The 144,179-nt window shown below is 41.2% G+C and overlaps 6 protein-coding genes, 1 non-coding gene and 1 pseudogene across 11 annotated transcripts; 3 read left to right on the top strand and 5 right to left on the bottom strand.

The window, feature by feature from the left end:
• The first annotated feature begins 67,405 nt into the window (after window positions 1–67,405).
• LOC136119287 (PRELI domain containing protein 3B pseudogene) lies at window positions 67,406–68,040 on the top strand (annotated as a pseudogene).
• A 3,820-nt stretch (window positions 68,041–71,860) lies between these two features.
• On the bottom strand, window positions 71,861–72,148 carry LOC136118798 (small ubiquitin-related modifier 2-like). The gene is made up of 2 exons (XM_065872101.1): window positions 71,995–72,148; window positions 71,861–71,937 (listed from the first exon to the last, which is right to left on the bottom strand). Exons 1-2 carry the CDS (start codon window positions 72,146–72,148, stop codon window positions 71,861–71,863), a joined length of 231 nt encoding a protein of 76 aa, XP_065728173.1.
• A 4,493-nt stretch (window positions 72,149–76,641) lies between these two features.
• On the top strand, window positions 76,642–88,938 carry LRR1 (leucine rich repeat protein 1). The gene is made up of 3 exons (XM_065872650.1): window positions 76,642–76,854; window positions 80,197–80,295; window positions 88,780–88,938. The coding sequence occupies exons 1-3, from the start codon at window positions 76,642–76,644 to the stop codon at window positions 88,936–88,938; spliced, it is 471 nt and encodes a 156-aa protein (XP_065728722.1).
• Window positions 88,939–91,227: 2,289 nt separating this feature from the next.
• On the bottom strand, window positions 91,228–91,666 carry RPL36AL (ribosomal protein L36a like). The gene has a single exon (XM_065872229.1). It carries the CDS (start codon window positions 91,639–91,641, stop codon window positions 91,321–91,323), a length of 321 nt encoding a protein of 106 aa, XP_065728301.1. The 5' UTR covers window positions 91,642–91,666; the 3' UTR covers window positions 91,228–91,320.
• Window positions 91,667–92,825: 1,159 nt separating this feature from the next.
• MGAT2 (alpha-1,6-mannosyl-glycoprotein 2-beta-N-acetylglucosaminyltransferase) lies at window positions 92,826–94,450 on the top strand. The gene is made up of 2 exons (XM_065872348.1): window positions 92,826–92,840; window positions 93,107–94,450. Exons 1-2 carry the CDS (start codon window positions 92,826–92,828, stop codon window positions 94,448–94,450), a joined length of 1,359 nt encoding a protein of 452 aa, XP_065728420.1.
• Window positions 94,451–96,656: 2,206 nt separating this feature from the next.
• DNAAF2 (dynein axonemal assembly factor 2) lies at window positions 96,657–102,250 on the bottom strand. Of its 2 annotated transcripts, XM_065872336.1 has the most exons (3): window positions 100,192–102,250; window positions 98,261–98,404; window positions 96,657–97,466 (listed from the first exon to the last, which is right to left on the bottom strand). In XM_065872336.1, the coding sequence occupies exons 1-3, from the start codon at window positions 102,184–102,186 to the stop codon at window positions 96,963–96,965; spliced, it is 2,643 nt and encodes an 880-aa protein (XP_065728408.1). In that variant the 5' UTR covers window positions 102,187–102,250; the 3' UTR covers window positions 96,657–96,962. The 2 variants fall into 2 exon arrangements, with proteins under 2 accessions (XP_065728408.1, XP_065728409.1); XM_065872337.1 differs by lacking the exon at window positions 98,261–98,404 and having other exon boundaries at window positions 96,963–97,466; window positions 100,192–102,088.
• Window positions 102,251–104,832: 2,582 nt separating this feature from the next.
• Window positions 104,833–104,905, bottom strand: TRNAG-GCC (transfer RNA glycine (anticodon GCC)). The gene has a single exon. It is a non-coding gene; the product is annotated as a tRNA-Gly (tRNA).
• A 63-nt stretch (window positions 104,906–104,968) lies between these two features.
• On the bottom strand, window positions 104,969–131,796 carry POLE2 (DNA polymerase epsilon 2, accessory subunit). Of its 4 annotated transcripts, none has more exons than XM_065871360.1 (19): window positions 131,729–131,796; window positions 128,822–128,922; window positions 127,531–127,606; window positions 125,449–125,526; window positions 125,222–125,315; window positions 121,217–121,291; window positions 118,614–118,697; window positions 117,956–118,012; window positions 117,486–117,534; window positions 116,653–116,725; window positions 115,054–115,226; window positions 114,418–114,507; window positions 114,190–114,244; window positions 113,414–113,473; window positions 113,249–113,326; window positions 111,459–111,567; window positions 110,419–110,595; window positions 108,322–108,389; window positions 104,969–105,084 (listed from the first exon to the last, which is right to left on the bottom strand). In XM_065871360.1, exons 1-19 carry the CDS (start codon window positions 131,794–131,796, stop codon window positions 105,066–105,068), a joined length of 1,584 nt encoding a protein of 527 aa, XP_065727432.1. In that variant the 3' UTR covers window positions 104,969–105,065. The 4 variants fall into 4 exon arrangements, with proteins under 4 accessions (XP_065727432.1, XP_065727433.1, XP_065727434.1 ...); XM_065871361.1 differs by having other exon boundaries at window positions 113,414–113,470; XM_065871362.1 differs by lacking the exon at window positions 125,449–125,526.
• Between the last annotated feature and the right edge of the window lie 12,383 nt (window positions 131,797–144,179).

Raw genomic sequence — 144,179 nt, 5'->3', positions numbered from 1 at the left:
GCCAAGTGATACCGATTGCAGACTTCCGGCCTCCAGAACTGAGACAGAATTAATTTCTGATTTCTTTTCTTTTTGCATTTTATTTTTGTTTTTTAACATCTTTCTTGGAGTATAATGGCTTTACAATGGTGTATTCGTTTCTGCTGCATAACAGTGAATCAGCTATACATATACATATATCCCCATATCTGCTCCCTCTTGCATCTCCCTCCCACACTCCCTATAATCTCTGATATTTTAAGCCACCAAATTTGTGGTAACTTTGTTATAGTGGCAATATGTAATAACCAGCCAAGTTATGTAACGGGATCTTTCACAACATAAAACTTAACTGAAGGTTATTTTAGGCTCAGAAAATCACTTCTTAATGAGTTAGCTACTATGTGTCTGCAAAAGGGAAAGAACTAAGACTACATCCATGACCAAACACTCTCGCCCCCCAAGTGGCTCTTGAAGTCTATTTATGGACCTGCTAAAACAAGACTAGCCCAGAGAATCTGCCTGTCACAGGATACAAATGTCCAACTTGCTTTTAACAGGAAATCTCACTTTGTTTGTCTTCCTGTTTGCTGTATTTAGAAGAAGTCATTCTGCCCATTCTGGGGGATAAAGCATCCTTTCCAAGAATGGGCTGCAAGCATCTCTGTTCCCTTTTTCTATGGCCTACAACAGTTCTAAAGGCTAAAGCCTTCTTCCAGAGAAAATGGCTGTGCCTTTTGTGGTCCCAGGGTCCAGGCCTAACTGGAAGAAAACTCCAGAGCCTCCTGATGAACCAATAGCCCCACTCTGAAAGAAATCATTATTGGGGGAAAGGGTAAACATTTTGCTGAACTGAAAAAGAAGGTAGTGAATAAGGAAAGGGGTAATTACCCTAAGAAGGGGAGAGGAAATCAGAAATTGCAGATGGAGACCAACCACTTTGCTTAAGAGTAATTGCCCAGGGATATCAAGACCTCATTATGAGAATGGACAGCGAACGTCTCAGGGGTGACCAGGATGGACTTAGCGCCATGGAATTACTCCACCCCAAGTGCAGGGAGGTGGCCATGAAAAATGACATTTTGAAACCTAGCGCTCTTGATGGGAAGGAGGGGTCTGGAAAGGCCAAGATCCCAGGGGCACCACTAGAAGGAGAGGCCTAAACGGAACTTGATTAGGACCAGGCAATGGTTTTAATGGGAGGCAAAAAGGAACATGACATCTAGGAGGGAAACTCTCAAGGAGGTAAAGTGCTTACAACCAATGGCATCAAATTCACTATTTTGCTTCCCTGCTCCAAAATTCAGGTAATAGTGGATATATGCAAGAAACTCTTTCCTGATTGTTTCAGGTTAGATTCGGAAAACCTTTTGTCATAGGTTGAATTGTATCCCCCAAAAGAGATATATTGAAGTCCTCACCCCTAAGTACCTCATCATGAAACCTGTTTTGGAAATAGAGCCTTTACAGAGGTAATCAAATCAAAATGAGGTCCTAATGTGTGGGGCTCTAATCCAATATGACTGGTGTTTTTATAAAAGGGTGGATTTGGACACAGAGACCGACACGCATGGAGGGAAGACAACATGAAGAGACACAGGAGAATGCTACTCGAAGACAGGAGTGGAGTGACACAGCTATAAGCTGAGGTACACCAGAGATTGCCGGCCACCATCAGAAGCAAGGCAGAGCCCAGGAAGGATTCTCCTACAGGCTTTAGAGGGAACGTGACCCTATCGACACCTTGGTTTTGGTCTTCTAGTTTCCAGAACCGTGAGACAATTCATGTCTGTGGTTTTAAGCCACCCAGTCTGTGTGTTATAGCAGCCCTAGGAAACTAATACTCCAAATGTATAATATATACCAAACTTTCTCATACATGTTCAATTCCCACCCCATCCTCCAGCAATTCCCTCCCCACCCAGACACACTCACACCCTTCTCTCAGTGACTCGGGAAGGTAATGGCTCCAGCGGATCAATCCCTTTAACTCACGCTATCAAGAGCTTTCAAACTTTTTTTTTTTAATGAAAGCAAACTCACTCCATCAACAAAGTGAAAAAGATGTTTCTCCCACGTGCTTTTACTCTGATGAAATGTTTATTTAAAACATTACTTTATTACTGTTCCACAGCCCCTCCCTCCGACCCCACCCCGCCGCCGCCTTCAAACCTGGCACCAGGAGGAAATCATCTACTCTATATGCTCTAAAGACAACAACCTGGGGCTTCCCTGGTGGCACAGTGGTTAAGAATCCGCCTGCCAATGCAGGGGACACAGGTTTGAGCCCTGGTCCAGGAAGATCCCACATGTCGCAGAGCAACTAAGCCTGTGCGCCACAACTACTAAGCCTGCACTCTAGAGCCTGCGAGCCACAACTACTGAGCCCGTGTGCCACAAGTACTGAAGCCTGCGTGCCTAGAGCCCGTGCTCTACACGAAACAAGAGAAGCTACTGCAATGAGAAGCCCGTGTGCCGCAACAAAGAGTAGCCCCCCACTCGCCGCAACTAGAGAAAGCCCACTCACAGCAACGAAGACCCAATGCAGCCGAAAATAAATAAATTAAATTTTTTAAAAAAAAGACAACAACCTGACAACAGTGCTCAGGATGACACTGCCTTCCTCCTGGGTTTCTTAGGGAAAGATGCCTCACATATTAGAAGTTTTAAATTCATTTTCTCATGAAACAGACAGCCGATGCCAAAGACAAAGAACAAAAAAAAAAATCTACTAAACAAGCACAAATTTTTGTCACAATCCTCAAGATATTTTTTAATTTTTGCATAATAGTTCAAAAAATAATTACATTAGAGATATACAGATATATAGTTATATGTAAAGCAATAAATTAGAATACTTTGCTAGAAAAAAAAACCTTAAGTCTTTGACATGGAACATAGAGTTTTGAAGGTCAGAGATAGGAATCTTTAGAAAATTCACTCAGTGGGGCTGAGTTATGTTTGTTCAGTAACTAAGATAAGACTCTGTTTGGATTGTGTTAAGCCGCATGCAGCAGGAACTGACGTGATTGCCTTTACAAATTAGGGTTTATTTATCTTATGGAAGCAGAAATCAGAGGCAGGCCAACCATGGCTGGACCAGGTGCTCAAAGAAATCACCAACAATGCAGGCATCTTGTAACTTCCTGCTCCTCCATCTTTAGCATGTGGCTCTTGTCCTCATGGTCACAGAGACATCGAAACTTCCTTCTAGGAAGCAACAGAAAGGAAAGAGGAAAGGCAAAAGGCTAGAAGTAAAAGATGTGTGCCTACTGAATCTGTTCATTTGTCAGGAAAAGAATAGTTTTCCTGGACTTGTATCTCACTGGTCAGAACTGTGTCACTCCATTTCTAAGAAAGCCTGGGAAATCTAGTTTTACACTGCTCCATTATTGTCCCGAACCAAATGTTAGTAAGCAACATGGAGGAGAATGATATTAAGGAGAGGGAAATTTACCAGAATCTGCCATGAAGTATGAGGAAGAAAAACCAAAAATGCTATCTCTCTCTTAAATCATAAAATCTCTCCTAGTCTTCAGATATAGTTGAAGTAGTATGTACCGTCATTTAATCTTATTATGCAAGGTAAAACCACCCAACCTGCAAGATAAATGGGCTTAAACTGTTTTAAAAAAAATTTTTAACAGTTCCAGGCTGGAAATAAGCAAGAATTTGACAGAAGAAAACTAAGAAACACTAACTCAATCAGCAATGAAGACTCCTAGGTGGGATAAGAACCATATCCTACAGAAATTCTTGTACATGTACATGAGGATGCATATACAATGATATTAAATTCAGTACTGTCTGTAAAGGTTCGAAGTTTCAAAGTTCAAACAACTTTAGATAACCATCAATAAGAGAGTAATTTTTTTAAATATGGTACACCCACATGCTGGGAAATCTAAGCAGCTGTTTAAAAACAAGGTGGAGCTGGGAATTCCCTGGCAGTCCAGGGGTTACGACTCTGAGCTTCCACTGCAGGACTGCAGGGGGCACAGTTTGATCCCTGGTTCCTGGTTGAGGAACTAAGATCCCACATGCCGAGAAGTGCAGGGGTGGGATTCAAAAAATGAGGTGGAGTTAAGTGTCTGACACAGATGAAGTTCCAAAATTGACTGTGAAGTGATAAAACAAACCAGATTCCATTTAGATGAACAAATGTTGGTTAAAGTTTCCTCTTAAGAGAGTTAGTCAGACCTGTCTTCTGAACTTCACCTAGTCACTCCCAAAAGTCAGTCCCAGAAACGGGAGCCAGGGATGAGCAAAGCAGGGCCCTAAGCAGAGTGAGCTACAAAGGAGTCGGCTTGACCTTTGCCATGAACACATGAATACACATGCCATTGCATAAAAGGGGGAATATAAAATACATACCACATTGTTGAGTCTAGTTGAATAGTGGGGAGAACTAGGAATGGTGTTTGCAGAACAAGAGAACTTACATTTTGCTCTTTTTACTCCTGTATTACTCAATATTTTAAAATGAAAGTTCATTTATCTATTACTTGTATAACTCTTTAATAAAAAACAGAAAATCCGGAGCCTGTGCTCCGCAACGGGAGAGGCCACAACAGTGAGAGGGCCGCGTACCCCCCCAAAAAAAAAAAAAAATGGGGCTTCCCTGGTGGTGCAGTGGTTGAGAGTCCGCCTGCCGATGCAGGGGACACGGGTTCGAGCCCCGGTCCGGGAAGATCTCACATGCCGCGGAGCGGCTAGGCCCGTGAGCCATGGCCGCTGAGCCTGCGCGTCCGGAGCCTGTGCTCAGAGGCCACAACAGTGAGAGGCCAGTGTACCGCAAAAAAAAAAAAAAAAACAGAAAAGACTACATTTATGATGTTTTGTACAACATGAAACCTCAGTGTTCCAGACTAGGAGAACTAGTCTCACTTCTGTCACAATTTTTGAATATCAATTCCTTCATCAGAAACAGGAACAGGAGAGATTCTGTACCCAATTTATAGTACTGTTCTGAGGAAAAACTGAGATGAAGAAAACAAAAGTTCTTTGAGGACGTCCCTAGTGGTCCAGTGGTTAAGAATCTGCCTGCCAATGCAGGGGAAACGGGTTCAAGCCCTGGTCTGGGAAGATCCCACATGCCGCGGAGTAACTAAGGCTGTGCGCTACAACTACTGAAGCCCGCGTGCCTACAGCCCGTGCTCCACAACAAGAGAAGCCACCACAATGACAAGCCCGCGCACCACAACAAAGAGTAGGCCCCGCTCACCGCAACTAGAGAAAGCCCGCGTGCAGCTACAAAGACCCAGCGCAGCCAAAATAAATAATAAATAAGTTCTTTGGGAAAAAAAAAAAAAAAGGAACACCCTTGATAGATGTAAGATATCATTATTATACCCTAAAACTTTCCAGAATTCATTTATTCATTCAATAAATCTTTTCTTTTTTAGGGAATGCCACTGTTCTATGCACTGGGGTAAGATTTCATCACTGCTCTCAAGGAGGAACTCAGAGGCCATAACCACGGGGCATGATGATAGGAAAACAATCAAAAGACTTGCACTCTTCCCTGAAAATTTTGTGATGGAAATCAACTATATTAAGGATTTTTACCTAGTCTAACCAGAGAGAGCGTCAACAAGACCACAAAAGGCTACCATGTTTATTGAGCCAAATTAAAAAATGGAAACTTTGATAAGAACAGGCATAGAATCAAATATCAGCCTTTCTTAAGACAAAATTAAGTAAAGCTTGTCTGATTGCCATAAAATGGTTACAGAAGGATACCTCTGTGATAAATGACACTTGGGACAGAATAAGTTATTATCTTGAGCTACCATCAAATTCACACTCTCTGGGTGAGTGGTAGTGGATTGGACACCTTCATTTTCTTAAAATTATTTGTTAAGTAACTGACACGATAATGAGGCAAAGTATGATCCAAAAACTATAGAACAAGATATCAAACTATGGAGAGATGATGGAGGAGGGGGGAACCTTTATTTTTTTACTAGACATACTTTTGTATATTAATTTTTATGAGCATTTAATTAAATAAAACTACAACAAAGAAAAACATGAGTTAAAATCAAGAAGATAGATAGATAGATAGATAGATCTCCAATAGGTGACTTTTCCTAATTAACCTAAATCCCTAAACCTCAACCCAAGGACAAAACATTTTCTCTCTGGGCTTACAATCAACAACTCACCCGTAGCCAAGCAAAACAAATGTCTAAGACAGTATTGGTTAGTTTCCTCTTCAGAGAGCTAGTCAACCTGTCTTCTGAACTTCACCTAGTCCCAAAAATGGGAGTCACGGATGAGCAAAGCAGGACCCCCAAACAGAATGAGACACAGAGGAGTCAGCTTGACCTCTGCCGTCAGCAACCTTAACTTGCCATGGCCAGGCAGGTCAGAGGAGGGCTTAGAGTCCTTGAGTCCACAAGAATCACAGACTGTGGGCAGGAGCGGTTTTAGAAAAGCCAAGCAGAGGAGAGTGAGGGCGGACCGCCCCCCATGCATTCACTCCCGCCACCGCAAACATCACCAAAGAATGAAGGGGTGTATGATGATTTGTTTGTCCTTGCAACTGCCTCACATTTTCCCCCTGAAAGAGATGCATAATGGTTAAAAGCAAAGTGGGAAAGAATGGGAACAATCTGATAGAACACATACTTCTCTCCCTACTTTGTTTCATCTCTAGCCCCCAACTACTAGATGAGTGCTGGGACTGGGGAGTGAGGGGCAGCCCCATCTGCAGCTATTCTCAGCTGCCTAACCCACTGGCAGTCCCAGCTGGGTATAATCCAAGTCACCTAGTTTATTTCTTCTCCCTCTTTGTCTATTCCACATTCTCCTGATTTGTTATCCTCATTTTTCTCCCATAATGTCCTTGCACTTAGAAGAAGTGTTGACGAATTTATGGTTGCCAAAGGGGATACTGTGGTGGGAGGGATAAATTAGGAGTTTGGGACTAACGTATACACACTGCTATTTGTAAAATAGATAAACAAAAGGGACCTACTGTATAGCACAGGGAACTATATTCCATATATTGTAATGACCTATAATGGAAAAGAATCTGAAAAAGTCTGAATCACTTTGCTATACACCTGAAACACAACATTGTAAATTAACCATACTTCAATTTTTTTAATGGTTTTTAAAAAAAGAAAAAGTGTTGGAGAAAGAAGACTTTGAGGAAAGAATGGTGGAGAGAAGAAGAGTCATGAGATTCACAGGGTTGAGGTTAGCCTCTTCCTATCTTCTGGTTTATTTTCCCACTTCAACAGACCTTACCTTGGGGTAAGTATCCCCTTACTCCCAATGTGAGGCTCACAGAATGCAGTGGGGAGGCGTGGGGGGCTGGTTAGGACATCTAGAATCAACCTTCTAAGCTGCCTTCCTGGCAAGTGTGTGCCTTTTTGCTCCAGACTGGCTATCTTCCCAACAAGTTCACTGCTTCAACAGTGGGACCAAGACAGGGCACTTTCTGACTGGATGGGGGCATGTGTTTGGGGAGAGAGGGTGTTGAGTGTAACCCTGGAAAACTGAGGCCCTCACCTGTTTCAAAAACAATAAAATAGTGCTCCTTGAGACCACAACAACAAAGTAATTGGCACACCCAGAAAGAGAGAAAGCATTAAAAGTCCCTCTCAGCCTTGGGACTCAGCAATCAGAATCAGAGAACCATAGATGAGAGAGCCAAAGAGGATCTCGAGGTCATTATTCAGTGCCCACGCTGCCCTGGGCACCGCCTTCACAGGTGAGGACACCAAGGCTTCCCACTGAGACCTTCAGAGTCCTGAAAACACTCATCTGCGCCGAAGCCAAACAAGCGAGTAGTTGCGTCCATCCATCCAAGTGTCAATGATCCTTTACAGGCATCGGTGAGGTTTCCAGATCTAGTCCCTTGGAACCTTCAATACAGTGAATAAAACCGCGAGGCACTACATCACTTTGTTTATTGCTTTTTTCACAGCTCATACTGGCATCTGTTCAGCCCACGATTATTTAAGGCCTAATGTTCATGGAGCTGGAGTGTACAGTGAAAGAAATGGGGTTTCAGCTAATTAAGTGCTGGCGCAAAGCTGAAGTGTTCGAAAAACCTCAAAATCCATCTATTACCAGCCAGTCCCAGAGCCAAGAGCTGCTGCTGTTATATGACACAATAAAAGAGATGCTGTGTGAATTTTAAATATTATATTGAACATAAGTAATTAGAATATCTAGCTATTTTCTAAGGCAGAAATATCTAGCAGCTACTGTGCAGAAAGCTTTGCAGATGTTCGCAAACTGCAGAAATGTCAATTTGCTTTTAAGTTCCTTTCAGGCAATTTTTTACTCTAAAGAAGTAAACGTTTATAACTGTGAATAAATCGTTTGTGGTTTGGGCAAATGTTTAGGAATATTCAACAAACCATCCATATAAATATTCAGTTATGGAGATAATTTGATTTAAATAGATGGTATTTTCAATAAATAAACATTGTTCAACATGAATAAACATTTTAAACAACCAGCAAGCATCAAAACCCAGCTGATGTTTCATGCAAATCTTTGGAAAACATTTTATTTAGCAGTTCTTCTTAGATACACCACACATCGTCGATGATTCTTTCAGACTCATTATCTGGACCATTTGCATGAAAGCAGAACCTTCTCTTTTACAGCACCATCATTTTATTATGATCTTTTCTTCTTTGCAAAATCACCGTGTCACACAGCTGGTGTGTTGTGTGGTGTGGTGATGTCCAAGGTTATGAGCACGACAACAAGAACCAGAGTGAATTCAAACTCTCTCCTCCATTTACAACTCTGTGACCTTGAATGGTTTAATCTTGCTCACCCTCCATATCATCTTTTTGTTTGTTTGTTTGTTTTTTGTTTTTTGCAGTACGAGGGCCTCTCACTGTTGTGGCCTCTCCCATCACAGAGCACAGGCTCCGGACGCGCAGGCTCAGCGGCCATGGCTCTCGGGCCCAGCTGCTCCGCAGCATGTGGGATCTTCCCGGACCGGGGCACGAACCCGTGTTCTCTGCATCGGCAGGCGGACTCCCAACCACTGCGCCACCAGGGAAGCCCCATATCATCATTTGTTAAATGGAAATAATACCCTCCTCGGAGGAATGAGGATTAAGTAAGTTCATATTAAGTAAAATGCCCAACAAACACTCTATAAACTTACATCCTATCACTTTATATGATCTTATAGAAATTGAATATTCCCTCCGGATCATTTAAAACAGACTTTGCGCGCCCATCATTTGAGCCTGCCACTACTTTCCTACGCTGCTGAGAATGCAGATCAGTGCAACATTCTTAGAGGCCAATAGGGCAATAGCTATCGAAATTTGAAATGCACATTTCCTTTGAGCCAGCAGCCCTGCTCCTGGAAATTTACGAGTCACTAGTTAATTAGCAAATGTATTACCAGGAGGATGTCCCAGGATGTTCACTGCTGCATTTTTGTAAGAACAAAATAAGGGAGCAACTGTAATGTCCATCAATAAATAAGTTACCAGGAATGCCCACTTATGTCACAATGAAAATTTTACCTTTGTACATTTGATTATTGGATTATCATTGTCTTTCCTCCTGTGAGGAGAGAACACTTGTTCCGCCTTTTAAAGTTTCCTTCCAGGGACTGCCCTGGCAGTCCAGTGGTTAAGACTCTGCACTTCCACTGCAGGGGGCATGGGTTCCATCCATGGTCAGGGAACTAAGATCCCACATGCCACCCAGTACAGCCAAAAAACTAAAGTTTCCTTCCATAGGAGAGAGCCCCGTGAGTGATACACTGGTGACCTCTCTCTGCCCAATTATGCACTCAGCCCAAGGAGGTAGAGTAACACATGCGATTGGTAAACCTGGGGAGAATAACCAGACGTGCTCTGCTCAGCATCTCCCTTTTACCACGTGGAACAGGAACTCGCTTCTGTTCCTTCCCAGTGTTGTACCAGACTGTCCTCCCAACACGGGAAGCCTACTCCAGACCAGACCTGCCTATGACTGGATGCGTACAGCTGGGTTTAGCATGGATTTTGCCAACCCCTACAATTTTTTTTTAATAAATTTATTTATTTATTTTTGGCTGCATTGGGTCTTCGTTGCTGCACGCACCTTCTCTAGCTGCAGCGAGCAGGGGCTACTCTTTGTTGCGGCGTGCGGACTTCTTATTGCAGTGGCCTCTCCCATTGCGGAGCATGGGTTCTAGGTGCACGGGCTCAGTAATTGTGGCACGTGGGCTTCAGTAGTTGTGGCGCACGAGCTTAGTTGCTCCGCGGCACGTGGGATCTTCCCGGACCAGGGCTCAAACCCGTGTCCCCTGCATTGGCAGGCGGATTCTTGACCACTGCGCCACCAGGGAAGCCCCATGCTCTTCCCTCTAATCAGGATGACTCCCCGCCTCCCCAGTCACCAATTTTGCCATATGACTCTGGACAGATCACATAACTGCTTGGAGCTTCAGTCTTCATACCTAGAAAATGAAGATTAGATGATCCTTCAGGTCTCTTTGAGATATAAAACTCATATCTTTCTATCTTATCCCATTCATTTGATGACTTCCAACAACGCTGCCAAAATCCATCAGCTCAGGTGAAGGCACTAACACAGATGCCCTCAGGTTTTTACCTTACAACTGAGCCACTTAAGATGCAGCCTCTGGAAACACACTGAATCTAAAAGTGAAGCCTCCTACACTCAATAAATCCTTGTTGAACTTCAGCATGAGACCAGAGAGAGAGGTACTGATGCTGGAGCTGTAAAGTACCTAAAAAAAGACAGATCTAGCCCATTATGTGCCCTCTTGTTCACATCTTCTTTTAGCTGTCACCCAGCCCCGTCAGATAAATATATCTCTTTTTAACTTTCCAAATACATCAATCCCTTTCTTTCCTGAATCATTTTTGTTGCTTTCCTCAGAGCTTTCCCCATTCTGTCTCTGCCTTTCCAATACTTAATGTCAGGGCCATTCACAGGGTAGGAAGTAGGGGGACCACGGAAGCAATAGAGGGGGTGGGCCCATAGAGACAAGTAGCAGTCAGTGAGGTGGCAACACTCTCTGAGCATTCGCTGTGCCCTGAAGCCTGCAGGACACCCAGGAGTCAGATGGGCAGAGCTGGCAACGGCCGAAGAGATGGATTTGAGGGCCTGAAGTAAGGTCTCCTACTCTCAAATAGCTGGCCCGGGTTCCAATCCCACCTTCATCACGAACTAAGTATGTGTAACGTTGTACAAATTATTCCTTAACCATTCCACTCCTCAGTTTCCTTGTTTAAAGAGTACAAATGATATACTAAGTGAAGTAAGCCAGACAGAGAAAGACAAATGTCATGTGATATCACTTATATGCAGAATCTTAAAAATGATACAAATGAACTTATTTACAAAACAGAAACAGACTCACAGACTTAAGAGAACAAACTATGGTTACCAGCAGGGAAGGGTGGAGTGGGGGGAGGGATAGACTGGGAATTTGGGATTGACGTGTACACACTGCTATATTTAAAATAGATAACCAACAAAGACCTACTGTATAGCACAGGGAAATCCGCTCAATATTCTGTAATGACCTAAATGGGAAAAAAACTGAAAAAGAATAGATATGTGTATACGTGTAACTGAATCACTTTGCTGTGCACCTGAAAGTAATACAACATTGTTAATCAACTAAGCTCCAATACAAAATTTTTTTTAAAAATTTAAATAAGGATAATAATGTAATACATCCTACTTCACAAGGCTGTCGTGAGGCTTAAATGAAATAATACACGTGAAATGCTTTGAACAGTACCTAGCATGTAGAAAGTGCTCAATAAATGTGAGCTGTTATCTATTATCTTCCACAGTGCCTGAAAGTCTACCACTAAAGACTTATTCTTTGGGATTAAGGAGGGAATCTGGCCTGGCTGCTAGTCCTATTCTTTTCATAGTCTCAGGTTAAGAAGTCCAGTTACACTCCTGCTTTATTCTGTGAGGAGTGAGACTCCTGCCTTGGGCCCCTGTCATTGTATCCCTGCCTTCGTAATCTATCCAATGTCCAATTCCTCTGCCACCAATGCCGTATCTTTAGTCACCTTCTCATGACTAAACTCCAGCTCCTGAAATGCAGACCCACGGATAGAGCTCTGCCAGGTATGAAGTAGCCATTCAATTCATGTTAGTTGATTGACTGACCAGCTACCTTCCGCTGGTCCCCTTGAAGCTGACCTGGAGTAGTGCCCTGCGTGCTCTCTCCACCTGCCCTCAGTTGTTGCTTACTCACTCCCCAACCCAGAGCCCTCCTGCCATCCCCCATGAGCAGATTGGTCCAAAACATCAGCCAACCACTACTCTTTTTCCATTTTCTTGGCTGATTAAACCAGATCATTACAGCTCTGAGGGTTCTCCTCCAGAGCACACAGTTCCATGATTGTCCTGCTCTAAAATGCCACCTCCCCCGGCTCAGACAACAAGAATCCACTGGGTACACTTATCAATGTGTACCCAGCTTTCTCCACCCTCTGCACTACCGTCTGCAGAGCTCCGTCCCAGAGAGAGTCCCCCTCATTCCAGCCAGGACCTGGAATCCCAAACCAAGTCTCCTAGAATCACTGTCACATGCAGGAGGAAAGTTAGGACTGTGGGAAAGCAGGCCACCTAGAGCAAAGGGTTCAAGACAAGAAAGGAGGGTAAAATTAGGCTGGAAAAGTAGGATGGGGCCAAATCAAGGAGGGCCTTGAAGGGAGGCAGGCAAGTCTAAACTGGAGACTGGCACGATGTGAATGGCGCTTCAGGAGGGGCCCAGGTACACTTGTGCTAGGATAAGAAAATTTGAAGGTGAGAGGACCAGGGAGGGGAACACAGATCCCTTCGAAAGGAAGCAGAAAGGTAGACCATTGTTCCAAGGCAAAAAAAACCCCACACATATTGAACAATTTGCATAATATTTCAGAGGGTTGCAGACCTTTAAAGACCATCCACGGGACTCTCTGGGGCATCCATGAACTCCAGGTTAAAATCTCTGGAATAGAATCTTACAGCCAATTAGATTCTGGCATACTCACTCAAATAGCGGTGTTTAAGGAAAAAAAAAAAAAATCTTAATTCCTGGTCAGAGAAAACAGGAACCTGGATAAGCATGGTACTAAAGGAAAGGACAACAGAGAGTGAATTCCAGCCCAGTTAAGAAGGGACAAAAATGGTTTTTTTGTTTGTTTTTTAATTTTTGGATTTGGGAAATGAAGAAAAGGGAAGTTTGAACCTTTCTAATCTACGTGATCAGGTGCATGACGGTACATCCAAATGAGAGAGGGTGTCAGTTTTTTGTTGATTTGATTTTTTCCATTGCGGGGGAGGGTATTAAAGTTTGATGTGTTCATTCAACACACGTTAATAAAGTGCCCAGGATGTGCTTGGCCCTGGGAATATCAACAAGAAAAGGCAGAGCCCTGCTCTCATGGAGCTGACGCTGCAACGGGAAGACAGGCCCAGAACAATGGCACCACGGAGGTTGCTGGAGGGCAGGGGCAGCTTGCACAAAGTGAGGGGAGCATGTGAGGCCCACAGTCTGCTTGGGGAAATCAGGTGCTTGAGACGAAACTTGAAGAGAGCTTAGAGCCTTACCTAATTGAATGAGGGCAGGTATTAGACAGCCCTAAAGTTTCAACAGGAAGAACTACACGTGACGCTTTCCCCAGACCCAACAGCCCGCATGTCCTTTCTTTTACCTTCTTGGCCAGGTGCTGCCTATAGGAGATGGGAGGAAAAGAGTCTGATTAAATATAAGAAAGATCACTTTGGCAGCTGAGGGGAGGAGGGGAGAGCAGGAAAAGATTTGAGATACCAAGGGGGTGGGGGGAGGAACAGTAAGGAAGCTGTATTCCTGAACCTACATTCCAAGCTGTTTCCTTCACTGATGAGATAGAGGAAAATAACAAAATCTGCAAATCTGGACTAGCACAGCCAAGCAGGCTCCAAATGGATCTACCTTTGGGGAATAGTAAAATTGCCCTGCAGGGGGCTCAAGGAGCTGGAGCCTTTGAACTGGGTTTAACAGCAATGAAGCCAGATTTTCTTCTGTTCTGCGGCTGTGTTAGCCTCTGTGATCTCCGAATAAATCAAAGAATTTTTCCTCAAGAAGGAAGCCTTCCACGGCTGGTTTCTTGGGAGCCTTGAATGTTGTACTTTGGCAGGTATGTGACAGCCCAGCAGGGAATCCTGGAGCTTTGAGCAGGCCTGATAGCCACTCACGAGGCAGGCCACAGAGCTTTAGAAATCTTCTAGATACGAATGAACTTAGTTACAAAACAGAAATAGACTCACAGACATAGAAAACAAATTTATGGTTATCGAACGGGATAGTGGAGGCCTGGGGAGGGAGGGATAAATTAGGAGTTTGGGATTAACATGTACACACTACTATATATAAAACAGATAAACAAAAAGGACCTACTGTATAGCAAGGGAACTATATTCAATATCTTGTAATAACCTATCTATAATGGAAAAGAATCAGAAAAAGAATAGAATATATATATATATATATATATATATATATATATATATATATACACACACGTACACACATCTCTTTCTAAAGGAGAAAGCAGAGGGGCCTAAACTTAGAGACAAGAGGCAATGGATCTGGACAGGAGGTGATAAGTACCAGACATTTTTAGAAAATAGATAGACTGATTAATTGGGAGTGTAGAAGCAAAGTAAAAGAAAGAATTGAGAACGATGCCCAGATTTCTTGCCCAGGGAACACGGGCTTTGATAGTTCTCTTCACTGACATAACGAGTGGTGGGCATTCCAGGGAGGTGAGGTGGGGATGGGGGTCGCTGGAAGGAGAGAGAATGAGCTCAGTTCTGTTTTGAAGTATTGTTGTTTGTGTACCTTGGGACGACATAACAAAAATACATTGACTGTATAAGCCCAGAGTTCAGGAGAGTAGTTTAGTCTCAACACAGAGGGTTTGGGAATAACAGCACATAAGTGGTAAGCGAAATCATAAGCATAGATGAGACTGCCCAAAAAGAAGATATAGCATAAGAACACAGGAGGCTGAGAGGAGGCCCCTGGGGAAAACCAAAACTGAGGACTAACTGGAGGAGACTGAGTAAGAAGAAGACAGCTAGACTAACCAGGAGAATAGTGCCAAGAAAATTAAGGGAAGGATTTCAAGAATGCAGTGGTCCAAAAGGTCAAATGTCTCATAAAGGTCAAATAAAATGTCAACCAAAATGTGTCTAGTGGATTTAACAACCAGGAAATCATTGGTAACCTTTTCAAGATGGGAGTGGAAAGCAGAGTACTGAGGATTGAAGAGTAACTGAAGGTGAGGCAGTGTAGACAGCCCCTTCATGCGACTTGACCGAGCAGGGAAGGAGAGAGACGGGGGTGGGGAGGGGAATATCTAGAAGTGGAGCTGGGTCATCAGCAGATGTTCTTTTGTTGTCAAAGTTCTCTAATGGGAAAGATTTGAAAGTGGTTTTATTCTGCAGGGAAGAGCAATGAAGAGGAAGCGGACACAAATATGGAAAATAGAAGGTAAATTTGTCCCCTCTGTCTTGGAGGGGATCAGAGAGGTAGCACTTCAGCTCTCAGATGAGCCTTGGATAGGAGCGACTCATCATCAAAGCATGATGACGCGACATAAAGACTGTACCCATGCAGACAAATGTGTACATGGGAGCAATTATTATCTGTCTTTTTCCCGGAACATATTAAATAAGACTGTCCACAGAAAATGAGGGAGCTGGAGTAGAGATGGGCACCTAGGAAGAGTGGGAGAGGGTTGGAGGAAATGTTAAAGGATTGTACACTCCACTGACATTGGATGCTATAAACCTACATCTACACCAGTACCCATGTAGTGTGACCATCTCCAGTATCTTTCAGAAACCCAAGCTCTGGAGAAGGAGCATCTCACAAGTGAAAAAGGTATGAGTTGGTGGTTTGCAGGCAAGTTGTAGTAGATGGACATGGGGACAAAGGAAGCAAGGATGCCAGCAAGAGAGAGACTGAAGGATGAGACACACCATGGAATTTCATCAGGAAGGATAAAGAAATGAAACCATGAAGGGGCTAACAGCTTGCGAGAAGAGTTGGGGAGTAAGCGACTGGAGATTACACAAAAAAAGAAAGCAGGTGGGATTTCATGTCCACATTAAAGGAAATGTGAAAAGGTGGGTCTTACATTTAACGGTATGGGACATTACCAAAGTGTTGCAATTGTGATTATCCTACCTAGCGAAATGGAATAGAAGCAAAGGTCAAGGGTGTCTATGAACTGCAAATACTGCTTTTTTTTTTTTTTTTTTTTTTTTTTTTTTGCGGTACGCGGGCCTCTCACTGTGGCCTTTCCTGTTGCGGAGCACAGACTCCGGATGCGCAGGCTCAGCGGCCATGGCTCATGGGCCCAGCCGCTCCACAGCATGTGGGATCTTCCTGGACCGGGGCACGAACCCGTGTCCCCTGCATCGGCAGGTGGACCCTCAACCACTGCGCCACAAGGGAAGCCCACAAATACTGCTTTAAAAAAGTAAAAGCAACCTTGTATTCATCCAAAACTGCTAACTGCAAGAGATATGCCTTTTACTGGCATTGTTATATAAAAAGCTAGAGGCAGGAAGTGTGTCTGAAGTGACAGTCTGGGGAAGACATATCAATAAGAAGCAAAATCCTGCTTCAGACAAGAGTTGCAACCAAGACCTCTGAGAAAAATTGCAACTTTTGTCAGAGGTCTTGGTTGCAACTCTATAGCAAGACTGGTCAAGGACCATAGCTGCTGAGGTGTAGATCTAGCTCTTCTGGATAACAGGTTGAAACATTACTCAATTCATAATTTCCTCAGTAATAGGCCAAAGTCATGGCCCAAGAAGGGTGATCTCTCAACGCTGCGAGTGTAATCTACTTTGGGACCTCGCTCTCCTCCCTTCCTCCCCTTTCCCACCTGCGCCTCTCACTGGCCAAAAGCAGCCGGAAGCCAAACAGAAAGGCCGTCGAGGAAGGACACACCAGTCAGCCTCCCAGGACAGAGATAAGGAAGGAGAGGCGTGAAGAGTGGATCTGGTGAAGAAACGAAAAACATCCAGCGGATTTAACAAGGATTAGGAGCAGCTGTGGTAATAAGCCAGCATGTGTCTTTAGCTCAAAGACACTGGTTTAAAGAAATAAGTCTGACTTAGCATGCATACTGGGACTAGACTGGAAGCCACAAACCAAACCCACAGGAAATTCAGCATGTAGACAGGTTTTGTTTGGCCAATAAAACATGTGTATATATGTTTTCAAATCAAAGAAAGCACATGGGGGCTTCCCTGGTGGCGCAGTGGTTGAGAGTCCGCCTGCCGATGCAGGGGATGGGGGTTCGTGCCCCGGTCCGGGAAGATCCCACATGCCGCAGAGCAGCTGGGCCCGTGAGCCATGGCCGCTGAGGCTGTGCGTCCGGAGCCTGTGCTCTGCAACGGGAGAGGCCACAATAGTGAGAGGCCCGCATACCAAAAAAAAGAAAGCACATGTTTCCAAGTGTTTTCACATCAGGAGATATCACATAGAAATATAATTTCTGGCTTTTCTTTAAAAATTGGAAGATCCAGCAACATCAGACCCATTTCCTAGAGGGCAACACTCAGCTGGAGCTAACTGCAGCCCCTTTAGACAGGGCATGCCTTGTCTGAATTTCCTCAGGCGTCACCACCTTCTCTTCCATGCCTAACACTGAGGTCAAAGGCAAGTTTTTAGCCTGGAGGTGTCAATCAGCATCAGGCTTGCAGGGGTGTCTTCTTTCTTTGTTTTAACTTTGCAATATTTTTTTCTTCCAGTTTTATTGATACAACTGACATACAAAAAGATAAAAATTAAACTTAAGAGGACTTCCCTGGTAGTGCAGTGGTTAAAAATCCACCTGCCAATGCAGGGGACATAGAGCCCATGCTCAGCAACAAGAGAAGCCACCACAATGAGCAGCCCGTGCACCACAACGAAGAGTAGCCCCCGCTCGCCGCAACTAGAGAAAGCCCGTGTGCAGCAACGAAGACCCAACGCAGCCAAAAATAAATAAATAAATAAATTTAAACTTGAGATATAACTGACGCAGAGCACTATGTAAGTTTAAGGTAAACAGGGGTGTTTACTTATAGTAGAAAAGCACTTTTCTGGATTTACAGGTATCCCCTGCTTTTAAAAAGTTCGCTTTTCACCAATTCACTTTATGAAAGACCTACGTTAGTACCTGTTTTCGCCAACCGAAAGAAATCAGAAAAGGATTTTCGCTTTTACAAAAAAAAAGACAAAAAGCAAAAATAGTGTTCAGCGTTTGTTTTGCAGCAAGCTTTTACAGAGTCAGCGCGCAGCCCAAGCAGCAAGAACGGCCCCACCAAACTCCCTCCCCAGGGACTACGTTCAGAATCTCAGCATCAGGCCACCATAGCTTTGAGCTGTGTCTGTAAGAATCTGTGTTTTCTCTCCATTTATTTTGTGCATCCGTTAGCAAAATGTGTCCTAAGGTAATTGCTTCTTTACATCTTTCAGCTTACAAAAGGTTTCATAGGAACTCTCTACTTTTGGATAGGGGGGAACACCTGTAAGTCTATACCAAAGTAGGAAAACAAAAGATACACCAAGATGGCAGAATTTTTCCTGAAAAATGGGAGAGAACACTTTCCTTATGGAAGGGAAGAGGGTTCCTACAGTGTTTTAATATGCACACAAAGCGTTTCTGCATCAAAAAAAACATAAATCAAGAGACCATTTTTCTTTCATCCTGCCCACTTCACTCAATCGTTACCTGCCTGGAACTCTGTAGGCAATGCAGCTTGAGATTCCGGACTAGAGCCATGCAGGTGGAAAGCAGAAAAATCATCTAAATTTCATGTCACTATCCCACAATATTCTTTATACTTATTGCTATTCCCTACCACTGATGTTCAATCTCCGAATATCTCTGAGCCAATAAGCTTCCCACCATCACCTCTGTCCTCCAAGTAACTTGGGGCATCTCGATCTCAAAGGTTTTGCAGCATTGCGAGGTGGGGACATCCTCTAGGCAGGTAGAAAAATGGTACCGGTGAGGTGAAGATAATGGTTGAAGATACGAGAGTAGATGAGCTCACTTAGTTAAAGCAGTGTGGAAAGAAAAGTGCAGAGGTCAAGATGTAAGAGGCACAAATAATTAAAAAGTGAGGAGAGGCAATTCAAGTAGAGGAAATTCAGTACAAGTAACTGGTTAACCAAGTGATGGAAGAGCTGAGAAGCTAAATGGGCAATGAGGCAACACAGAGATTAGCAATGCCACGAAGTTTTTGCCACCCCTGGGCCTGACAGAACAAAAGAAGGAGATGGTGATGCCAGAAACCTGGACTTCTGGTGGGAAGGAGAACAGTGGCGGAGGCTGCCTTCCCGAGCTGGGACTACAGGAAAAGGGCACAAGTCCACCGAGCCGGAAATGACAGAGACTGAACCACTGCCCGAGAAACCACCTTAGCCTCCTGCCAGTTCCTTTCATGGACCAGATCTACTCAGAAAGGTAGGTTTGATACAGACAGAGCAGGGAAAGAGTAGAGAATGAATCTGGGAGCAACCACAAATAACTAGGCGGAAATCAGACTATGGAGGATTCAAAAGGAATTGAGGAATAAGAAACAGAAGCAGCAAATGTAGACCACACATCTGTCATTTGTGCTGTTTCAGTGTTAACTCTGTCCTGTTTGCATTCTTATATTCCTGAGATGTGGCGGAAACTAAATATTCCTAAAAGCTGACTTTAAAAGCTCCATTTCAAGTTATTTTTCCCCAGATGGAATAGCTTCTCCTCAAGTTTCTCCTTCCTCCTTTTCTGCTGAAACTTATAACCTCTTTATTAACTTGTAATTCCTTTTCTTCAAGAATATTAATGAAGATAATAAATAATTGTAGGATTCTCTCCAGTAACATCCTGAGTTGCCTCCGTGTATAAGCTCTTTTTACACAATTTTTAACTCTTCTGCAATCAAGAATTCAGCAGCACCGGGACCTCCCTGGTGGTTCAGTGGTTAAGAATCCACCTTCCGAAGCAGGGAACATGGGTTCAATCCCTGGTTGGGGAACTAAGATGCCACATGCCGCAGGACAACTAAGCCCAGGTGCTGCTTAGAGAGCCCATGCACTCTGGAGCCTGCGTGCCACAACTCAGACTCGGCGCAGCCATAAATAAATAAATAAATACTTTAAAAAAAAAAAAAAGAATTCAGCAGGAGGATGCAGTTCTTGTTATTACTTTGCAATTACAAAGCAGTAAATCCACTCATCTGAGAGCCAGCCAGCCTGTGACTTAAAATAACATCTCAGTAGAAGCTAGGGCCCCACCCCTATTGGTGAGATGAGGTTTTCCATTTCAATCGTATGAATAGCTTATAGATACTCTATACCCATCAAGTTATATGTTCCTAAATCAGGTGATTACCGTTTTAATCATACGGTCAGTGAAACAAACTCTGGTTGATTTAAGAGAGCAAGACATTACAGGGAGACAGAACAAGACCAGGACCTAGAGCTTTTTAAAAACCTAGATCTGACTTCCGATTTCCTCATCTGAAAATTTAGAATAATCATTGGTGCTCCAACTACCTCTGAGAGCTTTTGGAAAGTCAAATGAGATTAGTTGAGTATTCCTTATAAAGTGCAAAATAAAAATATATCCACAGAGCCAGAATGCCTGGGGTCCTAATACAATCCCACCACTTCCTGGTCATGTGAACTTGAGCAAATTATTCAACTTCTCTGGGCCTCCATTTTCTCATCTATAAAATGGAAAAAGTAGGAGGGCTCTCATCATGGCTTGTAATTAATGACTGGCTGAGGTGAGGGTACAGAAGCTCTGCTCCGTTCCTAACAATGAGACAAGGTACCGTTTACACTCCAGAGCCCCCAGGCATCAGTCTGAGACCACACTTCACCTGAAACCCCATTCTTGTGTAGTACTTTCTCTTTTCTTATTCTGCTTCCCTCTCTCCCTTACCAGTTTTCCTTAGAACATGCTCTTAATAAATCTCATGCACACAAATTGCTTCTGCAGGCTCTGCTTTTATAGAACCCAAACTAAGTCAGTACTACTCACACAGCGTTGTTGATAATACAAGTAGAGCACTTGAAACAGTGCCTGGCATGTAGCAATTTCTCAATAAGACTGAGCAGAAAATGGGCCAGGAAACATGGTGATATGATGATTGCAATAATGATGTTACAAAACCCCTGGCTTGCAATTAACATGTATGGAAATTAAAAGTCATCCCTCTTGCAATAATGCCATTTGAAGCAACATGGGTGGACCTGGAGATTATCATAGTAAGTGAAGTAAGTCAGGAAGAGAAAGACAATTCATATAGGATAGACGTAGAATACAGACTTGTGGCTGTGGGGCAGGGTGCGGAAGGGATGGATTGGGAGTTTGGAAAAGAATATATGAAAAATAATATATATATGTACATATAACTGAACCACTTTGCTGTACAGCAGAAATTAACACAGCATTATAAATCAACTATACTTCAATAAATTTTTTTAAAGACATCCCTCTATCCTAACAACAAATAAAAAGCTGAACAAACTGAAAAAATCAACAATTCAACTAAGATCTGTCAGAAGTGAGGTCACAAGGTAACACCCCTAAAACTGGAGAGATAGACAGATATAGAGAATTACACCTTATTGGAGCAGAAACCCACAAGCAGAAAGCTCCATAGAAAGCAGTACTGAGGTGAGAAAACCTGACCTGTAATTGACAAATTGCTGGAGGCTCAGTGTGAACAAATCTGAGAGATAAAAACTCCAGGAGGACCCAGTCATGGTGGGGGTGGGTGCGAGGGGAGAGGGGAATTTTGTGAGTTTTACCTCCAGGAGCTCTACCAGGTTCTCACAGTGAAGACAGGGGAAAAAAAAAATCCCCAGGTGCGGGGGCTTCCCTGGTGGCGCAGTGGTTGGGAGTCTGCCTGCCGATGCAGAGAACACGGGTTTGTGAGCCAGTCCGGGAAGATCCCACATGCCGCGGAGCGGCTGGGCCCGTGAGCCATGGCCGCTGAGCCTGCGCGTCCGGAGCCTGTGCTCCGCAACGGGAGAGGCCACAACAGGGAGAGGCCCGCATATCGCAAAAAAAAAAAAAAAAAAAAAAAAGTTAAAAAATCCCCTGGTGCTTCCTGCAAGGGGAGGGGAAAAGTAACCATTCTGAAATAACCAGAGCATCCTTATCTTCTTAACAGGGCCTGCCCGCAAGAGAGACTTTTACCGGATCCTAAATTATTGGGGCCTTATCAGAGCCTAACTAACCCAGCAGAAGGGAGATGCCCAACTCTAGTCCCCTCTGGCCATCCCGTCCCACCTAAGGTAGTGAGGGTGGAGGCACTTGTGAAGTTCACAGTCCTGAGGCACAGGCTCACTAAAAACTGATGCCTAGTCAGAGGACTATAGAACACTTCCTCTCCCCTCCCCTCACACCTGACCAACACTTCACTGAAGGACTACTTACTGGAGTTCCTTTTACCCAATACATCACATCCAACTTTAAACAAAAAATTACAAGGCATGGACCTAGAGATTGTCATACTGAGTGAAGTAAGTCAGAGAAAGAGAAATATCATATGATATCACATATGCGGAATTTTTAAAAAATGATACAAATGAACTTATTTACAAAACAGAAACAGACTCAGAGAACAAACTTATGGTTACCTGGGGGGAAGGGTAGGGGGAAGGATAGTTAGGGAGCTTGGGATTGACCAAAAAAAATTGTATATCACTATATTGTACACCTGTGACATATAATATTGTACATCAACTGTACATCAATAAAAAAGAAAGAAAAAAGTTACAAGGCATACTAAAAGGCAAAAAACACAGTTTGAAGAGAGAAAGCAAGCATTAGAACCAAACTCAGATATGGCAAAGATGTTGGAATGATCAAGTGGGAACTTAAAACAACTATGATGGGGAATTCCCTGGCGGTCCAGACTCGGCGCTTTCACTCCTGGGGCCCAGGTTCAATCCCTGGTCAGGGAACTAAGATCCTGCAAGCTGTGCGGCCCCTGGGGGAAAAAAAAACTATTACTATATTAAGGGCTCTAAAGGAGACTGAGTTTAATTTCTCTCTGATTGAGTGTGGACTGGACTTATTTGATCACATCTATTGAATAGATTAAAGCAAAAGTGATAGGATGTCTCTTCCAAGAGTAGGTTATACAAAGACTGGAGTTTCCATCTGGGGTGCTCTCCCTCCCTCTTTGTCCTGGGTCCCTTACTATGGGGGAGGCCCTATGAAAAGGCTCACATGACAAGGAGCTGTAGCTCCTGCCAACAGCCCCAAGACACCTTGGAAGTGGACCCTCCAGCCCTTGCACATGGTTACAGCCCTGGCTGAACACTTAAGTGCAACCTCATGAGAGACCGCAAGCCAGTGTCTGGATTACTGACCCACAGAAACTGTGACCTAAGGAATGTTTCTTGTTTTTTTGTTTGTTTCTTTGTTTGCGGTACGCGGGCCTCTCACTGTTGTGGCCTCTCCCACTGCGGAGCACAGGCTCCGGACGCGCAGGCTCAGCGTCCGTGGCTCATGGGCCCAGCCGCTCCGCGGCATGTGGGATCTTCCCGGACCCGGGCACGAACCCGTGTCCCCTGCATCAGCAGGTGGACTCCCAACCACTGCACCACCAGGGAAGCCCATGTTTGTTGTTTTAAGCTGCCAAATCTAAGGCAATTTGTTATCCAACAATCGACAACAATGTGGAAAGATAATAAAATTCCAGATATCAATGGTTTGGTTTTAGAATAAGGGAGAAATCCCAAGACTATGAACGAAATGGGATGGACTGGAAATGGGGTTACCTGTGTGTATGCAGGGCATCAGACAACAAAACTGCGGAACTCAAATGTCACCATGCTGATATGGAAAAAGCCAAAATAAGTATCATGAAATACAGCAAACTCAGTGGTGAAACCAGATCCCTAAGCTCACTGAGGTGGCTCTGTTCCTGAGGGAGCGTTGCCAGTAGAAACTCAGTCTCTTTAAAACAAATGCAAAGTGCCATGATGAAGGAGAGAGTGAAAACAGAAAGGCCTCTCCTTGGGGAAAGAGAGCAAAGGCAAATAATCAGGCTTTTTTTTTTTTTTCTTTAAAGAATCAAGAATGAATGCTTTACTCTTATGCTAGAACAAGGGGTATCAGATAATTCAAACTCTTTGTATTCAGAGTTGCTTTTTCTGGTCACCTGAATATATATTAATAAGATGTTCCTGTGAATTCAGTCTTAACTGGAAGTATTTCAAAAAAACTTTCCAAAGTCATTATATGTGAATAGAATCCCCAGAAATTTTTCCACAGAGTTCAGCTTTTCCAAGGCAGCTCTGTAGCTTCTTTCCCAAAGTTTCCTTTACTATGTGATGACCCTGCTTGTCCTCCTGACATAAGATGATGCTGAAGGCTAGCAGGGCTGATTTGAGTTCTGCTCTCAGCTCTAGCTAAGCAGTCAGAGGAGCTCAAATAAGACTTTTCTCTTTTGGGGCTTCCCTGGTAGCACAGTGGTTAAGAATCCACCTGCCAATGCAGGGAACACGCGTCTGAGCCCTGGTCCAGGAAGATCCCACACGACGTGGAGCAGCTAAGCCCGTCCGCCACAACTACTGAGCCTGCGCTCTAGAGCCTGCGAGTCACAACTACTGAAGCCCGCGCGCCTAGAGCCCGTGCTCCACAACAAGAGAAGCCACCGCAATGAGAAGCCCGTGCACTGCAACGAAGGGTAGCCCCCGCTCACCGCAACTAGAGAAAGCCCGAGTGCAGCAACAAAGGCCAAACACAGCCAAAAATAATAAACAAATAAAACAAATAAATTTATAAAAAAAAAAAAACCTTTCCGTTTTGAAACTTACTTGCTTATTTGTCACTCAGTGTTGACAATGCCATGCTTCACAGCACTAATGTCAAATAGATTACAGAGGAAAAAGCACTTGGCAAACTGTAAAGTGCTGCACAAATAGAAAAGGGGAATTCCTTTCAGCAGCCACATTTCCCAAAGAAGACTATCAGCCACTGTCAACTCTTCAGTCACATCAGACCTTTTATTAGTAGAAAATGCTTCTCTCCAACATTTGCCATCTCTGATTATAACGATAACAATATCCCCGTGCTTTCAACACACCGGCCCCGCCTCCTTTCCTCACCTGTGGCTTGCATTATTATTTCTGCCTTCGCTCGGGCTGCTCCCAGAGTTTCCTTTTACTCCCTCTCTGCCTCCTTTCACCTGGGAGATATTTCCCCCCAGTAAACGCTTCAGCCATGTTTTTGAGGAAACCACCATGGAGTCATTCTGTTTTCATTTTCCCGAGAATAGCTGCCTGCTGAGTGAGAACTCATCCTCCACTGGGCTGTGGCCCTACAAGTCGGCTCTGAATTGTCTGGGCCAGTGCAGTCCGAGACTACCCGTGGACCAGGGATATGGAAATTCTGAACAACACATTCTCCTTTTCCTAAGGCACCGACTTCCTCAGTTTTCTAAATCCAGGATGTTTTATCTCCCGCCAACCTGGCCTGCACCCCTTTTCCATGGAGGGACTGTTGGTGGTTCAGAACATGGACTTCAGAATCACTTGGGTCACCCGGGGTAAGTAACCCAACCTCTCTCATGAGAGCTTCATTTCTCATAAGGATCATGTTAACTGCCTGCCAAGGTCACAGGTCAGAATGAAATGAGACCACGTACAGAGTGTTTACAAGGGTGACAGGCACACAGCAGGGCTTCAGGAATGCAGACTGTTAAGCTAGGTTTCAATTCCTCTTCCAAGCCATCCTAGACTCTTGCCCCCAACAGCCCTTTCCTCTCCACACCCCCACTTCCTTCCTTCCTGCTGATCCCAGTAGGACCCAGCAGGGCCTCCCTCCTCTGCAAAGTAACCCTGCTACACCGTCCTACGATGCTGTCTTCCTCATTGAGTGCCCACAGCCCTTGTCTCTGCCCCTCGTGGGGGAGTGGTCCTGTGCTTCCTTGCGCTATTCATTACCTTTCTATGTGTGGTGTCATTTAACCCAAGCAGGCTTTATTTGCTGACACGGTGGATTGTTATAAATATTTTACCAGACCTCCAGCCAGGCCCAGTAATGGAGATGCTGAATTTTAAAACAAGGTAAGTAAATACCAATGAATAACACTGCAAAGGGAAAGGTTGGCCAAATTTAGGGTCCAACAGTGAGCCTAGTTTTCCTCACAGCCCCTTTTATACCTTCTAGAGCTGTTCTTATTAATAAAGGTATAGTTCCTATACAGATTTATCAGTAAAATTATCAGTAATAGAAAAAACATAGACCTGTGTTCTGCAAAGGTGGTGAGGATTCTACAGTTAAAAAAAGCGATTAAAGTCATTAGATTCTAATTAAGGTAAGGTCAACTGGCTGGAAATTACAAAATGTACACCTGGGAGTCTCGATCTTTAAAAGCGGAGAAAGATTGGGGTAAAGTTAGTAAAGTTCTTGAAAAAGAGAGCTGTCTATAAACATCAAGGAGGGGTAGCCAGAAAGAGAGAGAGAGAGGCTCCACCATGTAATCTGTGCCCAAGATCCAGGAATGGATTTCCATCAGCCTTTACAATCTGGGGGCACCCTCTAGAAAGGAGACGCATCCCTCTGTCTCTCTTCCTGGTCCTGACCAAAGAGATTAATAAGGGGTGTTCTCAAAGTCAATATTAAAAGGAGACCAAGGGTGATTTCATGGGTCACCCAAGGAAATCTCTCCCCACTTGTTTGCTGATTCCCGAAAAGTCCTTTCTGCTATAAGTAGAGATTGAGGCTGAATATGTGAACACTATTCCACACATTGATGAATAATCCACAAATGCAAACAATGCTAAGCCATGCTTTCTGGGTTTTATTGAGAAGGAAGGAATCATAAAGACCAGTGAGGAATGAGACCCCAAAAGTGAGTCAACTAGCTTTGAACTTCAAACAAAGCCAAAGAGAATTTGTGTACCAGCCTCGTCTCCACCAGGTATACTGGTATGTTTGCAGGAAGCTTTGCTGGCTAAGATACTTTGTGACTCTAGTAAAGTTGTGGACCCATGTGGGCCAGCCCTGGAACTATGCCACCACCAAACAAGTACAGTGTTTAGTAGTAAAAATAAGTTTAAAGAGATTTCCTCCAATTCCTCAAATAGTATTGAAGCGGCGTGTTATGGACTGAATTGTATTGCCCCCACAAAATTCATAGGTCGAAGCCCTGACCCCCAATAGGACTGTATTTGGAGAAAGGAGCTTTAAGGAGGTAATTAAGGTTAAATGATGTCATAAGGGTGGGGCTCCAATCCAACAGGACTGGTGGCCTCATAAGAAGAAAAAGGGACACCAGGAGTGCAGGCACACACAGAGAAAAGGACAGGTGAGGACACAACAGAGAGGCACTGTTTGCAAGCCAGGAGGAGAGACCTCCCGGAAACCAACCCTGCTGGCTCCTTGATCTAGGGATTCCAGCCTCCAGAACTGTGAAAAAATTATTTTTTCTTGTTGAAGCCACCAGTCTGAGGTATTCTGTTATGGCAATCCAAGCAGACGAATACAAGGGTCTAGTTTATAACCAACACACACACACACACACACACACACACACACACACACACACACACACACACACACACACCCCTCCTCAGGGAGGTGGATAGAGAACCCAAGCTGACCCTTGCAGAATTCTTTTGATGGGCTCCAGGACGCAGGATGGAAAGTCCACAGATACTCTCACATTAGTAATTTTTATCCCATCCCAACACAGTCATTAAAATAGAAAGAAGATTTCTTCCTGGGGCATTCATACATACAGGTCAACAAACACTTATTATGCCACACACTAGGACCTGGGCTACAAAGATGGAAGATGTTTGCCTTCAAGGATCTCACAGCAGGCTCACCAAGCACGGGAACTGAGGCCACTGGAACTGGCTGCTCCTTCCTGGTCACCCTCTGCCCACCCTGGCAGAGGGATGCAGACTGTGCCCCGGAACTCTGGTCTTACAGACCCCAGCTCTCTGGATGGATTGGGCCTGGGCAACTTTTCTATCTTGTCTACCCCTAAAATATTTTTACCTCTGGGAGTGTTTAGATTTGCCTATATTTCAAAGGGATCCCCCAGGCTCCTCATTTGCAGTTGTTTTTATTTTCAGAAAACGGAATGGTGACTGGGAAGAGCCCAGTTCCAGGCCCCCCACTTCAAATCGAGGACACTGCCTGTCCCAGTCTCCACTGTAGATAAATGGAGACGACAATGCCTCAACCTTCTGTGAGGATTTAAAGAAATGTGTATATTTAAGTGCAAAGCTATGTAAATAAAAGGCAGTAGTAATAATGTCATGTATGAACTGTTTGCTATGCACCAGAGACTGAGGTCAGTCCTCACAATAACCATAACAATAGCAACTCTGTGACGTGAGTTCTATTGTAATCTTCATTTTTACTAATAAGGAAAGTGAGACTTAATGAAGCTCTATATGTAGGCTAAGGTCATAGGGGTGATGACGGGAAGCTTGGTGACTGAAGAGTTCTAGGCATCCATTACCCTGTTACATTCTCCCATGGTTGCAGAACTTTTAATCAATTGTCTTAGGTATTTAAGTCATTTGCATTTGTAACTTACCATCATAATTTAAAGGAGTTCACGCACACTTTCCAGGTGGGACCATGAGGAGGTGAAGCCTAAGTAACAAGACAACCATTAGAAGGGCTGGGAAGACAATCCTCATCCAGGCTTCTGCCAACTCCGTGCTTCTAATACACCTCCCGCCCTGCATCACTCTTTAGAGACTAATGCGTGAAGTTGGTTACAATAATTGAGTTTCTGGCATAAGGGATATTTTCCTGATTTTTTTAACCTTAAAAATTGTTCCTCTTACAAACTAGTGGTTACCAGTGGGGAGAGGGAAGAGGGGAGGGGCAATATAGGGATGGGGATTAAAAAGCACAAACTGTTACGTATAAAATAAGCTACAAGGATATACTGAACACAGGAAATATACCCAATATTTTATAATAACTATAAATGGAGTATAACCTTCAAAAACTGTGAATCACCATATTGCACACCTGTAACTTATATAATATTGTACAGCAACTCTACTTCAATAAAAGAAAAAAATTGTTCCTCTTAAAAACAGAGTAGACTGGTGGTTACCAGGAAGTGGGAGTGGGAGAAATGGAGAGATATTGGCTAAAGGGTACAAACTCTCAGTTATAATATTAACAAGTTCTAGGGATGGTGATGCATGGATGGTACAGCATGGTGATCATACATTGAATGTTGCTAAGAAAGTAGACCTTAAGTGATCTCACCACCAAAAAACGGGGTAATTACGTGACCAGGTGTTTCTGAGATGGAGGTGTTAGCTCATGCTACAGTGAATGGTAAACATTTTGTATTCATGTCAATACAACAAACGTATCAAACAAACATACACAATGTTATATGTCAATTATATCTCAATGAAGCTGGAAAAAAATTGTTCCTCTTAAACCATCACATTCAACTACCTCTTTTCTACCATTCAGAGAGGTAAACAGGAATTTCACTTTTTTAAAATTGAAGACAGCATTCAGCTTCTCTCTACAACTCCACATAAAGCCTTTTAACTGTGAGATTACTCTGCCATCTAGCTTCCTAAGTCTATACGGCTGTTCGTGATACTCTCCTGGGGCATATTAGGGCTAAACACTGCTTTGTTTTAAAATGCATTGTTTTAGATCACTTAACAAACTGTTCAATCATCACACACACACACACACACACACACACACACAGCAGTAACGGGAAGCATGATATCTCCTCAACAGGAAGAAGTCCTTGTCAGAAAGATCAGTCTACAATGTGGTGAGAGAGAACTGAGACACTTGAGATTTCTGCTTGGAAAAAAAAAAAAAAAAATCAATGGAAGAGCATTCCTTCTTTTCAAGCATCTAGAATGCAGATTTTAAGACTTAAAGTGAGTGAAGTTAACATGAAAGGCCAACATATAAACACCAAGCATCCATCTGTTGACTAAATCTTATAAATTTAGTTGAAAAGAGAATGTGTTTTCTAATAGTCTGTGTATGTTCTATAACAGCATTTTCTATAAACTTGCTACCCATAAGCTACTATAGGGGAACAGAATTTGCCGCCCCAAAATATGTCTCTTTGGAATATTTTAAGCTGGTTATTTTGTAAAAGACAGAAGACGTGGGAAAAACTCTGAAAACCAAGTAGGAGTTAATCTTTTGTAAGAAACATTTACATTTGCAAGGGAAATCTCCAGTTGTAAGGCTATCTCCCTCTCCATATACCTAGTGGAGGAGGAGTGCTGGGCTACACCCCACAGGCCTGCAAGCCTTGTAGTTGCCCAGCCACAAGACCAAAGAAAGAGCCCAAAGGCAGCAGCAGAGACATCAATGGTTTAGTAGATAGGGAATCTTACAAGTCTGAAGCGAAAGGTCCAGGAGCGACACTACTGCAGACAGAAGACAGGACATACCCAGCAATCTTCGCTACTGAGGGGCGAAGGAGGCTACCGTTTATAGGGGATATTGACGTCAGGTTGGTTCATCAGTTACCAGGGAAACCAGTGGCTAGGGCAGGAGACAACCACTGAGGCAGTTATTGATTAAGCTCTGTAATTAAGAGGATTGGACAGTCATGTGAATGAAGCAGGGACTGGTTGAACAGGAGCCGTACAGAGAGCAAGACAACAGCCACCTTGAGCAGCCTGACCATACAAGGAGGATGGCCAAATCTCTAGAAATTCTTATCAGTGGAGAACGCAGTAACTTCAATCTGCATCATAACTTACCCTTGTTTACTGTGCTTTTCCAGGGAACCTCTCGTAACTGACTGTCCCCACCCTCAACATCCTCCTTTGTCTTTAGCTGAGGAAGGTGTTTAAGGTGAGGGCTTCAGCCATTTTGATGAGTTACTCAGTTTTCCTGGGTCTCTCCCAGGTATACATGTTATTAAACTTTTGTTTGATTTCTCCTGTTAATCTGTCCCATGTCAATTTCAATTCTTACACCAGTCAGAAGATCCTGTAAGGGTAGAGGAAAATTTCTTCCTCCCCAGGAAGTTGGCGACTCTGGTGTGATACAACTTTACTGGCTGGACACTACTTGCCCCAAAGCTGTCGCAGATCCAGAGACACCTGACAAAAGCCAGCAGAAGGTGAAAATTCTTACCATGTCTGTCAGTCTCCCAAATCTTTGCCTTAGGGTCTGTTGGAAATGAGAGTGGTAAGAGTTTTTCACTCTTCTAAAATTAGATTAGCAGAAGAAAATATTTGTAGGGCTAGCTCCTTGGACTCAGCAACTCTTGGTTTAAAATTTCGAAGAGTACTCTTGGTTTGTTGTTCTTTTCGTCCCAGAGATGGTCACCGTTTTTCTTCATCTTTGTCTTTTGTGTCATTTGTCATAAGGAGGAAAACCGTTGATCTGATTAGGTTTTTCTTTTACCCCATTCTGTCTTGAGAGCTTGGCTTATTGACCAGTGAGAAAACTCTCTCTCATCTCTGCCATCCTGAAGGTGCACACAGATACCAGTGTGCATTTGGCAGCCAGTTCAATGGACTGGAATTCCAACCATCTCTTTGTCTGGCGATGCCAGCTCTCAGGGAAGTTCGTTACAAGGAGATTCAGTCCATAAGCATCCTTTGTCATCTCAAACTTCATTGCTCTATTAGTGATACAACGAAAATTTTTACTTCTGTAACCAAACCAAACTTTGGTCCACTAGCCCACCACGTAGCAAAGCCAGTTAACTGACCCCAGGTTGGGTGAAGTAAAGTACAGCATTTATTGCAGGGCCCAGAAAGGGGTACAAGCATCTCATGCTCAAAAGACCCAAACTCCCTGATGGCTTTCAGGGAAGGGTTTTTAAAGGCAACATTTGTAGGGAGCGCTGCAGGGTGCATGACTTTCTTCTGATTGGTTAGTGGTGAGGTAACAGGGTGATTTTCAGGAATCTTAATCATCTGGGGACTCCCTGTTTGTATGCTTTTGGTCAGCATGTTGTCACCATCCTCCATCTAGGTGGGGTCTTAGTTCCTGCAGAACAACTCAAAGATATATGTCAGATTGTTACATATACCCTTGAGGGGGAACTAGGATTCTGTTGTATTGCTGAACTATTATCATTACTTTTCTTGTTTAACTTCTCTTCCTTTCTTTCTGCATTCCCTCACTTTCCTAATTAGTAACTACTTATGCCTGCTCTTTAGAACTCAGGGAAGGTCTAGAAGACTAAAGCCTTTTTCTACAAACAAAAAACATGGGACATGGAGAGGTTTTTGGATCTGGGAGGGCCCCGCAGGATCCTCCTCAGTTTCACTTTCTTAGATAACTTTTGGGAGTGAACTATCTGGATCTTGTGAGGGCTACACCCTTTGCACTCTCCTGTGGGGATGCCTCCTGCATCTTACTGGTTTGAGTCCCTATTAAGATCCTACTAGTAGTCAATCTAGTAGCCAATCGTCAGAGGATGGATCCTATAAATTGGAAAAACTTCTAAATTGGTAAAATTTTTAGAGAACTCTCATCATAAACAGCTGTTTTATTGGTACTTAGGGAAAGACCAAGTTAAAAGGTAAATACAAAGAAATATAACAGCTAACCCTAAGAAATCCCTTGGTTTAAAAAAAAAAAGTTTGTGAAGGCTTATTGAATTTGCAGTCTCAGCCTCCCCTCATGGGTCTCACAGATGCTAATAAAAATATTAGGTTAATTAACAAGAGAACAGGAAGAAGCTGAGGGGAAAATCAAGCGACTCTTCCCAACAAGGTGGAATTTTTGTGTGTGTGTGTGTGGTATGCGGGCCTCTCACTGTTGTGGCCTCTCCCGTTGCCGAGCACAGGCTCCGGACGCACAGGCTCAGCGGCCATGGCTCACGGGCCCAGCTGCTCCGCAGCATGTGGGGTCTTCGCAGACTGGGGCACGAACCCGTGTCCCCTGCATCGGCAGGCGGACTCTCAACCACTGCGCCACCAGGGAAGCCCAGGTGGAAATTTTTTAAAAGGATATTAAGAAATAAGATCAGTAAAGCAAATATTAAAAGTGGTGGAATAAAGGGGAATCAGAAAGGGAAGAGTCACAGGACTCATTCAGGAGAGCAGGACTCAAGCAGGATAGCAATCTTTAGATGGTTATTAAGAAATGGAATAAATAAAATGGGCATTGATGGGATTAAAACAAAGGTTTTAATACAGCACTACCTAAGATTGGATGAGCCAAAGGTATGCCATTTTGTCCCCCAACATAAAAGGGCCCCAAACAATTCGACCCTATTTACCCTAGTTTGGAGAAATTTTAAAAGCTGAAGACAAAAATTACTCTAAGAAACCTGACCAGCAATTGCTTGGGACAACAGACCAATTAATCAGGTTAAAGATTGACAAAAGGGACTTCCCTGGTGGCGCAGTGGTTAAGAATCCGCCCGCCAATGCAGGGGACACAGGTTCGCACCCTGGTCCAGTAAGATCCCACATGCCGCGGAGCAACTAAGCCCGTGCGCCACAACTACTAAGCCTGTGCTCTAAAGCCTGTGAGCCACAACTACTAAGCCCACGTGCTGCAACTACTGAAGCCTAGGTTCCTAGAGCCCATGCTCCCCAACAAGAGAAGCCACTGCAATGAGAAGCCCGCGCACCACAACAAAGAGGAGCCCCTGCTCGCCGCAACTAGAGAAAGCCCGCGCACGGCAAAGAAGACGCAACGCAGCCTATAAATAAATAAATTTTAAAAGATGAAGTAAAAAATAAAATTCACTAACACACACACAAAGATTGACAAAAGGGCCTGATCCCTTGGCTTGACCCCTCACTGGGGATCCACAGCCTTTTATACAGATATGGAAAGAATGGCTTGGGGATCAAGAGGAAAAGTTTCTGGGACCCCTTGTAAGACTGAGACTTGTTGATGGGGTCCTAATGGAGGCTATGGTTAGAGGTATAAGAGTTCATGCAACTGAGGTGAAAGTTTATAAGAAAATTAGTGTGTTTGAATGGGCTTCATGTAAGGTGGTTGCATCTCTTTTGCCTGATTGTATTGCGGGAATAGACATTGTGTCTAGCTGGTATTGCCTGGTATTGTAAGACAGGGCATATAAATCCACCCTTCAGGCATTGTTAATTAAACATGCTAAAAGGAGCCAGTAGGGTCACCTGAACCCACAGAATGTGAGGTTGAAACTGGGGCCTGATATTCGGGGACTAATAGAAGCAATAATGGAAGGTTTTTGCCCCTAAGATGGATTGGTCTGGGGTTAATTTATGCACTCAGAAAGAGGCCCTTTGCCAAATGTTCATTTAGGAACTAGACTTACTATAACAATGCTTATGCTGTTTCCGAGAGTAAGTTATCTTTCATTAGAAGATGAAAGAGTGAGTGCATTTTACATTTAATTCTTTATAGCTAAAAGCACAAACTTAACTGGTCTCACTGGTCAGGTTTCCTTAGAAGGTAGTTTTGTGTGACTAAGAATTGGCCAGAGTATTTTCAGGCTGGTATGATTTCGCTCTTTCTTTTAGAACTAAGTATTTTATCTTTAAATTGACATTTTTATTTATTTATGCTAAAGTTGGAAAAACTAACCTATGTGTATGTAATGTTTATTTTTTACTTGAAAAAAGTTTGAAAGGATGAAGACCAAAGCCAATTTATTAGTATTTTTGGCCACTAAAAAAAAAAAAAAAAAAAAAGGCCTTTGTTGAACACCTTGTGCAGGCTTTTGAAAGACATGATAGATTAAACCCTGAAGTTCTAGAACATAGAAATCTTTTTATTTCCATTTAACTTGGAAATCTCCCTGATATAAAGAAGCAAATTAAAGAACATGTAGTTGGACAGATCAGCCTGTTTATACCATTTAGGCGGCAACCCTAAGGAATTAAAAACAGCTGTCCTTGTTTTACTAATCTAGTCTTTACTGGGCCAGAGGTATGGCTCCTAAACCAATTCAAAGCTCACCAATCCTTTCTACCACTCCCAACCTTCCCTATTTATCTTAAGATGCTTGTAAGTACTGAAAAAAAAAATCTGCCCTTACAGGAACAAAGTCCTGGGAGGAACTTGAATTTCTTTCCCCATGCCTTTGAATGTTCTACCTAGTCTTCTCCAGGAACTCTTACCTACACAATCCCTTTAAAATGCAAATTTCAGAAAGATAACTTATCAAAAGGAAAAACACAAAAGGGGAAAAAGTCATTTGGAACTTGGCTTGTCAAGGATACATCTCAAGTGTCTTCCCCACAAATAGTAATAAAAAGGGTGTTAGCTATCTGAACAGGTGACCTTGTTTTGTTCTATCTGCCAGAAACCCAATTTGAATCCAACCTCTTTTGTAACTGCTAGGTTTGGTGTTATCGGCAAAGTGTTAGAATGGGAGCTATGGTGTCTCTGTGTCTGTGTGTTTGTATGTGTCTATGTATTGTGTCTATATATTGTGTCCAACATATGTATGTGTTGTGGATGTGTGGTATTGCTAAAATTAATTTGTAAAAGAGCTGTATCTAATTGGCTTAAAGAAAATTAAGCACTTATATAAATTCTCAGTAATATAATAGAAACTGACCCAAATGAATTTCAGATTCACTTGATCTGAGAAAAGGTATTAAACTAGCTTAAGTTTGTTGGCTTAATTAATACAGAGATGTCTTTAGAGTCATCAGCATTAAGTGTAATACTTTTATTATACCTAAGTTTACTGGAAATCAAGTAAGTTCATGTTATCTCTGTTACAAAATTTTTCAGCAAGAAAAATAACTTTGTATGATGAAACTTTCATAAGTAAATAAATGTCAATGGGATAAGAGTTTTTAGGTGAACTCGTTAAGAGTAACTATGTTTTATGGTATGTCTACTTAAAATAGTTTCTCTCTTTTTGGTAACTTGAAACCTTAGACTTTTGCTAAGTTAAATGATGAAAATTTATTGAATGTTTAGATCATTTACAAATAAGATAAAATACTGAAACATTAATTGCTAAACCAGTTACCTACTTCTGACTTTTTATTAGAGAAAAGCTAAAGATATTTAGGTTTATTAAATACATGTCATGTACCACATTAAAAAAAAATTATGCTATGAGGAAATGTATGTTTCTAGAAGTTATGTACCCATAAGTTTGACAACCAAAAAAAATACTGGTATAACAAAAAGTTCACAACTGGCTTCTTAGTTTTCACTAGAAATTAAGGTTTTTAAAGGTTAAGAATTCTAATTAACATATGTAACTAAAACTACTAAAATTAATAAGGAAAACATCTTTGTATGCAAGGAGATTTTTTTAAGGTACAAGAAATGGAAATGCATTTTGTTAAGGCAAAAGAAAGTAATTTTGTCCTAAAAAGAGGTTGGGGGTGAAGGGAGAGAGAGAGAGAGAACATGCATAGGACAAAATCTGAATGTAAAAAGGGAAGTTATAGAAGGTTTGTGGAAAAGCAACACTGAGAAGAATTTTGTGTGTGGTCAGGACTGGCTAGGATTAGAATGAGTTTAATTGGTTGGATGAATCCTAATATTAAAAGTAAGCTGGAGCTTCCCTGGTGGCGCAGTGGTTGGGAGTCCGCCTGCCGATGCAGGGGACACGGGTTCGTGCTGCGGTCCAGGAAGATCCCACATGCCGCGGAGCGGCTGGGCCTGTGAGCCATGGCCGCTGAGCCTGCGCGTCCAGAGCCTGTGCTCTGCAACGGGAGAGCCACAACAGTGAAAGGCCCGCGTACTGCAAAAAAAAAAAAAAAAAAAGTAAGCTGGTGCAAACTTAGAATTTAGTTAAGAGGACAGAGTTTTCTTGAAATATTTATCTGCTTTTGATAACAGATTGTAAAGTTTCTTTCCCTTTTAAATCTGTTTTATCTTTCTGCATTTGCCTTGGAAATCTTAGTAACACTTTGGTTAAGAGAATAAGTATTGTTTCACAGTGACCTATGATATTTGGTATGTTAAATTACATGGAAAGCATTGTCAAATGAATGATGATAAACTTTCTCAGATTATACTGTATGGGTAAATGTTATTAATAAAATGTTCTAGAAATTATATGAAATTCCTAAAATTTAGATATGTCCTGGTATAATATGTCATAATTCTAGTTATTATCTTAAAACGCTGTATGTTGCAGAAACAACCAAATTTCGTTATCAACTGCATTCTAATCAGATCTTTAACCATGCCATTTTAAGACTTCATCATTTATAAACAGTTATTGTTTTACTCTGATGCTTTTGCAAAACTGTTTCTTCTTCAAGAAGATTCATAGAACTTTTTGACAAATATAGGCTTCCGATAACCTTTAGGGCATACCACCCAACTGGGTAAAATATTACAGAACTTTAATGGAAAATCTGATGGCTTCATAAAACTGATGACAAAAGTTCAAGATCAACAAGAATTAATTATATGGGACTGAATAAACTGATGAGGATGATTATAATTTTTATGACTTTTTGTTTGAAACATTGCTGATGTTTCCAGATTTAAGGAAAATTTTTTCTTCTCTCTTGAGCTAACTATAACTTAGAGCAATTTGGTAAAGTACACCCTTGTGAACAAATATGAAACAATTATCTTTTTTCTCCCTACCCGATCCCTCCAAAATTCTTATTTTCATGGGAATATAGTTATTCGCATAAGTTCAAACAGAATCTATTCTCCTTATAAGAGCATACAATTGGAAACATTAGCTATAAATACCAAGGCTTTGACTGGAATGTCATATTTGAGAGAGACATGTATCAACTAAAAAAATAAAATAAAAAAAGCATAACAAAAATTTGAGAATTATTTTTTATTCAAGGACATTACAGAGGACTATAGCCCAGGAAGGCAGCCCAGAGGCTTACCTTTGAGGAACAGTTCCAAACAGGCAAGGGAGGAGCTAGGATATATAGGAGTTCACTTAACATCCCTTTGTTCTTTGTCTGCGGGGCAGTATAATTAAGACTTTAAACTTTGAGGTCAGACAGCCTAAATTCAAATCCCAACTCTACCTCTAAGCAATTGATCTAACTGTCTGAGCCTCAAATTTCCTTATGTGTAAAGTGGAAAAATAAGCTATTCCCTCTCAGAGATTTTGTGAGGAGTTAAAAGTTTTTGGCAGAGACAAATGGATACTAAACCCTCAACAAATGATCATATTATTATCATCTACATTTATTTTATATAAAACATATAATATCTTACAATAATAAATCGGGTAAGAATTGAACCTGAAGACATTGTGATCCAAGATACAAAAAAAAAAAAAGCTGTCATTACATTTGAGACCCACACTGCCCCTTATTCATAAGGTCTACTCCAAGGTCTGAGCATCACTTCTTATTGTTGCTATTCCCAAGAGCACTGAAACCTTACTGTCACCATAGAAAGAAAAAATTAAGAATACCAGAATTCCAGCTCCATTTCCCACCAAGAGACTGAATTCACAAGGACTACTGGCTCAGAGCTACTGGCTACCAGATCATCTCTGAAGGAACTATAAAGGGAAAAACATCAAAATACAGATTATATTTTTTTAAACATCTTTATTGGGGTATAATTGCTTTACAATGGTGTGTTAGTTTCTGCTTTATAACAAAGTGAATCAGTTATACATATACATATGTTCCCATATGTCTTCCCTCTCCCTCCCTCCCACTCTCCCTATCCCACCCCTCCAGGCTGTCACAAAGCACCGAGCTAATATCCCTGTGCCTTGCGGCTGCTTCCCCCTAGCTATCTACCTTACTATGTTTGTTAGTGTGTATATGTCCATGACTCTCTCTCGCCCTGTCAAAGCTCACCCTTCCCCCTCCCCATATCCTCAAGTCCATTCTCTAGTAGGTCTGCGTCTTTATTCCTGTCTTACCCCTAGGTTCTTCATGACATTTTTTTCCCCTTAAATTCCATATATATGTGTTAGCATACGGTATTTGTCTTTTTCTTTCTGACTTACTTCACTCTGTATGACAGACTCTAGGCCTATCCATCTCATTACAAATAGCTCAATTTCATTTCTTTTTAAGGCTGAGTAATATTCCATTGTATATATGTGCCACATCTTCTTTATCCATTCATCCGATGATGGGCGCTTAGGTTGTTTCCATCTCCAGGCTATTGTAAATAGAGCTGCAATGAACATTTTGGTACATGACTCTTTTTGAATTTTGGTTTTCTCAGGGTATATGCCCAGTAGTGGGATTGCTGGGTCATATGGTAGTTCTATTTGTAGTTTTTTAAGGAACCTCCATACTGTTCTCCATAGTGGCTGAACCAATTCACATTCCCACCAGCAGTGCAAGAGTGTTCCCTTTTCTCCACACCCTCTCCAGCACTTATTGTTTCTAGATTTTTTGATGATGGCCATTCTGACTGGTGTGAGATGATATCTCATTGTACTTCTGATTTGGATTTTTCTAATGATTAATGATGTTGAGCATTCTTTCATGTGTTTGTTGGCATTCTGTATATCTTCTTTGGAGAAATGTCTATTTAGGTCTTCTGCCCATTTTTGGATTGGGTTGTTTGTTTTTTTGTTATTGAGCTGCATGAGCTGCTTGTAAATTTTGGAGATTAATCCTTTGTCAGTTGCTTCATTTGCAAATATTTTCTCCCATTCTGAGGGTTGTCTTTTGGTCTTGATTATGATTTCTTTTGCTGTGCAAAAGCTTTGAAGTTTCATTAGGTCCCATTTGTTTATTTTTGTTTTTATTTCCATTACTCTAGGAGGTGGGTCAGAAAGGATCTTGCTGTGATTTATGTCATAGAGTGTTCTGCCTATGTTTTCCTCTAAGAGTTTGATAGTTTCTGGCCTTACATTTAGGTCTTTAATCCATTTTGAGCCTATTTTTGTGTATGGTGTTAGGGAGTGATCTAATCTCATACTTTTACATGTACCTGTCCAGTTTTCCCAGCACCATTTATTGAAGAGGCTATCCTTTCTCCACTGTACATTCCTGCCACCTTTATCAAAGATAAGGTGTCCAATGTGCATGGGTTTATCTCTGGGCTTTCTATCCTGTTCCATTGATCTATATTTCTGTTTTTGTGCCAGTACCATACTGTCTTGATTACTGTAGCTTTGTAGTATAGTCTGAATTCAGGGAGCCTGATTCCTCCAGCTCCTTTTTTCGTTCTCAAGATTGCTTTGGCTATTCGGGGTCTTTTGTGTTTCCATACAAATTGCGAAATTTTTTGTTCTAGTTCTGTGAAAAATGCCAGTGGTAGTTTGATAGGGATTGCATTGTATCTGTAGATTGCTTTGGGTAGTAGAGTCATTTTCACAATGTTGATTTTTCCCATCCAAGAACATGGTATATCTCTCCATCTATTTGTATCATCTTTAATTTCTTTCATCAGTGTCTTATAATTTTCTGCATACAGGTCTTTCATCTCCTTAGGTAGGTTTATTCCTAGATATTTTATTCTTTTTGTTGCAATGGTAAATGGGAGTGTTTTCTTGATTTCACTTTCAGATTTTTCATCATTAGTATATAGGAATGCCAGAGATTTCTGTGCATTAATTTTGTATCCTGCTACTTTACCAAATTCATTGATTAGCTCTAGTAGTTTTCTGGTAGCATCTTTAGGATTCTCTATGTATAGTATCATGTCATCTGCAAACAGTGACAGCTTTACTTCTTCTTTTCCGATTTGGATTCCTTTTATTTCCTTTTCTTCTCTGATTGCTGTGGCTAAAACTTCCAAAACTATGTTGAATAAGAGTGGTGAGAGTGGGCGACCTTGTCTTGTTCCTGATCTTAGTGGAAATGCTTTCAGTTTTTTACCATTGAGGATGATGTTTGCTGTGGGCTTGTCATATATGGCCTTTATTATGTTGAGGAAAGTTCCCTCTATGCCTACTTTCTGCAGGGTTTTTATCATAAATGGGTGTTGAATTTTGTCGAAAGCTTTCTCTGCATCTATTGAGATGATCATATGGTTTTTCTCCTTCAATTTGTTAATATGGTTTATCACATTGATAGATTTGCGTATATTGAAGAATCCTTGCATTCCTGGAATAAACCCCAATTGATCATGGTGTATGATCCTTTTAATGTGCTGTTGGATTCTGTTTGCTGGTATTTTGTTGAGGATTTTTGCATCTATGTTCATCAGTGATATTGGCCTGTAGTTTTCTTTTTTTGTGACATCCTTGTCTGGTTTTGGTATCAAGGTGATGGTGGCCTCGTAGAAGGAATGTGGGAGTGTTCCTCCCTCTGCTATATTTTGGAAGAGTTCGAGAAGGATAGGTGTTAGCTCTTCTCTAAACGTTTGATAGAATTCACCTGTGAAGCCATCTGGTCCTGGGCTTTTGTTTGTTGGAAGATTTTTAATCACAGTTTCAATTTCAGTGCTTGTGATTGGTCTGTTCATATTTTCTATTTCTTCCTGATTCAGTCTTGGCAGGTTGTGCATTTCTAAGAATTTATCCATTTCTTCCAGATTGTCCATTTTATTGGCATAGAGTTGCTTGTAGTAATCTCTCATGATTTTTTTTATTTCTGCAGTGTCAGTTGTTACTTCTCCTTTTTCATTTCTAATTCTATTGATTTGAGTCTTCTCCCTTTTTTTCTTGATGAGTCTGGCTAGTGGTTTATCTATTTTGTTTATCTTCTCAAAGAACCAGCTTTTAGTTTTATTGATCTTTGCTATCGTTTCCTTCATTTCTTTTTCATTTATTTCTGATCTGATTTTTATGATTTCTTTCCTTCTGCTAGCTTTGGGGTTTTTTTGTTCTTCTTTCTCTAATTACTTGAGGTGCAAGGTTAGGTTGTTTATTCGAGATGTTTCCTGCTTCTTAAGGTGGGCTTGTATTGCTATAAACTTCCCCCTTAGAACTGCTTTTGCTGCATCCCATAGGTTTTGGGTCATTGTGTCTCCATTGTCATTTGTTTCTAGGTATTTTTTTATTCCTCTTTGATTTCTTCAGTGATCACTTCATTATTAAGTAGTATATTGTTTAGCCTCCATGTGTTTGTATTTTTTACAGATCTTTTCCTGTAATTGATATCTAGTCTCATGGCATTGTGGTCAGAAAAGATACTTAATACAATTTCAATTTTCTTAAATTTACCAAGGCTTGATTTGTGACCCAAGATATGATCTATCCTGGAGAATGTTCCATGAGCACTTGAGAAAAATGTGTATTCTGTTGTTTTTGGATGGAGTGTCCTATAAATATCAATTAAGTCCATCTTGTTTAATGTATCATTTAAAGCTTGTGTTTCCTTATTTATTTTCATTTTGGATGATCTGTCCATGGGTGAAAGTGGGGTGTTAAAGTCCCCTACTGTGAATGTGTTACTGTCGATCTCCCCTTTTATGGCTGTTAGTATTTGCCTTATGTATTGAGGTGCTCCTATGTTGGGTGCATAAATATTTACAATTGTTATATCTTCTTCTTGGATCGATCCCTTGATCATTATGTAGTGTCCTTCTTTGTCTCTTTTAATAGTCCTTATTTTAAAGTCTATTTTGTCTGATATGAGAGTTGCTACTCCAGCTTTCTTTTGGTTTCCATTTGCATGGAATATCTTTTTCCATCCCCTTACTTTCAGTCTGTATGTGTCTCTAGGTCTGAGGTGGGTCTCTTGTAGACAGCATATATAAGGGTCTTGTTTTTGTATCCATTCAGCCAATCTGTGTCTTTTGGTGGGAGCATTTAGTCCATTTACATTTAAGGTAATTATCGATATGTATGTTCCTATTCCCATTTTCTATATTGTTTTGGGTTCGTTATTATAGGTCTTTACCTTCTCTTGTGTTTCTTGTCTAGAGAAGTTCCTTTAGCATTTGTTGTAAAGCTGGTTTAGTGGTGCTGAACTCTCTCAGCTTTTGCTTGTCTGTAAAGGTTTTAATTTCTCCATCAAATCTGAATGAGATCCTTGCTGGGTAGAGTAGTCTTGGTTGCAGGTTTTTCTCCTTCATCACTTTCAGTATGTCCTGCCACTCCCTTCTGGCTTGTCGGGTTTCTGCTGAGACATCAGCTGTTAACCTTATGGGGATTCCCTTGTGTGTTACTTGTTGTTTTTCCCTTGCTGCTTTTAATATGCTTTCTTTGTATTTAATTTTTGACAGTTTGATTAATATGTGTCTTGGCGTATTTCTCCTTGTATTTATCCTGTATGGGACTCTCTGTGCTTCCTGGACTTGATTAACTATTTCCTTTCCCATATTAGGGAAGTTTTCAACTATAATCTCTTCAAATATTTTCTCAGTCCCTTTCTTTTTCTCTTCTTCTTCTGGAACCCCTATAATTCGAATGTTGATGCGTTTAATGTTGTCCCAGAGGTCTCTGAGACTGTCCTCAGTTCTTTTCATTCTTTTTTCTTTATTCTGCTCTGCAGTAGTTATTTCCACTATTTTATCTTCCTGGTCACTTATCCGTTCTTCTGCCTCAGTTATTCTGCTATTGATCCCATCTAGAGTACTTTTAATTTCATTTATTGCATTGTTCATCGTTGCTTGTTTCATCTTTATTTCTTCTAGGTCCTTGTTAACTGTTTCTTGCATTTTGTCCATTCTACTTCCAAGATTTCAGATCATCCTTACTATCATTATTCTGAATTCTTTTTCAGGTAGACTGCCTATTTCCTCTTCATTTGTTAGGTCTGGTGCATTTTTATCTTGCTCCTTCATCTGCTGTGTGTTTTTCTGTCTTCTCATTTTGCTTATCTTACTGTGTTTGGGGTCTCCTTTTTGCAGGCTGCACGTTCGTAGTTCCCGTTGTTTTTGATGTCTGTCTCCAGTGGCTAAGGTTGTTTCAGTGGGTTGTGTAGGCTTCCTGGTGGAGGGGACTAGTGCCTGTGTTGTGGTGGATGAGGCTGGATCTTGTCTCTCTAGTGAGCAGGTTCACGTCTGGTGGTGTGTTTTGGGGTGTCTGTGGCCTTATTATGATTTTAGGCAGCCTCTCTGCTATTGGGTGGGGTTGTGTTCCTGTTTTGCTAGTTGTTTGGCATAGGTTGTCCAGCACTGTGGCTTGCTGGTTGTTGAGTGAAGCTGGGTGCTGGTGTTAAGATGGAGGTCTCTGGGAGATTTCCGCCGTTTAATATTATGTGGAGCTGGGAGGTCTCTTGTTGACCAGTGTCCTGAAGTTGGCTCTCCTACCTCAGAGGCAGAGCCCTGACTCCTGGCTGGAGCACCAAGAGCCTTTCATCCACACGGCTCAGAATAAAAAGGAGAAAAAGTAGAGAGAATTAGTAGAAGTATGAGGAAAGAAAGAAGGAAAGGAGGAAAGGAAGGAAGGAAGAAAGAAGCAAAGAAGGAAAGAAAGGAGGGAGGGAGGGAGGAAGGAAGGAAGGAAGGAGGGAAAGAAGGAAAAAAGACAGAAAGAAAGAAGATACAGTAAAAATAAAATAAAGTATAATATAGTTATTGAATTTAAAAATATTTAGAAAAAAAAAAAGGGACGGTTAGAACCTTAGGACAAATGTTGGAAGCAAAGCTATACAGAGAAAATCTTACACAGAAGCATACACGTACACTTTCACAAAAAGAGGTAAAGGGGGAAAAATCATAAATCTTGCTCTCAGAGACCACCTCCTCAATTTGGGGTGATTCGTTGTCTAAAGGAGGGAAGGAAGGAAGGAAAGAAAGAAAGAAAGAACGAAGGTAAAGTATAATAAAGTTATTACAATTAAAATTAATTATTAAGAAAAAAAATTTTTTTTAAAAACCATGGACAGATAGAGCCCTAGGACAAATGGTGGAAGCAAGAGTATACAGACAAGATCTCACACAGAAGCATACACGTACACATTCACAAAAAGAGGAAAAGGGGAAAATATCATAGATCTCCTAAATTCCACCTCTTCAATTTGGGATCATTCCTTGTCTGTTCAGGTATTCCACAGATGCAGGGTATATCAAGTTGATTGTGGAGCTTTAATCCGCTGATTCTGAGGCTGCTGGGAGAGATTTCCCTTTCTCTTCTTTGTTCTCACAGCTCACAGGAGCTCAGCTTTGAATTTGGCCCTGCCTCTGCGTGTAGGTCGCTGGAGGGCATCTGTTTTTTGCTCAGACAGGACGGGGTTAAAGGCGCCGCTGATTTGGGGGCTCCGGCTCACTCAGGCCGGGGGTGGGGGGGGAAGGAGGGGCACTGCGTGCGGGGTGGGCCTGCGGCGTCAGAGGCGGCGTGACGTTGCGGCAGAGGCCGGCGTGACGTTGCACCAGCCTGAGGCCCGTCGTGCGTTCTCCCAGGGAAGTTGTCCCTGGATCCCGGGAACCTGGCAGTGGCGGGCTGCACAGGCTCCGCGGAAGAGGGGTGTGGAGAGTGACCTGTGCTCGCACACAGGCCCCTTGGTGGCGGCAGCAGCAGCCTTAGCGTCTCCCGCCTGTCTCTGGGGTCCGTGCTTTTAGCCGCGGCTCGCGCCCGTCTCTGGAGTTCCTTTAAGCAGCACTCTTAAATCCCTCTCCTCGCGCACCAGGAAACAAAGAGGGAAGAAAAAGTCTCTTGCCTCTTCGGCAGGTGCAGGCTTTTCCCCGAACTCCCTCCCGGCTAGTCGTGGTGCACTAACCCCTTCAGGCTATGTTCAAGCTGCCAACCCCAGTCCTCTCCCTGCGCTCCGTCCAAAACCGAAACCCGAGCCTCAGCTCGCAGCCCCACCCGCCCCGGCGGGTGAGCAGACAAGCCTCTCGGGCTGGTGAGTGCCGGTCGGCACCGATCCTCTGTGCGGGAATCTCCCCGCTTTGCCCTCCGCACCCGTCGCTGTGCACCACTCCGCAGTTCCGAAGCTCCCCCGCGCCCGCCTCCCGCAGTCTCCGCCCGCGGAGGGGCTTCCTAGTGTGTGGAAACTTTTCCTCCTTCACAGCTCCCTCCCACTGGTACAGGTGCCGTCCTTATTCTTTTGTCTCTGTTTTTTCTTTTTTTCTTTTGCCCTACCCAGGTACGTGGGGAGTTTCTTGCCTTTTGGGAGGTCTGAGGTCTTCTGCCAGCCTTCAGTAGGTGTTCTGTAGGAGTTGTTCCACGTGTAGATGTATTTCTGGTGTATCCGTGGGGAGGAAGGCGATCTCCACGTCTTACTCTTCCGCCATCTTCAAGGTCCCCCCCCCAGATAATATTTTGAGAAACCCTTGGGGAGATAGAGGGATGCTTTGAAATGGGGGTGGGGAGGTGGGCAGAGACAGCTTATACAAAGGGAGAAAGTAGTCCCATTCAGCTGTAAGAAGGATAAATAGAGAAAGAGCTGTTGGAGTTTATAGAAGAAAGGAAAAAGAACTCTTCTACTCTCCTAGGTTCAATGGCAGGGACCTGCAATCAAACTGATAAAAGATGTATTAAGATGAGGAAAAAAACAGGTTAATTATATACATACACCCAGGAGTTCATGAAGAAAAATGTGGCTCAAGGAAATGGCCAAAATTTGGGGGCTTATGTATTATCTTCAGCTGTTTTTGTTTTTGTTTGTTTGTTTTTTTGGCCACACCGCATGGCCTGTGGGATTTTAGTTCCCCAACCAGGGATCGAACCCAGGCCCTTGGCAATGAGAGTGTGGAGTCTTAACCATTGGATTGCCAGGGAATTCCGAAAATGTATTTTTTGACTTGGAGGAAAGTTGGGGGGTAAATTATAGGATGGTAATCAGGAAATGTGTATTAAGTCAGGGTTTTCTCATACTCTTTGATTGGAAGAATTAATATTGTTAAAATGGCCACTCTACCAAAAACAATCTACAGGTTTAATGTGATCCCTATCAAATTACCCATGACATTTTTCACAGAACTAGAACAAATAGTCCTAAAATTTATATGGAACAATGAAAGACCCAAAATTGCCAAATCCTGAGGAAAAAGAACAAAGCAGGAGGCATAACCCTCCCAGACTTCAGACAATACTACAAAGCTACAATAATCAAAACAGCATGGTACTGGCACAAAAACAGACACACAGCTCAATGGAACAGAATAGAGAGCCTAGAAATAAACCCACACACCTATGGTCAATTAATCTTCAACAAAGGAGGCAAGAATATACAATGGGAAAAAGACAGTCTTTTCAGCAAGTGGTGCTGGGAAAGTTGGAGAGCCACATGCAAATTAATGAAGTTAGTTAATGGCCCGGGAAGATCCCACATGCCGCAGAGCAACTAAAGCCTGTGTGCCATAACCACCAAGCCTGCACTCTAGAGCCCGCGAGCCACAACTACTGAGCCCACGTGCCACATCTACTGAAGCCCGTGTGCCTAGAGCCCCTGCTCCACAACAATAGAAGCCACCGCAATGGGAAGCCCGCACACTGCATCAAAGAGCAGCCCCTGCTCGCCACAACTAGAGAAAGCCGCGCACAGCAACAAAGAACCAAAGCAGCCAAAAATAAATAAATTAAATAAATAAATTTATAAAAATAAAGTAAAATATGACACAAATGAACTTATCTACAAAACAGCATGCACAAATATAAACTCAAAATGGGTTAAAGATTTAAATATAAGACATGACACCACAAAATTCCTAGAAGAGAACATAGGCAAAACATTCTGACATAAATTGTACCGATGTATTCTTAGGTCAGTCTCCCAAGGCAATAGAAATAAAAGCAAAAATAAACAAATCCCTAATCAAACTTGTAAGTTTTGCACAGCAAAGGAAACCATAAGCAAAATGAAAAGACAACATATGGACTGAAAGAAAATATTTGCAAATGATACGACTGACAAGGGCTTAATTTCCAAAATATACAAACAGCCCATACAATCCAATCGAAAAATGGGCAGAAGACCTAAATAGATATTTCTCCAAAAAAGACATACAGATGGCCAATAGGTACATGAAAAGATGCTCAACATCGCTAATTACCAGAGAAATGCAAATCAAAACTACAATGAGGTACCACCTCACACCAGTCAGAATGGTCATCATTAAAATGTCTACAAATAATAAATGTGGGGGAGGGTGTGGAGAAAAGGGAACCCTCCTATACTGTTGGTGGGAATGTAAATTGGTGCAGCCACTATGAAAACACTATGGAGGTTCCTCAAAAAACTAAAAACAGAGTTGCTATATGATCCACCAATCCCACTCTTGGGCATATACCCAAAACTATAATTCAAAAAGATACATGCACCCCTATGTTCATAGCAGCACTATTTACAATAGCCAAGACATGGAAACAACCTAAATGTCCATTGACTGATGAATGGATAAAGAAGATATGGTACATATGTGTATATGTGTATATATATATATATATATATATATATATATATATATATACACACACACACACATATATATATACCATATATATACACACACACATACATCTATATACCATACTTATGGTATCCATTATATCATATACACACACACAGGAATACTACTCAGCCATAAAAAAGAATAAAATAATGCAGTTTGCAGCAACATGGATGGACCTAGAGATTATCATCCTAAGCGAAGTCAGAAAGAGAAAGACAAATACCATATGATATCACATATATGTGGAATCTAAAATACAACACAAATGAACCTATCTACAAAACAGAAGCAGACTCACAGACATAAAGAACAGACTTGTGGTTGCCAAGGGGAGGGGGGAGGGGGGGAGGGAAGGATTGGGAGTTTGGGATTAGCAGATACAAACTAGTATATATCCGACGGATAGACAACAAGGTCCTATTGTATGGCACAGGGAACTATATTCAATATCCTGTGATGAACCATATGGAAAAGAATATGAAAAAGAATATATATATATATGGCTGAATCACTTTGCTGTACAGAAGAAATTAACACACCATGTAAAGCAGCTATACTTCAATAAAATTTTTTAAAATATAAAGTAGATTAAATTCCTGAAAACATAAAAAAATTTAAAAGTAAGGAGCTTCCCTGGTGGCACAGTGGTTAAGAATCTGCCTGTCAATGCAGGGGACACAGGTTCAAACCCGGGCCCGGGAAGATCCCACATGCCGCAGAGCAACTAAGCCCATGCGCCATAACTACCGAGCCCACGTGCCACATCTACTGAAGCCCCTGTGCCTAGAGCCCCTGCTCCGCAACAATAGAAGCCACCGCAATGGGAAGCCCGCACACTGCAACGAAGAGCAGCCCCAGCTCGCCACAACTAGAGAAAGCCATGCACAGCAACAAAGAACCAAAGCAGCCAAAAATAAATAAATAAAATAAATTTATAAAAATAATAAAAACAAAGTAAAATATGACACAAATGAACTTATCTACAAAACAGAAACAGATTCACAGACATAGAGAACAGGCTTGTGGTGGCCAAGGGGCGGTGGGGGAGAGGGGGGAAAGGATTGGGAGTTTGGGTTTAGCAGATGCAATTATATATAGAATGGATAAACAGCAAAGTCCTACTGTGTAGCACAGGGAACTATATTCAATATCCTGTAATAAACCATAATGGAAAAAAAACCCCAAATACCAAGTGCTTCTCTTTTTATTTATTTGGCTGCATCGGGTCTTAGTTGCGGCATGCAGGATCTTTGCTGCAGTGCACAGGCTCTTCGTTGAGGCGCACAGCCTTCTCTCTAGTTGTGGCGCGGGCTCCAGAGTGTGCGGTTTCAGTAGTTGCGGCGCATGGTCTTAGTTGCCCCGCTGTATGTGGGATCTTAGCTCCCCAGCCAGGGATTGAACCTGTGTCCCCTGCATTGGAAGGCAGATTCTTAACCACTGGACCACCATGCAAGTCTCAAAAAAACCAAGGGTTTTTAAGTAAGGTGTGTTATGCAGATTTAAGACAATGCCTTGGCCATTGATTAAGAGTTGTTAAGAGTCTTCCTCCTCCTTCCTAGTATGAGAAAGGGAGACACCTTTACAAATAGAAATTTCCTCTGTAAGTGTAAATTTTCCTTACAAAGGGGAAATTTATGCTCTCTTTTCAGAGCTTCTCCTGTGTCTGCTGTTTCTCAAGATAATCAGCTCAAAATAATCCTTATGCCAAAGAAGCATATTCTGGTCCCTTTTGAGTTCTATTTTTGCTTCCACACCCACCTCCGTGGAAACCTAGAGACCAGGATGCAGGTATCCTCAGAGTTAGAATCAGGTGGCACAGAAGTCCCACATAAGGCAGGAGCTGAGAAAAATGGGTAGAGCCTCACCAGCTTTGGTGAGTCTGTATATGCATGTATATTACACCATACTACAATATGGTGGTGTGTTAGCCACTTAACTCTAGTATAAAGGTTAAATGACAAGAATATCAAAAATAACTATAGCTACAATAAGTTGCTAATGAATACACAATAAAAATAAATTGTGAAACTAAAAACATAAAAGTGGAGAGAGTAAAAGGGTAGAGGTTTTATATGGGACTGTAGTTATCAGCTTAAGATAGACTGTTACATCTATAAGATATTTTGTGTAAGCCTCACAGTAACCACAAAGCAAAAACCTATAATAGATTCATGAAAGATAAAGAGAAGGGAGAGACTTCCTTGGTGGCACAGTGGTTAAGAATCCGCCTGCCAATGCAGAGGACACAGGTTCGATCCCTGGTCTGGGAAGATCCTACATGCCGCAGAGCAACTAACCCCATGCACCACAACTACTGAGCCTGCGCTCTAGAGCCTGCGAGTCACAACTACTGAGCCCATGTGCCACAGTACTGAGCCTATGCTCTAGAGCCCACAAGTCACAACTACTGAGCCCACACACTGCAACTACTGAAGCCCGTGCACTCTAGGGTACACATGCCACAACTACTGAGCCTGCACACTGCAACTACTGAAGCCTGTGCACCTAGAGCCCATGCTCCACAACGAGAAGCCACTGCAATAAGAAGCCAGTGCACCGCAACGAAGAGTAGCCCCCACTCACTGCAAATAGAGAAAGCCTGCACACAGCAACGAAGACCCAATGCAGCCCAAAAATATATATATATAAAGAGAAGGGAATCAAAGCCTACCACTATGGAAAATCATCAATTCACAAAGGAACACAGTAAGAGAGGATGAAAGAAACAAGGGAGATACAAAACAGGCAGAAAACAATTAAGATGGCATTAGTAAGTTCTTATCAATAAACAATGTAAATGAGTTAAATTCTCATATCAAAAGGCACTGAGTGACTGGATGGAGCATAAAACAAGATGCAACTATATGTTGCCTACAGGTGACTCACTTCAGCTTTAAGGACACACAAAGGCTCAAAATGAAGAAATGGAAAAAGATATTCCATGCAAGTAGAAACTAAAATAGAACAGGGGTAGCTATACTTATATCACACAAAATTGACTTTAAGCCAAAAACAGTAACAAGAGACAGAGGTTTGGATTGTGGAGAGAGAGCTCTGTCAGCCCTCAGGTTCCCACAGGAGCTCTCCCTCCAGACCGTGAAGATGAACCAGCACTCTCTATGCAGCTCTTCTTGTCTTGGTAAGCACCTGCCAGCAGCCAGTGGAATGAAACCAGAACCCCTTCTGAAGCCCCACTGCCTGCCTCCTGCATAGAGCCTCCCTTCTGGGACACTACAGTTCCCTGAAAATCAAGTGCATCCTCAATACCAGCTCCAGGCTCTGTGAGACCTTAGAGTATGTATGGCAGCTGCAGAGTGAAGAACTACTTCTTAGAGAAGTGCACCACCATCTGCAGTGGAAAGGAACCAGGACCTGGGGCCTGAGAGAGCCTGGCACCTGTGCTTCTCTGAGATGCTGAAGTCCAAGGAAGCCCCACATAGGGATAGGCTATGGCTGCTTTCTGAAACAGCTCAGCCTCCTCCTCTGCTCTCTTTTCAACACTAGCCTCCTCAGAGGAACTCTGCCTCTATCATTCTCCCCATGGGCTTACTTGTTTTAGCTCTGCCTTATCCAGTAGACTCTAAGCATCATGACAGCAAGAACTGTGTACATTCATTTTTTTCATCAGTATATCCCTAGTACTTAGCACAGTTACTGGCACAAATGAGACAGTTCATAAATATTTGTGAAATGAATGAATGCATGAGCATATCTTCTCTTCACTGGACTACAGAGTTATAGATTTGAAGCCAGGACTCTCTAACCCTGGCACTCATCCTCACTGCATCCTCCACCCCAACATCACTAGGTTCTTTGGGGGAGGCAGCAGTGGAATTTTTGGCATCCAGTTCTGAGCATCAGTGGTGACAGGGGTTATTTTCACTAAAGAAGCTCCCCACCCCACAGTAACGTAAGACATTTTCTTGTCTGTAGGTTCAGACTCTCTGACCTTATATATAAATAAAATAATCTTTTAATTTAAAAAAGAGAAATACAAAGGTCATTATACAATGATAAAGGAGTCAATTCATCAATTATAACAATATTAAATATATACACACCCAACACTGGAGCATCTAAATATATTAAGCAAATACTAACAAATCTGAAAGGAGAAATAGACAATACAATAATAGTAAGGGACTTCAATACCCCACTTTCAACAATGGATAGATAATCCAGACAGAAAATCAACAAGGAAACATTAGACTTGAACCATACTGTAGACCAAATGGACCTAACGGATATATCCAGAACATTCCATTCAACAGCAACAGAACATACATTCTTCTCAAACACACAGAACAATGAAAATAGGATGCTGGTCTCCAGAAAAAGCATGACCTGTTCAGATGCACAAGGCACTCATTCCATAGTGCTTTGATATTGTGCTCCCTAGAGCAGCAGTGCTCACAGAGCCAAAACACTCTTCAGGCCCCTGGAGCCATGGCCATTCCAACTCTGGGTGACTCTTCGATGGACCAACAGAAGTGAGATGTGTGCTCCTAGTGTGTCCAGCCTCCTCTTGAGTCCTCAGATGCCTAGGACTTGTATCACGTCCCCAGTTTTTAAGGCCCTGTACCATCCAAAACCATGCACAGTCAACTATCTGTGCACTTTTACACGTTAAATCATTGGATACTTGCAATACTTCTTTAAAGTAAATATAATCATTATGTTTATTTTCTAGATGAAGTTGTCTTCTAGAATGACCCACATTTCACTGACATTTTATTATGAAAACAACTGCCCCATTAGTGTGTTTAAATGTAAGAGTGGGAATCTTTCACTAGGACAGTAAGGATTATTTTGGGTGATTAGACAACAGTGTAAACCAGCTGTTCTCCTCATAAATATAAATCAAAGAAAGGGAAGTTGAACTTCCAAGACCAAGCAAGGAGAGACTTTGAGTTTGTTTTTTGTTTTTTTTGCGGTACGTGGGCCTCTCACTGTTGTGGCCTCTCCCACTGCGGAGCACAGGCTCCGGAGGCGCAGGCTCAGCAGACATGGCTCACGGGCCCAGCCGCTCCACGGCATGTGGGATCTTACCGGACCGGGGCACGAACCAGTGTCCCCTGCATCGGCAGGTGGACTCTCAACCACTGCGCCACCAGGGAAGCCCCTTGAGAATATTCTTGACAGGAGGTTGCCAAAGCTAGATAAGATGCTGATCTATCCTACTTTATAGGCTCTCAAGAAATGAGCCTCACAAACTGTACCTCCCAACTCCTCTATCTCTCCACCTCTCTCCATCTCTGCCTCTCTCTCTCCCTCACCTCCTAGGAGGGCTCAGCTTCAGTTTTGCCTAAAGGCGGAAGAATTATATGACCTAGTAGTTCCAGGTAGGCCCAAGGATTCTTCTCTTGTCTCAGGCATCCAAATGGTACAATTAGGCCTCAAAACCTAGCATCCTGTTCAATTATAACAAGGCAGAGGCTACGCACTTAAGGGCCAATTTCTATCAAGAAGTTTTACAGACATTGTCTCATTTTCCCACATAGCATTGCACTAAAAAAGGTAGGAAGTAAACAGTATCCTGCAGGTGGCCTGGGGACTCCCCAAGTGTGGCTAGCATCTGAAATGAGGGCAGCCTAGTTGTAGACTATGACTTTTAACTGGTGGGGGTCTGTGCTAACTCCAGTAGTTAGTGCCAGAATTAAATTTCAGCACACCAGGTGGTAACAGAATACTCTCAAATTATTGTTTATTATTTTTATAAGCTTTTTTTCCACTGCTTAATTGGTATATTTTTGTATTTGTGAAAATTACTTGAGTATCTTGTGGGTCAATGGAACACACCATAAATATTTTCTAATAAAACTAATGAAAAAATTTTTTCATTTAACAGCTTTTAACCTAGTGAGAGGGTTTTCAGGAACAAATTTAAGTCATTAAAAAGGGATAAGGTTATTTAGAAAATCTATAATGAAGGACCCAAACGATTTGCTCCCTTGGTAATAAAGAAGCTAGGATACTCAGGAATCAGATAATAAAGATTCCTGTCCAAGGAGAAAACTTTAAATGAAATTGTATTTAAGGAGATTACCTACCCAAAAAGTTCCAAATAAGAATTCGTTTTCACAAACCCTTTCCTTTCATGATTGACTGAATACATCATCCGTGCTAGATGTCCCCAGTTAATCTTTGTGAATGGTAATAGAAGTTAATTAGCATCAAAGGAAAAACAGATGCACATGTTATCAAAAATGGGATTTGTGGTTTGTAAAAAGAGAATGCAAAGTAAACCAGGCTCAGTCTATGAAATTCAACTAACTAGATTGCCAAGAAACAGGTTCCATTTATTCTTATTTTATGGTTTTATTGATTTGCCTGTGCTGCCATGAATGATATCACTCTGTCAACTAGTCCTTTATTATGTAATCTTTTTATTATTTAGGAAATAAAACAAAATCTCCTTTAGCATTAACATATTGGGATATTATTCTTTATGGGCAACTGTTAACAGTTTTAGTAACCTACATATCTTTGGTTCCCTGGATAAAGGCTTATTGATTTTTCTAGCTCCTGCTATGAATTCTTGATGTTTGGCAGTGGAGGCTCAGCTAGTCTACACAGGGGAGCTGTTTACACAATCAGCATAATTACTATTGGGTTGTATAATGTGCATGAGGCTACTGGTACTTAACACCCTTTACAACTTTATTAAGCAAAGCTGTTTTTTCCTTTCATTGCTGCAACATCTAAAACTATAAACATACCTACAATGATCTTATTCTGAAACCTGGATTATACACAGCAAGAAGTTACAAAGCAGCTTCTGAACATGTACCTGTCCTAAAATGTGTTCAAAGAGACCACTGATATCCTGCATTACTGGCCTTGGAACCACTGTCATATATAAGCAGAAAGAAGGCATGATTTTTCTCTTAACACTAGCTTCTCTCCCCCACTCTCCAGGTACCTCTTCACTCTCCTCCCTTTCGTTAGGACCTTAGCAACTCTAGTCACAGTCCCTGTCAATAGAAACTCACTCCTCCCTTTCCTTTTGTTAACACTGTTATGTTCTAGGGTTAACTGAATTAGTAAAGGTTTTACAGTAATACAGCTGAGTGGCAGTCTGAGCAACGAAGTGAGTTGACCAAGGACATCAAAGCACTGGTCAGGAGTCACTCAGAAAAGCTCAAAAAAGGTCAACATCATCATCCCTTAGATTCCAGTTGAATCTCCTGGCTGAGCACCTAAGGGGGTATTTAAATTCTGCAAAATAGTTCAAGACAGTGCTTTAGGCTAGTCTTTACCATTGAAACAGAACTGGAAGACTTTACAACTAATTTGTTACCTTTGCTATTGTTACTCCTCTTGCCTGCTAAGTTGGTCCTTTTGTTCTCCTAAGATCATTATTACTGAAACCTGTTCAAGGACAAGCACTGTGGCCAGGCTTAGATCACAAAATGGTTTAAGCCAAAAATGGCTTCTCTCATGTCAAGAAAGCCATGATTGGTTCTCTTTCTCTAGGGATCCCCCTACCCTACCTGCTTACAAAATGAGTCCAGGAAAGTGACCAATGGCAGACATCCCAAGGTGAAGGGAATGTTGGTCATTTTCACCAAGAGCATAGCTTCTTGAAATGCATCCTTTGAACTCTTAGGATGGGGGTTCAGTTGAGGACCACGGCAGCCATCTCCAGAGCCAGAGATGTTTTAGTCCTTGCCCCAAGATCAGTGGTTCTGAAACAATTCAGGCAGGTAGGGATCTCTTCATAAACAAATAAAAAGGTGTTTAGGGGATAAGGGGACTAATAGGAACAATGTGGGGGCTTAGGGGGTGAAGGGAAATGGGGGCATTGTGGTTCTATAGGTCTTCAGTTCATCTGTCAGGGAATCCAGCATTTGTTTACAGGACTCAGGTCAAGTCTGGAATCAGCTCAAGGGGGTGGTCACCATGACATACATAATAGGCTGAATTTAACTTGTTTGAATTATTTTCTCATTAACCAAATGACTTTAAATTTAAATTATATGATAATTAGCCCATCTAGATTAAACTTTTCACTTCCAATCTCAATTCCTTTAAAGTTCTTATAGACAGAGGACACCTGGAACTAGCACAGCCAATAGTCTAATCTAGTCTAATCTTTGGCCCCTATATAGCTTTGATTGCTACACACATATATACTCAGCAATATCAAAAAACTGAGCCTTTAATTTTCTAGATTAACCCTTGAGAAACATCTAGCAGCTCAGGCTTATCTTCCTTTTTTTCCCTTTTTCAATTTTTGTGGATATTGAGGAAATTCCAACACCTTGTTTTACCCTTCTTAGTCACACCACTAGTAGGTGTGACTACCTCCTACCTTTTGCTCTGCCTACCCCAAAGCCCAATTCTCTAAGGCACCAATCATTAAAGATAGTTTTCAACAAGAACTATGTCTCAGACAGAGCAGGTTGATTTAAAATTGTCAGGGGCATCAGCCATGTAGATAGCTGTTGAAGGCCAGGGTCTCTGGTCTTTCTGAAATGGTAAAAGAGGGCTTATAAAAGTGAAGAAGCACTGATGCCCAAACAAATTAAAGACACTACCAGATCTGTTCATTCATTCATTCTATTTTTACCATGTGCCTGCCTTATGAAACATGCTATGCCAGGCACTGTCAGGATCTAGATGGAGTGGAATTCAGAGAACACCAGAGACGGCTCTTAAATCAGGTCCTATAAGGAACAGTTGAAATAATCAGTAATGGTTAGCCTGAAATAAGAAGATTCCAGAAGAACATGAGAGTCCTCATGCCTAAATTATTAACCTTTTTTCTTGCAGTAAAGAGATTAGACTTGTTTTGTATAGGACCACATAGAATTAATATCAATGGATAGAAATCAGTGGAAGGAAATAGCAAGAAGAACTTGCTATCAGAGCAATCTAAAAATAGAATGAGCTGTGTGGGGAAGAGCAGAAACCTAATTAGAAAAGTTGGTACCTGGGGCACTATACACTGCATCACTGGATACCCCACCCCTAAACAAATCTTAATCTGACTGCTTCAAAGCAAATCACCTGTAATTCTATTACCCAAAGGCAATCACTGATGACATACTGGCACGTTTCCTTGTTTTTTCTGTGCACTTTAACATAGCGAAATTGTACCATATATACAATTTCCCATTTTTATTGAAAATTATTTCTCTGGGCTATTTTGTAGACTACAAATATTTACCAAAGCTTTCTCTAATTGTTGTACATTTAGAATTTAATGGTAGGAGCGGGAGTTCTCAAGACGTCGTAACTGGTGGTTTGAATCTCACTTACTGTGCTTTCTTTGAAAAGTTATTCTTTGTGTCTCAGCTGCCTCATCTGTAAATGGGGATTATACCTCACAGAGTTGTCGTATTAAAGGAGCTAATTCAAGTAAAACACTGTTAACAGGGAAGAGCCAAATCTGACATGTTGGATCTATTTCTTTCACTTTAACCTTCGCTTTCCTTTGCTTTTGTTCACTAAAAGGATACTGTCTATACACAGTGGCCTGCCTTGGGGAACACTGCCCTCTGCCTGTTAAAGCCAAAGTGCCTTTGTTCAGGGAAACATCCTGACCCTGTCCACCTGTGATGGCTGCAAGAAAGAAATGAACACATCCTCTCCCCGGGGCTGGCCATTCCAGGGGACATTTGCAAATCTTATGGCCTTTTTACTTTACTTCCTCATCTCCTCCCCTCTCTGTTCTATAAAAGAAACTGGCATCCAAACCCAAAAAAACTATAAGATAGTTTTTTGGAGACATTAGTCTGCCATCTTCTCAGTCTGCCGGCTTTCCGAAGAAAGTTATATTCTTTGCCTCAGCGCTTGTCTCCCGATTTACCGGCCTGTCGTGCAGCAAGCAGAGCGAGCTTGGACTCGGTAATAGCACTAAGAAAGTGCCTGACATACAGCATTCACCCAAAAATTTTACCAATTATAGGTAAGACAAAAAGTCTGTAGAGAAAAATCGTGAAAGACTTCAAAATGGACCAAAAGGTTACTGGCTACTTTTCATGAAACTTAAAGCTCTGTCTAGTAGAATCTTGGGATGAGGAAACCTGAGCCTTTTGTTTGAGCTATTTTACAACTCTGCAAGTTATACATAAATGATACTTGTCCATGGACACGCAAATTCTGTCTGGTGGATAACTTGACTTCCCTCCCCTGTTGAAAATGCCAGTTTTACATTTATTTATAAATTCATTTCAATATCCTTGATTCACCTATTAAGTGTGATGCTTTGAATTCTCCCTTGAACTGGTAGAAAAATCTTACTGGTTTCATTAATGAGTTAAATAAAACCTCAACAGGTCTTTTAACAGGTCCCATTCAGCCCTAATTCAGTAAGTCAACCTAAGACTATATACTCTATGTTTCAAAGGTTGTTTAAACCTCTTATAAAATCTATCATATTTTGCCATCAACATTATTGAGCTTGGGCTTCCCTGGTGGTGCAGTGTTTAAGAATCCACCTGCCAATGCAGGGGTCCAAGCCCTGGTCCTGGAAGATCCCACATGCCAATCAACTAAGCCCATGCGCCACTACTGAACCTGTGTTCTAGAGCCCATGAGCCACAACTACTGAAGCCCACACGCCTAGAGCCCGTGCTCTGCAACGAGAAGCCACCGCGAAGAGAAGCCCCTTGCACTGCAACGAAGAGCAGCCCCCACGCGCCGCAGCTGGAGAAAGCCCATGCGCAGCAATGAAGACCCAATGCAGCCAAAAATAAAATAAATTTATAAAAAACAAAACATTATTGAGTTTTACTAGGGAATTTAATTCAACTCTTCAACAATTCAGGACCTACTATTAATATACAAGGTATCATGCTACATGCTGTGGTAAATATGAAAATAGTAGTGCTTGCCATCATGTAATTATCTTTGGGGACAAGAGGTACAGTCTTCCAACCTTACAGTGTGTTGTGGGTATTAAGAACATCTGGCACATACATTTTAAAATAGAATCTTTAGCAGTAAGTTATTCAACCACTAATAGGGAAGACCAGCTGTGCACACCAGCCTTCTTACCCACTACCACCACACACACACACACGCACACGCACACACAGCAGGGACTGGCTAGGGAATGTTCCCTTCCACACATTCCCTCGACCAATGCATAATTCTTACAGGTGCATTTACCCAGGACTATCCCATTAGAGCGGTGTCCATTTCTTCCCCAAAACTCTCAAACACATACCAGACCTCATTTTCCTAAACCATTATAAATAAGCCTCTTTTTTTCACCTAAATACTTTTACAACTGCTCAGCTGGCACTGCTTCTCACCCACGCACTCTTAACTACATCAGAAAACTCCCACATCCTCAATCTCCTCTACCAAAATTCTATCCACCTCCTCTTCCTGTTTAAAACCTAGCTGTTCCCTAAAAACACTTCCCCAGCAACACTATGTTAAAAAAACAGAAACTTCATGGGAGGTCCACCATAGAATTATCATGTACTCCTGGGATTCAGGGTCAGTAGAGGTGAATTTACCATGAAGCTCTCGAGACCTAAGCTTCAGTGTCCCTAGCTTTCATGAGCTCCCTTTAAGGTTCTTAAACTAGCAATGTGTTGCAGTTTTTGAAAATTTCACAGCTAATTTAACCAGTCAGTTAAGATGCTTTTTTTTCCACTCCAGCTTCCATTGGCACACTTTCTCTCCTGTTGGATGACATTGTACCAACCAATTTTAAGAGGCAGTAACAGTTGATTACGTCCTGCTTGGCTTCTAGTATGCCACTTTTTGGTTCTCCTTCTACTTTGTTGAATCCTCATCTTCCCACCTGTCCCTGGAATAACCCAGAACAGTCTTCTCCATGTATTATTCAATCCTTAGACTTTAGGGCTTAGATCTCATCCAGTAACAAGGATGAGATCCACAAATAGCATCTATTATTCATACTGAGGACAAGCAGTTGAATCTCCAGTCCTAAGCTCCTGTCAACTCCAGATAAATGCCTACTTCACAGCTCCACGTGAATGTCTAATAAGCATTTTGAATTTAATATGCTATAAGCTGAACTTTTTCTTCCCTAAAACAACTTCTCAGTCCTAGCTCAACAGTAACTCTACCCTTCCAGTTGCTCAGGCGGAAACCCTTGGAGTCATCCTTTGCTCTCCCACAACTAATCCATCAGCAAATCCAGTCTTTTTCCTCTTCAAGAGGTCACTGTGACTACCTCAACTACTCTTATTCTAGCCCAAGCCAAGATCATTTGCCTAAAATATTCCAAAGACTCGTTTCCCTGTCTCTACCCCTGCCCCACTGAAGATCTACTTTTGCTCACAAGACCCATTTTACTTTTAATCACTCCCCACCCCACCCCTTCCACATACAAATAATTGAGAAATTTACAAATTTTGCTAATTATACCAAAAGCTAGGACTGCCACCACCAGGTAAATGCTCAGAGCAGGTTTTAGTGCTAGCCTTCTTTCTCAAAATCAATTTTCTGTAGTTTTACTTTCACTGCCCAGCTCACTGTAGCCAGTCAACTACTCAAAAGACAATTTGTCTCAGGTTATATGCTGGATGCTTCTATATATAGTGGGCCCTTCATGGAACAAAAGATGTTAAGTATAAAAATAAAACTGGGATTTACCAGAGTCCAGCAAGAATACTTTTATATAACTGAAGGAAAATAAGACACATATTGTGAAGACGAATCCACTGAAGCTAATTTTTAAAAGATTTCTATGAACAATCGGCTATTACATTCACATGAAAAACATTCATAACAAGTTTTAAACTTTTTATTTTATATACAAATAGTAAGTATTGTTTCTGAGGAAGGTAGATATGCGTGATGACCCATTCAAGAAGTTCACACTTAGTCCAACTGCAAAAAAAAAAAAGGCAGATAGGAAATGAATTAATGCATAATGCTTTAAATATCCATTTCATTTTCAGGAAAAAAAATGGCTCATTATAGAATGAGGTTTAAACTGGAAATCTGACCACCCCAACTAGTTATGGTGATCTAAAGAACTTAAATATTTACTGAACACCTACTACAAACTGCTCCAAAAATCTCAACAATTATGTTTTAGACAGTGAATTTTAATACTGGTATACCCAATTCTACCATCAAAGACATTTCCCGCTAGAAAAACACTACTACATAAAATGATCTTTACCAAAAGCTCAGGATGGTCATTAAGTAGGCAGCAAATTCTACCACTATTCTAAGGAGCCGTTCACAAATTAACTCATTTAATCTTAACCTCTGAAAAATGGGACACAAAATTACCGGGCTTGGGGCCATTCTCTGATCTACTACCTCCAACTAAGTTATCTGAACTTCCACAAAGTAATACTAAACATACTCTTAAGTATTTGGTCAAAGCCAAAAGTTTAAGATACTTTGTTCCTGTCACAGAAATCTCACATTAAACAACTTATATCCACTGTAACACTAAAACATAAGGACACCTAATTTTAAAAAATACGTTCTACTCGATATTTTTGAGCTCTAATTATGAATAAAAAGGTAGTGACTGTTATTTTGTATCTCAAAGGGCCAATAAGGAATTAGTTTTCACTTCTAGCATTTAAGCGATTTTTAGGAACCAAGAAAGCTTCATATATACATTAATTTCTACAACAATCCTGACATTTATTTTTCACAGGCAAATACTTAGCTTTGAGTGACTTGACCAAAGTCACACGACTAGGATTCAGATCTCTGAATCCTAAAAAGGTCTACCTGGCCCCAAACCTCAAGCTCATTCCACTGCACGGCCCTATCCGACATTTCAGGACAGCGGACAACGTATATATTCTGCTAAAATTAGCTAAATACGATTAGACGTTTAGTATTTAATTGTTCCTGAAAAGTAATTTTATGCAACATTATACAAAGCACCTAAAACTGTCACAAGTGGGTAAAAAAGAATGAGAAAGTCTACTTTTAAGGCCTTCACCCCCACCTCCATTCTATTAACGTGACTACCAAAACTCTCAACAGTGTCATACGCTACCAAGGAAGGGCCCTGCTAGCTACAAGAGGAAAGCGGCGTTAGTCAAATGCCCACACCACGAACTACCCGCTCGTCGGCCCCCCACGGACACAGGAGAGCACGGCGTCGGCGGCCGTACCTTAATGAAGCCGATGTCCTTCGCGTACTGGCGGAAACACTGGCGGCACATATTGAGGCCGTATTTCCGGATCAGACCGTGCCGGTTTGAGCAGACGCGGCTGCAAGGAAAGAGATGGCGTTACCCCAAGTCGCAGAAAGCAAAGTATTCGGCACTCGGGAGGCCACCACCCGCACTGCCTGCCGGTCTCCACGGACCCATCACAGGCCTGTAATGGCGGCAGACACAGCTACGATTCCGTCTCCCCACGCCGCGCCGCCCGCGGGCTCCTCCACAGTACATTTCAAGCAGCGTCGCGCCCCAGAGCAACCCTTCCCTGATGCGACATTGTTTCTCACCAAGAACGAGAACCCTGGCCGAATTTTCTTGGGTGGCTCCAGTAAAGCTGCTGGTGCCCCATGTTGCTTCCTTGGCTGCAACAAGGCAAAAGGAAAGACGGAACGCACGCAGGCGCTCTTCAAAACTTTGAGACACAGCTTACCCAGAAGGCAGTGCTAACAAAGGACGCGTGCGCAGTGTGGCTACGCTGTTTCGCTGGTGTGACGAGGAAGCTTGGAAATAATCTAGGCGGGCACAGCTGATGACGTCACCACACCTCAGCCTCTAGTTTTCTCTTTCGCTGGCTTCAACCGCCGGGCGTGGTGGCGCGCGCCTGTAGTCCCAGCTACTCGGGAGGCTGAGGCAGGAGGATCGCTTGAGCCCAGGAGTTCTGGGCTGTAGTGCGCTATGCCGATCGGGTGTCCGCACTAAGTTCGGCATCAATATGGTGACCTCCCGGGAGCGGGGGACCACCAGGTTGCCTAAGGAGGGGTGAACCGGCCCAGGTCGGAAACGGAGCAGGTCAAAACTCCCGTGCTGATCAGTAGTGGGATCGCGCCTGTGAATAGCCACTGCACTCCAGCCTGGGCAACATAGCGAGACCCCGTCTCTTTTGAACCCCCAGAAATGAGTTTTGAACCCTCTAGAAATAAATGATGTCACTATCATACCGTCTCTTCATCATCGTCTGAACCTTTTACATTGTTTTAATTAAAATTTTACACTTGGAAAAAGAATTTTTGCCTTAACTCAGTACTGACACCTACTGGGGTAAACTTATAAAATAACTTAAAATCAACTGTAATAACTAGGAGCCAACGGTAGGAGTTCCCGTTTTGTGAGACAAAATACGTTTTCAAACTTTTTTTAATTAACACACTGCTCCTAGAAATACACCTACACCATTCCAGAAGAATGACACGACTTAGCGTGTTTAATTTAATATTTAAATGTAGTTAGTTAAGTTTAAAGTAAGAAGCAAGTAAATGCCCAATATATGTTGCTTTGACCAGATGATTTGGTAATAAAATAACTAGTGAAAACCAGATGCCATCTGATAATCTGAAAAATGTCCCTAAAATCCACGTGGTTATTTATAATGTCTTTAGATAAACCTAAAATTGTACATGGCTCTGATATCAAAGCTTTAACTAGATCTATAAAATGTACCACAGGGTGCAATAATGCAGGAAACTTTACACAGGAACTCTTGTTTGTTGTTTTTTGTTTTTGATTGTTTTTGGTCAAAAACAAGATGATAAAGGAAGGAGTCAAGCCAGAGATTTAAAAACCAGATATGACTTGATCCTGCCCTCAAAACAAATAGAGTGAGGAAAATAGGATTATCTCAGAGCCCTTCTTTCCAGTTTCAACATTTTTGTTTTCAGTTTCAACTTTTACAACTCAATGATATGTATACGACTAAGTTAGTAGGACAATGGCATTAGATGATACATGTGCTCATAGAACACAAAAGGAGCAAAGAAGAAAGAGATTCATTCCAGCCTGAGGTTCATTTGAGGGGCCTTTGAAGTAGACCTTAAGTGAAGAGTGGGGTTTTTACAGGCAGCACTTGATGGAAGGGAATGCATAGTGAGAGGAAGAGTTTGAGCCCAAGAATGGAGTTGGAAAAAGCTTGGAGAGGATGAACAATCTTGTGTAACTAGAGAGGAGGATGCACAAAAGACCTAGTGATAGATGACTGAAAGGGTATTTTAACTTAAAGCCTGATTGTGAAGGGTCCAATGTCAAGCTTCTACACTTTGCCTGGAATTTATATCAGTCATAGATGTGTAGTTTCCAAAATCCATGTGCCTCTCCAAAGCTAATCAAACATTTCCCACCTATAGCCTTCTCAGACCTTTCCCAATTGGTCTCCGTAATTTTTAGAAGATTACAATGGTTCTTGAGATCAATTCCATAAATATTTTCAATACTCTGATATATAATCCTCTGGGCCAAAAGAAGTGAACTCATTTAAAAGTGGGGGGAAGAAAAGACAAACAAGAAGCAATTAGTTACACTTGAACAGTAACAATCTCTTAAACTATCTTGATATTCAAGTAGTTCTTAATGTTTATTCTGGTCTTGAAAGTTATTCTTCTTGATGGAGATATTACAAAACTGCAGCTGAGAAGCTGTACTTCCTGCTCAGTCTTAAGATAATGTAGCACCATCTATCTCCACCGATGGTATTATCAATTTCTTTTTCAATAAAAAAGCTGAGCATACAGTTTTGGGCTTCCCTGGTGGCGCAGTGGTTGAGAGTCCGCCTGCCGATGCAGGGGACACGTGTTTGTGCCCCGGTCCGGGAAGATCCCACATGCTCACGGAGCGGCTGGGCCCGTGAGCCATGGCCGCTGAGCCTGTGCGTCTAGAGCCTGTGCTCCGCAACGGGAGAGGCCACAACAGTGAGAGGACCGCAAAACCCAAAAAAAAAAAAAAAAAAGCTGAGCATACAGTTTTAAAAGTCCATTTTAACCCAATGTTTGTAAAGAGCTTTTAGCTTAATCCTATACTCTTCTTACAGATTCCTATTACTCTTCTGTATTTGGCTTTTAAATTCTTCTTTTAAAAATTATTTCCCCCTAATATAATACATACTGAGTCCTCTTTCTTTCTTACTTTTCCTTCTTTCTGTCTTTCTTTCTTAAATACAATAAAATACAAAGGAGAAGAAATGTGCCATAATCTCCTAGCCCAGATAACCCCTATTAATATTTTCTTTTGGAAAAAAATAAAAGTAATACTTATAAGACTGACACATTCTAATGGGACAGAGTATAGATATTATTTTTGAATTTAAGCACATTGGAATGACTGCATGTTAAGACACCATTATTCAGATATCTCCTATTTTCTTCCTTAAGTTATTCTCACAATTATTTGTGATTCTACATCCATAATTTGTCATTTAAAGACATACATCTCCCTTGAGCTATCTTCAATTTCAGAACTTATACATATATATTCATTTCAACAGATGTTGATATTTTAATTAATTGTATACTCTAAAGCAAAACACAGATACATAAAGTATATTTTTTAACTTTTTAGGAGTACAGTTGATTAACAATGTTGTTATACCTACAGAATTTTTTTTTTTTAGCAGTACGCAGGCCTACTCACTGTTGTGTGGCCTCTCCCGTTTTGGAAAACAGGCTCTGGACACACAGGCTCAGCCGCTCCGCAGCATATAGGATCTTCACGCACCAGGGAACGAACCCGTGTCCCCTGCATCGGCAGGTGGACTCTCAACCACTAGCACCACCAGGGAAGCCCGTAAAGTGTGTTTTTAAAAGTAAGTTTTTATCCAACCCAGACCCCTATTTCTCCAGTCTCCCTGTCCAAACCCACATGTTATCAGGATCTTTAAAGAAATAAGTGTAGCTATCTATCTACCTATCTACTCATCCACTCACAGAAGTATATGTGCATATCTATGCATGTATACATACATATGTATAAATGTGCCCATATACATATGTTTGTATTTATATATATTTACTACATTTCTTTTCACTTATACAAACAGAAGCATACCATACCCAATGGTATGATTCTGTTTGTACAGAGAGATCATATCTGTTTGTACAGATAGATCATACAAATAGATCATAAAGCATCTTAGAAGAGTATAAAAGCTATGGAGAAATATATAGCAAAAATAGGGAATGAAGTGAAATTGGAACATCTTTGAACATTCCTTTGCATACTTAAATTATATCTATATAGTATATCTATATTATAAAGTATGTCTGTAAAATAAAATTCTGGAAATGGGACTGTGAGGCAACAGAATATGAACTTTTAAATTTTTGATAGAGATTACCAATTTGCCATCTATAGAAATCATAACAATTCAACCAAATACCCATAGAAAATATCTGTTTTTCCACACTCCCCCAACAGTGTGAATTAGCAAACTTTTTTATATTTGTCCTTCTGATAGCCTAAAAATGGCAAGTGTTGTTTCAATTTGAATTTCGATGCTGCAGAACATGTTTTGCTATGTTTATAAGCCAGCCATGTATCTTTATCTGAGAACTTCTCCTTCCAGTCTACAACCCGCTTTGGTAATGTGCTCCTGGGCTGTAGTTTGTATATTTGTAAATATTTACATGGAAGAAAATTAGCCCTTTGACTTTTCATGTTGGTTGCAAAGTTATTCTAGTCACTTCAACACCAGATTCTTATTTATTTCTATGTTTATGTTCCAGGTATTCTTCCATGCAAAAAGTTTTAAAGTTTATGTATGAAAATTTATCAAATTGTTAGGTCACTACTTTTAGGTTTTGTGTCAAAATTCTAAACACGTTCTACTGTGTTTTCTTGTTGCACTGTTACATTTTGGGTTTTCATTTTAAATCTTGAATCCACCTAAAATTTATATCACCATCCCCCAGGAGTAAGGGAGAAATCCAGTTTCCCTCCCTCCCAAATGGCTAGCTACTCACTCTAACTCAAGAAATATTAACCAAATGCATAATCATCAGTAAGCTTACTCTATTCTGGCACAATGTAGGCTCTCATAAACATTTGTTGAATGAATATTTAGATAGTCATTTACTGATTCATTCTTTCTACAAATATGCATTGAGTACCTACTATATGTGAACACTATGCTAGATATTGCATGTAACAGTAGTGACTCAGAACCTGTCCGGGAAGCTTGTAGTCTAGCAGTAAAGACAGGCATTAAATAAGTAATCATATAGCAATTATTTTGGACAAGATAACCTAAGATTCCTCTTGCTGTGAACACCCAAACTTGTTAGAAGAAATATGGTATGTTTTAAAATTCAGAGTTGGTGGCTGGGGGGGGGGGGGGGGGGGCGGGGGCAAGAGTGGCTTCTTTGCTTCATTGTGCCCTAGCGACGCCCGGACACCGCGCGGGCCGCCGGCACCATGAAGATCTGGACTTCGGAGCACGTCTTTGACCACCCATGGGAAACTGTTACAACAGCTGCAATGCAGAAATACCCAAACCCTATGAATACGAGTGTGTTTGGAGTCGATGCATTGGACAGACACATAGATCCCTCTGGAAAACTGCACAGCCATAGACTTCTCAGCACAGAGTGGGGACGGCCTTCCATTGTGAAATCTCTTATTGGTACAGCAAGAACCAAAACATATGTGCAAGAACATTCTGTAGTGGATCCCGTAGAGAAAACAATGGAAATTAAATCTACTAATATTTCATCTACAAATATGGTTTCAGTAGATGAGAGACATATACAAACCACTGCCTCAAGACCCAGAAAAAACTGTTTTGACTCAAGAAGCCATAATTACCATGAAAGAAGTCAGTCTCAGCAGTTAACCTCGAAGGACTGATGGCAAATACGATACCGTCAAATGCTAATAAAGGCCGAGAAGCAAATGGAGTGGGTAATACATAAATTAAATGCTGAAATTGAGGGATTGACGGCTTCGGCAAGAGGGAGCATAAGGACACCAACAGCGGCAGCAGCATTTGTGAAGAAATGATAATGAAAGTTGATAAACAACACCCAGTTCCCCAGGCCTCTACAAGCTGACAGTATATTTATTTGTTATTTTTAAAAAATACAGGTCTTCCCTGGTGGCGCAGTGGTTGAGAATCTGCCTGCTAATGCAGGAGACATGGGTTCGAGCTCTAGTCCGGGAAGATCCCACATGCCGCAGAGCAACTAAGTCTGGGCGCCACATACTACTTGATCCTACGCCCTAGGGCCCGCGAGCCACAGCTACTGAGCCCACACGCCACAACTACTGAAGCCTGTGCACCTAGAGCCTGGTGCTCTGCAACAAGAGAAGCCACCGCAATGAGAAGCTGGTCGATACAACTAGAGAAAGCCCACGCGCAGCAACGAAGACCCAATGCAACCAAAAATAAATAAATTAAATAAATTAATTTAAATAAATAAATAAAAATACAACTATATTTTCGGTAGAATTTTGTTTTTTGATAAGCTGAAGAAAGACTATTTGACTTGATCAAAACCAAGAGGTGCAGTGTTTCTAAATAAAAGGGATTGGCTGAAATTAGTGTTGTCTGAAATGACCGCCTGATTTTGAGGATTCCAATATTTATGTGAAAATTTAACAATTTTTGAAAAGTACTTGAAAATTGATATTGGCTGATTAAACCTCCTTAAGGTAGAATTTTAAAGCTTTTCACGCATTGGAACTCTACCTAGTTTTGGACCAACCCCAGAACCAAGCAGAGCCACCTCTTACATACCCACGACTACCCTGCTGCAATAAACTTGTAGAACTTGCATGAGGGAACTCACTCTTAAAGGAGAAACTGTATAGTTTTAAAAAGACATTGATTGTATAAAATAATTTGCTCTGCTATAAACCACCATTAAAAATCACAATGTTTTAATTTGGTACTTAACATTTTTGGAGTAAAAACTATCACAAAAGTAATAAGTGATGCCAACAAAAATATACTTTATTGTGTTAAAGAGTACTGTATTGGTTTGCCAAAGTTTTGTAACTCAGTAAAGGTATTACCTTCCTTGGATTTGTACTTTATGACTTAGTATGCTGTACCGTGGGCTGGTCATGTTAACTGAAAAAGTCATTGCCAGAATTTTGCAGCACTCTAAACTTAAACAGAAGAACAGCTGTTCACATCTTTTAGCATTTCACATTTGCCTAACTTATAAATTGCCATGTGTCAAAATCATGGTTCTGTAATTGCTAAAGCATGATATGCCAGGTTATTTGAATCTAATTACTTTTTGAAGTGAATTACGACCACAAAACATCTTTTTTTACATGAAGAGCTGTACATCATTTGAAATTACTCAAATGATGTCTTGCTCTGATGCATAAATTCCAGGGACTTAATGTTTTTAATAATACCGTGTCCCTGCAGGGGATGGGGGCCGTGGAGAAGAAAAAAGAATAATAGGGTGAAAAAAATCATTGACCTAAACTAACCAGTAGGTGAATTGCTTTGCAGCTTTTATTTATGGAAATCCTTGCTTTGGATGCCAGAGGGCAGCTGCAATCTGAAAACTAATCCAGTAAATGTATTTTGTTTTGTATTTTGTAGCAGGCAATTAATTATCCACCACTAAATAAATAAGAATATCTTTGATACTGGGAATTGTTGCATATAGAGTATTTTTGTTAAAAGGTGATGAGCTCTTGCCTTTATTTCACAGTACTTAAAGTGATAAACTTCTAGTCAGGTTTCCTATAAAAGAAACCAGTTAATATATGTACATAAACCACAAAAATAGTATAACAAACTATTTGAAAATTATTGTTTTTCGACTTAAAATATTGTTTAGCTTGAGACTTCTTAGGACGTTTGTAAAAGCAAGTTAAAGCCAATAAGAGTTTTGATTTTTTTTTGTGACCGGAGATGGTTTTTACAATTAAAATAATATTTCAACTAAACAAAACATTGCTAAATATTGATATTTAATAAGTTGCCTTGTATAATTTCTAAAAATTATACTTGTTCTGAAAAGTGTAAGAATACCCTAATGATAAAGATTTCTAAACAAAATTTTATCCTGTTTGATTTTTTTATCTGATCTAATGACAAAATTCTATAAATTTTCATTTTCCAATGTAGTTACTTTTAGTTAAGTAGCTAGTAGTTAATGGCTTTTACCTGTTAAAATATAAATAACATAGCAAGCATCTGAGAGGACTAAACTGGAATAAAGTGTTCATGGGTTAGAATTAGACTCGGACTATGGAGTATATTATCCTATTTAATATTAAAGATGGATCTTATATGAATTAAGAAAACCCTTCCTGTTAATAAAAGCTTCCTTTTAACTAAAAACAAATAAATAAAATACAGAGTTGAGCTCCAGGGAATCCCAAAGATCAGGAACTAAGAGGGAACTGAAAACCATAGAGACTCCTCTGGGGAGATTTGTCCATCTAGGTAGTAGGACCTGGATTCTGAGGGGAAAAGAGACGAGGCTTTGGATAACTGTATTTAATTAAATTGTGGAGTGGAAATCCATGAAGATTTTTGGGAAGAATTAAGCACAACATATGAGACTTAAGTTCCAGTACTATTTGTTCGAACAATGACTATCTATGAGGTCACAGGCAAATCCCTTTACTCTTTTCAGCTTCCATTCCCCTCGTATAAAATGAGAGAACTGAATTAGAATACCTGTAAATTATGTTTCAGCTCAACATTTTAGGATTCTGTGATGAGAGACACCTTTGAAAATTTAATTTGGCAACAGTGTGAATGGTGGATTATTGTATTAGCCTCGTAACTGGTATTGCTGCCTCTAGGCTTGCTTTAACAGCAAATTAATCCCTTCACTGACCACAGTAGCCTTTCTTAAACAGGTCTAAATTTTATCCCCTGCTTGAACATTTTCAGTCGTGTTCCAGAATATTCAGGATAATGTTAAAAAGCCTCAGTTTAGCAAAAAACATTGTTTTCATCATCTGGCTGCTTTATACTTATCTAATGTTCTCATCTAACATTTCTCCCATTATAGTCTAATTATTGGTTTATTTGTCTCTTCTAAACAATGTAAACTCATCTTTGCCTTTTTTTTTTTTTTTTGAACAAGAAGTTTATTTAAACCACAAGACTCTTGACTTGAAGGGAAAACTGTCCAGGATTCATTTCTTTTAGAGTAATTTAAAGACATTGCCCTACTTGTAACAGCTACGTACAAAAAAGTTATAAAATTGTCCTTGGTTTTACAATGATAAATGAAAAGCATTAAAATTCTCCCATCGAACAAGGTATGCAAGGATTTTTATGTTGTTCTTTTTTTGTTAAACAGTGAGAGCAAAATAACTTACTGAAATATAAAGGCAAGAACTGAATGAGCATGCCACTAATGGAGAAAAGGGGGTATTTTCATAGAACCAGTATTTTTCCCCAACCCATCTCCATTAGATGGCGGTCAAAACATACCACTGGCGGGCTTCGCGGGCTTCCCTGGTGGCTCAATGGTTGAGAGTCCGCCTGCCGATGCAGGGGACACGGGTTCGTGCCCCAGTCCGGGAAGATCCCACATGCCGTGGAGCGGCTGGGCCCGTGAGCCATGGCCGCTGAGCCTGCGCGTCCGGAGCCTGTGCTCCGCAAAGGGAGAGGCCACAACAGTGAGAAGCCCGCGTACCGCAGAAAGAAAACAAAAACAAAACATACCATTGGCCATTTACTTAAAAAAAAAAAGCACTATGCTTGTGCACGTACACCAGTTACTTTATGTACAATAAAGGAAGGGGGAAGGGGGAAATGAAAGAATAGAGAAAACTATACTGTAGTAGTCAGGATGTGGTGGAACCAAATTGTGGTTTTCTAATTGAGAATGTCTTCTTGGTCTGGAGGAACAGAATTCTGGAGTAAAGTAGCAGGTTCCCTTTTTAGTAGACACCTCCTGTCTGCTGCTGGAACACACCAATTGTATCTTCAGCCTCCATTTCCAACTGTGCAGGTGTGTCTGTCTCATTGATTGGCTGCCCATCAAATTGGAATCTGATCTGCTTCATTGACATACCCTGTCGTTCACAATAGGCTTTCAATAGTTTACTAAGTGGTGTATGACTCTTAATCTTAAACTGCACCACAGAACCCTCCTGCCCCGCCACCTTCAAATTAATATGATCATTGTTCTCAGTCTTGACTCCTTCCTTGGGCTTTTCATCAGCCATGGCGAGCGCCAGATTCTCCTCAGCTGCCGCTTCACTAAAGAGGTGCCAGGCCCGCATCAAAAGAGCACACAAGCAGCACCAGGAGTGGCAGAAGAAGGAGGCGGCAGCGGTGGAGGAGGGAGAGCACCTTTGCCTTTTAAACATCTAGCACAGGTGCTGGCATACAGCAAGAACACCATAAATATTAAATGAATGAATAAGTGTACTGAAGTAAAAAGACCTGGCGGGTTTAGAAATAATTCTGACAATTGGCAGATGCCTTAAAGGTATGTGAGAATGTTTATTCCTTACCAACAATGAGTATAAATGTTTGTTTTAACAGTATAAATTTTTGTTTTAAATATTTGTTTAACTTATAGATCTTTGCAGATCTATAAGTAAATATGTTATCTCATTTTAATATACTATTCTCTGATTAATACTAAAGTATTTTTCTCTTTTTTAAAAAAAGAAATAATTCTGGAGGGAAGTAATGCAGCTCTGAACTGACATGGCAATACTAAGAAGGGGCAGTTGGGTATTAATTAGGAAATCATAGTGGAAACACAACCTATAAAACATGATCAAAGAGTGTCAACAGGGAAAAGGGAAACCACACTCCATCTCAGATGGGCCTTGAACCCATGATCCCTGACTTTAGGAGGAACCTCGAACCCACTGTCTTTTAATTGAAACCACTCACCTAGTATAGGACTTACTGAAGCTCAGGTTCTTTTGTCTCTTTGCAGAAAAGGCAAAGTGGCAGGTGAAGAGTGAGTTTATTAGCATACATAGGACGCTTGTGAGAGATACAAACAGGCAGGCAAGGCAGCCCCAAGAACAAAGAGAGCTATATTTTTATAATCAAACAAAACGTGGAGAGGGGAGAAGACCACCTTCTTCCTCACTTTTTGGTAGATGTCAAGGTGATACGGACAGAGTAAAGGAACAAAGTAGGTAATTAAATAGTTAATCCCACTAAGGGATTGTAAGTAGATAAAATGTATCGGAGACCCCTGTAAGTTAATGATTACTCAAGAAAGCAGGTTTGCCTAACCACAAAACCAAGCAGTCTTGCTTAGCAATAAAACCATGCAACAGGAGCATGAGACATGCCCCAAAACAATAAAACAATGGTGGCATGAGACCCACATCCTGTCCGGTGAGTTCAGTAAGTTATGGATTCCTAGGACATGCTCCTCTGGGCACATTAAAAACAAAAATATATGGGCTTCCCTGGTGGCGCAGTGGCTGGGAGTCTGCCTGCGGGTGCAGGGGACGCGAGTTCGTGCCCCGGTCCGGGAAGATTCCACATGCCGCGGAGCGGCTGGGCCCGTGAGCCATGGCCGCTGAGCCTGTGCGTCCGGAGCCTGTGCTCTGCAATGGGAGAGGCCACAACAGTGAGGGTAGCACAAAAAAAAGAAAGAAAGAAAGAAAAGGTGACGTTATACTGAAACCTGAAATGATTTAACCATTTTTAGCATATGTTACTGCCTTTTTGCTTATTTACATTGTGCCATGACAGTCCTGGCTTGACCATGTAGGGACAAGAAAAGTCCCCCAGCCGACATGGAGGAGGAACTGATGATGAAAGTGTGACGTCTACTCATGAATGAGGAAGATGGTGGTCTTCCCCACGCCCAACTTTTCCTTTGATTATAAAACCATAGCCCACTAAGTTCTCAGGGTGCAGCCCCCTCTCTCCCTCCTGCTTATAAGCCTCACAAACATCCTATTCTAATAAATCACTTATCTATCACTTTGCCCCTCTCTGAATTCTTTCTTCCATGAGACAGAAAGAACTGGAGTTCCTCGGAGCCCCCTAGAGGTTTCAAAGGCTTACATCGTAAGTTCCTCCTTTGACCCTATATGGTCTAATTGGGTTGGTCATGGAACTATTTAAGTCAAATATATATTAGCAAAACGGTGGTAATGTATACTAAAATACGATCATTCATCTCAGGTTTTGGTATAATGTCCTCTTTCACCTAGTTTCTTTCCCCTTTCACCTATATTCCTGTCTTGGCTACATGCAGAAATGCAACCCTTTAAGGACCACTAACTCCCTGACTTTATGTGACAAGATTCAGACTCCATATCTATCGTCTTGTGTTTTAACTATCAGGGTTTGTGGCTTGAGTGTGCCTGGCACTTGGATGCATCTGGTCTTCCTTCAAGTTAAGAGTAGATTGTTGCTAGATAACTGGATTCTTTTCTTGAGTGGTCATTAGCTTACAACAGTCTCCCAAACTCCGTTAAAATTTCCTTTCTGTCTTTAATCCCCTGGTGAGATTTCTAAACTAACTAAGTATCCTACTCTAACCCTATCAAAAGCAGCACTATAAAGGTCTAATTCTTAGGTGTATATTTGTTAAATATATAGCTTTATTTAGTTTTTTTTAAAATTTATTTATTTATGTCTGCATTGGGTCTTTGTCGCTGTGCGCGGGCTTCTCCAGTTGCGGCGAGCGGGAGCTACTCTTCGTTGCAGTGCGCAGGCTTCTCATTGTGGTGGCTTCTCTTGTTGCAGAGCATGGGCTCTAGGTGTGCTGGCTTCAGTAGTTGTGGAGTGCAAGCTCTAGAGCACAGGTTCAGTATTTGTGGCACACGGGCTCAGTAGCTCCTTGGCATGTAGGATCTTCCCTGACCAGGGTTCGAACCCCGTGTCCCCTGCATGGTCAGGCGGATTCTAAACCACTGCACCACCAGGGAAGCCCCAGCTTTATTTAGTTTAGATGAAATTTACCATTAAAAAAACCAGCTCCAAGATCTGGTCCCAACGTGCTAGGGCAGACAAGTCTACGCTGTCCATAGATTGTGACCTCTCTCTTTAAGAACATGATGACATTTGATTTTACTAGCTTGAACCCAGCTGAGCTACAAACCTGAGTAAAGTTTACTGTGGGTACAAATTCAGGAAGTCAGAGATATTCAATTATCTGTTGAATGCCTGGTATGCACAGAAACCTGGAGAAACAAAATAAATGAAAAGTAATTTTGGGGAATTCCCTGGAGATCCAGTGGTTAGGACTCAGGTGCTCTCACTGCCAGGGGCAGGGGTTTGATCCCTGGTCGGGGAACTCCCATAAGCCATGCAGCATGGCCAAAACATAAATAAATAAAATAAAATTACAACAGTTTGTCCAACATTTAAAACGTTCCCGGCTCCCAACTTTTTCTACAGGTTCGGAGGTATATTTTAACATACTTGTTTACGCAGGTGTTTTATTTTTTTCATCTATGTTATTACCCACTCGAACAAAAAATAGGTAATTCCTATAAAGTCCAATTTCTTTGAAAATTCTAGGGTGTCGTTTTAGTTTAATCCTTTTTCTCTCTAGCCATAAGATTAACTGTTGGTAAATGCTGAGTAGTGCTTTCATGCTCTACAAGCAAGAATACTAAATAGGAAAAAAAGTAATCTTTTATTACCTTATCACCACTTTTCATGAACTAACTTTGTTTTTCAGAAGATAATCAACGGATAACCCTCTAGGTTCTAACTGTTGTACACAGAGACGCTCATTCAAGAATAAATCATTATATTATCACGGTTGAAAAGTATTTTTGGACGCCATTTCACACTTGTGAAAGTACATCTTAGACAAAATGGAATATTTAATACAAATCTGGGACCAGCGAGAGGCGAGCACGCAAAGTTTAAGTGGGCGAGACTACTACGACCCTAAGTGTGAGCGCTTCCCTCGCCCCACCCAGGGCCTGGCCCTTCTTTAATAAATGGAATAAGGAGTCCGAAGGGTATGCATCTGGGGTCTGGACGGTCTTTCCAAGCCTTAGATGCAGTTAAGCCAGCCACTCCATCCAACCCACTAGCGGTTGCAAAGTGGGAATTTGTTCAACAGGAATGGCCAAGTCAAATACTGTCATATCAAGTTCCCTTCTGACGTAGCAGGTGTCGCCTCCGGAGCACCAAAAACAAAACAAAACACCAGCTCATCAGCGCCGGGAAATGTCGCGCCCCAACTGGCACTAGGCAACTCGCAAAGGGCCGAAAGTATGTAGGCAAAAAAGCTTCCCCGGTAACAGAGGAGCTGATGCCTTTCCTTAGGAAACTCAAGGACCCCACGTGTGCGTGCAGCGCATTAACGGTCAACCGCGGAAACTAGGACTCGGCCCCAAACTATAAGAGCTGCGGCCGTCAGCGCGCGCTCCCGGGAAAGGACGTGACGCTCCCGGGAAAGGACGTGGCGCCCCCGCCGATCGCCGGTTTCGGGAGACGCGCGCCGGGTCCTCAGGTGGTCGGTGTCCGCCCTCCGCGGGCCGCAGCCACAGTGCGGACTTGACCTTGCAAGGGAGAGGGGACGCCGTCCGTCCCCGCAGGACTCGTGGAGCCGCTGTACAAAGAAACCGAAGACGTCGGCACCACGAGCAGGCAGGCAGATCCCCGAACAGCCGCGTACTCGAGGACCCTGGCGGCGGCGCGGCGCGGCGCGGCGGGAAAGGGGAAGTTTCAAAGCCGAGAGGTGGCAGCTGGTTGCTGGAGCTACGGCGAGATGAAGTTGCACTGCGAGGTGGAGGTGGTCAGTCGGCACTTGCCGGCCTTGGGGCTGAGGAACAGGGGCAAGGGCGTCCGGGCGGTGTTGAGCCTTTGTCAGCAGGCGCCCAGGACTCAGCCGCGGCCCCGAGCGGGGAGCGAGCGGGGCGGCCGGCACCACGCCTGCCTGTTCATTTCCACTCTGAAGGACAAGCTCGGGACCCGCTATGAGGTGCGTGAAGCAGGCAGGTCAGGGGTGGCAGCCGGGCGCTCTTGTCCTAAGCGCCCGACTGTTCCCGAGGCTGGACTCCGTCTTAGGGGTTCCTGAGCGCCCGGCCCCCGAACCCCATGACCACCCGGACCCCGGCGTCTCCCTACGGACCCCGAGGGGGAACGATTTTGAGAGTGCACGTCTTATTTTTCTTGCCCATTTCTGCGACTTTGTATCGACAGCCTTGCTGTTTAGTTGCAGATAGCAGCCCCGCCCCTTTAAAGCCTTGGAAATTTCGGCCTGCCGGATTAAACTATAAACGAAGCCTCAGTCCAGTTTGGGGGAACTGTAAAATGACTACTCTTTGGTTCAGTAGATTCTGTTTCTCCACAGGCTTTTCGCTAGTTTTGTCTGTTTGTTGGTTTGTTTTGTTTGTTTTAAGGCTTTGTAGGGTGTTTCTAAGGTCATTAGGCCAGATTAGTACAGTAGTAAAGCAGTAATGCTTGGGTTGCATCTTGATATTTTTATTAAAGTTATTGGTTACTGCATCTCTCTCTCTCTTATTTCTCGTCAAATGTTTGATTTCCTAAGTCTTGATTTGTTAGGTCCAAGACTTTTTCGTATCTACCTAGCAGTAGTAAACCCTCCAGAAGTTGGAAGTTGAATTTTTTGATATAGAATTTTTAAAGCGCAAGTTTTATAAAATCCTTTTATGTTGATTACCAAGCACGTTATTTTGTGAAAATGACTGGAATACCTTTGTGCCTACTATAATAAAATTGAGGGGACAATTCATCACCCACCATTGCATCTGACTCTTGACTTTATACAATTTCTGAGATTATTTCCCTTACAGTGTTTTACTCCTCAGTGAATACTCATAGTTGAGGAAAGGAGTTATTGCTGTTTCATTCAGAGCCACGTAAATGTTCGATGTGAGTAGTTGAAAGTCTAAATAATTCCCCCCTTTCCATGGAATCAATTCGTATAATTTTTCGAATTAAAAGGACTTTAGAAATCACCCAAATTTTAAAGGTTAGAAAACAGGTGACAAAAGCAAACTCATAACCAGAATTGGGTCTCCCTTTTCTCCCTGTTGTCTTCCCTATCTTTTCATGCCCAGCTTAGGTACTGCTATTTTCGGAGTCTGTTATGATCTCTCCTTTAAAACTTCTACTGCACTAATAGTCAGTAGCTGACCTAACCAAAATTTTATTGTAAACTGCTAGTTGAAGACTTACTGTGTGCAGGGTGCAGTGCTAGATACTGTGGGAAATAAGCCTGATTTAGTCACTGTTTTTCCAAGACCAGAAAGGGAGAAACAGAAGCCACCACTTATAAAGGTGGGCTATGATAAGTGCTGTAATAAAGGTAGAAGCAGAGTAGTATAATATCAAAAATGAGATCAATTCTGATTAAAGGTCTTGAGAAAGTTTTGTAGAAGAGGTGGTGCTACAGGGCTTGGGACATAGTAGGTGTCAAGTAAACATTTATTGGTTGAATTAAGGTGGTTTTGTCCTGGGCCTTGAAGAGTAGGTATTAGTGCTCAGTATGGAAGTATCTTGGGGCTCTTTCTTACAACCCTCTACTCTTCTGTCCTCACTTCAGCTGTCATCCATTTGACTGTGATTTCCAAATATGTTCTTTAGCTAGTCCTCTCTGTTAACCTCCAACTTGAGCCACCTACCTACTGGAAATCTTCACTTGGATGTGTAGCAGTATTTCAAACTCAAAATATCCCCAGATTAATTTTCCTTGCCATCCCTAACCCTGCTTTTCTGACAGTCTTCTGCAACCCTTTAAGTAGTATTCTGCCCCATCCAGGCACCTTAAAGCCTTTCCCTCCCCACATCCAATATATTATTGAATTCTTTCAATTCTACTTCCTAGGTAGCTTTCATATTTTCATACCTCCTTCCATCCCAGCTGTAATCTAAATCACCATTGTCCCTTGCCTCGCTGGTTTCTTAAAGGATCTTCCTACTTCTGCCGTTGTCTTTTTCCATCCCATTCTCCCCGTCCCAAAGTTCATTCTTACACTGTAGTTAAAGGAAGCTTTTCCAAATGTAGACCTAATCATGTTCCTATCTTAAAGTCAGTCAGTGGATATCACTGTTCCTAGGATAAAATCCAAAATTCTTAATATGGTTTACAAAATCTTTTACCATCTAATCTCTGTTTACCTCTCTAGGCTCACCTGCCTCTTTTCACTGGATCTTTCAGGTGCACTGAACGTCTTTCAGCTCCTCACAGCTACCAAGCTGTCTTACCTTCAAGGCTTTGAACACATTGTTCCATCTTCTTGGTATGCTACCCGCTGTGTTTTCCCCCAGTATCTTCAGTTGCCTAACATCTCTTAATCCTTCATTCTTACCTTTAAGGTCACTTTCATACCCCTTTGCTAATAAGGTCCTACAGCAGCCTGTATTTCCCTTCTTTTAATATTTGTTATGCTTGTAATTACTTGTTTAATAACTGTCTCTTATGAGATTGCCAACTTGATTAGTGTAATTACCATGCTGGTCTTACTTACCACTGTTGTCCCAAGCCCCCTGTCATAGTACCTGGTACATAGTGGCTTCTCAATAAATAGTTGTTGCATTGAAGTCTGAAGCAGAAGCAACATTAGTCATTAAAAATTTTTGAGCAGCTGTTATGTGTCAGTCACTTTTCTGGCTCCAGGGAAATAAAGGTGAACAAAGGAGACAAGATTCCTGCTTTCACTGAGTTTATATCTTGTGGGAGGCATGCCCACCCCAGACTAATGGGCTGAAGTTAAGAAGGCAAGTAGCTGCTATTGGCAATGGGAGAAAAGAAACATTCTCCTCAAACACAGGGGTTTCTGTTTTTGAAGAAGAAAGAGTTACTGGACAGGTAGAACAATTATGTCTCTTTTTGTGGCTGCATCGGGTCTTCATTGCAGTTTGCAGGCTTCTCATTGCGGTGGCTTCTCTTGTTGTGGAGCACGGGCTTTAGGTGCATGGGCTTCAGGAGCTGTGGCTCGCGGGCTCTAGAGCACAGGCTCAATAGTTGTGGTGCACGGGCTTAGTTGCTCCACGGCATGTGGGATCTTCCAGGACCAGGGCTCAAACCCGTGTCCCCTGCATTGGCAGGTGGATTCTTAACCACTGCACCACCAAGGAAGGCCCAGAACAATTATATCTTACCAGATGCTAGATAAGGAGTGTAAATACCCCAAAAACCACCCAAACAAAAACCTTTAAATCTTAAAACCACAGAACACCCAGACTTAAGAACTAAAGGCCAAACCTAACCTGGCAAAGTGACTGGCACATTCTAGTTGTAATAAATATTGAATAACAGTACCTGGTTTTGTCCTTTTTTCCCATTGGTTTTAAGCAGCTAAAGGAGAACATTGAGCAGTTCTTCACCAAATTTGTGGATGAGGGGAAAGCCACTGTTCGGTTAAAGGAGCCTCCCGTGGATATCTGTCTAAGTAAGGTATGGTATTAAAAACGTTAATGCTTAGGTTGGTTGACTGTAAAGAGAATAGAGGCTCTTTTAGGATCCTGATACCCACATAGCTGAACAGAGACAGTCACTTGCTGGTATGTTTGAAGAAGTGACAGCAGTTTCCCTGGCATGCATGTATGGCCTCTAAAACGGCAGAGTCAGTCTCAGAAAAGTTGCCCAGGATGGGAAGGAAAACTGGGTTTGCTTCTGTGCCCAAGATGGAGCCTCAGGGTGTTCTTAGACAGAACTCTATAAGGCAGGTGGCACAGGTCTACGTTTTGCCAGCTGAATCACAGGTGATGAATCTAAATTTGGTGTTAAAAAAAAAGAATGAAATACAATTAGAAACACTTCAGGGGGTACTTTACTTACTATAATCACTTTTTAAAATACATAAACCATTAGAATAAAAAACTGTTTCCTTCTTTGCCTTACCTCACTTTTTCCTTTTCCCCCTTCCCAGAGGGTAGGAGCAGTGATTTGTTCAACCTTGCGGTATCCTTAACCCCAAGGCACGTGCTTTGTAAACATTAAAAGTTTAATAACTGTTTAAGGTATTTGTATTGAATGGAGGTGTTTTGTCCTACCTCCTCCTGTTCTTGTGGTTTTTCATTTTCTCTTATATTCAGCCTATCTTTCCACTAACTCCTTCTACCTAAAAACAAGCTGAGAGGTCTTACCAATTAAAAAAGTAGAATAGACAAATTTCTGGAAAATCAAGGCTAAATCTATTGGCTCCACTTTCTTGCTATCTCTTTTGACCTCTGCTTTCACTGGTTACTCATAAAACACTGCCTCAGAGATCAGTGATCTCCCTCCTATTTGCCAAATCACATTGCCGTTATTTCTTATCCTTTTTGAGCTCTGTAGAACTCGACACTAATGACCACTCTGGACCTACTGGCTGGACTACTTCACCCAGGTCACCAGACTTTCCTCACTCCACTTGACTGTGTATACTGCTGCCAAAATAGCTCTTGTCATGTAATTCTCAACTCAAAATTCTTCAGTGATTTCCCACAGCCTGATCATTCTATCCTCCTTATCTTGGCATCAAGCTCATCTGTAATCTATCCCCGTACTATATTTCTCCTCTTTTACTGCTCTACAGAGCTCCTACATTCCAACCAAATAGGATCATATACTTAGTTTCCCAAACTTGCTGAAAGTTCACTAGTCCTTCACATATAAACTTTACGAAACTTCTAAAGTATCCTGCAAGTATTAGTTATTTTTATTGATGACTTAGTTCACATACCACTTTACTAGTGATTTCTATGTCCAGCTGGAAGCAGTCTCTTGCTTTTGATGTTTTCTGGTACTTTTGGCATTGAGTGCTATTTGGCCTTGCTTTTTTTTTTTTTTTTTTGCGGTATGCGGGCCTCTCACTGTTGTGGCCTCTCCCGCTGTGGAGCACAGGCTTCGGATGCGCAGGCCCAGCGGCCATGGCTTACGGGCCCAGCCGCTCCATGGCATGTGGGATCCTCCTGGACCGGGCACGAATCGGCAGGGGGACCCCCAACCACTGCGCCTCTAGGGAAGCCCTGGCCTTGCTTTTGACAGGGCCGTTGCTTTTCACAATTCCTAGTGTTTGTGAATAACCCCCCCTAGGTGTTTTGCAGTGCACCGCAGTACCTTATTCTATCTCAGAGGCACTGGAGATTTGGGTCAGTTCATCTTTTCTTTTTTTTTTTTGACTTTGGTTACTAAGTTTAAGTAACTTTTTTTGTGTTTTTTTTTTGGATTATAGTCGTTGGGTCAGTTCATCTTAAACCCAAATCTTAAGTGGAATCTTTTCATGCTTTCCTGTTTTATTTTATACTCTTATGGTTCCCCCTGTGAACAGTTTTATTTAGCGTATGTCTCTCAATATAATTTTTCAAAAACGTTTAAAGTTTTTTGTATCTGTATTGAAATTTAGTGAAAATAGAATACTAAAAAAATTTGTACAGCCATTTTCAGTAAATGATTGCATGATTTGCATATATAACTTTACAGACTTTGTTTAGGATAGATTAGCATGGATGCATTATCTAAAATGGAATTTATAATTGTACAACTTCTTTTTATGTATTCAGGCCAATTCCAGCAGTCTAAAGGGTTTCCTTTCAGCTGTGAGACTGGCTCACAGAGGCTGTGATGTTGAGGCACCACTTTTAACCTTCACACCAGTGAAGACTTCAGAATTTGAAAAATTTAAAACTAAAATGGTTATCACATCCAAAAAGGACTATCCTCTAAGCAAGAACTTCCCCTATTCTCTGGAACATCTTCAGACTTCTTATTGTGGGCTTGCCCGGGTTGATATACGTATGCTTTCCTTAAAAAACCTTAGAAAATTAGACTTGAGTCACAACCATATAAAAAAGCTTCCAGCTACAATTGGAGACCTCATCCACCTTCAAGAACTTAACTTGAATGATAATCACTTGGAGTCATTTAGTGTAGCCTTGTGTCAGTCTACACTCCAGAATTCACTTCGGAGTTTGGATCTCAGCAAGAACAAAATTAAGGCACTCCCTGTGCAGTTTTGCCAGCTCCAAGAACTTACAGATTTAAAACTTGATGATAATGAATTGATTCGACTTCCTTTCAAGATGGGACAACTGACAAACCTGCGTTTTTTGTCAGCGGCTCGAAATAAGCTTCCGTTTTTGCCTAGTGAATTTAAAAATTTATCTCTTGAGTACTTGGATCTTTTTGGAAATATTTTTGAACAACCAGAAGTCCTTCCAGTTATAAAGCTGCAAATGCCATTAACTTTATTGGAATCTTCTGCGCGAACCGTACTATATAATAGGTAAGCCTTTGATAGCATCCTGGTATTCTCATCATCCTCAGAGTAACAAAGTCTTTAACATAGCTTATGACGCTGTGCGCAATGACGCTTTGCTCCGGTGGCCGTCTTGCTGTTCCTTACCTCTGCTTAGAATGCTTTTCCTCCAGAAAGTCTCATAGCTTACTTTCTCACTTCAGTTCTCTGCGCAAGTGGCACCCCAGAAAGGTCTTTCCTGACTACTCTATCTAAAGTTTTATCCCCCACCCCCTTACATTGCTTGATTTTTTTGTCATAGGATTTATTACCTGGAATGATACATATTTTTTAACATTTGTTCGTTTTCTGTCAGATATTCTCACTAGAATGTAAGATCCATGAGGGCTTGGACTTTGCCTTATTCTCCACTATTTCCCTTGGGTCTAAAATGTGCTATCTATCCCCCATACCTGCAATATGTTAGGGAATGAATGAATGAAGAATGAGTGAGTGAGTGAGTGAGTGAGAATAAATAAATCAATGAATGACATTGTTTCTCAGAGTCTGGTTCCCTGACCAGCAGCATCAGCATCACCTAGGAATTTGTTAGAGGTGCAAGTTCTTGACCTTCACCTCACACTGGCTGAATCAGAAATTCTGAGGATGGGGTCCGGCTCCCTGTGTTTTAACAAGTCCTCCAGGTATCTCTGATACAGTCTAAAAGTTTGAGAACTCCAATCTGACATAGTGGTAAAGTGTGCTCTTTGGAGTCAGACTTAAGTGTGATTTCTGGCTTCACCCCTTAGTGTGGCTTTAGCAAGTTATTTAACCTCTTTGATTGAATCTCATCTGTGAAGCAGGAACAATAATACCCACTTTACAGAGTTGTGAAGATAAATGATCTAATGTAATGGCAAAGCATTTGGCATATAGGAGGACTCAGTAGCTCCTGGTTCTCTTCCCTTGTCTTTGAACACTAACTGCAGTTGGTCATGAGACACCAAACTCCAGTTATTCATTTTATTCAGGCTTTCATATAGGAGTGGAAGCTAAGATGTGAACCAAATTACTATTGAGTGCTTATAAAATGGTAGGAACACCATATTTCGAAGAAGAGATTCTTAACTTTTTTTTAGTGGGGAGAGACTCTTAAAAAAAGAAAAATGACAAGTTATGGGCGTAGAAAAATGCACACATGAATAAACACAGACTTTTGCGTACAACTTTATAATGCTCATAGACCCCACGGAAACCCAAGCAAGTCTTTCTTCTTCACCATCCCTAGCTTAAGAGCTCTTATCCTAAAGCAGTGGTTCTCAAATTTTACTTCACATTTAGAATCACCTGAGGAGCTTCAAAAAATCCTGATGGTTAGTCCCCACCCCAGACTTATTAAATCAGAATGTTTGGGAGGGGACTTCCCTGGTGGCGCAGTGGTTAAGAATCCGCCTGCCAATGCAGGCGACACGGGTTAGATCCCTGCTCCGGGAAGGTCCCACATGCTGTGGAGCAACTAAGCCTGTGCACCACAACTACTGAGACTGCACTCTAGAGCCCGGGAGCCACAACTACTGAGCCCGCGTGCTGCAACTACTGAAGCCCGGGCGCCCTAGAGCCTGTACTCTGTAACAAGAGAAGCCCGCGCACCGCCATGAAGAGTAGCACCCGCTCACCACAACTAGAGAAAACCCATATGCAGCAACGAAGACCCAACTCAACCAAAAATAAATAAATAAAATATAAATAAATTTGAAAAAAAAAAAAAGAATGGGAGTAGGACCCAGTATTTTTCTAACTCCCCAGGTATTCTAATGCATGGCCAGCTAGGATTAAGAACCGCAGCTTGCTTCTCAGACTTTAAGTGCATTCACATCACCTGGGAGTCTTGTTTGGCAGATTCTGTTTTAGAGGTCTGTGGTAGAGATCTGCTTTTTTTTTTAATTTATTTTTATTTTTAACATCTTTATTGGAGTATAATTGCTTTACAATGGTGTGTTAATTTCTGCTTTATAACAAAGTGAATCAGTTATACATATGTTCCCATATCTCTTCCCTCTTGCCATATCTCTTCCCTCTTCCCTATCTTCCCTCTTCCCATATCTCTTCCCTCCCACCCTCCCTATCCCACCCCTCTAGGTGGTCACAAAGCACCAAGCTGATCTCCCTGTGCTATGCGGCTGCTTCCCACTAGCTATCTGTTTTACGTTTGGTAGTGTATATATGTCCATGCCACTCTCTCACTTCGTCCCAGCTTACCCTTCCCCCTCCCCATATCCTCAGGTCCATGCTCTAGTAGGTCTGTGTCTTTATTCCCGTCTTGCCCCTAGGTTCTTCATGACATTTTTTTTCTTAGATTCCATATATACGTGTTAGCATGCGGTATTTGTTTTTCTCCTTCTGACTGACTTCACTCTGTATGACAGACTCTAGGTCTATCCACCTCACTACAAATAACTCAATTTCGTTTCTTTTTATGGCTGAATAATATTCCATTGTATATGTGCCACATCTTCTTCATCCATTCATCTGTCGGTGGACACTTAGGTTGCTTCCATGTCCTGGCTATTGTAAATAGAGCTGCAGTGAACGTTTTGGTACATGACTCTTTTTGAATTATGGTTTTCTCAGGGTATATGCCCAGTAGTGGGATTGCTGGGTCGTATGGTAGTTCTATTTGTAGTTTTTTAAGGAACCTCCATAGTGTTCTCCATAGTGGCTGTATCAGTTTACATTCCCACCAACAGTGCAAGAGAGTTTCCTTTTCTCCACACCTTCTCCAGCATTTATTGTTTCTAGATTTTTTGATGATGGCCATTCTGACTGGTGTGAGATGATATCTCATTGTAGTTTTGATTTGAATTTCCCTGATGATTTGTGATGTTGAGCATTCTTTCATGTGTTTGTTGGCAATCTGTATATCTTCTTTGGAGAAATGTCTATTTAGGTCTTCTGCCCATTTTTGGATTGCCTACATTCCAGGCTAGGCTGCTAGTCCATGAACTACACTTTGAATACAAAGGCTCTAAAAGTAACTAAGGCTCATTGTTTTAAGGCAGTGATCCTCAGAAGTTGAGAGTGCATCACAATCATGCTTATTGTAACACAGTACTTACTAAAGCAGATTGCTGGTCCCCACCCTCAGAGATTCTTACTCAGTAAATTTGGAGTGGGGATGAAACTGCATCTATAACAAGTTCCAAGGGAATGTTGATGCTGCTGCTCAGGGGACCACACTTTGAGAAACACTGGTTTAAGGCATTGACTCTTAACTAGGAGTTGAGAATTACCTATTAAATGACAATACATGTAAGTACCTAGAACAGTGTCTTGTTCATAATAGGTCCCAATATTGGATGTATAAATACAAGTAATTTGCTTCTCTGGCAATTAAAAACCAATGTTGTTATCATTAGTTGTGGAGGAGTTCCTAAATAATATACATGAGAAATATATATCTAGATTTTCTGGTAATCTAGGTCCTAGATTCTACCTCAGACCAACTGGTTCAGAATCTCCAGAGATGGACCCCTATTGTATGTCATATATTTTTTTAAATCTCCAGAAGTGATACTGATGATTCAGGTTAAGACCACTGATTTGTGAGAAACATGTGGTGTCTTTTGGAAGTGTACTTCTCCCGAGTTTCTTGTTCTGTGTTTTCTCTGAGACTTACATATGAAAAAAAAATAATATATTGTACTTATTCAAATTTGAAAATTATGTCCAAATGAGAAATACTATAAATGGTTACTGATGATTTGAGAAGATCGTAACAGATTGGCTAAGGTGACTCTAATCTTTACTAAAGTATAATTTTGCATGTTTTGAGCTCCCTTGTTTTAAAAAGAATATAGATCCAAAGCCATGAGAACAGTATCTGTTATCTAGCTATTGATAAATTGTCCTAACTGGGACTTCCCTGGAGGCACAGTGGTTAAGAATCCGCCTGCCAATGCAGGGGACACGGGTTCAATCCCTGGTCTGGGAAGATCCCACGTGCCGCGGAGCGGCTAAAGCCGTGCGCCACAACTACTGAGCCTGCACTCTAGAGCCCACGAGCCACAGCTACTGAAGCCCGCACACCTAGAGCCCACACACCAAAAGAAGCCACCGCAATGAGAAGCCCGCGCATTGCAACAAAGAGTAGCCCCCACTCATCTCAACTAGAGAAAGCCCTCGTGCAGCAACAAAGACCCAATGCAGCCAAAAATAACTAAATTTATTTTTAAAAAATTGTCCTAACTACTGGTTATAAACATAAAGTTATAGTCTATTAGAAAAATATGTTGTAACTTAAATTATGTTGGATAGAAAGTACAGTTTTTAACTGTTTCCTGTTTCCTTAGACTATAACCAATAGCCTGGAATGTAAACATTGTTACTTACACAAGTAAGTAACTTGTGAAAAAAATTGTTACTTACACAAATAATAAATTCTTACATGTGAAAAAATTTAAAATTGCAAGCAAGGCCAATACCAAATCCCTTAGGAAGAGTAGGCCACTATTTTTGATTTGATGTGTATCTTTTCAGACTTTTCTAATAGGGTTTTAAACTCCAGTTTAAATTATAATAGTAGGTTTTATTTATTTGTTGAAAAAATCTGAACACCTATTATGTGCCAGCCTAGGTACTAGAGAAACAACAAAGAGAACAGTGTGGGGGAGACGCAAAGTGATGGCGGTATGGTTGTGTTTAGGGTGGAGAAGCGGGCTGGGAGGTGGGCAGGCAACCTCAAGAAACTGTCTCTTAGTGTCTTGTAGATGAGGGTTTTGAGTTTGACTTGATTTGATTTTTTTTTTTTTGACTTACTTGGATTTTAATTGTATTGGGCGCCATTGAAATTTTAAGCAAGAGGGTGAATGAATTTAAGCAAGGTTAAATTGCTTACTTGGCTACTAAAGTAAAACTAATGTCCCAAACAACATGTGTTTTAAATTTGTTTCACACAGTTTAAAATTCCCTTTTGAACATTTGATGCCTATGAGAGTATATGGATTGATTGATTGATTTTTAAATTAATTTATTTTTGGCTGCGTTGGGTCTTCGTTGCAGTGTGCGGGCTTCTCATTGGGGTGGCTTTTCGTTGCGGAGCATGGGCTCTAGGCACGCGGGCTTCAGTAGTTGTGGCTCGCGGGCTCTAGAGCGCAGGCTTGGTAGTTGTGGCACACAGGCCTTAGTTGCTCGGCGGCATGTGGGATCTTCCCAGACCAGGGCTCGAACCCATGTGCCCAGCATTGGCAGGCGGATTCTTAACTACTGTGCCACCAGGGAAGCCCCTATATGGATTTATTTAAATAAATGTTTCTTCACAGATAGAACTGAGTAATTCTCTCATTATCATTTATAAGAATTGTATGACAGAGCCATACGTTTAAATTATGTTACACTGGTCATACAGTATAATTATATAAAGGACAGATGGCTCTTTCATTGTATTCAGTGGGTTATGCTAATTAAGTGGCGGTGCTAAAAGATACTTTATGGAGTGGTATAGATCCTCTTAGGTTTACAAAATATGTCATATGCTGTTACTTCGTATATTTTCCCCATTTGTACCAGTTAGGAAAATAAAACAATATACTGAGTTAATTAATAGAGTAATTTTATTTTTCCATTGTTATAATTTCAGTGTCCAGTAATTCATGTCCTAATACATGAAGTTTTGAATCTAGTAACACATTAAAAACTATTTTTAAAATATTTTTTTCCAATAGGATTCCATATGGCTCTCATATCATTCCTTTCCATCTTTGCCAAGATTTGGATACTGCAAAAACGTGTGTTTGTGGAAGATTCTGTCTAAGTTGTTTTATTCAAGGAACTACTACCATGAACCTACACTCTGTAGCTCACACTGTGGTCTTAGTAGATAATATGGGTGGTACTGAAGCACCTGTTGTCTCTTACTTCTGTTCTCTAACCTGTTATGTAAATTCCTGTGATATGTTAATGTAATAAGTGATACCACAAAAAGAAATTTCATTTAGTTACAGGCCAATATGGGACTCACTTATTGTTTACATGTCAAATTGGAGAAAGGGAAGCTGTTCGTGGGTTTTGTATACTTGCTTGAGGGGAAAAATGTGTTAGTGTAACATTTTCGATCATTTGGCTGTAATATCTTAATTTCATTAAAACCTAATTTTATTGTGGTGTTAACTTTTATCAGCTTATTGCACTTGTGTTATTTCAGCCTAGTGTTTCCAGAATGGGTTGTGGGGCTATTTTTTAATGTTAAAACAGATATTGATCCCAACCACTCTGGTCATAGAATTTTATCAGTTTTCGTCTTGCGTTTCAGTTAAAGAAATTGAATTTCTAGGACTTCCCTGGTGGTCCAGTGGCTAAGACTCTGCTCCCAGTGCAGGGGGCCCAGGTTCAATCCCGGGTCAGGGAACTAGATCCCATATGCCATAACTAAGACCCAGTGCAGCCAAATAAATAAATATTGTTTTAAAAAATTGAGTTTCTGTATGCAGAAAATATACTTTGCACTAATATAGTCTAAACTGTAGTGAGAACTTGTTTGATATGAAACTACATATAAGTTTTTAAGCACTTTTGTGTTTTTCAGGTATATTATTCTAAATATATATGGAATTTTATATTCACCATAAAGTAGGAGTTGCTTTGGACAGACTTAAGCTTTTACAAGTTTTATAATATTAATTCCATAATCTTTGTTGTGATTTCTAAGTTTTTTAATTTTTAGGGCTGGAATGAGGTTTTGGGGTTGGGTGGGAGTAGCAGAAAATTGCTACGTTTACTAAGTTCTGTATTATATGAGGGTGGTTCTTTTTGTTTTAGTCACTTAATATGTTTAAGTTTTTTAATTAAAAAACTGATAGCAATATATCAGCCACAATATACCAGCTAAAGGATGATTAGGATTTGAACTAGAGCAGAGGATATGTAAAAGGAACCAACTTAAAAGAATCTTGGAAAATGGAAGCAGAACTGTTTCATTCTCCTCATTCCCACTGTCTCAAATCAGCCTCTCTCCTAGATCACTGCAACAGTGTCAGAACTAGCCTCTGGGAACAAAGGAGGGGAAAGAGTGTAAGTATCTGGAGAAAAATCCTCTCTGTGACCCTAGATCGGGGATTTCCAGCCCAGGCTTTATACTGCCTTCTAAAAGATAATTCACTTTTGCTCTTTAAAACTAAGAATTCTGTAATTAAGTATCTTAGGATTTTCTGAACTCATAAATTGGTGAGACATTGCCTGAAAATATTATAAAACTATATTAAAACATGGTTCTTTAAAAAGTGAAGTTTTGTGGCATAGTTAAAATTTAGTGCATATCTGATTTTTACATGTTCCTGTAGAAAGACAATTATTTCTTCATCAATAAATGTAGATATAAAAGTCTGTGTTGGGGGGCTTCCCTGGTGGCACAGTGGTTGAGTCTGCCTGCTGATGCAGGGGACACGGGTTCGTGCCCTGGTCTGGAAAGATCCCACATGCCGCGGAGCAGCTGGGCCCGTGAGCCATGGCCGCTGAGCCTTCGCGTCTGGAGCCTGTGCTCCACAACGGGAGAGGCCGCAACAGTGAGAGGCCCGCTTACCGCAAAAAAAAAAAAAAAAAAAAAGTCTGTGTTGGGAATAAGTGCCCACCATGTTATTCCTACACCCTAGCCCTTTGCATTCTTGCTCATCTACAAGCCATCCCCATTGTAAGCATCTTAGCCTAAAATTCATATACAAAAAGCAGGGTCTTTATTTTTGGCTGCATTGGGTCTTTGTTACTGCGCACGGCTTTCTCTAGTCGCGGTGAGCGGGAGCTACTCTTCCTTGCAGTGCACGGGCTTCTCATTGGATGGCTTCTCTTTTTGCGGAGCTCGGGCTCTAGGCGTGTGGGCTTCAGTAGTTGTGGCGCATGGGCTTAGTTGCTCTGCAGCATGTGGGATCTTCCCGGACCAGGGCTTGAACCTGTGTCCCCTGCATCAGCAGGTGGATTCTTAACCACTGCACCACCAGGGAAGCCCACCTTCTTTTTATATAAATACAAGATGCCAATTCTTGTGGAACTAAATTTAAATAATGAATTTGATAAGAGGATGAACCTTAGTTCACTTACAAATAATTTACCATTATTTCTTTAATTTACAGCCAAATTAGACATGTGATTTTACTTATATTTTAAAAAATACAAAAGATTTGAGTAAGAGTATCACTGTATTTATTCTCATACAGGCAATTTTTCTATAACTTCAACATTTTGCTCTCAAAAATAGAACAAAAGATTCCCAAAGCTTAGAACTGGATCACTTGGCCCTTTCTCTTCTTATCTCCTCCGAGTTCAAAATGCTTGCATCTCTTAATGGCCAGCATCCTCTTGGACCTGCAGTTGGGCTCAACACATTCAAGCCTCAGTACGATCTTCTTTGTGGTTTTAGCCTTCTTCCGGAAAATTGGCTTTGTTTGCCCACCATAGCCACTCTGCTTCCGATCATAGCGCCTCTTTCCCTGAGCATACAGGGAATCTTTGCCCTTCTTATACTGGGTCACTTTGTGAGGCTGATGCTTTCCACACTTCTTACAGAAAGTCCTTCGGGTTTTAGGTACATTGACCATCTTTGCAGTAGAGGTGTCTTCACGATGAAAACTGTTGTAAAATATTTAAAATACGGCAGCAAACGTTAAACATTTTGAAAATTCGTGTTTTATAAATATTTATAGGAAGATAACATTACACAAGTCAGTAATGTATAATTGCACCAATTATTCTTTTTCTGTATGAGTAAACGCACATATACGTGCACAGCTTTTGGGAATCCTTAAATTATTGGAGCATTTATAGAATGAAACTCACTGAAAAACAGCAAGAGCAGCAACACAGGGACGCCCCGTACAGTTTCCCCCACAAAGTGGGTTCCTCTGGGGCTTAATTTACCGTGGCTGCCCAACAACTAAAGCGTAGTGGTGTGATACCTGATTTTCTTCGGCAGAGAAAGAAGGCCGAGGCTAGAGTTTATTTTCGCCTCTCCGCACACCCTCTCCCTCCATGTTCTAGCTCCCGGGCATGCCCGACTCGGGGCGCGGTGTAGAGCCACCTCCACGGCCCGCCCCGTCCCTTCTCCGAGGACCGCATCAGCCTGGTTTCACTTTTCCCTCCGAAGCATCGTCATCCTTTCCTCAGCAGCCCTGAAGGCTGACGTGTCCCTAATGAGTGCCTCCCGGCCCAGCAGCCGCCATGCGAGAGCCCCTTTCCGGAAGGGAGAAGCCCGTTTTTGAAATCCACCAACCAAGGCGGCGGGCCTCGCCCTCCCTCTCCTACCAGGGCCCACACGGCCCAGCCCTGGATCCTGAGCACTGGAGACTCCAGCCGGAATCGCCACAGCCCCGCACCCGCTCACCTGGAAAACCCACGTCCACGCTCCGGCTTCGTCCTGCTCACGCCTCACAGGAAAGGAAGGAACGCCCCGGATGTAGGACCTGAGCCTGAGCGACCGCGCTGCGGCCCAATAGGCAGCGGGCGGCGACGGCCGTGCGTCTCCAGACTCGACCGGGAAGCGCCAACCGACGGCCCGAGGGGCGGGGCGGAGGGGTGTGGGTCCGGGGACCGCGGCGCTCGGCGGGCCGGTCGCTGGTTGTCAGGACAGTCGCCGCCGGAGTGGGGCGAGGTTACGTCCTTCGGTCTGGGACGTCCGGGGCCCCGTAAAGATGAGCGCACAGAAGACGCAGGGCCGCTGGAAGCGCAGGTAACGGAGCCGGGGTGCGGTGGGGCCGCGACAGGCTTCTTCCCGGACCCGTGCTGGATGGAGAGGACCGAAGCGACGCCGTGCTGCGGCTCCTAGCGGCGGGGCCGGTGCCCGAGCTGCAGCTGCCAGGCGACGATGTGTGGAGCCCGGGCGGCGCGGGGGAGCTGAGAGCCTTCGGGCCCCAGGACCCCCGGGGCCCGGGATGAGTTAGCGAGGACAGCCGCGGGGGCCAGTTCCGACTGCTGCAGGCCACGGCCGCCGCCCGCCCGCCCCTTCCGCGCCGGAGCCTCTAGCTCCTTTCCGCGCCCGTCTGCCTGCCTGCGCTCCTGGCGCCGGAGACCATGAGGTTCCGCATCTACAAGCGGAAGGTGCTGATCTTGACGCTCGTGGTGGCCGCTTGCGGCTTCGTCCTCTGGAGCAGCAATGGGCGACAAAGGAAGAACGAGGCCCTCGCCCCGCCGCTGCTGGACGCCGAGCCCGCGCGGGGTGCAGGCGCCCGGGCCGGGGACCATCCCGCCGTGTCCGTGGGCATCCGCCGGGGCTCCAACGAGTCGGCGGCTCCGCTAGTCGCGGCGGCCCCGCACCCCGAGGTGGACAACCTGACGCTGCGGTACCGGTCCTTAGTGTACCAGCTGAACTTTGACCAGACGGTGAGGAATGTAGGTAAGGCCGGCTCCTGGGCCCCCCGAGAGCTGGTGCTGGTGGTCCAGGTGCACAACCGGCCTGAATACCTCAAACTGCTGCTGGACTCACTTCGAAAAGCCCAGGGAATCGACAACGTCTTCGTTATCTTTAGCCATGACTTTTGGTCGACCGAGATCAATCAGATGATTGCTGGAGTGGATTTCTGTCCGGTTCTGCAGGTGTTCTTTCCTTTTAGTATTCAGTTGTACCCCAACGAGTTTCCGGGCACTGACCCCAGAGATTGCCCCAGAGACGTGGAGAAGAATGCAGCTTTGCAGATGGGATGCATTAATGCTGAATATCCCGACTCCTTCGGCCATTATAGAGAGGCCAAATTCTCCCAAACCAAACACCACTGGTGGTGGAAGCTGCATTTTGTATGGGAGAGGATCAAAGTCCTTCGAGACTATGCTGGCCTCATACTTTTCCTAGAAGAGGATCACTACTTAGCCCCTGACTTTTACCATGTCTTCAAAAAGATGTGGCAATTAAAGCAGCAAGAGTGTCCTGAGTGTGATGTTCTCTCCCTGGGGACCTATACTGCCATTCGCAGTTTCTATGGCATTGCTGACAAGGTAGATGTGAAAACGTGGAAATCCACAGAGCACAATATGGGTCTGGCCTTGACCCGGGATGCCTATCAGAAGCTGATTGAGTGCACAGATATTTTCTGTACTTACGATGATTATAACTGGGACTGGACCCTTCAGTATTTGACTGTATCTTGCCTTCCAAAATTCTGGAAAGTGCTGGTTCCTCAAGTTCCTAGGATTTTTCATGCTGGAGACTGTGGTATGCACCACCAAAAAACCTGTAGACCATCCACCCAGAGTGCCCAAATTGAGTCACTCTTAAATAATAACAAACAGTACCTGTTTCCAGAAACTCTAACTATCAGTGAGAAGTTTATGGCAGCCCTTTCCCCACCTAGGAAAAATGGAGGGTGGGGAGATATTAGGGACCATGAACTCTGTAAAAGTTATAGAAGACTGCAGTAAAAAATCACAATTACAAAAGCAAAAGTAGTGACAGTCTTCTATTTTTGATATTTGTTCAAACAGAACTACAATTGAATAAAAGGGTTTAGGAACTGGTTTCTGCTTTAGTACAACAACAACAGAATTCTTGTAAAAGGTGTCCCAATATAGTAATCTTTTCCTTTTATGTCTGATTAAGATGTAAAACAAGTTTTCATTTTGAGAATTGGGTTTTAAAGCTCAATGTGTATCTGCTAAAGGTAATCATTATTGTTAATTGATAAGAAAGAAGAGGAGAAATTTTATTTAAATTGCATCTATTAATCTTTTTATCCGGAACTTTGTACACTTTTCCACATTCAAGACTTCTTTTAAGTACAGCAGAATTTATTTAAAATTGTCATATTAGTAAAAAGTATTACAATGAAATTGTTGAGTATTAATGGAACAAGCCCAGCTTCACTCTTGACACAGTTACTAGGAAGGGATTGCTTCACTGGTTTTATAACTCGAAAGTTATGTTAAACACAGTCAGAACAGAGTCATTTTCAGTATTAAAGATTCCTGTATTATTGTGTTAAGATTTGCCTGTGCTTTGGAACCTTCATAGAACACACTTTCTTTTGGAATGTATTTGATTGATAAGAAAGTTTAAACACTGTTTTCACCTCAATGTAGAAATACAGTGGTTTTGTTTTTTTTTTTCTTTTAGTGCTGCCAAAATAAAACTCATTTTTGCATAAAAAGATTCCTGATCATTTTGCAGAATAAATTTTTACACCAAAATCCAGTAAAGACATTCTACAAGGTTTAAAGTTAGCATTACATATTATCTGTACATTGTATAACTGAGTTTGAAATAAAGAAAACCCAGCTCTTGACAGTGCATCCCTTTGGAAGAAACTGGCTTTCAAATTAGCCAGGCATAGATAATGAGCAATAAAAAGCTGCTGTGTAAGTGAAGTACAGCCAGAAATGATACAAAGTTCAGTCCTGCCAAAGTGAAACATGTTCTAGTGCCAGCTTTATTTTAATAGAAATCATACTTTTTAAAAGGACAGACAGTAAATAATAGGAAGCAGGCTTAAAATTTATTCCATATTTAACACGAAAGTTTTCCTTAACAGTATATAATTGTATTCAATCATAAATATAGACTACTTTCTGTGTAGGTACTGCAATAGTCATTTCAATCTAAGAAAACTGTGTACCTAATGGACAGTCTCAAAACTATTATTCCATCAAATTAAGATTCCTATTATGGTTGAGAAATGTATATGGTCATCTACAATGGAGCAAATAGTTCTCTTGCTTTATGAGCTACCTTTATACTGCCCTCAGCCCTCTGGTTCCAGGTTTTACTGGGGTTATAAATGTAAATCAGAATGAACTGCTAGGCTTCGTACCAGTTTTTGGTGCTCTGACCTGACCTCCCTAGTTCAAAGGACTAAAGAAATTAGTTTCCAGGACTAAGGTAAGGCCAGAGGTTTGAATTAGTAGCTGTTTTTGGAACAGAAATAGATCAGCTCAAGGCCTTGGGGTCAGCGATTAGATCAACAAATATTTTCCTTTCTATATTGTCTTTCATGTTGTCCTAAAATTTTTTGTGAGGAAAAAAAAATCTGTTGGGATTTTCTCCTGGCCTCAAATAAAAATACTATTCCACAAAATTCATAACTTAGCCACTGTTGATAAATTATCTGCTGCCCTCTTTTAGGTGTTATAAAAGAAATTGATTAGAAAACACTAGCTCTTGTTGTTTTCATGTAATAATATAATGAAGACAATTTTCCTGTTGGAGCAAATTCTTAGACAATTTGTCCTGTTCTAAAATTTGTAAATTAATTCTATAAAGCCAAGGAATGTTTGAATAATTTCCAAAAAATTCTTTAAAAATTTTGAATTTTCAAGGTCATTAACAAATAACCTGTTATTTATATATATGTATACACACATATATATATACATGGTGACATATATGAGAAGAGTAAAATACACAGTTGAAGCAAAAATACTAAATTTCAGTGTATTTGTATTGTTTGGATCATTTAATATTGGTTAGTAAAGTTCTTTCAGAATCTCTATGACAAGCATAAGTACATCCTATTTAGTGAGACTTATAAATGCATAGTTTTGAGATTCTCCTCCCACCAACACATGCACTCTAGTGTGCTTCTAGTTAATTGCATTCTTTAGAAATACTCTGTGACAGACACAACTTTTAATGAGTATTTATTTTGAAATTTTATTAAAGTAATGGCAAACAAAAGCCAAAAACAACACAGAAGTAAATATAAATAGGTTGTATTAAAACTAAATGTTTAACTATTAGAAAAAATATACATCAGAGGAATCACAAAACTTATTTCCATAATTAAGGAAGCTTTGTATAAACTCTACATGCAAAAAAATAAATAGCTTCAGTTTCCCTATGAGAATAAAAATTGCAAACTTTATACTTTCTTGAATACCTTTGGTTTTAAGATAGTAAACAGAGAGTCTATTTTTAGTTAAATTCTAAGATGATACAGAATTAATCCAAGTCATAAAGCAAAGAATTCTGAAAACTGAATGAGCAGTGAGTCACATGATCTTTAATAATCTGCACACGACCATCCTGCATATTGGTTTCCTTTATGTTGTCAAAACCAGGTGTATTGTGAACTTCAGTTTTGTTCAGTAATGAAGATAGGTGATCTCCATCTAATTCTTTCTCTTCAGTTATTACTGGTTCTTTTAAATTATCTTTTTCATCATTTGAGTGAACAGCACTTTTGTCTTTTATAAATTCAGGTTCCATTTTTGACTCAGGTTGCTGAGACTTTGCAGACGGCTTTTGAGAAACATCAAGGGCCCCTTGTTGCAAGCATGCAACTGAACCACAACTGTCTGTTTCTAGTACTTTGACTGCTACAGATGAATTGGAATCAGCTGAGGTAGAAGCATGCTGTAGACTTCCTTTTTCAGTTAGATGACTTCCTTCATTGGCTCTTTCTTCCTTCTCATGAAGCTGCTCAGAGTTACTACGTTCTTGCAACTATGTCAGGAGAAACAGCAAATTAATAATTCTTTGAAACAAATAGAAAAGTAAATTGTACCCGCTGGAAACTTTTTTAAGTTGTGAAGGAATAACCCAGTAGACTTACAGATAGGCCCTCTGGCTTCCCCCTCAAAGTCATTCTCCAAATGCTGCCAGTCATATTTTAATCATACAAACCTGGCATTGATTCTCTGATTAAATACTTTCATTGACCCTTCATCTCCTTCAGGATAAAATAATCCTGGCCTACAAACCTTTTAACATGGCCTATAAAACCCATTAGCAGTCATTCTTATAAGGGCATTCTTGAATTTCTTGAATTTTCTTGTATTTCTGTGATTCTTGAGAGCCTCTTTCCCCTGAATTCACGTTACAAGTCAATTGTCCTAGTTACTCATTTGTGTCCAATACTGAAGACTATAAAAATAACCAAACTTAAGTTCAACTAGAAAGAATGAACAAACTGGATGACATAGTTCCCATGGTTTGAGAGTCAAAAAAAAGCTGTTTGTCCCTGGACTAATACTCATAATTCCCAAATGTTAGTTTCTCTCCATTCCTCACTGAAGTTATTTTGGGATTAAAGGAGATAACATAAATGAAAAGGAACTGCAGATGTTTAATAGTAAAATACATATAAAAAAGTCTTTATTCCTCTTAACATCACTCTTCCCAGCCATCATGTCCACTTAGTTTAAAGTTTTGATATAAAGAAATCAAGAATTAAGTTATTTGTTAGGCTTCAACCTTGTCCCAAATCACGACTCTATAGAGCCCACCAAAATCCTTACCTTTGCATGTATTTCAATCTTACTATCGGTAACCTGAAGAACTTCAATTAATGGTGGGGTTAGGGGCATTGTCTGTTTGAATGGAGGGCTCAGGACCTCTTCAAGAAATTCATTAACGTTTTCTTCACTGACAAATAACCTTTCCTAAAATAAAAAGAGAAAAAAAAATTCTACCTTATTGGTCATACTTGACAGAGTTGTATCTAAAAACAGCTCATAAAAGTTCTCACACAGTTCAGAATTGCACTTTTAAAATGTTTATTTTAATGTTATTCCTATGCTGTTTTGGCAAAAGAAAACTGAGTATTGTACAGAGCAATAAGAACAGCAAGAGTACATACATATATAGGAAAAGACCCTAGAAGACAAGTCTTAGTTCCTTTTCTAGGTCTCTATTAAATCTGAGGTATGTTTTCCCTCCAAGTAATCTTACTTACAAATTATCTTCCCTTTTTTTCCCCTCTATTTTGTAAGAATAACATCACCTCTAGAGTTATAAATGCAGTCCAAGCTAGAAAATGTAATTTAATTTTATAACACTTCCTAATGAGTCAGCAAAAGATACACAGACAGGATCTATTTAAATTTTGTGTGACCAGTTTGCCTTTTAGTTCTTGGCTAGGTAAGAAAATACATTCTTTAGTATTCTCTCAAATGCTTGTCCATATAGTTTTTTTCCCCCACATTGTGATTTATTTTCACATTTATTAAAACAATTCCAGGAAAACGACTGCCCTTTCCTAAATTTCCCCTTCTGATGACATAAACAGATAGCCGATTTCATATTTTATATTCTCACAAAGTATTTTACCTAGCCCTGGCTATTTACTTTACCATTTTTGGAGGTTTTCAAATTAACCACTTCTCACAGAAGATACACCTCATAAAATAAAAATTTAACTTATTAGCAAATTTCTAGAAAAATACAGGAAGAAGTAAAACTTCCTGGCAGGTTAAAGCCAAGGCCCCAAACTTAATTTTTAATATATAATCTGTGCAACTAGTGTTGTGAATTTAACCCTTGAATATCTTAAAAGAGCTAAAAAAATTTACATGTAACATTGATACAAACCTCAATCAAAAATACCAATTAATTGTTCACTTATGAGTTTAAAAAGTTCTATAGAACGTCAAACTTTTTTTTTTTCCAGTATTTGCCAATAGTACTGGAATACTGAATCTCAAGATCCTCAGTAATCTGAAAGGTATAGTAGCAACTACAAAATGATATCCTAGGTAAACCTGATAATGCACAGCCCCAGTTTTTGCCCAAAAGAGATGTAGCTGATGTGATGTTGGTACCAACAAAGGCTTATATTACACTTTGTTAAATGCCAGCCATTGTGCCAAGTACTAGCAGGGAACAGATTAAAACAGATGCAAAAAGAGGTAATTTCAATGTAATATAACGCCCACCAGAAGACAACCCCACCAATATCAGCGACTGAAATTAAGCAGTACCATATGGCCGAGAGGGCAAGGGATTTAGATTCACACCTGCGAGTTGGTTTTCCTACAAAAGAACTGTGTGGCACAGGCTGAGTTACTTTTGCTCTCCGGAAGTAAACGATTTACTTTCTAAGGTTGGAAAAAGCTATTTACCAACTTAAAATATGGCCATAATAGAATGCCTCTTAAACCTATTTGTGTCACAACCCCTTTGAGAATATGACTAAAGTTACAGCCCTTCTCAAGGGCAACAGTGAAGATTTGAAACCCATCCACCAGAGAGGATGCGTTAAGTTGTTTTTTGTTTTTTTTCAATATGCGTTTAAGTGTACTTAACATCTTTCATCAAGTGCATCAATTTCAAGTCATCAGAAGAGAAGTTATAATGGAAAATCCTTTGTTTAGGATAAACTGAGAGTGTGCCTGTGATAGCAAGTGGAACAGAATATTTCAAATACTAGGACTCTAGAAAGAACTGTTACCTCCAAAGAATCGTTGTTTAAACCATAATACCACTCTCTCCACTGTCCATGGCACTCTGGAGATTTGGCCAGTCCTATCACTGCATTGTTTGAAGAAATGCTAACCACTGGTTCTTTGGTATTCAACTTATTCTCTGGAGTAAATTGCAAAAAGAAGGAATAATAAACTAAGTCTTGGGTGGAGAAGGACAATTTGTACCAGAGGGGGGTCACTTCCCCTTGAAGACTTTGAGGCTGGATCCAAGGCACTTGAATGAGCAGAGTCAGGGATTCTTCATCCTGATTACACTGCAAAGGCGGGCACAGAGGTTCCCCGCGGTCGGTCCCGGGACCACTCATGGCTCGATCAGCTGGCTCCCTGCGGGTGCCTTCCCGGGCCTCCAGCGCCTCCACGCCGAGAGTTCGGCGCGCACTCACTTTTCCTGCAGAAGACCCCCTGTCAAGGTCCCCGGATGAAGTACTAGGAGCGCCTTCGCCACCGTCCCCAGGTGAGTTCCCAGCTCCGGAAGGCGGCTCCTCCCGGATGCCTGTTGTTGATCTCTCTTGCCCGCTGAAATCCCGCTCTTCGGGTGCTGAGACGTGCTCCCCCCCGGTGGCGTCCGGGGTGGTGATCCCGGCGTCGGCAGTCCAGCCTCGGTTGGGATCCGAGCCTCCGTCCGCCCCACCAACCCCCGCTGGGCCCGCCTGCCCCTGGTGAGCGGAAGCGCATGGCGCGCAGTCAGTTCCGGGCCGGTCGGCGGCCTCTTCCGGGGTCGCGGCGGGCTCCGGGTGCGTGGCGGTCAGCGCCACAGGTAGCGTGACCACCAGCTGCCGCCGGGCCTTGTTGAATTGCGCCTTGCCGCAGCTGTCATCCACCGGGTACGGGAGCGAGAGCCGCAGCCGGTAGTCGGGTTTCCTCGAGTCGAGGCACAGCAGCTTTCCCGTCACCTCCAGCGCCGCCTGCTCGGCCGAGCGCAGCAGCGGCAGCTCGATGGTGACCACGAGCTCCTGGGGCACAGTACTGGGGGCCGAGTCCCGAGAGCAGCGGTAATCCTGGAGGTCCACGTGGTGGCGCTGCACCACGCTGTAGCTAGGCTCAGTGGGGGCGGGCTGCAGGACGGCCTCCGGATGGGAGGGCGCCTGGGGCCTGGGGATCGCAGCGCTCCCGGCGGCCTCCGGGTACCGATACGGGTAGGGGAAATCGGGGAGAGGGCTCTCCGGCTCCCCCTCGGGCCGGGCCGGGGAGCCCCCGGGCAGGGGCGTGCGTAGCACGGCGGCCTCCGGGGTCCCCTTGTACTTGACCTTCAGGATCTTGGCATTCCTGCGGTCCAACTTCACACCGAACTGCTTCTCCACGGCCTCCAGGGCCGTGGCGTCCAGCATCTGGCGGAAGCGCTCATGGCGTCGGGCTAGCGCAAGAGCGTCTGGGTGGAAGACGACGTCGTAGACGGTGTAGCGGCTTCCGCGGCCCCCAGCGTACTCGCGGCCCGGCGCCAGGCTGTAGGGCAGAGACCACTGGCTGCCGGATGTCGCGGCCCTGGAGCCGGGCCGGCTGCTGGGCGCGCACACCAGCGCGTTGCTGCACACGTTCACGAAGCAGCGCCGGGTCCCATCCAGGCTGGTGCGCAACACGTGGCCCGGTTCAGGGTGCACGAACCGCACCTCCACTCCGCGCTCACGCTCCAGGGCCGTGATTTCCTCCTCGTAGCGCCGCCGGTTCTCGGGGTCCGTAAGCTCCTCGGCGTACTCGGAGAACATTCGCCGGAACTCCGGGTCCTGGAAGGCGGAGGTGAGCTGTTGGACCTCCTCTCCGCTCAGGTCCAAGTCTTCCAGCGGCGAAGAGGCTGCCGCCTTGGCCATGCTGCCCCTCGGCTCCTTGCCCAGGAGCCAAGGGAGATGAATCTGAGACCGAGTGGGAGGAACGCGTCGTAGAGTCGCTGGTCTGCGGAGAGTGAGGTGGCGGAGGTCTGTAACCGCCAGAGAATTGAGCCTCGGGCAGCGTGTGCTCGTTGCCATAGTGACACCACCAACAGCCGGGAGGAGGGGCAGGAATAGGGGTGACGGAAATATCTGAAATAGCCTTAGTTTCTTCAAACCAACATTATGCATTTTTTAGATTCCTGTGCCATGGTGCAGTTACCTCTGCAAAATAACCATCTGAATAATTGTCATAATTAACAGCATCATGTACGTTATCCATTGTTCACAACACTTCAAGGTAGGCCTAATCCCCGTTTCACAGATGAGAAGATAGGGCCTGAGAACTTACCTGACGAAAGTTACAAAGCTAATACATTCACAAGCTGTGATTCTAACAACTTTATATGCTTTATTCACTTCGCTAAACCAGCATTTCAGTCTCCTAGATATTTCACCAATTTGCCCTGTTTACAACTCTCATTTGGTGCAAGAGATATTATGGGCAGGCTATTCATAAATAGCCAATGATCAGGAAACCTATGACTTCGTTAATAATAAAAATGCAAATATAAGATACTACATATCACCTATCAAAATGGAAAAGGCTTTTTTTAAAAACAATTACTGTATTTCCTTGGAGTGGTAGAATTATATTAATAAAACCTTTCTAGAGAGTAGTTTGGTAGCTGTATAAAAAGCCTTTAGAACGTGCATACCTTTTTTGATCCAGCAATTCCAACTTTGAGAGCATGCTCAAGAAACATGATTCTAAAAATTTGGGAAAAAGCTAAGAATTCAACAGTGGGACTGGTTGAGCAGATTTTGGTACAGCCATGCAATGGGATTCTATGCAGCCATTCAAATAGATATTATAGAAGAATATTTATTGATTGGGGTAGCTATTAATTGGTAGTTGTTAAATCCAGTGATCATTTTTTTGTTCTCATTTTGTTGAAACTCTCAGCAACATTTAACACAATGTTGGCATTACCTAAATGTCGAGACACCATCCAAGTTTCTCTCCTACCTCATCACATGCACTGGCACTTACTGTGGTTTCCCCACACTGAGACCAAGTGTTGGCTTTTCTCATAGCAGAGAAATCTCAACCTACTCCCGTCTTGTGTGATCTACCTGGCCCCTAAGGCATAATGTCACATGACGGTGCCTCATACCCAGATTTCTGCAGTGCGGTCAGTCGTGCTTCAGCTGATTAAACACCAGGTCGGGGAGCACACCACCTCTCTGTTTCCCCAGAGTATTAGCCCTGGATAGCCTTGCAGTGCTGTTCCTCTGCTAGCCCATTTTTCAGACCGCTGCTTCCTTTTCATTTCCAGACAATGTCCACCTCCACCTGATTCTAGTTCCTGCCTTATTCTAATAATTATTGCCTGATTCTGGCAACTTATTGGCTCGTACATAGTTAACCGCTCTGCTTCATCTTACGTCACCTTGCTAACCCGTAAACATACCCTATCATTTTAGGCGTTAAATGTGTTCCTAAAGAAAGCTTTCATATTTAGCTCTATGGTTCTTGTAACTGGACCAACAACCTTGCAGTTTCTATTTCACTTTCAAGGCCCAAATTGTAAATTTTCCCAAGTAATCAGTAGCTTTCGAAGTTAATGCCTTGATTTCACCTTTAGTCAAAATTTCCAGGCTATTCTTGAAATTAAAGCTCAATCTTGCTCTTCTAACATCAGACCTCTTCTAATACTCTGAAATTTTACATCCTTAAACCACATCTCAAATTGCCACTTCATCCTTAACCAGAATTCACTTATCACAACATTCAGATTAAATTTCTTGAGGAATTTTCTTTCGGTGCCATTTTAATTTTTTTATCAGTATCTCTTCCCCAAAAAGCTTTGAAAGAAATATCTTCTATTCCAGGCTTTCTGTAATATTAAGATTATTCAGGGCTTCCCTGGTGGCGCAGTGGTTGAGAGTCCGCCTGCCGATGCAGGGGACACGGGTTCGTATCCCGATCCGGGAAGATCCCACATGCCGCGGAGCCTGCACGTCTGGAGCCTGTGCTCCGCAACACGAGAGGCCACAACAGTGAGAGGCCCGTATACAGCAAAAAAAAAAAAAAAAAGATTATTCATACATTTGAAATACTCTTTGTACGTTTAACAACTTCCTGTCATTCAGATTCATTTCTGGGCCATCACCATAGTCCCCCACCATAAACTAATAGATAAGGGCATGGTGTTGAGTTGTTATACCCAAAATAGCAAAAGTCTGCTTCAAAGTGAATATTATTCCTTTTAAATGTAAAAACTATGGGGACAGTGTGTTTTTAAATTTTCAGTGCCAAAAGGTAATTATGTAATGAATATCATAGTAATATCCTGAAACAAAGATTTTCACTATCATTAGAATAGATTCTGTGACTTGAAATTTAAACAATTTGCAATTCTTGAATATACTATTAAGACTTATGGTGAACATTAGCGTGTAACTCGTACAGAAATAATGAAACTTAAATTTTTAAACACAAATGTATACTTGGATTATATATTTTTACACATTTTCATATTTTTCCTAAAAGATTATGCAGAGAATATTTTTCCTATAAAACTCTATAAAGTATACTATCATGTTTATTTTATTTATTTTAAAAAATATTTACTTATTTATTTGGCTGTGCTGGGTATTAGTTGCAGCATGTGGGATCTTCGTTACCGCGTGCAGGATCTCCACAGCAGTGTGCGTTTAGTTGCCGCGTGCGGGATCTAGTTCCCTGACCAGGGATTGAACCCGGGCCCCCTGCATTGGCAGCACGGAGTCTTCACCACTGGACCACCAGGGAAGTCCCCATCGTGTTTACTTTAATATCAAAATTTCATAAAATAGAAATTTAAGCAGAACATCCTAAAGTTTACCATAATTTTATTGTAACAATATCAAAATTACATAAAATTAAGCAGAAAATTGATGAATTCTGTTTCTTCAGATGGTCTTTAAGAATCTCAAAACCCTTGGAGTTTGCTGAAAAAAGAAAATATTCATAAAATTAAACATTTGGGAAACCTAAGTTATTGTACATTTCTTAATATTTAGTTTTAGTTAATTTTAAAAATAGGTCAATACATGCATATTGTTCCAAATTCAAAAGGGGACACAGTGAAAAATAAGTCTGTCTCACACTCTATTTCTGCTCTCCAGAAGCAACAGTATATATCCTTATAAAGATTGTCTAATCATATACAAGCATGTGTGTGGGGGTAAATGCTTTAAAAACACACAAGTGGTAGAATACAATGAACACTATTCTACCCCTTTTTTTCAATTAGTAATAAACACATATTTATAATTTTTAACTAATCCCTTCCTCTATGGCTTTGAAACTTAATATAAATTAGAAAAGTTCCAAATAACTTTTAAATAGATACACATTTAAAGCTATTTGTTTTGCAATTTTATAAAAACTACAATAAAAACAGCTGTACCCAATTTTATGCATAAACCCAAGTATACCTGTAGGATAAATTCCTAGAAATGGAATTGCTGATATATGCAGTTGAGGTCTTAAAAAAAAGTTTTTTATTCTGACCAGCTCTGTGTGAGAATGGATGTTTCTCCCCTACATCACCAACATTGTGTTTTTAAATAAAACAACTGTATTTGAGAGCACATGTTGAAACAGGGTTAAACCTTATCTACTTTGGCTACATTTCTGTGGTTAACTCTACAATATGATTTCACAAATATTCTAAGAAAAAAATTCTTTTTAGGAGAAACTAAGTAGCAGTAAAACCAAATTATTTCACTATATCGTGAAAATTTTTTCTCTCTCAAAAAAGAAAAAAACAAAAAAAAGACATCAACTTGTTTGATCCAGCAATGAAAAAATTCCTCAAATTATCACTACTAAATTATAGTTTGGAAATTATGTCAAGGGTTTTCAGCATCTGACTCCACAGATGATAAAGGGACCAACTATTTCAACTCAACAGTGAACGTCAACTGCAAGTCAAGGACTGTTCTAGAAACTTTTAAGAGGGACAGGCACATAAGTGACTAAAGCAGTGTGTTAGAACTGTCATAGAAGTCTGTATACAGTGATTAGATTCTAAGCACTGTACTTAGGTTAACAATTCTGCATGGCAATCAGGGAACATTACAAGAAATGTAACAAGTGTCTTGTGCTGTCATAATAAATCGGTTAATTTCCTATTGTGGTTTATTTGCTTATCTCCCAGCTCATTAAAAAAAGACTATTAACTGGTTTGGCAAGATAAATATAATAAAAAGATAAAAGTAAGGAAATCAGGAAATTCAGGTAAGAGAAAAATACAGATCAGAAAAGAGGAGGAAGCCAGAGCCACAGCCAACATTTATGCTAGTAATTCCTCTGCTGCTGTAGAGGTGGGCTGCACGTTTGGCTGTGCTTCCTGGCAGCTAACACAAAGGGAGTCTATTAGTAGATTTACAGTCTCCCCAAGATGAAAATAAACAGTTGCTTGGGACAGACATAGATTTCTCTTGTCCTGAGATCTGTTGAAAGTGCCCACTATTGGTTTTCATAGCAGAATGTTTTAGATGTCTGTGAATTTATACCAAATCTCAGTTCAGTAAAAGTCAATCTAAAGACGGACAAAATAGGGAATTCCCTGGTGGTCCAGTGGTTAGGACTCTGCGCTTTCACTGCCGAGGGCCTGGGTTCAATCCCTGGTTGGGGAACTAAGATCCTACAAGCTGAATGACGTGGCCAAGAAAAAAATTTTAAAAAGGTGGACAAAATATGCTCCAGAGGTGACCTAATCCTGGGGTCACAAAATCACTGTCAACAACAGCGAGTGGTTGAGACTGGTAAGAGCGTTGCCTTTACCTAAAGGCATTCCAAGTCAAAAGCAAATTTGTTTAAAGATTCATTGTGGGCTAGGTGAAGTCAAACACATGTTCAGCTTATGGAATAGAGGCTAGAATATCGGTGACACTTTTTTTTTTTTTTTTGCGGTACGTGGGCCTCTCACTGTTGTGGCCTCTCCCGTTGCGGAGCACAGGCTCCGGACGCGCAGGCTCAGCGGCCATGGCTCACGGGCCCAGCCGCTCCGTGGCATGTGGGATCTTCCCGGACCGGGGCACGAACCCGCGTCCCCTGCATCGGCAGGCGGACCCTCAACCACTGTGCCACCAGGGAAGCCCCTCAGTGACTTTAATAAGAGTATCTGTCTGGTTATATTCCAAAAACTAAGCAGTGCCTGGAATACAGTAAGATTCAAATACACGTCAAATGCGTGAATCCAAGTATAAAATTTAGAATATCCCAAAGTGAACGGACTTTAATCGTCCATGAATACTGAGCAGCAAAAATAATGCAGAAATTTTTTTTCAAGAAATATATATAAGAAGCTGTTAATCATGGTTTCAGAGTTAGGAAATGGAGCTACTTTTTCCTTTTCAATTTTATACTTTTAAGCATTATTTGAAAATTTTATCATGTACTTGTGTTTTTATTTAAATAAAGATGTTAATTACAAAAAGTAAAAAAAAGACAATTGGGTTGGGTGTTCAAGATTATATTCTCTGAGAACCTGGAGGTATTTGGTTACTGTTCTTAACTGGAGGTGGGAAACAAAATATAATTAACCAAGAAATCACACGTTAGGATGCCTGAATCTAAGGGAAACTGTTAAAAATGCAGATTTCTGGGCCCTACAACTGGAGAGAGACATTTGATAAGTTTGGGGTGGGATCCTGGAACTTAACATTTTTAACAAGGACCCCAGAGGATTCTGATGCACGTGGTCTACAGGACACCCTCTGAAAATCACTACCTACCAGGTGATTATTTTTTCCCCCAAGACCTCCCCCAACTCCAACCCCTCACCATCACCACACTCAACCCAGCTCCCCTAACATTCTTTGCTGCCAATTTAAGGTAGATTACCTAGGTTTTGAGAACCAACCATGTGGACGGCAAGGCTTACCTCTTGGAATAATAACATCATCAGGAGGCTGCCTGTAAAAGAGCTAGCCCACCTCTACAGCCAGTCTGAGATTTCCCTCAGAAAACAGTTCTTGGTCTATTTCATACAAATGTGCCATCAAGTACACACAATTCTGTGTCTCCCCGCATGAACACAGTAAGTTCAGCCTAGAACATTTCCAATGAGCTACTGTAGACTTTTAAAAACTTCAGCACACCTACAGAACATCTGAATTTTAGCAATATTACACCAAGAGACAGCCGTTTCTTGCTGTTTCTGAGGGCACACTTACCTATCTTCTACTATCTTACTGGAAGGATAAAAAACTTTGAATGAAAATCCACTTCTTGGAAAAGAGCCCTTTGGAGAGAAAAATGCCCATAAGTGAATACTCAACTTTTAACAAAGAATCCCTATTTTTAAAATCAAACTCCTTGCTCCTAACTTAAAAATGAAGTTACAAGATGTGACTATAAAGTAATGAGACAAATTTTTGTATGCTCTTTAAAATATTACTATAAAATATAAATATAAAATATTACTATAAAATATCTCCACTTGAAGCAAAAAGTCAAGTTGGCTAGAACAGTTATGCTAACAAATGTGACTAGAAATGCTTAGGAGGGGTTCTACTTAGTATAAGAAATAAACAGTACTGGGTGATGCTAAATAAGCATATAAGACACTCGAACATCATGTTCGAGAAGTCTTTCCTGCCCCTGTCCCCAGTAAAAATCTGGGTTTGATGCCCTGCCATTGTGCCCCCAAAACAACTGAGCAGTAGTCACACATACAGTTGTCTGTCCATTACTAAACTCTAAAGTTACTGAGCACACTCTGTCTTTTCAGTCTTTGTGTCCCTGGAACTAGCTCAATGTCTGGCCCATTGCAGGCATTCATTAATGGGAATAAGTATCAAGAAAGGATGAAGCAATGTCAAAACCAAGTTTTGGGCTTGCCCAAAAGGTATAAATAAGGTTAAAAAGATATAATGATGGTGTAGGAACTGGTTGTTTACTCATTTACAGTATGAAAAAGTGGAAAAATTCAGAAATAAAGTGGTTTCAAATAGAGCGTTAACTACGAGAATGCCCAGAGTTCAATTTAAATATGGAAATAGCCTCATTGTGACAAGAATATTGAAATGTGAATAAAGATTCTACAAAAATTAGGGCCACAAATTTCAAACAATGAAACCAAATCAGCTGACTGTGCTCATCCTTAGAGCAGTAGTTCCCAACCAGGGACAATTTTTGTCTCCTAGGAGACATTTGGCAAGTATCTGAGGACATTTCTGATAGTTACAACGGGGGGCTGCTACAGGCATCTAGTGGATGGAGGTCAGGGATGCTGCTAAACACCCTGCAATGCACAGGATGGTGCCCCAAAACAAAGAATTATCTGGTCCAAAATGTCAATAGTTCTGTGGTTGCAGAAGCCAGACAAAATAAATGTGTGTGTGAGAAAAGCAGTAAGGGATGATGTTTCTAGAAATGACCTAGGCGAAATAAAAAAGTACTAAAGTTTAAAATTCACAAGAATCAAGGAAACATACAGATTAAAAATCACTAGTGAAGGGCTTCCCTGGTGGCGCAGTGGTTGAGAGTCCGCCTGCCGATGCAGGGGACACAGGCTCGTGCCCCGGTCCGGGAAGATCCCACATGCTGCGGAGCGCCTGGGCCCATGAGCCGTGGCCGCTGAGCCTGCACGTCCGGAGCCTTTGCTCCGCAACGGGAGAGGCCACAACAGTGAGAGGCCCGCGTATCGCAAAAAAAAAAAAAAAATCACTAGTGAAGATATTTGACATAAAAAGCAACATTATGCAGCATTTAGTCCCCAAGTTCAAAAAGTCAATCATACTTTTATAGAAATTCAGAAGCAACTTGAAGATTCTGAAGCAATTTCAAGGTTCTGCATAAAAATGAAATATTAAACTGTGTCCCAGTAGAAATTTCCACATTTATCAGTCTTAGATTTTTGGGACTTGGACAATTTCCAAGAACAACAGTAACAACAACAACAAAAAATCCTCAAAGGACAAGTACCATTAATATGTTTAAAGGGGACGGAATACATGCTCTGAAAGTAATTTGCAGAAAGGAATCCCAAGGACTCTCAAGGCAAGTTACTTTGAAGGGGAAAATACTCATCTGGATTTATAAGCTTTGGTGCATTTTTTTTCTTTTTTAAGAAAAAAGTCACGTTACTTTATAGTCACATACTCTTTTGAAAGTTTAAGAACTTCCTGTTTATACCAAATTAATTCAGTGTTTCATTTATAGTATATTTTAACTCTAACAGTAATTGATTAAACATATATTTTAAATTTAAAGAAGTAACAGTCTAATCTTGACAAATTATGACTACATAATGTTAACTACGTTCTTACAGGGTTTATGCAGAGGCATTCAGTATTGGTCAAAGTAAAAGGATCGTATTTGTCTGCGATGACAAGTAGGTCAGGCACAGGGTACACTCTCAGAGTATAGTCATACGCCCAATACACCGGGCAGACATAAAGAGGGAGAGGAGTCAGGTGTCCTTGGGATAAGATAGTCTTTACAAACTACAAAAGAATGACACAAAACAAACTTCAGTGCATTTGCAAAAGCTAAAAGAGCAACAAAGAATTTCAAATTAAATAGTAATTACCAAAGTGACTTAGAAAATTTGAGAAACAGTTGGGAAAACTGAATTACAAAACCTTGGGAAAACTGATATAAAATGAAATCAACTACCCTGTATATTAGGAGAAATTTATGAGTTTTCATTCAACACCATAAAAGCTACTCCCCCAAATAGTCATTTTGGAGCAATTGTATTTTTAGCTGTATAATAAACTAATTTACTAATTCTGTTCATCTAAAAATAACTCCACAGCTTGAGTAATGCCAAGAATATATACTTAGCCTACATACACTTTAAATGTTATAAAATACATACTAAAAATGCTCTGTATGATCTACTTCCATACTTCCAAATGAGGGTACATGTAAACAGTGATTGACAACTGGGAATCTTGAAGCTACAAGATAAACACTACACATCCTCCTGATATGGGCAAATCATAGGAAATACTTAATAAACATAAACATTTTATTTAAACAAATATATATATATTGAAGTACAATGTAAGATTTATGAGTTCTAAAGGCAAAACAGGAACCTCCAAAGAAATTTCCTGCTACTTCGGGGCTTTCTTCTGCCCATTAGGGGATATGTCAATAAGAAAATTGAGAAACACTGATTTAGGAACAAAAATTACCTTACTGACAAAAGTGTGCTGAAATTATTTTGAACTATAAATAAAAACAACAAAAGGGCAAGTGATTAAGTGGCTTAACAAAATTTATATAAATCCAAAATTTATATAAATTTATATAAATCCACGTGTAATTAAGATACCTTAATAAAGAAGACACAACTTACATGATTAGGAATATCCAAATTGCTACTGGGAAAACGGACACAGTTTCTGCACATTTTATTCACTAAGTCTTCACGAAAGACAATAATTTCTTGTGTACAATACTGAATTCTGAAATAAAAACAGTAGTTGAATGTGACTTCCTCAGAACAAAATATGAGGTAACTTTAAAGGCAAGATGTTTTATAGTACAAAGCCATTCCCACTTCCCATTGTTCACCACAGAAAAAATGCAACCAGAATCTATTCAACCATTCATTTGACAGTAATTTATTGAGCTCTTAATATGTGTCTGGCACTATTCTAGGAATGAGAATAAACAACAGATACAATAATTACACAGTATGTTGGAAGATGATTAAGTGTATGGCAAAAAGAAAAAGGCTAACAGGAATCATTTAGGGGAAGGGAAAGTCTAGAAAGCTGGAGTAGTAAATAGGAGTATTGGAACAGGTAGGGCTCATAATGAAGTTTGATCTGAGCACAGACTTGAAGGAGGTGAGAGAGTCAAGCAGACATGCAGAGGAAGAACACTGCAGGCAGAGGGAACAGGCAGAGCAGAGGCCCTAAGATGAAACATGCCTGGCACATTTGAAGAACCAAAGGAGCTGGAATGGCTGGAATAAATGAGGAGGAGAAGAAAGTCGGAGAGGAAATCACAGAGGAAACTGGGGGTCAGATCATGCAGGCCATGACTACCATTGCAAAGGATATGGGCTGTTACGGAATAACATGAGGGGCCCATCTTTCTGAATCAGTAGGGTGGATGTGACATGACTTACGGTTTAAAGGATCACTCTGACATTGTTAAGGACAGACTACAGAGGAGCAGGGTTAGAAGCTAGAGAACAATGAGGAGGCTATGACAGTGATCAAGGCTAAAGAAGATGGTAGAGGGTTGTAGAGGGGGAGGTGGCCAGATTATGGATATATTTTGAAGTCCTTCTTCAAATTTTTGAAGGACTTCCTAAAAGCTTGCATGTGAGGAAGAATCCCAAAGGTTGGTCTGAACTACTGGAAGGATAAAGGCATCAGGAACTACGATGAGGAAAGCTACGGAACAGGGTTGGGGACTGACGAGGGAAGAAGATCAGAAGGTCAATCTGAAGTTGTCTATTAGACATCTAAGGGGAGATGATGAGTACGCAACCAGATACGTAAGTGTAAACTCTGGTAGAAGGTTTGAGCTGGAGATATCAATGTGGGAGTTGTCAATACACAAAGGGTAATTAAAGCCCTTGGACTGGAAAAGTCACTGAAGGAGTGAATGTAGGTAGAAAAGAGAGGAGAAACAATGACTGAGGGCATTCCCTCAGTAAGAGCCTATGGTCACAGTGAGTAGCACATACAGTAAATGTGTAATCCTTTCAGTTTTCCATTGTAACTTTTCTTAAAGGATGTGTAATTGGAATATCTATTTTTAAATCTCCATCCATTATTTAAGCTTCTAAATTCAGTGTTAGTGAATTATTTAAATACAGTTAAAACATTTTTAAAGTTTTGAGAAACCTAAAATAGAAAGAAATTTTTTCATTTTTATCCCATAACAATCAAAATTCAGAGACAAATTTTAAGAAACAGGTTAATTTTTTTCCCACTTTTTGTTTTTGTATGTCTTTGGCCACACCACCCATGGCATGCGAGATCTTAGTTCCCCAACCAGGGATCGCACCCACGCCCCCTGCTGTGGAAGCGCAGAGTCCTAGCCACTGGACCACCAGGGAATTCCCAAGAAATAGGTTAATTGTTAAATGAAAGGAAAAAACCACAACACAAAAATACTAATATTTACCTGCAAGGATTAGTAGTAAAAACTGAAAATGGTACTCTTTGTCTGAATTCATTAGTGATGCTTTCAGCAAATGGTGGCCTATAAAAACAATTTATGTGATATAGTATACATTTTTAAATTTTACAGAATTTTCTTTACTGTTGCAAATATCTGAATAAAACTTACCTTGGTAAGATGGAACCAAATCCAGGATCCGCTGGACCAGGTACAAACACAAATCGACTACTGTAGCAAAATGCAACATAATTCATTCTAAAAATATTGCACCACTATCCCGTAGTCCAAAACCAAATTATTGCCTTTAATTAAATTACAAATTTTTAAAAATTAAATTTCATGCATTTTAATAAATGAACTACTAAAAGGCTCCAGACCAATACTGTCTAATAGATCTTTTTGCAATGATAGAAATGTTCTAGACTGGTACTGTCCAATTATTGAGTGCTTGAACTGTGGCCAGAGTGACTGAATTTTATTTTTATTTATTTTATTTTTTTATTTTTGGCCACGCCCTGCAGCTTATGGTATTGTTTTAGTTCCCCAACCAGGGATGGAACCCGGTCACTACACCCCACCCCCACTCGCCTGCAGTGAAAGCACTGAGTCCTAACCACTGGACTGCCAGGGAATTCCCTTAAATAGTTTAAATTTAAAGAGATGCACGTGGCCAGTGACTATCATATTGAAGAGTGTAGCTCTAGACCCTTAGAGTAATGTCACCAAGAAATTTGGAATATGGTGGAAATTATCACTCATCCTTTCAATACTTTTCATTATAAATCTCTACTAGAGTGTAACATACATTATCATGATAGAAGGTTAATTTTATCTCTTAACTGTACTAATTTTCTCAACTTTTTCTTCTATCCATTTCTTAACTTAGGATTCATTTTTTGTGTTTCTTAAATAACACTTTAAATAAAAAATATAGAAATCATTACCTTTGGTGAATATTTGGGTATTCACATATTATATCTGCCAAAGTCTTTAGGGAATCTAAAATTTTAAAGGGATATTGAATTTAATTTGCATATGATATACATAAATCAAATTTTATTTTATTAGCTAGAACTCTACATATTTTGAATGAAATTAAAATATTATAGATTATTTCTTATCAATTTAGTTTATACAAATGTAGAAACACTTATTAAACAGATCCTCAATACCTTTCAAAGCTTGAACCTGATTTTTTCCATAGGGTACAGATGAAAAATTGCCACACAGAATAAAGCAGGTTGGAGGTGCTGGTGAATAACCTAAAAATGAAAGAAGAAATGAACATATGGAGTATAGAAATCATATTAAAATCTTTTAACCATGAGTTTTTAAATAATAAAACCATACTATTTTAAAAGTAATAACTTCATAACATTATTATAAAAAATAGTAATAATAGTGCCCATTTATTGAGCACTTATTTTGTGCCAGGCCCTGCAATGGCTTGATTAATCCTCACAACATCTCTGTAAACAGAGAGATTAAGTAACCTGCCCAAGGTATTAGGCTGCAGCTTAAACCCAGTTCTGTCAAATTCCAAAGCCTAAGCTGTCCTCCACTCTTGTACTATTCTTAGGACAAATTCTCATTTATCATGAATACACAGACAGACAGACACACACACAGTTATTTTTCAAACGTAAAAATGTAAGTCTTTAAGATGAATTCATTTAAAATATTTCACCACTGAATCAACGTCTTTTAAAAACTAGACTACTCAAAAAGATACATTTTTTTTAAGAATTTAGTTTTAAGACATGAATTATCATTAGAGTTCAAAAAAGAATAGAAAAAATGACACCTACCAGAAAACATGGTATGAAGTTTTTCCAACACTTCTACTTGGTCCAACCAAACATCAGATATAAACACAAACATGGCATCTTTATTCTCATCCTCTAGTTGTTTTAGTTTTGCAGAGGTCTTCACAGAGGTATTAGAAGGCCCTCCAAAAAAATTAATATTTCCATAGTATGCCCTAGGTAATTATAACACAATTATTACCTTCTATCCTATATTCTATTGGAGATATTTTTCTGATATTCTGCAAATTTAGCTTCTGTCTATCTAATGAGGTAATTGTCCCATCAATGTAAATTGGACCATGAAAATGTATTATTTGGGGCTTCCCTGGTGGCGCAGTGGTTGAGAGTCTGCCTGCCGATGCAGGGGACATGGGTTCATGCCCCGGTCTGGGAAGATCCCACATGCCGCGGAGCGGCTGGGCCCGTGAGCCATGGCCGCTGAGCCTGCGCATCCGGAGCCTGTGCCCCGCAACGGGAGAGGCCACAACAGTGAGAGGCCTGCGTACCGCAACAAAACAAAACAAAACAAAACAAAAGTGAGCTGGCTTGATGAGGGCTTGTATTCTCTGTGGCGTGAGCAGCACTTTCCCCCAGATTATGTACTTCAACAGGAAGAGAAGATGCACAGCAAAAGCTGCCTGCCAGTGGCTCCCAGCCAGCAAATGTGGCCTTGGCACCTGATTTATACAGGCATACTGGGCCTAAAATCTTAATCCTCATACTTCTTCTTGAAATCATCACCATCATCATGGAATCTCAAGATTTAATTCCCCCAGATGCTTACAGGCTCCAGGAAGGTATACTAAATATCAAAGCAGCGGCCAGCTGAGGCTGACTAGGTGTGAGTGAGGGAGCACACACATACCCTGCCCAAAGTGGGCAATCACTGCAGTATAGATGTTCCAGGTGAGAATTCAGGTACAAAGTATGGCTAGATCTGATTGTTCAAGAGAACTCAGAAATCTAGACCATTATGAGAAATCTCCTAATTTTTAAATATTGCAAACTAATTCAAAACGTGTTTTAACACCTCAAAGAGGAAAAAAGAAATTTCTATAGACTACATTCAACCCACAGGTCACCAGCTTCAACTTCTACACCATTATTCAGCCTCTGCTCAAATACCTTGAGTGACAGGGAACTCACTCCTCTCAGAGAAGGCCCTTTTGGAACCACTCTAATATTATAATGATTTTGCATATATTAAAGAACTATATAATCTGCCTCTTGTAACTTTCACTCAGTAAAATACAAAAATAAAAACTTTCTATTAACATGGGAATTATATTCTTCTAAGTGTTTTCCTATATCTTATCTCAGTTGAACTTCTCATCAATCCTATAGATAAATAAGACCGATAGACTGGAAGTCTTTCCATTAAACCCAAAGTACAGAGATGCCATTGCAACCAATCTGGAGTCAACCCGAAGTTTTCAGTTTCATATAAAGCCCAGTCTTTAACTCACATTTTCCATTGCTCATCGCCTTCTGACACAAAGCCTGAGGACTTGTAATAACTGAGATATGATATACTATCTTACATTCATTACTGCCAGTATTATTAAATTCCTATAGAGTTAAAGTCAAACATTTTTATACCTAGTAGTACTAGAGGGTTCAGTGGGTGGAAATCCAAAGGCATTGACATGAAACACCTGATCTTCAAACCAACCTGAAAAAAGATAAGTAACAAATCACTTTCATTTGTCCAATTCTCCTTCTTGTTTGAAAGGACAAAACTATGGAACACAAAGCAGTAACACTAGGCCATCATCTCATCCCCTGTCGACTAACAACAGAATTTATCAGTCCCACTGCGCTACAAAACAGCGTCAGGTTCAGAGACTGTCTCTTTTTTTTTTTTTGGCCACACCATGCGGCTTGCTGGATCTTAGTTCCCTGACCAAGGACTGAACCCGGGGCCATGGCAGTGAAAGAGCGAAGTCCTAACCACTGGACCGTCAGGGAATTCCAGACAGTCTCAGTTCTATAAAACAAAAAATTCATGAAATACTAACAGATTTAGAAATAAAACTTTTCCCTTTTTTTATTTCACAATACATGTTAGAGTACAGACAGATAAGGTACACAGATTTTAAAATGTCTCATTTTATGACTCTATGTACAATCTGTTTTTTCAACTTCATTGAGATATAATTCATATATCATACAACCCTTTAAGAGTGTATACTTCAGTGGTTTTTAGTATATTCACAAGTTGTACAACCATCACCACTAATTTCAGAATATTTTCATCACTCCAGAAACAAACCCCTCTCCCATGAGTCTGAGAGTTATTTAATGTTGTCAAAAGTATGCTCTCATAATCAGTGTTGTCCCGAGTTACATCATGTTAACATATTTTAACCAATGTAGAAAGGGTTTTACGGTAGAATGATGAGGGGGAGAGGGAAAAAAGTATACTGACTTACCCTCTGCTAAGACAAAGCATGACTCTGTGTATAAACCGCTATGGAACTGGTACACAATAATTGAGGAAAATAATTCTACTTCTATGCTTGAGGTGGTGATAAAGTCAACATACATTTTGGGCTCAACAGGACTTCCAAATAATAAATTCAAACACTTCACATTTAAAACTCTGAATAGATCATAGCTTAAAAAACTTTAGGTTTAAATATTCCCATATCTGCTTCTAAGATCTAATACTGACAGTATAGACCATTCTTAGCATGTTATAAACTTCCTCAGTGATTTGTCTCGATTCTCCAAATAAGGGAGAATTACAGGCTTTTTGTCTCTGGTTAGGATTATGTCTCCAGATTCCTACACCACCGTATGAGTTACACTAAGAACCCAAATAGGTAAATGTGAGAATAATATATGATCAATTTCCCCAACTCACGTAACACAGATTTAAAAAAATAAAAGTGAAGGATATAGCTTTACTAAGATCCAGTTGTACTGTTCCTGTAGGATCTTCCAGAAAAAATTTTCCCTAAAAAAAATTAAAAGAAGTATGTCCACATTTATGTAAAGATGACTACTATGACAAAAGAATTAAAATACTGACAATTTTGACAACAGAATATAGTAGACGGTACAGTGGATTTTTTAAAAATCAGTAACTCCTAGTCTAGGCTTTTCCATTTACTAGTCTGGTGACCACAAACTAATCAATTAATTGAGACTCGGAGTCCTCATAGGTACCTAGACAATGACCACTGCCAACCAAGAGATGACAGGAGGGATACTCTCTGGCTGCCATAAGAGGGGCCTCAGAGAGCCAACAACAACTCCCAGGGAGCAGGATATGGTCTGCAGCTTTGATTGTTTAGAAACCCAGTACTCTCTGTTCAACCAGAGGTCACTGGGGGACTAATTTCAGGCTATGCAAACTGGTGGCCTGTATAAGACACTCCTTCCTGATGTCTACTCAGGAAACCAAATGCAAAAGGAAAGGTTACTTGGTGACTGAGGTAGCCACTTTCAATGAAGAATACGCTCCCATGCCCTCTGTAAAAATCCTGTATATAACTGACATTTCATTAATCTGAAGGCTGAAAATAAAAGTTGGATGCTTATCAAGTTCAACTTACCTCTTTTAACTGGGTTATCATTCCAAGAATAATCACATCTCCGATCTTGGTTGTACTGCCCAATAGGGTTTCTACTGTCTTAAGCTAAAGTAAAACAAAATAAATTCTTAAGGACTGAAAATATGTTCTTTTAAGGAACTAATCTTTTTACAAGTAAGTAAATTTTGAGTGCACATTTTAGTATTTTACAACTATTTTACGGTAGAAAATCAAATAAAATTTAGAAAATATAATTTTATCCTACAAAAAGCTGAAATATTAACTGATGATGGCTTGGAAGAATTGTGCCTAAAGAAACACCATATCAACACAGGCCCTAACCAATGACTGAAGTTTCATACCATATTATTTTGAATAATAATAAGTATATTTATCTTTAAAATATAAACAAAGAATAGAAATTTTATTTATTTTATTTGGTCAGTACCTCTTCAGTACCTGAAAATTAGTGGGCTATTTAAAAAGTTATATTCTATTTTTATTTAGTATTTTGAAAGGCTGTCATTATTTACATTCTCAATCTGATCCTTATTTTTTATCAGAAAGTTAAAGGTAGTAATAATCAGGGCATTATTTTAAAAAAATCGTTTCTGACCCTTTTCTATACATATAATCCTAAGTATATGTTAATACACACATATATAATTTATAAACACATAGCCATACAGTTTGTTTTATTGTAAAGATGAAATCATATTATTTGTATTATTCTTCAACTTAACTTTTTTTTTTTTTTTTTTTTTTGTGGTACATGGGCCTCTCACTGTTGTGGCCTCTCCTGTTGTGGAGCACAGGCTCCAGACGCGCAGGCTCAACAGCCATGGCTCACGGGCCCAGCCACTCCGCGGCATGTGGGATCTTCCCAGACCGGGGCACGAACCCGTGTCCCCTGCATCGGCAGGCGGACTCTCAACCACTGCGCCACCAGGGAAGCCCCAACTTAACTTTTTAAGTTTAATATATCTTAAACATTGTTTCATTTAACTATATATAGATATACTTCATTCTTTTTAATGGGTAGAGATATCTATAGTATATATACAACAATTTACCAAACAACTTAAAGGACATGATCACATCATCCCATAATAATCACTGTTAACATATGATATTGAAGTTTCTCTTTAAAAACATGAACCTCAAGCAACACAGGAATACAATGTTCATTTTAAACAGTTTTTAAAAATGAAACACTTAGGGATAAATCTGAAGAAAAGATATGTAAGACATGTATTCTAAAAACTGGCTTAGGTAAAGATTTCTTAGAAACAATACCAAAAATATGAGCCATAAAAGAAAAATTGATAAGTTGGACTTTAACAAAATTAAGAACTTACGTACTTCAAAAAGACTGTTAAGAGAATAAAAAGACAACTTACAGACTGGGAAAAATATTGCAATTTGCAATTAATCAATTAAAGCAACACAGGAATATAAGCTGTAACAAAGTATTCATGAGGATACCATATTTACAGTTTGCAAAGGAAGAATGCCATATAGGGACTATAGATGGTGGTTTAAATAGATAATATACCAGCAGGGATACAGAATTAAACAGCTTGGCAAGATAACAAGAACAATAAATTATTTAGCTAAGCCCTAAAGTTACTTTGGCAAAGAGGAGAGGTGAAACAATGCTCTGGGTTGTGGGTATCTGAGTTGCCATAGGAAACCTAATATATTCAAGAAAACACATCGACAGTCATTTGTAGAGAAATATAAATAATGTCAGTTTCCAAAACTTAATACAATTTTTTTCTCCAACAAAAGTTAAAAGCAGAAACCATCAAACTCTATAAATGTTTTCTCCTTATGGTGCTGCCATCAAACATTAATTTAAGCATTATCTAGTATTATTATTTTAGTATCTATCAGACTGCTCATCACCATGAATTCTGATCTAACATGGTAGAGGACTGAATGAACCTTAGCAGAGGCTGGGCCTCTTCAGAAGCTATTTGGAACACCACAGAAACGGTGGGTCCTAGCCAGAAGGAGCTAAGGACTATCCCCCAGCAGGGCTCTGTGTGCTGGAGGGGGAAAAAAGCCACAGGTGACCAGGTGTGTTGCTGGAACAAAAGTGATGGTGCTGTTTGGTAACCACTTTCTGAAGTATTACAGTAGAAAGAGCACACACAGCAGAAAACATTCTTCCTCTCCCCAGACAACCCTGTGGCCTGTCTGTGCTCTCTTGTGCATTCTATAAATGTGGTTTCCTTAGTGCCTTCAGTAAAATTTTCACTCCAACTGATATAACATGTCTGAGCTGAACAAGTGTATGGGGGTCACTAGAGGGCTGGGCTGGGCAAGGAGCAGGATTTCAGAGTATGAGTGAGGGCAGGAAGGGTAGTGTTGAGGGTTGGTCAGAAAGCCAATGTATCATCCAGCAAATGGACCAGGAGGATGAGGGTTCTGTCTTGGTGGCCAGAGACCCAGCACACAGGACATGGACTTTACCAACAGTGGGCATGCACAGGTCAGTTAGCTAGTTAAACTGTTATCAGTGGTTAATTTTTCATTTAAAATTCAATAAATTAGAATTAAGCAATAAATATTAAACTTGTATACATACACCCCCTAAATAACTAGGATAACGTTCTAACCTGGAATTTGCTTCCGCTTTCATCAGGGTGAGAACCTATCACTGGAGGAGTAAATAATTCATGTCTGTGGGTCCTCTAGAAAAAAGAAAGATTCACATGAATTACTGAGGCAAACATTTAAAACTAAGATTCATTAAAATAGTGCCCTGACAAAGCACTGTCCTTAAACTAACGTTACTATTATTTATTCTCAACAAATTTGAAAATCTACATAGTTTAATATTCAAATATCTAGAAATGTAATTTGTTTAAAAAATCATTTTAAGACTTTTTTTTTAAAAAAGGTCTATCATGTACCTGGCAGTAGTGCACTCTGGGCTGAGGATATGAAGACAACAAACCAAGGTGTCAACCTCAGAGCACAGGGGTCAGTGAGAAAGAAGTGTCAACAGGTCACAATACAACAAAGGACCCTGAGCAGAAGGGGCCATTTAAACCGAGATCCTAAATGATAAAAAAGACTTTGCTAGTAAGAAACAAAAGGAGGCTGAGACAAGACATTTCAGGCAGAGGAAAGGATGTGTCACAAGAAAGAGTTATTAAGAGTAAAGGAGGGGCTTCCCCGGTGGCGCAGTGGTTGAGAATCTGCCTGCCAATGCAGGGGACATGGGTTCGAACCCTGGTCTGGGAAGATCCCACATGCCACTGAGCAACTGGTCCCGTGAGCCACAATTACTGAGCCTGCGCGTCTGGAGCCTATGCTCCGCAACAAGAGAGGCCACGATAGGGAGAGGCCCGCGCACCGCGATGAGTGGCCCCCGCTTGCCACAACTAGAGAAAGCCCTTGCACAGAAACCAAGACCCAACATAGCCATAAATAAATAATTTTAAAAAAAAAAGAGTAAAGGAGTATTCAGGAAGTGATGTGAAGCTTAGTACAGGTGGATCATGTAGTGCACAAGGCAGCACGTGTGACAATGCAAGAGATGGGTTGGAGCCTCTATTTGGGAAAATGTCCCTCCCCCACTGTGGTCCACATAGTTTAGGTAGGGTTGGTGCCCTTACCCCTCCAGACAGATCACCAAGGCCTAGCAAATCAAAGTACTCCACCCCCTTGGCCAATGATTGTTTCAGGGTTGAGCAAGTGCCTGAAGCCTGGCCAATAGGAGACAGCTGCTAGAACTATTGGAAAAGAAGAACTCTCTAAGAGTTTCCAAGGCTACTAGTGAGTGGCCATCTCAGTCACCTCATAGGGAGAACTTGTTTGAAAGTAAGATCAATTTTTTAAAATTGCTGGGAGATGGAAAGAGGTAGATGCCTCATGACATTGTGTGAGCACCTTGATCCAGCCATGCGTGACACAGCTGGACCTCCAGACTTCTCCACAAGCCAAGAAGTTCCTTTTTCTGTTTTAGCCAGTTTGAGTTTTTGTAAACTCTAATAAAAGGGTCCCAACAATACAGACTTTGTATGCCAAACCAAGAAGTCTGTCTTATAGACAATAGAAAACAACAATTTTGAAGTAGGATGATAATATCAGATTTGCTTTCAGGAAGATAATTGCAATAAAAATATGCATGGACTAAAATTCAACCCTTTTAATGAGGCTCGGGAGGGTTTAGTGATACCCCCAAATAATATCAGAGGCTTTAACACATAATTTTTAAAAAGAAAGTGGTATTTACTGAGCATCTTCTCTGTGAAAAGTACTACGCCAAAGGTGGCAGAGGAAATAAACAAGGAGTGTGCAGTCTGACAACAGGGACACACACCCCAAATGCAAGGCAGGGCCAACCCTAGTAAGTGTGGCAGGAGACCCACTGAGTGGTCAGTGGGTTGAAAGCAGGAAGAGGACTTCCCTGGTGGTCCAGTGAGTAAAACTCCACGCTTCCAATGCAGGGGGGGCCCGGGTTCGATCACTGGTTAGGGAACTAGATCCCACATGCATGCCGCAACTAAGAAGTCCACATGCCACAATGAAGATCCCGTGTGCCGCAACTAAGACCCGACGCAACCAAAATAAATAAATAAATAATTTAATTAATTAATTAAAAAAATTTAGAAAGCAGGAAGAGACTGCATCCAACTGCAGATCAGGAAGGGCTTCAGAAAAGAGGAGGAATCTGAGAAGGCCCTTCCAGAATTAGGAGGGTTTCAAGAGCAGAGATAAGAGGGAAGAGCATCAAGAGAGTGAACAGTATAAGCAAAGTCACAGAAGAAGTGGAAGAAACAGACACAATATTTCCATGTTTCAGTTTTGGCTCCTCTACTTTTCAGAGGGAAAAGTACAGATTAGGCTAAAAAAGTGTGACAGGAAGATTTGTATTTTTAAAAAATATTTATTTATTTGGCTGCTCTGGGTCTTAGCTGTGGCATGCAGGATCTTTAGTTGTGGCATGTGTGATCTTTTAGTTGTGGCATGCGAACTCTTAGTTGCAGCATGTGGGATCTAGTTCCCTGACCAGGGATCAAACCCAGACCTCCTGCATTGGGAGCGTGGAGTCTTAGCCACTGGCCCACCAGGGAAGTCCCAGAAGATCTGTATTTAATCCAGTAGGTGGTAAACTTCCTGGAAAGACTTGTGAGCAAAATCATAGCGTGATCAGCGTTAATCTGGAAGATTAACCTGGCAACATTATGTAGGCGATGGAGGCAGAAGAGAAAAGACATCCTCAGTGCTCATTCTCCTCAACCTTTGTTCAGTGCTTACTCCTGCTGACCACCCTCTCCTCATTGAAACCTCCCTGTGCTTCTGCTATATAACACCACCCTGGCCTAGCCCCCAAACTCTATCATTCCCTTTTCCATCATCTCGGAGGGGCTCATCCCTGCAGTCCCATCTATTACTCTAGGCAGATGCCTCCTAAATCTCTCTCTACCCAGATCTCTTTCTTTAGCTCCAGATGTACATCTCACCTGATATCCTACTGGCAACCTTAATTCAAATGTTTGAAACAGAACCTGCCATCATCTTCCCCATTCTCTTTTTCCTATTTGTTTATATATTACCTAATTACCATTATTCTACCCGTCCACTCTCTCAGGCTCAAAACCCTAATCATCTTTCAGTCTTCACGCTCTCCCTTCTCTTTCATGTCCAATCAGTCACCATGAGCTATGGCTTCCACTGCCAGGACTGTCCCCTCTTTCTGCTCCCCTTACCTTCCTTCATTCAGGCTATCATTTATTCTAGGACTAATACCACAGACTCCTGTAAGTCTTCTCTCATACTCTAATTCATCCCAAAATCAGCTGAGAGAGAAAGTCCTCAGGGAACTGCTGTAAGTGAGCTGCTCTGGTATTTTAAGGCTCCTTGTACCAAAAGAACAGAGTCCAACTCCGAAGAGTGGCATCCAAGGCAATCCCATGACTTAGTTGCCACTTGACTTTCCAAACTTATCCTATGCTACTCCTCTTCACAAGCCTTCCTCTCCACACAAAGAAGGCTAATTGCTCATCATTTCCTGCATGGAGTCCACTTTTTCCTCTTGCTCTGTCTTTGTTCACACTGTTCACCACCTTCTCCCCATTTCCACAAGATCAGAGCAATCAAGGCCCATGTCAAATGCCAACATTTCCTTGAAGCCTTCTCTGATTTTTCTATAGAAACATTCTCTTTGTATTACATTTCTTCCATAGCATGTATAAAATTCTACTTCTTATTTTATTTATGCAGATGACTTTAACTTCATAGACTAGAAGTTGCTTGAAAGTAGTATAGTACAGGAGGCAAAGGTTGGGCTCCAGAGTCAGACTGACTGGATACAAACCCTGTCCCTACTTACTAGATGTAACCTCTGGGCTAGTGACTAAACTTCTCCAGGTCTCAGTTTCCCCATCTGTAAAATGGGAATAACAGCATTTATACATACACTGATGTTATGATGATCAAATGAGGTAATGTCTGTAAAGTGATAAACAATGCTTGGCCTATCAAAAGCATTTAAAAAATGTTAGCTACTATTTTTATCATCATCATGATTGTTAAAGTACAAAAGTCTATCCTTTAATTATCCCTGAGTCTTACCTAAGCTGAAACAGTCTCTTTTTTCCCCTCCGACTTACCTGGTGCAAAATTGTGTATCGTTCACGAAACAGCTCTGCTTTATCTCTTGCTGTTCCAAATAAATTTGGTGCAGGGTGGTTGGTCATTAATAAACTAGGAAAAAAGGAATGCCTATTTATGACTATCATAATACACAAAGGTAGATCAAAATGAAACAGGAGACTATATACCTTCAAAAAAAATGTGCATTTGAAATTAGCTTAACATCAATAGATGGCATACTTACGGAAGAAATTTTTTTCTTTCTGAATTGTACACAAGGCGTGGGATATCAAATGCTCCTATGATATTGAAAATATGTTCTCTGAAAAACAACCCACAAAAACAGACCTGATTTACTAAAACATAAGTATTCCAAGTGAACGTGAAAACTTGCATTATAACCTTATATCATATACACATACTTTTCACAGATCATGTACACAATTTCTTGTAGTGTCAAAAATAATATGGGGGTAAAGTTTTTAGCCTGTGCATTTTCCTCTCAGAGATGAGAAAGCACTGCCACTACTCTCAAGCTAACAAAAAATTTAATCAACTTCTAATTAAGAATGTTATCTGTTGAAAAAGAACATTTACATATAAAATAGTCACATCTTAAAGAAATCTCTCCTAATATGTACTATTTTTATAAGCTACAATATTATTAAAAGGTATTATTCATTAAAAGGTTTAATACCTTTTAATATTAATTATTAAAAGGTATTAAACAATTTTTTAATCCAAAATATCATGCAAAAGTGACCCAGGAAAAGATGTAAAACAGAAGAAGAACCCTCCAAATTCTGCCCATATCCTTGACACCTATAGTGTTAGAGAAGGATAATTCATAAAATAATTTACCTTCAGATACTTTTAATATCATAATCATGTTTGAATGAGGTTAAAAAAAATTCATAGCACTACTGCATAAATATTACAACCTAAAGAATCTTACCTAAAATTATACCTATTTCCCAAAATGAAAACAGACAAAAAAATGTCATGCTAGTCTGTTGGTAGCACCTAGTACAGAGTAGCAGAGAACCAGTGAACTTGAAGTAAGCCTGCTTCTAGACACAGCTCCATGATTTTCTAATGGGTCAATCTTGGAAAGTTATTTAACTTACCATGCTACTTATTCATCTATAAAAATGAGAGCCTCTCCCTTGTGCTATGATATAATGCCTTTCTGACAACTGGAGTTGCAAAGATCAATTACCATTCAGTCCCTACTCAACCTCTATATTGGCTGACTGTAGCACATGAATAGCTTGACAGAAACAACAGGTAACTTTAATGCCTATTTTAGGATTATATAATCCTTACATTTTGATATAATCGTTTTGAATTTCTACTGATGGCTTTAGGAGCAAGTACTCCAGTATCTTAAACAATGAGTTGGCAAGGATAAAATTTAAATACCTCAATTTCTCTATTTTTTAGCAGCTCTAATAACTTCTGACCAGAAAAAGATTAAAACTACTAACCAAAATGAGTAATGACTCTTTTCAATTATCTCCATTGCCCCAAATAGGAAAAAACTGTCAAAGTTAAGACTATCTCTATCCATTTTCCCAGATGTTTTCCTTTCAGTTAAACCCTGTGAATTTGGAAAGAAGTATCATATTCAAAGGAGGAAAGGAAAGAGGTTTATCTCAGGGAGATAAAACCCAGGAAAATTACTGCAACATAAATTCCTAAGCTCTAACAGCATGAGACAGGGTAAGAAGTCCTAAAGCTGAGGTTCTACCCTCCTTTGCCATTCACCATGTGACCCAAGTTAAGTCACTGAACTTTCAGGACTCGGCACTTTCCTAAGAAAAAAAAGTAGGGCTCCCCTGGTGGCGCAGTGGTTGAGACTCCGCCTGCCGATGCAGAGGACACGGGTTCTTGCCCCGGTCCGGGAAGATCCCACATGCCGCGGAGCCTGCGTGTCCGGAGCCTGTGCTCCGCAACGGGAGAGGCTGCAGCGGTGAGAGGCCCGCATACCGCAAAAAAAAAAAAAAAGAAAAAAAAGTAAATTATACCTCTGAATAATCAGTTCAATCCACCTGCAGCATATAGAATATTAAATCAAATCAGTTGGGTAAGTGGTAAAAGTTTGTCATGGTACAAGCAACACTGAAATCTCAAATTCTAGGATAAAAATAGTAAAGATGAGTCATTTAATATTGAGGTTTATAATGTAAGCTATCACTTAAAAAAAAAAAACTAAGAAATAACTACTGTAGAAAGGTGACCACTGAGTATTTCCCCAAGAAAATAATTTAAAATAACCACTCAACAACACGTCCAACATGGGGAAAAGGTGAATTTTTCCACATACACAGTTTCATCTACTGACTGACTGCATTCCTGGACTGCTGCTTCCACTACGGACCGTTCGATCATGTTTGATGACACTGGAAAGAGAAGTTCAAAGTTAAATTTTAAAAACAGGCATAAAAATTAGTTCTTTCCACACACAGCTTTTTTCCTGAAAATAATCTGCAAACACTAACCCCAAGATGCTCATTACATAGATTTTAGGAGGAAAAAAGTGTTAGAACAAAAGCCGTATTTCAAATACCTTAATCTTCCACACTCAAATACACTTACAATACCTTAATACACAGTCAAATGCCTTACTTTTCTAAATATTGTTAAATAATATACATTCAGGTATACAATGCTTCTGTAAGCTCCTAGGTTTAATATGGTTACATTAGTATAACTTTGCATCACAACTGCTATGTTTCAGTAGGTATGATAGTAACAGTAATAATAACAGCCACCACTCATTAAGCCCTTAGTAAATGTGTGGCACCATGCTCAGTCGTTCACAAGCATTATTAGATAGATGTCCTATGAGACTGCTGTTCATAAGCCATGTCTTACAGACGGGGAAAGTGCAGCTCCAAAAGGTCAAATGACCAGATCACTAACATAACTGGAAGGAGTAGAGAGCAGTACAAACCCGAGCCTGATTCCAGACTGGGTGCCCTTAATCACTGTGGTATGTTCTCAGGCAAAATACCACATACCATCTTAAATTAATGTTTACTGATTTTCTAAATGTAATCATTTTCTAAATTTCCAACTGTAAGGAAATTTTTAAAGCAAAGGTATATTTAAAAGTCTGCCTTTAGAAACAACGTATCAGAGCAAGCCACACCCACTTCTCTCCTTCAGTGCTCTAGAAACTGGACATTTTTTTCTAGAAGAGCACTTCTCTTTTGTAGGCCCATGCTTATGGTAAAAGGCTAAGTATTTAACAAAAAGATCCCTTAAGAAAGGCTGAAGCAGGAAGGGAAAGTTATTCTTGCTTACTTTTTTTTTCCCCTCAAATATTTAAGAGTACCTAACTTAAGTAAGACAAAGTAATAGGCAGAGAGAAAAAAGTGACCATAAAGGAATCAGAGGGGAATTCACAAAGGGGAAGAACTGTAAGAGTCTCTGGGAATGCCCCAAGGTTCCAACAGAACTAGAGGTTACTCCTTGGCAAGAAGTGCTACCAAGGGTATGTCTCATACCACCGGGACATTCAATACTGAATCCTCAACTTCAAATTAAATCTATAAATCTGAGGATGTAGAACTATATGAACAATTTAAGAGCTGTCAGAAAATGTTACTTACAGGGTTGCTTTTCAACTGCATCAATGATCTTTTCCAGTGCATCTTCAAGCTCTACTTCATTGATAGACTGAAGAGCTTCTGTGAGGTACTTAATAGCTTCACTGATAAGAGAGATTGGTAATTAAGGCTAAAAGTTTCATGCCAAAATCTAGCAAACACTCATCAATCTAGCATTGAAATTAAGATCCACTCACTCCTCCCTGCAAGCAGTACTCTCCTTTCCTGTGCTTTCTGAACAAATTCTTCCTCCTATCCCCTGCCAACATAATTGTTCTTAAAGCCCCAAATCACATCCTTCTTCTAGGAAGCCTTCCTAGACCAGCTCTACCTGCTGCAATCTCCCCTTCCTTCTGAAATTGTTTAAAAAATCTCACTTATAGATACCTTAGATCTGCTGTATCACATTAGCCTTGTACTATTTATTACCTGACATTAATAAACTCAGTCTGCTTCAATGTTGTGAACATAACAGACACTTAAATACATATTTATTAATTTGATAATGCATTTGCTTAAGTTCCAGTAACTTCATCAGTTTTCAACTGTAAAATAAGAAAAAAATTAGGCTAGAAAAAACTTTGACATTCGAATATAGTCATAGAAGTAATAACACTCACTAAAATCACATGAATCCCTCTCACCCCTCAAAAATCAATAAAGCTGAAAAAATTTTTAAAAATCACACGAATTCCTGATTTAAATACCAATAATACTCAGAATGAACACTGTCTACTTAAACAATTTGCTAATTCCATGCCATTCTTTATTTTTAGACCACAGCTTTACACTTTGCATCAATATTATTGTTACAGTCATCGCACTAACTCTTCTATATCTTGGGTTGCTTATTGTTTCATGTGTGGGTGTCACATCCCTCCAATTTATTATAGATGATGCTCCTTGAGAAGGGGAACTGTGTCATCCTTTGGCAGAGTGCTAAGCACACTGAAGGTGGTCCACAAATACTTGCTGATTGAGTCCCTAAAATCACACACATATTAGGTGAATCTTGGGAGAGCTCTTAGCATAGACCAAAGTCATACAGGATCTGGCTCCCGCCAAATCTCACTAGTCTCACCCAGTGTCTCTGGCTTTCCTGGTGCTCTCCTGTCTCAGGGTCTTTATATGGTCATTTCCCCCACACTCTTCCCCTAGTCAAGTCCTGCTCATCCTTTAACATTCAACTCAAACCATTCTTTTTTTTTTTCAACCATTCTTTAAGGAAGCCTTCTTTGCCTCTAGAACTGTTTATACACCTGGTTATACGCTATCATAGCACTTCCTTCCTCAGATCCTTTTCATAATTGAAATTAAATAATTGTGAATTATTTAATATCCATGGTAGACAGACTTCTAAGATGACCCCTAATAATCCACACCTCCTGGTATTCACATCCTTGTGCAATCGCCTCCCCTTGAGTGTGCATTGGACCTAGTGACTTGCTTCTAACAATAGAAGATAGCAAAAGTGATGGAATATTTTACTATATTGTAGTTTTAAAAATAAAAATTTTGAAGCGGCAAGATGCCACCTTCTTGCTTAGGTTACAAAAGACTGTGACTTCCATTTACTAGCAGACTCTCTTGCTAGCTTTGATGAAGTAAGCTGCCATGCTGGGCAGGCCCAACAGCCAGCAAGGACTGAAGCCCTCAGTCCAACAATCTTGGATGAACTGAATCCTGCCAATCACTGAATGAACTTGGAAGCAAATCCTGCCCAACTGACTCTGAGATGACCCCATCCGGACTGCAGCCTTGCGAGACACCCTGAAGCTAAGGACCCAGCTAAGCCTACCTGAATTCCTGACCCACAGAAAATGTGAGAATATAAGTGCCTGCTGTTTTAAACTTCTAAGTTTGGGGGTAATTCGTTATGCAGCAATAAATATTAATACATTATCTGTCCCCCAACCTCCGCATTGTCTTACCCTCTCCTACTCCCTTGCCCCAGCAGTACTTTGCAGCTAACAGACTTCAGTGTATTTCTGACTGAATTAATGAATGACAGCTCAATATTAGGTCAAATTCTAAGTGAAAATAAAGAAAAACTAACTGATCAATTGGTCGTATTTTCAAAATGTGGGGAATCAACTGAAAAAAATTTATTACTGTCTCCTAGAGCTTATCCACTCTTGCACTTGTTCACCACTAACCCAAAAGTAAGGTAAAAGTCCCATGAAGCTTATTACAAAAACAAACAAAAAAACCTCTACACACACAAGAGCAATCAAAACATGGTACAGAGAAGTGTATCCCGTCCAGCAGGTATTTACATATGTAAATACTGTATTCTTTATATATAAAAAAAGCAGATTTAATGAGAAAAATCTTGGAAAGGATCATTCTACAAGTCGCAGAAAACACGGATATGGCCAGAGAAGCACAGAAGTTCTAAAGGAAATCTAAACAAACAAACAAACCAAAAAAACCCAGAAGACTTAAGAACATGCTTTAAATTACCCACTTCTTAACTCTCCAGGAATTCTCTCTCGGGAATAATACGTGATCCAAAATTGGGAAGGCTAGCAAGGCCCACAGGTTGTACAACATAATCTGACAGCTACCGACATGCAATGGGCTTTCCCAGGTCTCTCGTTCGCTGTCTACGTAACCACGTGAGCAGCGCTGTTAGGATTCCCAATTAGCGGAGGCAGAGACTAAGCTGGCTGAGGGACGCCCAAACACAGTGCTAATACACCGCTGCTGCGACACCGACAGCCGCCTCTGCGGCTGTCTGGTACGTTCAGGAGGAGACCCTCATCCCTTCCGGGAGAAACTTTTCGACTCCACGCGAATGTCGAGGAACTTAAGAAGGCATCGCCAGGTCCCCCTTGCTTCTTAGAACTTTTTCAAGGGCCGGCGGCCCGGCCCTCCCCTCCTGTCCCGTTCGGTGCCCAGCCGACTCACCCCCGGAGCAGCAAGCCGCGCAGCTTGAAGGCAGAGAGCGCCCTACTCCGCAGCCGCTCTGGCGCCATGTTCGCTTTTTGGCGCCACGGCTGCGGCCCCGCCCCGTCCCTGTCCTGGTCCCGCCCCAGACGCGCCGGTTCTCTCTGCCACTGCTCCTCCTCCCTCAGTGCGCGGAGACGTCGGTGTCGCCCGCCTGGAGAGTTGCAGTTCCGCACGCAGTAGGCTGCATTAGAAGACGACCCTGTACTGCTCTGTTGCTCGGAGACTGAAGAGCGAGGGCGTCTTTCCCTGGTGTCTGGTTGGGAATGTGCTTCCCTATCTCAAATGCTTCGTTGAGCCACTTAGTACTCCCATCGCTACCCTCCACCTTCCGTGACTCCGGTCGGGCTCCTCCTGGACCCCGGGGCCCTTATGCTTTGTGTCACCACAGGGTTTTCCCCGACATTCACTCGAAGCGGCTACACATCACCATCATTCTCACCCACCCCGCTTTTTATTTAAGTTGCGGGCTTCCTATGCACCATGTACTATCATAAGCGTTTTAACGTATTAATTGACGTATTGCTCCTAAAGCCTAATGAGTTGTGTGCTGTTTTTTCAACATCCTCATTTTACAGATTAGGAGAGTAAGACGCAAAGATGGTAGATGGCTCACTCAAGATGAAACGTTCTGTAAGTAAGTGAGGGAGCCAGGATTTGAACTCGGTCTGATTGCAGCAAGTGAGCTGTTAATGTGCCAGCTTCAAAACGGTTGCTTCAGTGAGTTAAATAAAACCGTGGAGTGCTTATAAGTGAACTCTCCGTCTCATAAAACGTGAGGATGGTTTCTAAGAACTGATACACGGTGACCTCCAGGGTATCCGGATAACAACAACAACAAAAAGCAAAATATGGTAAAGGAGGGAACATGAGAATATATATACATATTTATTTACTTGAATTTGTATTTTAAAAAACCTCTTAAAGGTAACACTGGACACACCAAAAAATGATTAACCTTTACGGCTGGAAGGGATAAAGATGGAAGTGAGACCTTTCTTTGTAGTGAGACTTTTAATTGTCAATCAATATATATGTTTTTCATATTCAAAAACAGAAAAGAAAAAAGTAAACAAAACTGAAAGCAGACCAAAACCAATATACCTGTATATTGAATTGGTAACGTAACATCACAGAGAAAAGTGATTTTTTTTTATTAAAGGGGGGGGATCTGTCCCCTTCTTTTTTTCTTATTTTATTTATTCATTTTTGGCTGCATTGGGTCTTTGTTGCTGTGCGCTGGTTTTCTCTAGTTGCGGCGAGCAGGGGCTACTCTTTGTTGCGGTGCGCGGGCTTCTCATTGCGGTGGCTTCTCTTGTTGCGGAGCACAGGCTCTAGGCGCGCGGGCTTCAGTAGTTGTGACTCGCGGGCTCTAGAGTGCAGGCTCAGTAGTTGTGGCGCGCGGGCTTAGTTGCTCCACGGCATGTGGGATCTTCCCGAACCACGACTTGAACCCGTGTCCCCTGCATTGGCAGGCGGATTCTTAACCACTGCACCACCAGGGAAGGGAAGCCCCAAAAAGTGATTTTTGAACACAGCTCTCTGTATATTTTCAGTGAAATACATTCCAATTACATTTTCAATCCCCTTTTCTCTTTCTTCTCCTGGGATCCCTATTATGTGTAGATTGGCACACTTTATATTATCCCATAGGTGTCTTATATTGCTTTCAATTTTTTTTTCATTTGGTTTTCTGTCTGCTGTTCTGATGGGGTGATTTCCATTATTCTGTCTTCCAGATCACTTATTCGTTCTGCATTATTCATTCTGCTATTCATTGTCTTTAGTTCAGGTTTCATCTCAGCAAATGAATTTCCTAATTTTTCTTGCCTCCTCCTTATAGTTTCTAGTTCCTTTTTACAGTAATTGCATTTCTGTTGATAAGCTTTCTTAATTCCTTCAGTATTTTCTTTACTTCCTTTTTGAATTCGGTGTCTATTAGACTGAAGAGGACTGTTTCATTGTTTGTTCCTTTAGGGGAATTCTCTGGATCTTTTAACTGGGAGTGGTTCCTCTGCTTCTTCATTTTACTTATATTTCTCTTACTCTGTGAATTTAGGAGAAACAATTATCTTCTGTAGTCTTGGAAGGCTATTTATATGCAGGAACATCCTTGTATAGCTTGTATTGGTTTAATATTTTTGGCCCTAGGGCTGCTTTTAGTTTGGATGCTTTCCACCTCTTTCCTAAGTGTGTGCTGGCCATTATCCCCTTGATAGGGGGTGTGCAGGTATGGCAGCCGGCACATGTTCCTGCGGGGGGGTGGGGGGGCAGAGGCAGTGATTGTCACCTGCTCCCAAAATATATTCCAATGACAAAAAACTGCAATGAAAATTTGAACTTTTATGTAAGAAAGGAGAGGAAATAAATATGGATAAATAAACAGTTGATTCTCATTATTCAAGGTGATTACGTTCTAGACAGTCACCACCAACACTGAATTAGCAAATAATCATTGCTTCTAGGGTAAAGGGGTAAGGCTCCTCTGAGCCTCTGGTCACAGCATTTTCATCAACTATCAATACATAACCCTGCTTTATGTGTGTTTCTGTTTAAAGACATCTTTAATATACATTGTTGATTCATTAACATTGAACTCAGAGTCAGCAGCGCTATAATTCATGCCTGAAGGAAGCTTATCTAACATATGTGTTCTCTTCCTAAGGCAAATGACAGCCTTCTTATGCCTTGGAACACTAGAAAGCACTTCATCACTATGCTTGGAGTCCATTTTAAACAGCAAAATCACCCAAGATTCTCTTGGAGGAAACCAGCTGCCCTCAAGCAGCTCTTGGAAAGGTCCATGTGTTAAGAAATCAAGGCCTCCTGCAACAGCCAGCACCAACTTGCCATCCGCATGCCAGCGACTGTGAACAATTTCATAAGCAGATCTTCCAGCCCTAGTGAAGTCTTCAGATGACTACAACTCTCTCCAGTATCTTGACTGCAACCTCAGAGAGATGACACTGAATCACCCAGCCAGGCTGTTCCTAAATTCCCAACCTACAAAAACTGTGTGAGGTGATAAATGTTGGGGTTCTTTTGCGGTACGCGGGCCTTTCACTGTTGTGGCCTCTCCCGTTGCGGAGCACAGGCTCCGGACGCGTAGGCTTAGCGGCCATGGCTCATGGGCCCAGCCGCTCTGGGGCACGTGGGATCTTCCTGGACCGGGGCACGAACCCGTGTTCCCTGCATAGGCAGGCAGACTCTCAACCACTGCGCCACCAGGGAAGCCCCATGGTTTTTGTTTGTTTGTTTGTTTTTTGGGGTTTTTTTTGCGGTACGCGGGCCTCTCACTGCTGTGGCTTCTCCTGTTGCGGAGCACAGGCTCCGGACGCGCAGGCGCAGTGGCCATGGCTCACGGGCCCAGCCGCTCCGCGGCATGTGGGATCCTCCTGGACCGGGGCACGAACCCATGTTCCCTGCATCGGCAGGCGGACTCTCAACCACTGCGCCACCAGGGAAGCCCAGCCCCATGTTTTTTATTTATTCCCAATGAAATTTGGGAATCTTGAATATGGATTGGATATTAAATTATATTAAGTAACAACTTAATTATTACTTAAGTGTGATAATGATATTGTGGTTATATATATGAATGCCCCTATTTTTAGGAAATGAATGCTGAAGTGTAACTTTCAAATAATTCAGCAAAACGAAAAATGTAGACACATACATATAAACAAATATAAAGCTATTATGGAAATAGTAACAATTATTAAACTTAAGTGGAGAGTACACAGGTATTCCTTGAACTATTTTTTCAACTTTTCTTTATGTTTGATATTTTTCATGTTAAGAAATTGAAGATAAAAGAATCTATCCCAATTTCCCAGCTTCCTCTCACAATCTGACAATGATTCCTTTTTCTCCCATAAATTTTCAATTTCTTTTCCCTATGACTCCTTCACCTGGCCATAAAGTCCTAATACTTCAATGAAAACTAAATGCTGATGACTCCAAAATCCATATTTTCTCAAGCTTCAAATTCAACTCAATATGTGCCCAAATGAACTTACTATCATCCCTCCAAAATCTGCTCCTCCTCCCAAGTTCACTACCCTGGTGAAGGACTCTACCCCTTCTACCCAGTGACTATGCTAGTAAACTAGGCAGCATCCTTGACACCTCTCTCTCCTTCATTCTCCATAAACCAATCAGCCAAGTCCCTTTGGTTCTACCTTTTAAGTATCTCTCAGACCTGACCATTTCTTTTTTTCTTTTTTTTTTTATTTAGCACAGGCTCCGGACGCACAGGCTCAGTGGCCATGGCTCACGGGCCCAGCTGCTCCGCGGCATGTGGGATCTTCCCGGACCGGGGCACGAACCCGTGTCCCCTGCATCGGCAGGCAGACTCTCAACCACTGCGCCACCAGGGAGGCCCATGACCTGACCATTTCTATCTCTATGGCTAGGGGCCTTACTAGGTTATCAGCCTCTCTAGCAGCAGGGACTGACCTGCCAACGGGTCTCTTTGTCTCCAACCTTGCCATTGGAATAAGCTTTCTAAAACATAATTCTTATTATGTCACCTCCCTACTTAAAACGTTTCCAAATCTCATATTAGGATAAAGTGAACAAGCCATCTCTTTCTTCCTCTCTTGTTCCATCCGCCAGGAACACTCTCCTTCCTCTTCCCCTCCATTTGCCTAAACAACTTCCATTCATCCTTCACTTCTTAGCTTAGACTTTACTTTCTCTTGGGAACCTTCCCTGACTCTCCCAGATCTGAGTTAGGGGCCCTCTTATGAAGCCCCAGGGTGTCCTGGACTTTTGCTATCATTACACTTACTGCAGAGCATGGTAGTTGTCTGTTTGCTGGTCTATAGCCCCAAACATACTTTAAGGTCCAGGAGGACAAGTAGGTCATTTCAAAAATACGGTGCCAATGTTACTAGTAACAAGCAAATGATACAGTGGTAACTTTAAATATATGTATTTTTTTATTGAGGCATAATTTACATTGCACATACATAAAGAATACATATGAGTTTCAATAAATATATAAACCTATATAATTACCACCCTAATCATGATATAGAAAATTTCCACCACCCAAAATATTTCCTTGTACTCAATTACATAAATTCCCTCTCCCTACCCCAAACAACTACTCTTCTGCTTTCTATCACCATAAATTAATTTTGTATATCTTGAATTTCATATAAATGAAATTATATAGCAGGTATTCTTTTAATATTTATTTATTTGGTTGTGCTGGGTCTTAGTTTTGGCGGGAGGGCTCCTTAGTTGTGGCAGGGGGACTCCTTAGTTGTAGCATGTGAACTCTTAGTTGTGGCATGCATATGGGATCTAGTTCCCTGACCAGGGATCAAACCCGGGCACCCTGCATTGGGAGTGTGGAGTCTTAACCACTGTGCCACCAGGGAAGTCCCTCGTCTGGTTGCTCTTTTTCTCAACATTATGAAGAACGATAGTCAAATAAAAATTGTAAGTATTTAAGGTGCACATGTGATGTTTTGATATATGTTTACATTGTGAAATGATTACCACAATCAAGCTAATTAGCATATTCATCACCTCACATAGTTACCATTTTGTGTGTGTGTGGTGAAAACACTTCAGATCTATTCTCTTAGAAAATTTCAAGTATACAATACATTATTATTAGCTATAGTCACTTGTAATACATTGCGTCTCTAGTATTTATTCTTTCTATTACTGAAAGTTTGTACCCTTGACCAACATCTCCACATTTCTCCCAACCCTCAGCCACTGATAACCACCATTCTACTCTCTGTTTCTATAAATTGGACATTTTTAGACCCCACATTTAAGTCAGATCATGCAGGGACTTCCCTGGTGGTCCAGCAGTTAAGCCTCCACACTTCCACTGCAGAGGGTGTGGGTTCAATCCCTGGTCGGGGAACTAAGATCCTACATGCCATGCAGCATGTCCAATAAATAAATAAATTAAATAAGTGAGATCATGCAACATGTGCTTTTCTGTATCTGGCTTATTTCAATTAGCATAATGTCCTCCAGGTTCATTCATGTTGACACAAGTGTCAGGAATTCCTTCTTTTTTAAGGCTGAATAATATTCCATTGTATATGTATACCACATTTTCTTTATCCATCCATCCACTGACAGTTTGTTTCCATGTATTAACTATTGTGAGTAATGCTGCAATGAACATGGGAGTACAGATATCTCTTGGAGAGAGTGATTTTTTTCCTCTGGATATATACCCAGAAGTGGGATTGCTAGATTATATGGTAGTTCGATTTTTAATTTTTTAAAGAACATCTATATTGTTTTCCATAGTGGCTGCACCAGTTTACATTCCCACCAACAGTGTACAGGGTTCCCTTTTCTCCACATCCTTGCCAGCACTTATTATATTTGACTTTTTGACAACAGCCATCCTACTAGGTGTGACACAATATCTCATTGTGGTTTTGATTTGCATTTCCCTGATGATTAGTGATGTACATGTTGGTATATACATCATGTACCTGTTGGCCACTTGTATGTCTTTTTAGGGAAAATGTTCAGGTCCTTTGCTCATTTTTTAATCTTTTTGTTTCTCTACTGAGTTTTATGAATTCCTTGTATATTTAAGATATTAACCTTCACTGGATATATTATTGGGAAGTATTTTCTACCATTCTGTAGGTTGCCTTTTCATTTTGTTGATTGTTTCCTTTGCTGTGCAGAAGCTTTTTAGTTTGCGGTAGTCCCATGTGCTTATTTTTGCTTCTGTGGCCTATGCTTTTGGTGTCATCTCCAAAAAAAAAATCACTGCCAAGACCAATGTCAAGGAGCTTTCCCCCTGTTTTCTTCTAGGAGTTTTAGGGCTTCAGGTCTTATGTTTAAGTCTTTAATGCATTTTGAGCTTATTTTTGCATATGTTAAAAGGAATGCTACTCCTGGGGGCCAGTCTTGGAGGGGAGAATGTGGAGAGGCGTCAGCAGAATGTCCTGAGGCTAGGGCCTAAGGAGAGAAGGCCAGCGGAAAGGTGATCAAGACTCTCTTCTTGACCAAACTCTAGTCAAGCTCCTCTGAGCCCTATTGTCAACTTGTAAAATCTGCAGACTCTTGGCACAAATGATTTCGTCCAGACCCCGCGCCCCTGCCATACTAAGAGACTTGAATAAGCACCAGCATAGTTTCTAACAGCTCAAGGCCACACCCCTAGAATGACTCCAGTGCCCCTTAGAGGGCCTGCCTGCCTGAAAAAGCTCAAGGCTGCCAAGAGAATTTACTGTTTGTTCCGGCCCCAAACCTGGTGATAGGCAGATAGGCCCCTGAACCCTCCCTCCCAGGCCCCCTTATAGGAGTTACTTTATTTTGTTTTTGTGGTACGCGGGCTTCTCACTGCTGTGGCCTCTCCCGTTGCGGAGCAAAGGCTCCGGACGCGCAGGCTCAGCGGCCATGGCTCACGGGCCCAGCCGCTCCGCGGCATGTGGGGTCTTCCCAAACCTGGGCACGAACCCGTGTCCCCTGCATCGGCAGGCGGACTCTCAACCACCGCGCCACCAGGGAAGCCCGGCAGTTACTTTAGAAAGCTTGCAATTATACATCCTTTCTCTGCCTTTGAGATGTAAATTTACCAAACAAAACTGTTTCTCCAAGCATCTGAGAGCTCTTTGAAATGCAAACATATAGGGAGATAATTCTTATTCTTGCTCCCCAGCCCTGTGGGAAGATAAAGGCCTAATTTTTGTGGGTGCCTTGCCTTAACTTGCATCACTGCCTCTAGTCATAAAGATAGAAGAAGTTTGTTTCTTCTCTGGATATGCTCCAATTAACAAGCCCAGATGGCCTAGCCACAGGGATCAACCCTCTTCAGTGCCCCTCAGTGCCTTCCCTCCGTACACTGAAAGCTTTAAAAAGTCTCCTGCCTTCAATTTCCACAAAGTTCAGTTCAGTTCACAGTGCATCCTCTTCCCCATGACAATAGTTTGTTACTGAACAAAATCTGTCCTTGCCTCTTTAACTAGTGTCCGACGTGGTTTGTCTCTGACAAGGCCAAAATGGTGGCATGGCTGATGAGGTTTTAGGAATGAGGGTAATCATGTTCTGTTTGAAACTATTTTCTTTCTGTGATATAAACCCCTTCTCTGTCATCTTTTTACTTTTACCTTTTACTTCAGTGAAATTTAGTAGAAATACAAATGACCTTTAAGAGTGGGTTTTGGGGCTTCCCTGGTGGCGCAGTGGTTGAGAGTCTGCCTGCCAATACAGGGGACACGGGTTCGTGCCCTGGTCCAGGAGGATCCCACATGCTGCGGAGTGGCTGGGCCCGTGAGCCATGGCCGCTGAGTCTGCGCGTCCAGAGCCTGTGCTCCACAACGGGAGAGGCCACAACAGTGAGAGGCCCGCGTACCACACTCACACACAAAAAAGAGTGGGTTTTGAAAGAAAATACAATGTGCTTCTATGTTTTTCATGTCTGGGGTGATGTGAAATAACATGCTCCATGGGGAGAAGATCCATAAACCTGTAAATGGAATTATTCCAATAGCAGTAGGAGTTTAAAGCCAGAGGTGACTATGAGACTATAGCCCTAAGAATTCACAGAAGTCTTGGAGAGAGCTTTGGCATTCCACTGCAGGTGGAAAGGGAGTTTCTGGGACAAAGGACCACCAGGTACCATACGTTAATAACAACAATGAGAGCTGGTCTCAGCACCCCCAGAGCTAACGTGTCATTGCTAGGGACACAGGGTGCCATCTGGAGACGGACCCCACCTCACCCCTGGAAATGGAGGTCAAGGCCAGTGCTCAAGAGGGGTTATTACTACTGCTACTACCATTTATGAACACCCACTTTACACCAGAGCTGTCCTATGGGCCATCTGCCTTTATGCCTTCAGTCCTGATCGCCTCCACGCCCCCACCGCCAATCCAAAGTGAAAGTTCTAATAATCAAGTTACATTATTTACTCCCCTGCTTAAGACCCTTTGGCCTTACAGTTAAAGTTCAGACTCTTTAGCCTGACAAGGTTGCAAGATGGACTATTCCAGCTTTATCCTTGGCTGCTCCCTGCAAACATTCTACACTCATAGGGAACTATTTATACAACTTGTATGAAAAACCTGTGTCTCCCTTTGTGCGCCACCCCCTGCCCAATAGATCGTGTATTTCATTTCCGCTTTTCTGCTGCATTTTGTTCACGTTTCTACTATGCTACTTTTCATCCCACACTGCATGCATTTCTTCACATCTCTTTCCCTCTAACTGGACTTTGAAGTCCCTGTGGTAGAACTACGTCTTATTCATCTTAAAATTCATTTTGTTTATTCATTCAGTCAACAGATATTTATTATCTACATATTTAGTATTTCTTTGGTATCTACTACTACAAGGCTCTGAGGAATCAATCATACCTGATTCCTTCAGCGTTTAACAGGGCCTCAATACCAACTATGTACAACAAGCACGCACGTAATAAATATATACCGAATAAGTGAATAAATGAACTTGTTCTGAGTGGTGGGCAGCTACGTTCTCTTCAAAGGGTAACTCTGGACAAGCGCATTTTTAGACACTGGTATAATTATTTTCTTCCCTCCTGGCCCTAGTTTTACTTCAGTACATCATTTTATAGCAAGGGTTAACCAGCTTTTTCTGGAAGGGGCCAGACAGTAAATAATTTTGGCAGTGGAGCTTTCTGGTCTTTGTTGCAGCTACTCAGCTCTGTCTACTCAACTCTGTGGCTCACATCAGCTGCCATAGACAATACTTAAACGAATGAGGGTGGTTGTGTGGCAATAAAACTTTATGTACAGATGCTGAAATTTGGATTTCTATCATTTTCATGAGTAATATCATTCTTCTTTGAATTTTTTTCAACCATTCAAAAATGTTGAACTGTTCTTAGCTTGTGGGTGCTACAAAAGCAGGCAGCAGAAATATTTGGCTTGCAGGGCCGCAGTTTGCTGGCATACGTTTTAGAAAATTCTTAATTGTATATATATATATATATATATATATATATATGTATATGTTGTAGTTTCTTATGTCAGGGCTGAAAGCAAGCTCATCACGCAAGATGAATTGTGCAGAAACACAACAGTAGAGGGCTGCTGCTCTCTCAGCCAATAACAGCGCCGTCTCGTCCCGCTGTGGTGACTTTTATTTAAGCATTATCTAAGTTTACATCTTAAGACTTGTTTTCTTAACAGTCCAGAAATACCAAAGCAGCCAGATATGCTTTTACTGATTATACAATAAACAATGGGCTTTCTTAAGAACATGCCGTGCTTCGTCCTTGAACGCAAAAGCAGCACAAGGACATTTCCTTGTGTTCCCATTATCCTGATTATACTGAAGACATTTCATGGATCAGTGCCCAAAGCACTCAGGACTGCTTGCAGTTCTGGCTTTTTCGCACGCACCCAGCTTGCCGGGGGGACTCATGGGTCACGTCTCCTTCCACGTCCTCAGTTATTTCTCTACATTTCCCCCTTTTTGTTTTGCAGCTTGTGCAGCATCAAGGAGAACACGGCAGCTTGTTGCGATGTTACATGGCGGGTGGCTTGCAATCGTCGTCAGACTACAATTAAACATATGATTATTATTATAATAATCATTAACAATCCTGCAGTAGAACCAAATAAAGCATGTAATTTAGACATAGGATTTAAATTATTAAGTCCCTGAATAATTCCAGTCCATACTTTTTGCGAATTAAGTCGTTGTAATCTCTTCTGAAAAGTTTGTTGAATTTCCCCTTGTAAGTTCACAATTTCTTCTGTCAAATTTTTGTGATGTAATAGATGTTTTTAAATTTTTTCCCAGGGGAATGCAGACTGATTATACGGAACCGAAGTGACACAAAAGGCACTTTGATTCCAGTCACAACGTAGCTTCATTTGTCTTTGTAAATTCACCAGTTGGTCTCCCAACATAACCACAGCTTGTTGTAAGTCTGCTATTTCCGACTGTATTTCCGAATCAATTTGTCGTTGAGAGGACCAAAGCATTTCAGAATTTTTATGCCAATCAGTTATATAATCAACGGTCTGAATAGATTGTTCTAAAGCAACTCCAGCTATTGCAGCAGTAGCTGTTATGGCTATAATACCTATGACATCTGCAATCAACATTCCTACGAATCTTTTACTTCTTTTTAATGCATCAGCTAAATATTGCAAAACAGCCATAGGGAGAGATTCTTGCCATTCCTTTCCAAGATTAACAGGAAGCCAAAGACCTGTCCGAGCTCGTAAAATATACAAACTTTCAGTAGATATGTTAAAAGATATACTAGAGTTAATGCAGGTATACAGAGAGCAATTTTTACATATTATAATACCTAGAGTCTTATTCCATTCAGCTGGTCCTTTTAACAATATATAAGGTAATTTCACACAACCACGAGTATACCGAGTAACATTTTTATGAAAAGTCAAACTATAATGTCCAGATTTGTTAGCCATACGTCCTACACAAGCATTAATCTTTTCCAAAGCTGCCATAAGCTTCCACAAATCCTTTTGGATAGGAAATCCATTTAAATGAGGACCAGGAGGAGAAAACCCTCCAGCATGCCACACTATGGTATCATTAATAGTATTGCTATTAATAGTGTTATTCTCTCTGTGCCAGTGTAAATTCTTCAGACCCCTTTTTCCTCGGGCAGAGCCAAAAGGGCTCCAATCAATGACGCTTCCACCTTTTCTAAAGGCCAATATGAAGGCCATTCAGACTGTTTTATTATAGACACATCAGCTCCCGTATCAAAAAGGCCCGTAAATTTCACATTATTATTAAAGGTAATCGTTAATTGGGGACGTTGATCGTTGATAAAGGATTGCCAAAAAACATTTTTTTCCGTGCTACCGAACCCCCCAGCACGCTTTACCGGGGCGGCTGCTTGTTTTATATATGGTAACAGTAACAATTGAGCAATTCTTTGTCCCTTATTAAATTCTATAGGTTTTGTAACAGAAATCATAATAGAAATTTCTCCATTATAATCCTCATCAATAACTCCAGTATGAACTGTTATACCCTGCAGAGTCAAACTACTTCGTCCTAATAATAGTCCCACGGTTGCTGCAGGTATAGGCCCATAAACTCCTGTAGCTAATTTATGAACTCCTCCTGCTGGCGTAAGGATACACTCTCGAGGAGCAATTAAGTCAACGGTAGCACTGCCGCTGGTAGCATGCATGAGATCAGTAACTAAGAGCCGATGTTGAGATTGTCCTGTAGTGTCTGATGAAAGCTGCCATTGCTTACTGGATACTGTTGAGAATTCACTGTCGCTTTTCCCGTATTGTTGTTGCGGCCCCGGGTTGGGCCTAGCTTCCCGTTTCCTGAGACATTATCTCGTGGAGGCAAAAGATTTCCGAACTTACCCTTTTTGGAACGGCATTCATTAGTCCAGTGTCATCCTTTACCACACCGGCGACACATACCAGGTGGCTGCTCATCC

Source organism: Phocoena phocoena, chromosome 2, assembly GCF_963924675.1.
Source record: "Phocoena phocoena chromosome 2, mPhoPho1.1, whole genome shotgun sequence".
In the NCBI taxonomy this organism is placed as follows: domain Eukaryota; kingdom Metazoa; phylum Chordata; class Mammalia; order Artiodactyla; family Phocoenidae; genus Phocoena; species Phocoena phocoena.
The sequence above is the reverse complement of the archived record's forward strand: the minus strand, read 5'-3'. Positions and strand labels throughout refer to the sequence as shown.

Bases quoted from the DNA above. Each gene is read 5' to 3' on its own strand.
- LOC136118798 (XM_065872101.1), bottom strand. From the start codon at position 72,148: ATGGCTGATGAAAAGCCCAAGGAAGGAGTCAAGACTGAGAACAATGAT. The intron at 71,938-71,994 runs GTATGTCAATGA...TCAATGAGACAG, and splicing joins AGCCTATTGTGAACGACAGG to ACACACCTGCACAGTTGGAA.
- LRR1 (XM_065872650.1), top strand. From the start codon at position 76,642: ATGAAGTTGCACTGCGAGGTGGAGGTGGTCAGTCGGCACTTGCCGGCC. The intron at 76,855-80,196 runs GTGCGTGAAGCA...GGTTTTAAGCAG, and splicing joins AGCTCGGGACCCGCTATGAG to CTAAAGGAGAACATTGAGCA. The intron at 80,296-88,779 runs GTATGGTATTAA...TTTTTCCAATAG, and splicing joins TGGATATCTGTCTAAGTAAG to GATTCCATATGGCTCTCATA.
- RPL36AL (XM_065872229.1), bottom strand. From the start codon at position 91,641: ATGGTCAATGTACCTAAAACCCGAAGGACTTTCTGTAAGAAGTGTGGA.
- DNAAF2 (XM_065872336.1), bottom strand. From the start codon at position 102,186: ATGGCAACGAGCACACGCTGCCCGAGGCTCAATTCTCTGGCGGTTACA. The intron at 98,405-100,191 runs GTAACAGTTCTT...TTTTTATTTTAG, and splicing joins TAAACAACGATTCTTTGGAG to GAAAGGTTATTTGTCAGTGA. The intron at 97,467-98,260 runs GTAAGGATTTTG...CTCCTGACATAG, and splicing joins AGATTGAAATACATGCAAAG to TTGCAAGAACGTAGTAACTC.
- POLE2 (XM_065871360.1), bottom strand. From the start codon at position 131,796: ATGGCGCCAGAGCGGCTGCGGAGTAGGGCGCTCTCTGCCTTCAAGCTG. The intron at 114,245-114,417 runs GTATTGAGGATC...TTAAAATTTTAG, and splicing joins TCAGGTTCAAGCTTTGAAAG to ATTCCCTAAAGACTTTGGCA. The intron at 108,390-110,418 runs GTAAGAACGTAG...TTCTCTCCAAAG, and splicing joins AATGCCTCTGCATAAACCCT to GGCTCTTTTCCAAGAAGTGG.